General features: G+C 35.8%; 2 protein-coding genes and 2 long non-coding RNA genes across 9 annotated transcripts; 2 read left to right on the top strand and 2 right to left on the bottom strand.

Annotated features, from left to right (window-relative positions):
* Nucleotides 1-12,770: 12,770 nt before the first annotated feature.
* Nucleotides 12,771-29,066, bottom strand: LOC127721294 (uncharacterized). Its single transcript, XR_007991110.1, has 2 exons — nt 28,976-29,066; nt 12,771-13,203 (listed from the first exon to the last, which is right to left on the bottom strand). It is a non-coding gene; the product is annotated as an uncharacterized LOC127721294 (long non-coding RNA).
* On the top strand, nt 15,600-89,855 carry LOC127721292 (chitin synthase chs-2-like). 5 transcript variants are annotated; one of them, XM_052228027.1, is made up of 23 exons: nt 38,450-38,594; nt 43,471-43,964; nt 44,863-45,855; nt 46,826-46,975; nt 48,375-48,543; nt 48,976-49,112; nt 51,111-51,189; nt 52,448-52,644; nt 67,914-68,081; nt 68,861-69,116; nt 69,802-69,917; nt 72,078-72,228; nt 72,612-72,809; nt 77,805-77,892; nt 79,065-79,264; nt 80,696-80,775; nt 82,055-82,225; nt 82,828-82,978; nt 83,644-83,697; nt 84,080-84,238; nt 84,656-84,781; nt 86,237-86,253; nt 88,325-88,508. In XM_052228027.1, the coding sequence occupies exons 2-23, from the start codon at nt 43,485-43,487 to the stop codon at nt 88,361-88,363; spliced, it is 4,179 nt and encodes a 1,392-aa protein (XP_052083987.1). In that variant the 5' UTR covers nt 38,450-38,594; nt 43,471-43,484; the 3' UTR covers nt 88,364-88,508. The 5 variants fall into 5 exon arrangements, with proteins under 5 accessions (XP_052083990.1, XP_052083987.1, XP_052083989.1 ...); XM_052228028.1 differs by lacking the exon at nt 86,237-86,253 and having other exon boundaries at nt 38,451-38,594; nt 43,471-43,699; nt 88,325-89,855; XM_052228026.1 differs by lacking the exon at nt 86,237-86,253 and having other exon boundaries at nt 38,451-38,594; nt 88,325-89,855.
* A 5,486-nt stretch (nt 89,856-95,341) lies between these two features.
* Nucleotides 95,342-107,819, top strand: LOC127721291 (uncharacterized). 2 transcript variants are annotated; one of them, XR_007991108.1, is made up of 4 exons: nt 95,342-95,753; nt 98,627-98,707; nt 100,227-103,393; nt 106,878-107,819. It is a non-coding gene; the product is annotated as an uncharacterized LOC127721291 (long non-coding RNA). The 2 variants fall into 2 exon arrangements; XR_007991109.1 differs by lacking the exon at nt 98,627-98,707.
* Nucleotides 107,820-110,880: 3,061 nt separating this feature from the next.
* On the bottom strand, nt 110,881-116,478 carry LOC127721290 (uncharacterized). Its single transcript, XM_052228024.1, has 4 exons — nt 116,321-116,478; nt 115,343-115,528; nt 114,270-114,332; nt 110,881-111,879 (listed from the first exon to the last, which is right to left on the bottom strand). Exons 1-4 carry the CDS (start codon nt 116,388-116,390, stop codon nt 111,101-111,103), a joined length of 1,098 nt encoding a protein of 365 aa, XP_052083984.1. The 5' UTR covers nt 116,391-116,478; the 3' UTR covers nt 110,881-111,100.
* Between the last annotated feature and the right edge of the window lie 10,769 nt (nt 116,479-127,247).

Raw genomic sequence — 127,247 nt, 5'->3', positions numbered from 1 at the left:
AGGTCGACAATATTGACGAGAACTTTGATATCATACTATGTACTATAAAGTGAACAAACAGAAAAGAAAACATCAATGTCGGTCTTCTATTAATGGCAATATCCATTTGACGTGGCTAGGTACTTATACATCCCGTCACTGTGTTATTGTGTATGGTAAATTTTTGTATTCTTGTCTTTCATTTTTGCTTATGTGCTTTGTCTATGTGTCATTTTGTGTTTCTTTGTTGAAACAGTTATTTGTTTTATAGTGATTAAGATTATAACACAATGTTGACTGCTGTACCCCTATTTTTGACATTTTTACCTATTATGTCTGTTTGTTTTGTTCACACATCGTTGTCAATATAAAATTGTATGCGACTGTCATACAAGTGAGAGGTTTAGCTAGCTATAAAACCAGGTTCAATCCAACATTTTCTACATAAGAAAATGCCTATGCCAAGTCAGGGATATGACAGTTGTTGTCCATTCGTTTGGTGTGTTTGAGTTTTTGATTTTGCCATTTGATTAGGTACTTTACGTTTTGAACTTTTCTCGGAATTCAGTATTTTTGTTATTTTACTTTTTTCTACAATGCCGACAATAACGTTGAAAAGTTTTAAACCCTGACTTTGTCTTAGGCCAGCGCTTACGACGAGAAATACCATACCCTGCTTAGTGTTAGGATTACCATTATTACCAGGAACTTTAATGTCCTGTCTTGTTCAAGGCTGATAATCAAGAAGGGGACTTTAATACATTGTCTTTCTGCTATGTCGACAATCAGGACGGGCATTTACATACCATGTCTTGTACTAGGCCGATCATCTCGTGAAGAATCTTTGACCCCTGTCTTGTGCAAGACCAACAATCAGAAGAAGAAGAACTATCATTACAAGTCTTGCGCTAGGGCGACAATCAGAAGTATAAGCTAGATTCTGAATCTTGTGGAAGGGCAACAATCATAAGTATAAGGTAGATTCTAAGCCTTGTTGAAGGGTGACAATCAAAAGTATAGGCTAGATTCTGAGCCTTTTGGAAGGGCGACAATCAGAAATATAAGCTAGATTATGAGCTTTGTGGAAGGGTGGCAATCAAAAGTCTAAGCTAGGTTTTTATCCTTGTAGAAGAGCGACAATCAGAAGTATATTAAGCTTGATTCTGAGCCTTGTGTAAGGGCGACAATCGGAAGTACAAGTTAGATTCCGAGCCTTGTAGAAGGGGAACAATCAGAAGTATAAGGTAGATTTTATCCTTGTGGAAGGGCGACAATCAGACGTATAAGCTAGATTTTGATCCTTGTGGAAGGGCAACAATCAGACATTGAAGCTAGATTTTGATCCTTGACGAGGGGGGACAATCAGAAGTATAAGCTCAATTCTGAGCCTTGTGAAAAGGCGACATACATAAGAATAAGCTAGATTCTGAGCCTTGTGGAAGGGCGACAATCAGAAGTATATTAAGCTAGATTGTCAGCCTTGTAGAAGGGCGACAATCAGAAGTATAAGTTAGATTCTGAGCCTTATGGAACGACAACAATTAGAAGTAAAAGCTAGATTATGAACCTTGTGGAAGTGCGACAATCAAAAGTATAAGCTAGATTATGAGCCTTGTGGAAGGGCGATAATCAGCGGTATAAGCTAGATTCTGATCCTTGTAGAAAGGCGACAATCAGAAGTATAAGCTAGATTCTGATCCTTGTAGAAAGGCGACAATCAGAAGACTTAGTATAAGCTTGATTTTGGGCCTTGTGGAAAGGCGACAATCAGAAGTATAAGCTAGATAATGAGCCTTGTGGAAGTGCGACAATCAGAAATAAAAGCTAGATTTTGACTCTGTGGAAGGGCGACAATCAGAAGTATCAGCTAGATTCTGAGCCTTCTGGAATGGCGACAATCAGATGTATCAGCTAGATTTTTAGCCTTGTGGAAAGGCAACAATCAGAAGTATAAACTAGATTTTGAGCCTTGTGGAAGAGCGACAATCAGAAATATAAGCTAGATTCTGATCCTTGTAGAAAGACGACAATCAGAAGTATAAGCTAGATTCTGAGCCTTGTGGGAGGGCAACAATCAGAAGTATAAGCTAGATTCTCAGCCTTGTGGAAGGGCGACAATCAGAAGTAAAGCTAGATTCTGAGCCAGGTGGAAGAGCGACAATCAGAAGTATACGCTAGATTCTGAACCTTGTGGAAAGGTGACAATCAGAAGTATAAGCTAGATTATGAGCCTTGTGAAAGGGCGACAATCAGAAGTACAATCTAGATTTCGAGCCTTGTTGAAGGGCGCAAATCAGAAGTATAAGCTAGATTTTGAGCCTTGTGGAAGGGCAACAATCAAAAGTATCAGCTAGATCATGAGCCTTGTGGCAGGGTGACAATCAGAAGTATAAGCTAGATTCTGCGCCTTGTGGAAGGGCGACTATCAGAAGTAAAAGCTAGATTTTGAGCCTTGTGGGAGAGCGACAATCAGAACTATCAGCTAGATTTTCAGCCTTGTGGAAGGGCGACAATCAGAAGTAAAGCTAGATTCTGAACCAGGTGGAAGAGCGACAATCAGAAGTATAAGCTAGATTCTGAACCTTGTGGAAAGATGAAAATCAGAAGTATAAGCTTGATTATTAGACTTGTGGAAGGGCGACAATCAGCAGTATAAGCTAGAATTTGAGCCAAGTTGAAGGGCGACAAACAGAAGTATAAGCTTGATTCTGAAACTTGTGGAAGGGCGAAAATCAGAAGTATAGGCTAGATTATGAGCCTTGTGGAAGGGCGACAATCAGAAGTATAAACAAGATTCTGAGCCTTGTGGAAGAGCGACAATCAGAAGTATAATGTAGATTCTAATCCTTGTTGAAGGTCGACAATCAGAAGTATAAGCTAGATTCTGAAACTTGTGGAAGGGCGAAAATCAGAAGTATAAGCTAGATTAAAAGCCTTGTGGAAGGGCGAAAATCAGAAGTATAAACTAGATTCTGAGCCTTGTGGAAAGGCGATAATCAGAAGTATAAGCTAGATTCTCAGCCTTGTGGAATTGTGAGAATCAGAAGTAAAGCTAGATTCTGAGCCAGGTGGAAGAGCAACAATCAGAAGTATAAGGTAGATTATAATCCTTGTTGAAGGTCGACAATCAGAAGTATAAGCTAGATTCTGAAACTTGTGGAAGGGCGAAAATCAGAAGTATAATCTAGATTCTGAGCCTTGAGGAAGAGCGACAATCAGAAGTACGGTATAAGATAGATTTTGAGCCTTGTGGAAGGGCGGCAATCAGAAGTCTAAGTTAGATTTTTATCCTAAGCTTGTAGAAGGGCGACAATCAGAAGACTTAGTATAAGCTAGATTTTGGGCCTTGTGGAAAGGCGACAATCAGAAGTATAAGCTAGATAATGAGTCTTGTGGAAGGGTGACAATAAGAATCATAAGCTAGATTCTGAGCCTTGTGGCAGGGCGACAATCAGAAGTATAAGCTAGATTCTCAGCCTTGTGGAAGGGCGACAATCAGAGGGAAAGCTAGATTCTGAGCTTGTGGAAGAGCGACAATCAGAAGTATAAGCTAGATTCTGAACCTTGTGGAAAGATAAAAATCAGAAGTATAAGCTAGATTCTCAGCCTTGTGGAAGGGCGACAATCAGGAGTAAAGCTAGATTCTGAGCCAGGTGGAAGAGAGACAATCAGAAGTATAAGGTAGATTCTTATCCTTGTTGAAGGTCGACAATCAGAAGTATAAGCTAGATTCTGAGCCTTGAGGAAGAGCGACAATCAGAAGTACGGTATAAGATAGATTTTGAGCCTTGTGGAAGGGCGACAATCAGAAGTCTAAGTTAGATTTTTATCCTTAGCTTGTAGAAAGGCGACAATCAGAAGACTTAGTATAAGCTAGATTTTGGGCCTTGTGGAAAGGCGACAATCAGAAGTATAAGCTAGATAATGAGCCTTGTGGAAGGCCGACAATTAGGAATAAAAGCTAGATTTTGACTCTGTGGAAGGGCGACAATCAGAAGTATCAGCTAGATTCTGAGCCTTCCGGAAGGGCGACAATCAAAAGTATCAGCTAGATTTTGAGCCTTGTGGAAGGGCAACAATCAGAAGTGTACGCTAGATTTTGAGCCTTGTGGAATGGCGACAATCAAAAGTATAAGCTAGAACATGAGCCTTGTGGAAGGGCGACAATCAGAAGTATAAGCTAGATTCTCAGCCTTGTGGAAGGGCGACAATCAGAAGTAAAGCTAGATTCTTAGCCAGGTGGAAGAGCGACAATCAGAAGTATAAGCTAGATTCTGAACCTTGTGGAAAGATAAAAATCAGAAGTATAAGCTAGATTATTAGCCGTGTGGAAGGGCGACAATCAGCAGTATAAGCTAGATTTTGAGCCATGTGGAAGGGCGAGAAACAGAAGTATAAGCTAGATTCTGAACCTTGCGGAAAGGTGACAATCAGAAGAATAAGCTCGATTCTGAGCTTTGTGAAAAGGCGACATACAGAAGTATAAGCTAGATTCTGAGCGGTGGGAAGGGCGACAATCAGAAGTATATTAAGCTAGATTCTCAGCCTTGTGGAAGGGCGACAATCAGAAATATAAGTTAGATTCAGAGACTTGTGGAACGTCAACAATTAGAAGTATAAGCTAGATTATGAGCCTTGTGGAAGGGCAACAATTAAAAGTAAAAGCTATAGATTATGAGCTTTGTGGAAGGGCGATAATCAGCGGTATAAGCTAGATTCTGATCCTTGTAGAAAGGCGATGATCAGAAGTATAAGCTAGATTCTGATCCTTGTAGAAAGGCGACAGTCAGAAGTATAAGCTAGATTTTGAGCCTTGTGGAAAGGCGACAATCAGAAGTATCAGCAAGATTCTGAGCCTTGTGAAAGGGCGACAATCAGAAGTATCAGCTAGATTTTGAGCCTTGTGGAAGGGCGCAAATCAGAAGTATAAGCTAGATCCTGAGCCTTATGGAAGGGCGACAATCAGAAGTATAAGCTAGATTCTACGCCTTTTGGAAGGACGACAATCAGAAGTAAAAGCTAGATTTTGAGCCTTGTGGAAAGGCGACAATCAAAAGTAAAGCTAGATTCTGAACCAGAGGGAAGAGCGACAATCAGAGGTATAAGCTAGATTCTGAACCTTGTGGAAGGACGAAAATTTAAAGTATAAGCTTGATTATTAGCCTTGTGGAAGGGCGACAATCAGCAGTTTAAGCTAGATTTTGAGCCATGTGGAAGGGCGATAAACAGAAGTATAAACTAGATTCCGAACTATGTGGAAGGGCGAAAATCAGATGTATAAGCTAGATTAAAAGCCCTGTGGAAGGGCGAAAATCAGAAGTATAAGCTAGATTATAAGCCTTGTGGAAGGGCGACAATCAGAAGTATAAGCTAGATTCTGAGCCTTGTTGAAGGGCGATAATCAGAAGTTTAAGGTAGATTCTGAGCCTTGTGGAAGGGCGGCAATCAGAACTATAAGCTAGATTTTCAGCCTTGTGGAAAGGCGACAATCAGAAGTAAAGCTAGATTCTGAACCAGAGGGAAGAGCGACAATCAGAGGTATAAGCTAGATTCTGAACCTTGTGGAAGGACGAAAATTTAAAGTATAAGCTTGATTATTAGCCTTGTGGAAGGGCGACAATCAGCAGTTTAAGCTAGATTTTGAGCCATGTGGAAGGGCGATAAACAGAAGTATAAGCTAGATTCCGAACTATGTGGAAGGGCGAAAATCAGATGTATAAGCTAGATTAAAAGCCCTGTGGAAGGGCGAAAATCAGAAGTATAAGCTAGATTATAAGCCTTGTGGAAGGGCGACAATCAGAAGTATAAGCTAGATTCTGAGCCTTGTTGAAGGGCGATAATCAGAAGTTGAAGGTAGATTCTGAGCCTTGTGGAAGGGCGGCAATCAGAAGTATAAGCTAGATTATGAGCCTTGTGGAAGGGCGATAATCAGAAGAATAAGGTAGATTTTAAGCCTTGTTGAAGGTCGACAATCAGAAGTATAAGCTAGATTCTGAGCCTTGAGGAAGGGCACCAATCAGAAGTACGGTATAAGATAGATTCTGAGCCTTGTGGAAGGGCGACAATCAGAAGTCTAAGGTAGATTTTTATCCTAAGCTTGTAGAAGGGCGACATTCAGAAGTATATTCAGCTAGATTATGAGCCTTGTGGAAGGGCGACAATTAAAAGTATAAGCTAGATTTTGATCCTTGTGGAAGGGCGACAATCAGACGTATCAGCTAGATTTTGATCCTTGTGGAAGGGCGACAATCAGAAGTAAAAGTAAGATTCTGAGTCTTGCGGAAGGACAGAAATCAGAAGTATAAGCTAGATTAGGAGCCTTGTGGAAGGGCGACAATCAGAAGTATAAGCTAGATTCTGAGCTTTGTGGACGGGTAAAAATCAGAAGTATAAGCTAGTTTTCGAGCCTTGTGGATTGGCGACAATCAGAAGTATAAGCTAGATTTTGATCCTTGTGGAAGGGCAACAATCAAAAGTATCAGCTAGATTTTAATCCTTGTGAAAGGGCGACAACTGATGTATAAGCTAGATTTTGATCCTCTTTCTGGGGGGACAATCAGAAGTTTAACCTAGATTTTAATTCTTGTGGAAGTATAAACTAGATTAAAAGCCTTTTTGAAAGGCGAAAATCAGAAGTATAAGCTAGATTATAAGCCTTGTGGAAGGGTCGACAATCAGAACTATAAGCTAGATTCTGAGCCTTGTGGAAGGGCAATAATCAGAAGTATAAGGTAGATTTTGAGCCTTGTGGAAGGGCGGCAATCAAAAGTATAAGCTAGATTCTCAGCCTTGTGGAAGGGGGAAAATCAGAAGTATAAGTTAGATTCCGAGCCTTGTGGAAAGGCAACAATCAGAAGTATAAGCAAGATTATGAGCCTTGTGGAAGGGCGATAATCAAAAGTATAAGCTAGATTATGAACCTTGTGTGAGGGCGATAATCAGCGGTTTAAGCTAGATTCTGATCCTTGTAGAATGGCAACAATCAGAAGTATTAGCTAGATTCTAAGCCTTGTGGAAGGGCGATAATCAGAAGTATAAGCTAGATTATGAGGGTTGTGGAAGAGCGACAATCAGAAATAAAAGCTGAATTTTGAGCTTTGTCGAAGGGCGACAGTCAGAAGTATAAGCTAGATTCTGAGCCTTATGGAAGGGTGACAATGAGAAGTATAAGCTAGGTTCTCAGCCTTGTGGAAGGGCGACAATCAGAAGTATAAGCTAGATTTTGAGCCTTGTGGAGGGGCGACAATCCGACGTATAAGCTAGATTTTGAGCCTTGTGGGAGTGCCCAGAAGTATAAGTTAGATTCTCAGCCTTGTGGAAGGGCGGCAATCAGAAGTATAAGCTAGATTCTGCGCCTTGTAGAGGGGTGACAATCAGAAGTATAAGCTAGATTATCAGCCTTGTGGAAGGATGACAATCAGAAGTATAAGCTACATTCTGGAAGGGCGATAATCAGAAGTATAAGGTAGATTCTGAGCCTTGTTGAAGGGCGGCAATCAGAAGTATAAGCTAGATTCTCAGCCTGGTGGAAGAGGAAAATCAGAAGTATAAGTTAGATTCCGAGCCTTGTGGAAGGGCAACAATCAGAAGTATAAGCAAGATTATGAGCCTTGTGAAAGGGCGATAATAAAAAGTATAAGCTAGATTATAAACCTTGTGTAAGGGCGATAATCAGCGGTTTAAGCTAGATTCTGATCCTTGTAGAAGGGCAACAATCAGAAGTATAAGCTAGATTATGAGCCTTGTGGAAGGGCGACAATCAGAAGTATAAGCTAGATTTTGATCCTTGTGGAAGGGCGACAATCAGACGTATAAGCTAGATTGTAATCCTTGTGAAAGGGCAACAACTAACGTATAAGCTAGATTTTGATCCTCTTTGTGGGGGGACAATCAGAAGTTTAACCTAGATTTTAATCCTTGTGTAAGTATAAGCTAGATTAAAAGCCTTGTGGAAAGGCGAAAATCAGAAGTATCAGCTAGATTATAAGCCTTGTGGAAGGATCGACAATCAGAAGTATAAGCTAGATTCCGAGCCTTGTGGACGGGTAAAAATCAGAAGTATAAGCTAGTTTTCGAGCCTTGTGGATGGGCGACAATCAGAAGTATAAGCTAGATTTTGATCCTTGTGGAAGGGCGACAATCAGACGTATAAGCTAGATTTTAATCCTTGTGAAAGGGCGACAACTAACGTATAAGCTAGATTTTGATCCTCTTTGTGGGGGGACAATCAGAAGTTTAACCTAGATTTTAATCCTTGTGGAAGTATAAGCTAGATTAAAAGCCTTGTGGAAAGGCGAAAATCAGAAGTATCAGCTAGATTATAAGCCTTGTGGAAGGATCGACAATCAGAAGTATAAGCTAGATTCTGAGCCTTGTGGACGGGCGATAATCAGAAGTATAAGGTAGATTCTGAGCCTTGTGGAAGGGCGGCAATCAGAAGTATAAGCCAGATTCTCAGCCTTGTGGAAGGGGCAAAATCAGAAGTATAAGTTAGATTCCGAGCCTTGTGGAAGGGCAACAATCAGAAGTATAAGTAAGATTATGAGCCTTGTGGAAGGGCGATAATTAAAAGTATAAGCTAGATTATGAACCTTGTGTGAAGGCGATAATCAGCGATTTAAGCTAGATTCTGATCCTTGTAGAAGGGCAACAATCAGAAGTATTAGCTAGATTCTGAGCCTTGTGGAAGGGCGACAATCAGAAGTATAAGCTAGATTATGAGGGTTGTGGAAGGGCGACAATCAGAAATAAAAGCTAGATTTTGAGCCTTGTGGAAGGGCGACAATCAGAAGTATAAGCTAGATTCTGAGCCTTGTGGAAGGGTGACAATAAGAAGTATAAGCTAGATTATAAACCTTGTGTGAGGGCGATAATCAGCGGTTTAAGTTATATAGATACAATGGATAAGCGTGGATTCTTGAAAAAGAAACCATGAGCCCGGAGGGCGAATGGTTTGTTTTTCATGAATCTACGCTTATCCATTGTATCTATAACTTAAACTATTGTGTTAATTTCTTTTCAAAATTAAAGCCTTTTCTTGATTAGAAGGTATTGTAAGTGAGTTTAAATAACCATGTTATCGTGTCCAATGATGCATTGATAAATCTCAGATCACAATTAATTGGTTAACAAAATACAAATATAACACTTTTAACGTTTTGAACTTTCTTATTCTCCTTTAAAGATCTTTATATTATCAGGCATCTGAATATTATCTGTTTTTACAAAATAAGACATATTCGAACTTATTTCTAATAAAATTGAGAATGGAAATGGGGAATGTGTCAAAGAGCTCGAGACAACAACCCGACCAAAGAGCATATATAAAGTGTATATAATAAGTATGTTACCGAAATTTCTAACACTCTAGGCACATCACGATTTTCTCGCATAGAAATTTGCGAACAAACATTTAAAATTATGTAGTAAAACAGATGAAATCATACTATATTTATACAACAAAAATTGACAAATAGAATGTAAACATTTTTCTTTCAAACATGTGAAATAGCCAATAATAATCCCAAAAAATAAACAGTAAAACTCGCTTTTATTACAAAAATATCCACTATAACATGTATAACGTGCAAAATAAAAAAAAAAAAAACAGAATTGGGACAACAGAGATAATACAGGGATTCGAACCTTAACCGACAAATCCCTATCTTTTAACTCGTTGATTTTAAGCATGCTAACCTCGCGGCTACCAACCTATACTATACGACTGTCCATTGTATATATATAAAGGTACAACCCCTGTGTGTCCGATGTTCATTTATATATATAAAATAGACATCTAAGTTGTAACCCATTGGTAGCCGAGAGGTTTCGTTGATGTGTTGGTGTCAGTCATTCATAACAGATTTCAAGGAAGGGTTCGATTCCCAGTGAAGGCATATACAAATTACAAAAATTAAAGGTAAGTTTTTTAAATTAAGTCCATTAGTGAACAGAAATCAGTAAATTAGCCAATTCAAACTTAATGAAATTAGACACACAAAGGAAACAATTGAATATAATTTGGTGAGTCCATTTCAGCGGCAGATTTAGAAAGCGTTGATTCTAGAAAAAGAATCCACGGTAAATGAATAGGCTGACGTCACCACAATGGTTTAAGCTAGATTCTGATCCTTGTAGAAGGGCAACAATCAGAAGTATAAGCTAGATTCTGAGCCTTGTGATAGGGCGACAATCAGAAGTATAAGCTAGATTATGAAGCATGTGGAAGGGCGAAAATCAGAAATAAAAGCTAGATTTTGAGTATTGTGGAAGGGCGGCAATCAGAAGTAAAAGCTAGATTCTGAGCCTTGTGGAAGGGCGACAATCAGAAGTATAAGCTAGATTCTGAGCTTTGTGGAAGGGCGACAATCAGAAGTATAAACTAGATTCTGAGCCTTGTGGAAGGGCGTCAATCAGAAGTATAAGCTAGATTTTAAGCATTGTTGAAAGGCGAAAATCAGAAGTATAAGCTATATTCTGAGCTTTGTGGAGGAGGGGACAACCAGAAGTATGATCTAGATTTTGAGCCTTGTGGACGAGCGACATTCAGAAGTATCAGCTAGATTCTGAGCCTTGTGGAAGGGCGATAATCAGAAGTTTCAGCTAGATTTTGAGTCTTGTGTAAGGGCGACAATCAGAAGTATAAGCTAGATTTTGAGGCTTGTGGAAGGTCGACAATCATAAGTATCAGCTAAATTCTGAGCCTGGTGGAAGGAAGATAATCAGAAGTATAAGCTAGATTTTGAGCCTTGTGGAAGAGCGACAATCAGAAGTAAAAGTTAGATTTTCAGCCTTGTGGGAGGGCGACAATCAAAAGTATACGCTGGATTCTGAGCTTTGTGGAAGGGCGAAAATCAGAAGTATATTAAGATAGATTATCAGCCTTGTCGAAGGGCGAAAATCAGAAGTATATTAAGATAGATTATCAGCCTTGTCGAAGGGCGACAATCAGAAGTATAAACTAAATTCTCAGCCTTATGGAATGGCAACAATCAGAAGTAAAAGCTAGATTCTGAGTCTTGTGGAAGGGCGACAATCAGAAGTATAAGCAAGATTCTGAGCCTTGTGGAAGGTCGACAATCAAAAGTAGACGCTAGATTCTGAGCCTTGTGGAACGACAACAATCAGAAGTATAAGCTAGTTTCTGAGCCTTGTGGAAGGGCGACAATCAGAAGTATAAGCTAGATTCTGAGCTTTGTGGAAGGGCGACAATAAGAAGTATTAGCTACATTTCTGAGCTTGGGGAGGGCGACAATCAGAAGTATAAGCTAGATTCTGAACCTTGTAGAAGGGCAACAAGCAGAAGTATAAGCTAGATTCTGAGACTTGTGGAAGGGCGACAATCAAAAGTATAAGCTAGATTCTGAGCGTTGTGGACGGGCGACAATGAGAAGTATAAGCTAAATTCTCAGCCTTGTGGAAGGGCGACAATCAGAAGTATACGCTAGATTCTGAATTTTGAGGAAGGGCGACAATCAGAAGTATAAGCTAGATTGTGAGCTTTGTAGAAGGGCGACAAGCAGAAGTTTAAGCTAGATTCTAAGGCTTGTGGAAGGGCGAAAATCAGAAATAAATCTTATTTTCACTGCTTCGTGTTTGGCCGACATTTGGTCTCTGGTGCAGAGTTGTCTCATTGGCAATCATACCACATTTTCTTATTCATATATTTATTTATTATTAAAATTGGACTTTCAGTTAATGAGTTCTCTTATATCGGTACATTGTGTCTTTGACTCTTTTTTTTTGTGCTTAGTACCGATATGATAAGTCAAGCCCTTTCCGGCAACTGATTTTTACATTTTCAATAGCAAAAAAAAAGTTTTGCTAGGAGCCTGTTAGCTAGTGGTTATCGTTCATTTTGTTGGTGCATGTCATGATTATTTTGCGATTATTGGTGTAGTTTTAATCAGTTCGTTGATTTTCTCTTTTGAATTGTCTCTCATTTTTTCATTCGGATCCATTTATAAATTGCTACATGAAATGCGTTTTGCTCTTTATTGAAAGCAGTACGATGATTTGTAATTATACACATCTTTGTCCTGTTGGTTCTTGTTTTCATATTTATAAAGTATTGATGAAACCTACAACTACAAACGCATTAATGATTCAAAGGGTTACCTCCCTTAATCAAGGTATATCCCATTAACGACTACAATGTTCAAATTGCCAGTTACAGTCCTTGAAAGGTTTAATTTTCACAATTACGCCATGCACCGTTCATAAGACACAAAACACACTGTATTGTTCAAAATTATCCACAATGTAAAGTGTGTGAGGAAATTTTCTATATTTCTTTTATAAAACTACCTTTAATTTAAAAACCATACAACATATATCAATCAGTATACACTATTTTCAATGCACCATTCACCATTCACCACACGTATTACATTTTACACGTTAGGCCACACTTAAAAATATTTTGGTTTGCCCAAACCCTACCCAAATGTTAAGACGGCGGGTAGGTAGGTAGGCATTTTCTTTTCTTTTCTTTTTTTCGTCAAAGAGAAATTGAAGTGTCAGATGATTTTAGTCTCCATATACCTATCTGATAAGAAAAAAAACTGTTTCGCATCAGGACAATAAAAGATTTTGAGTAGTCAGCTATTTTCTAGGTAGGTAGGGTTAGGGCAAACACATATTCTTTTCTATTGCCTTTTTGGGATATTAACACTGTGCAAGGGCTATATTTATACGTAATAAATAACAAACTTAAGATCAGTTTGAACCTGTTCCCTGTTGTATATATTCTTGGTGAAATGAAAAATATATAAAGTTAAAATAAGACTAAGTATATAAATATGCTTTTATTCAAACCTTAAATATATAGACGAAGATATGGAGATTGCACGTATGTAAACCCTTTTACATTATGTTTCCCAATTATTTTTTTAATAAGTCAGGTTAAACAGAAATAGAAATTCAATTAAACACACCAAGGAATGTTCAAGAACCACTCATTTCACAAAAGTGTTAGTAATCGTAAGTAAAATCATCAGTAGGGTCGTCGTTGCGGCAGAACTTTTTACATTGGTTATTAGATTTTCTACAGACGTCCTTGCACTTCTTTCTTTTGTTTTTGTTCTTGTTGTTCTGATTACAATTTGATTTACATCTGTCAATTCTTCGGCGACAGATGTCGAGACAATCGTTCGTCAATCGTGCACCTTTGACCTCTACCATTAGCACCGTGGCTACCATCAACATAACAACGAGGACTTTGGTCTGAAATAATGAAAATAAACGTAAATAGTACTTTCGATGTGGAATTACGATTTTGTTTTTTAACTAATTTTTAATAAAGAAAAATATGATCATACAGTATGGCGTGTTTTAAGCGTTGAGATTAACGGCATGCTAAGCACATTTATTATAAAGATACTGATTGGATGATTTGAAATGTTTGTGATGACAGTCTTTCTCACTTAATAAACAATTTCGTATAGTTCTGAGCACTCAAACACATGAATTAAACACATACATACTTATAGATACGTGTGAACTCACATGCTGTGTATTATAAATGGGTACTTAACACATATGTCTTATACCTATATGCTATCTACGTATAAAACCAATGTCCAGGCTTAACTATCACAACTACCAAGAACAGGGGAATTTGACGCTCACAGACGTTTTCCCCCAATTATGATTATTGAACAAAGTTAAGAAAAATTGCTACACCCCATTGAAGATTACAAAACTGCTTTTATTAAGGCTTGTTGGGTGTACGTTATATAGATACAATGGATAAGCGTGGATTCTTGAAAAAGAAACCATGAGCCCGGAGGGCGAATGGTTTGTTTTTCATGAATCTACGCTTATCCATTGTATCTATAACTTAAACTATTGTGTGAATTTCTTTTCAAAATTAAAGCCTTTTCTTAATTAGAAGGTATTGTAAGTGAGTTTAAATAACCATGTAATCGTGTCCAACGATGCATTGATAAATCTCAGATCACAATTAATTGGTGAACAAAATACAAATATAACACTTCTACCTTTCATGATCTATATATTATCAGGCATCTGAATATTATCTGATTTTACAAAATAAATTATATTCGAACTTATTTCTAATAAAATTGAGAATGGAAATGGGGAATGTGTCAAAGAGACAACAACCCGACCAAAGAGCATATATAAAGTATATATAATAAGTCTGTATGTTACCGAAATTTCTAGCACTCTAGGCACATCACGATTTTCTTGCATAGGAATTTGCGAACAAACATTTGTAAAATTTTGTAGTAAAACAGATGAAATCATACTCTATTTATACAACAAAAATTGACAAATAGAATGTAATCATTTTTGTTTTAAACATGTGAAATAGCCAATAATAATCCAAAAAATAAACGGTAAAACTCGCTATTATTACAAAAATGTCCACTATCACATGCAAAATTAGAAAAAAAAACAGAATTTGGACAACAGAGATAATACAGGGATTCGAACCTAAACCGACAAATCCCTATCTTTTAACTCGTTGATTTTAATCATGCTAACCTCGCGGCTACCAACTTATACTATACGACTGCCCATTGTGTATATATAAAGGTACAACCCCTGTGTGTCCGATGTTCATTTATATATATATAATAGACATCTCAGTTGTAACCCATTGGTAGCTGAGAGGTTTCGTCGATGTGTTGATGTCAGTCATTCATAAAAGATTTCAAGGAAGGGTTCGATTCCCAGTAAAGGCATATACAAATTACAAAAATTAAAGGTAAGTTTTTAAATTAATTCCATTAGTGAACAAAAATCAGTAAATTAGTCAATTCAAACTTAATGAAATTAGACACACAAAGGAAACAATTGAATATAATTTGGTGAGTCAATTTCAGCGGCAGATTTAGGAAGCGTTGATTCTAGAAAAAGAATCCACGGTAAATGAATAGGCTGACGTCACCACAATGGTTTAAGCTAAAAGATACCATTTAAAAGTGTGTACTCTAGCAATATTTAGTGTAAACATATTTTATTAATTAAATTCAGGTTAAGTAATGTACACAAATTGGCATTTACATATTAATACAAGTGAATAATTAATAGGATCCAGAAACAATCTGTTAGCTTATATGAATCCGTTTCCTAATTCAAATAAGAACATTTCATATTGTAATACTCAAGGAGTAGAGTGTAAAAAAATTAACAATGTTACACTAGATGGAAAACAAACAAAACATATACATGTAATAAGGTTGTGAACACAAAAGAGAAAAAATTATTTTTTTTTTTTACATCAGATATACAATAATAAAGTGTATGTTTCTGAACGGACACAATTATTTAAGATATAAGTATTACTTGTTGAACAAGATGATTGTAATCATATGACAAATCTTTTGCTACTGAGTATGAACGTTTGAACTGCCAAGAATATTTCAATGTTTTGTTCGTAGCTGAAATCCGTTGAACCGTGTAGCAAAATTTCTTCTGACAAGAAATGTATGATATTGATGTTATAAAAATGCTCTTCACGCATGATGTGAAATCGGGGGCAGTGCAACAAGTAATGCGCTGTTGTTTCTATAGCACCACATAAACAAAGTGGTGAGTCCACTATATTTTTTACAAAAAGATGTTGATTTAGAGAACTGCATTGCATTCGAAGTCTTGAGTGATAAATTTGACCTAATCGCTTACCAATGTAATAATAATTTGGAGGCTTAGTCACCCGAGACTGGACACAATTCCTGAATGCCCTCACCGAAGTACTGGTCTTAGCATTCTCAGGGAGGAGATTCCATGAACGTACAGTTGCCGGTAAATAATAATTCGAATACAGGGCTGTTCTTGTTCGAACAGGGGGGATTAGTGACGAGTTTCTCGTATTATGATTATGTATGGTTGCATGGGATTCTGGAACTAAGTTTGATAAATATTCCGGAGTAATATGATTTTTCATCTTGTAAAAATAAATTAATCTGTGGCCCTCCCTTCGATCTTTAAGCTTTTCCCAACCCGTTTCGAGATATAATCTCTCTAGGGACACCAACCTAGTACCCCCAGTTACGATCCTGGCAGCCTCTGCTTGTACTTTTTCAATTTTATCGATCAAAAGATGTGTATAGTTGTCCCAGATAACATCAGCATATTCTAATAATAGTCTTATATATGTTAGGTATATTGTCTCGAGTGTTCGTCTGTCAAGGATGAATTTAAATTTTCGTAGAACATTCAGTCGTTTGTATGCCTTTTCGGTTATTACATCAATATGTTTATGCCAAGTGCCATCGTTTGAAATATGTAATCCAAGGTGTTTATGGGTAGATACCTCAGTTACAGTTACGTTGTTCATGTTAAGTTTTGGATGATCAGGTTTGTGAAGTTTCCGTGAAATTGTCATGGTCTCGGTTTTCTGAGGGTTAAAGGTCACTAGCCAATTTGAAGACCATCTATGGATTTTTGCAAGATCACTATTCAAGTTGTTTGCCGATTCTCGGGGGTCATCTACTATCAAATATAAACTTGTATCATCAGCAAACAACTTAATAGTGGACTGTATATCAGATATGATATCATTGATAAATATCAAAAATAAAAGAGGTCCCAGGATCGACCCCTGGGGTACTCCAGCCTTTATATTGCCCCACTCGGATGATACATTATTAATTACAACCCTTTGCTTTCTATCAGATAGATAATTTTTTACCCATGCCAAAATAGAACCTTTAATGCCAATAGCTTCTAATTTTCTCAACGACCCCTTATGCCAAACTCTGTCAAATGCCTTACTTATATCACAAAAAATTACTCTAATTTCTTTCCCGTCATCTAATGCCTTCCCAAACTCATTTGTAATATTAAGCAATTGATTAATGGCTGAGTCCCCTTGAGTGAAACCTGATTGGTTGGGTATAATTATCTGGTTAGCAAGTAGATAATTATGAATATGCTTAAAAACACATCTTTCCATGACTTTTCCGATAACGCTTATCAATGAGATCGGTCTGTAGTTTCTGTAGTCACTTGGAGAGCCCTTCTTAAATACAGGGGTAACATTAGCACATTTCCAGTCAGAAGGAAACTTGCCAACTGATAAAGACAGGTTAAATAACCTGCACAAAGGGTATTTCAGATTTCCATATGCTTCCTTTAGAAGTCGTGGGCTTATTCGATCTGGTCCCGATGCTTTTGATACGTCCAAAATCTTCAAAATGTCTACTACCTCGTTCTCAGATATTATCATATCACCGATTCCCTCTGTTCGTGTGTCAGGTATGTCTGGCAGATGTGTGTGAGAGTCATCAAGATTTGATTGACCACAAAAATAATCATTAAATATTTTTGCCTTTTTTGTATCGTCACAGATCAGATCATCGTCTATCTGTAAAGGGGGAATGTTGCGACTGTCACTGGAGTCACATTTCATCAAAGATTTAATAAGACTCCAATATTGTTTGCCACCATGAGTTTCAGATATAATTTTGGTTGACAATTTTGAAAAATAATCAGTTTTTTTAGTTTAAAACTAGTTTATTACATTTATTCCTAAAAAATCGAAATTTTGCCCAGTCCGGAGCAGAATTTGTATTTTTGGCTCTTTTATGGATACGATTTTTTTTTACGAATCATCCTTTTGATATCAGCGGTAAGCCATGGTGGTTTATCTTTTCTGACTGTAATAATTCGGTTAGGAATGTTTTTATTTGCCTTGTCCATAAGTTCGTCCGTTATAGCACATGCTATGGCATCAACGTCATTTGTAATAAATAAAGCATCCCAATCAACAAGTGATAGCTGGTGTCTATATGAGTCATAATCACCTCTATCGTACATGTATACTTTACGCTTAAAAACTTGATGTAACTTGCAAGGCTGGGTAAGGATACCTATTACAGGTAAATGATATCGTATTTGATCGAGTAACGGGGCCCCGATATCAGAAAATAGGAGGTTAACTGGGTCATTTACTAAAATAAGGTCAAGAAGTGAAGAACTGTGTTCTGTAATATAAGTTGGGTCGGAAATAAGTTGATGTAGACTGAATTGTGCTTTAATCATACTAATTCTATCATTAGTGGTGTTCCTTAACTGGTTGGTGTTAAAATCGCCTGTAACTATGATATCTAAATTACAAGATAAGGCAAGGTCGATAGACTGTTCTATGTTGTCCCATACCTGTGGACTACTGTTAGGTGGGACGTAAAAGGTCCCATAAAGATATTTTTTGGTCTTGAATCTAAATTCGAGCCATATACACTCAATATCACAGACTACTAAGTCTCGCCTTTCTGTGCAATTCAAATTATCTTTAACATATACTATAACACTATTTGATTTAAGGATGTTTGGCACTCTGTTTCTAAATAACATGCTTTTTAAAAGACTGTTGTCAATTGATAGTATATAAATAAAGGAACTAAAAAAGCACAAAAAAACTAAGGGTCCGTGTGCTTGTTTTCGAGATTTGAGACATTGAAAATTTGGCGAGGAAAATAATTCTATCTATATTTGTTATACATTTAACATTGGCTCCTGTTATGAATCAATAACAAGGATTTTTTAAGATTTTCAAATATGGCTTTATAAACTATCTTTAATTAAATAATGGGGAATAAAGTAGGGGTGATCAGGTAAAAAGATGTAATGGCACTACATGGATAAAACCAGAGAATTCCGAAGAACTAGCAAAAATTCAAATACAAGAGGAGCTAACATTCTTAATAACCAAAACAAACGGCTTTAAATGGAAACTATTAGAAAAAAGGCAAATGGGATAATCTCGCACAAAAAAATGGGCTATTAAGAAAAAGGGTGAACGGGTTAATCTAGCGCTGAAATGTGCTATCAAGAAAAAAAGGTGAACGGGTTAATCTATCCCTAAAATGGGCTATTAGAATAAAAAGCGAACGGGATAATCTATCGTTAAAATGGGCTATTAGAAAAAGAGGTGAACGGGATAATCTAGCGCTGAAATGGGCTATTAGAAAAAAATGTGAACAGGTTAATCTATTGCTAAAATGGGCTATTGGAAAAAAATGGTGAACGGGATAATCTAGCGCTGAAATGGGCTATTGGAAAAAAAGGTGAACGGGTTAATCTAGCGCTGAAATGGACTATTAGAAAAAAGGCAAATGGGATAATCTAGCGCAAAAAATGGGCTATTAGAAAAAGGGTGAACGGGTTAATCTAGAGCTGAAATGTGCTATCAAGAAAAAAAGGTGAACGGGTTAATCTATCCCTAAAATGGGCTATTAGAATAAAAAGCGAACGGGATAATCTATCCCTAAAATGGGCTATTAGAATAAAAAGCGAACGGGATAATCTATCGCTAAAATGGGCTATTAGAAAAAGAGGTGAACGGGTTAATCTAGCGCTGAAATGGGCTATAAGAAAAAAATGTGAACGGGTTAATCTATTGCTAAAATGGGCTATTGGAAAAAAAATGGTGAACGGGATAATCTAGCGTTGAAATGGGCTATTGGAAAAAAGTGAACGGGTTAATTTAGCGCTGAAATGTGCTATCAAGAAAAAAGGTGAACGGGTTAATCTATCCCTAAAATGGGCTTTTAGAAAAAGAGGTGAACGGATTAATCTAGCTCTGAAATGGGCTATTAGAAAAAGATGTGAACGGGTTAATCTAGTGCTGAAATGGGCTATTAGAAAAAAAGGTGAACGGGTTAATCTATTGCTAAAATGGGCTATTGGAAAAAAATGGTGAACGGGATAATCTAGCGCTGAAATGGGCTATTGGAAAAAAGGTGAACAGGTTAGTCTAGCGCAAAAATGGGCTATTAGGGGAAAAAAGGTGAATAGGTTAATCTAGCGCTAAAATGGGCTATTAGAAAAACGTGGACGGGTTAATCTATTGCTAAAATGGGCTATTCGGGAAAAAAGACGAACGAGTTAATCTAGCGCTAAAAAAGGCTGTTAGAAAAAAAGGTGGACGGGTTAATCTATCGCTAAAATAGGCTATCAAGAAAAAAGGTGAACGGGTAAATATAGCGCTAAAATGAGCTATTCGAAAAAAAAGGTGAACGGCTTTATCTAGCGCTAAAATTGGCTATTAAAAAAAGTGAACCGAATAAATCTATCGCTAAAATGGGCTATTAGAAAAAAGGTAAACGGGTTAATCTAGCGCTGAAATGGGCTTTTGGAAAAAGGTGAACGGGTTAATCTATCGCTGAAATGGGCTATTAGAAAAAAAAAGGTGAACGGGATAATCTAGCGCTGAAATGGGCTATTGGAAAAAAAGGTGAACGGGTTAATCTAGCGCTGAAATGGACTATTAGAAAAAAGGGCAAATGGGATAATCTAGCGAAAAAAATGGGCTATTAAGAAAAAGGGTGAACGGGTTAATCTAGCGCTGAAATGTGCTATCAAGAAAAAAAGGTGAACGCGTTAATCTATCCCTAAAATTGGCTATTAGAATAATAAGCGAACGGGATAATCTATCGTTAAAATGGGCTATTAGAAAAAGAGGTGAACGGGTTAATCTAGCGCTGAAATGGGCTATTAGAAAAAAACGTGAACAGGTTAATCTATTGCTAAAATGGGCTATTGGAAAAAAATGGTGAACGGGATAATCTAGCGCTGAAATGGGCTATTGGAAAAAAGAGAACGGGTTAATCTAGCGCTAAATGTACTATCAAGAAAAAAGAGAACGGGTTAATCTATCCCTAAAATGGGCTATTAGAATAAAAAGCGAACGGATTAATCTAGCGCTGAAATGGGCTATTAGAAAAAGAGGTGAACGGGTTAATCTAGCGCTGAAATGGGCTATTAGAAAAAGATGTGAACGGGTTAATCTAGTGCTGAAATGGGCTATTAGAAAAAAAGGTGAACGGGTTAATCTATTGCTAAAATGGGCTATTGGAAAAAAATGGTGAACGGGATAATCTAGCGCTGAAATGGGCTATTGGAAAAAAGGTGAACAGGTTAGTCTAGCGCAAAAATGGGCTATTAGGGGAAAAAAGGTGAATAGGTTAATCTAGCGCTAAAATGGGCTATTAGAAAAACGTGGACGGGTTAATCTATTGCTAAAATGGGCTATTCGGGAAAAAAGACGAACGAGTTAATCTAGCGCTAAAAAAGGCTGTTAGAAAAAAAGGTGGACGGGTTAATCTATCGCTAAAATAGGCTATCAAGAAAAAAGGTGAACGGGTAAATCTAGTGCTAAAATGAGCTATTCGAAAAAAAAGGTGAACGGCTTTATCTAGCGCTAAAATTGGCTATTAAAAAAAGTGAACCGAATAAATCTATCGCTAAAATGGGCTATTAGAAAAAAGGTAAACGGTTTAATCTAGCGCTGAAATGGGCTTTTGGAAAAAGGTGAACGGGTTAATCTATCGCTGAAATGGGCTATTAGAAAAAAAAAGGTGAACGGGATAATCTAGCGCTGAAATGGGCTATTGGAAAAAAGGGTGAACGGGTTAATCTAGCGCTGAAATGGACTATTAGAAAAAAGGGCAAATGGGATAATCTAGCGAAAAAAATGGGCTATTAAGAAAAAGGGTGAACGGGTTAATCTAGCGCTGAAATGTGCTATCAAGAAAAAAAGGTGAACGGGTTAATCTATCCCTAAAATTGGCTATTAGAATAAAAAGCGAACGGGATAATCTATCGTTAAAATGGGCTATTAGAAAAAGAGGTGAACGGGTTAATCTAGTACGGAAGCCGATAAGGGCCATTCAAAAAAAAAAAAATTAATTACGACATCACTATGTCGTAATTTCGACATAACATGTCGTTATAACGACACCGCTATGTCGTAATTTCGACATAACATGTCGTTATAACGACATCGCTATGTCGTAATTTCGACATAACAAGTCGTAATTACGACATCGCTATGTCGTAATTACGACATAGCTATGTCGTTGTCGTAATTACGACATAGCTATGTCGTAATAACGACATCGCTATATATATAAAAGAATATGTATTATGATTGCCAAGAGACTAAATGACACAGAAATTAACAACTATAGGTCATCATAATGCCCTCAATAATGAGAAAAGCCCCCGCATAGTCAGCTATAAAAGAGGGACGAAAGATACCAGAGGGAGAGTCCCCGAAATGACAGCTGTTTAACAATTTAATTCAAACGAGTTAAAATAACGGTTTTTATAATGTACAATCAAAGACCGAAACACGAATATGTAACACAGCAACAAATGACAACCACTGAATTACAGACTCCTGACCGCTATCTGATAATAACGACAACCTTATAGTTTAACTTTTCACTTTTTGAAGCGATAGGAATTTCAAAATGGTCGCCAGTAAAGGCAAAGTTTGTAGCGTAAACAAATTCATCTTTTTTTTTTGAGAATATTGAACACTTTATGCAATCAAGCTTAATTAAAGTTATTCACTAGCACCTCAGACTTGTACATACTAGAACTTTATTTATAATCAAGTCAAATGAGACCCAGTTGAATAGGGGAGCAATTCAAGCTCCCTGGAGCCTCTAATTATGTTTGGCATTGCAGGTTCTGAATAAGATGAATTTTAAGCTTTTCCCAATAAAGACTATGTTAAACTTTGGACTCATAGTGCTCAGACCCACGGATCTCTGTACCTTCATTTGTACACACTTGAATCTTAATGTATTACTGAGGCTTGATGCAAATTATAACTGCATTGCTATTGTTGGTTCTTAATGTGATTCTTCAAGCGTCCTCCCCATTGAAGCCCTATTAAAACTTTGTACCCCAAGTTCTTTTAACCACTGTTCCCCAGGACAACTATTCCTACAAACTAAGAGGGAGGGTTGGGATCCCGCTAACATGTTTAACCCCGCCACATTCTTAATGTATGTGTCTGTCCCAAGTCTTTAATTTACATATTTGTTTTTCGTTTATTTTTGTACATAAAATAGGCCGCTAGTTTTTCTCGTTTGAATTGTATTACATTTGTCATTTCGGTGCCTTTTATAGCTGACTATGCGGTATGGGCTGTGATCATTGTTGAAGGCCGTACGGTGACCTATAATTGTTAATTTCTGTGTCATTTGGTTTCTTGTGGAGAGTTGCGTTTTTTAACAAACCAGCGTATCCCAAAGCCTTGATAACCTCTGTAGGCCCCAAATAAGACGAAAAAACATCAAAATTGAAGAGAAAACTGAAAATAAATGGTTTCTAACCTCAGGGATATTAACCCTTGGCATGCTGAATTGTTATCAGAAATTGTCTAAATTTCGAGTATTTGTAAAAATATGCAAATGATATGCAAATGAGCTGTACCCTGATGCTGATGCATACTGATTGCATTAAATCTAAGATAGCCAAGGGTTAATATCCCTGAGGTTAGAAACCATTTTTTTCAGTTTTCTCTCCAATTTTGATGTTTTTTTCGTCTTATTTGGGGCCTACAGAGGTTATCAAGGCCTTGGGATACGCTGGTTTGTTAAAAAACGCAACTCTCAACAAGAAACCAAATGACACAGAAATTTACAATTAAAGTCACCGTACGGCCTTCAACAATGATCACAGCCCATACCGCATAGTCAGCTATAAAAGGCCCCGAAATGACAAATGTAATACAATTCAAACGAGAAAAACTAGCGGTCTATTTTATGTACAAAAATAAACGAAAAACAAATATGTAAATTAAAGACTTGGGACATACACATACATAAAGAATGTGGCGGGGTTAAACATGTTAGCGGGATCCTAACCCTCCCCTTAAGTTTGTAGGAATAGTTGCCCTAGGGAACAGTGGTTAAAAGAACTTGGGTACAAAGTTTTAATAGGGCTTCAATGGGGAGGACGCTTGAAGAATCTCATTAAGAACCAACAATAGCAATGCAGAAATAATTTGCATCAAGCCTCAGTAGTTACTGTACATTAAGATTCAAGTGTGTACAAATGAAGGTACAGAGATCCGTGGGTCTGAGCACTATGAGTCCAAAGTTTAACATAGTCTTTATTGGGAAAAGCTTAAATTCATCTTATTCAGAACCTGCAATGGAAATGCAGGACTTCATAATTTACACAAATCTGTACATGCCAAACATAATTAGAGGCTCCAAGGAGCTTGCCCTATTCAACTGGGTCTCATTTGACTTGATTATAAATAAAGTTCTAGTATGTGCAAGTCTGAGGTGCAAGTGAATCACTTTAATTAAGCTTGATTGCATATAGACTAGTGTTCATTATTCTAAAAAAAAAAAAGATGAATTTGCTACAAACTTTGCCTTTACTGACAACCATTTTGAAATGCCTATCGCATCAAAAAGTGAAAAGTTAAACTATAAGGTTGCCGTTATTATCACATAGCGGTCAGGAGTCTGTAATTCAGTGGAATTGTCATTTGTTGCTGTGTTACATATTCGTTTTTCGGTCTTTGTTTGTACATTATTAAAACCGTTATTTTCACTCGTATGAATTAAATTATTAAACAGCTGTCATGTCGGGGACTCTCCCTCTGGTATCTTTCGTCCCTCTTTTATAGCTGACTATGCGGGGGCTTTTCTCATTATTGAGGGCATTATGATGACCTATAGTTGTTAATTTCTGTGTCATTAAGTCTCTTGGTACGGAAGCCGATAAGGGCCATTCAAAAAAAAAAATTATGTCGTAATTACGACATAGCATGTCGTAATTTCGACATAACATGTCGTTATAACGACATCGCTATATCGTAATTTCGACATAACATGTCGTTATAACGACATCGCTATGTCGTAATTTCGACATAACATGTCGTTATTACGACATCACTATGTCGTAATAACGACATAGCTATGTCGTTATAACGACATCGCTATATATATATAAAAGAATATGTATTATGATTGCCAAGAGACTTAATGACACAGAAATTAACAACTATAGGTCATCATAATGGCCTCAATAATGAGAAAAGCCCCCGCATAGTCAGCTATAAAAGAGGGACGAAAGATACCAGAGGGAGAGTCCCCGACATGACAGCTGTTTAATAATTTAATTCAAACGAATGAAAATAACGGTTTTAATAATGTACAAACAAAGACCGAAAAACGAATATGTAACACAGCAAACAAATGACAACCACTGAATTACAGACTCCTGACCGCTATGTGATAATAACGGCAACCTTATAGTTTAACTTTTCACTTTTTGATGCGATAGGCATTTCAAAATGGTTGTCAGTAAAGGCAAAGTTTGTAGCGGAAACAAATTCATCTTTTTTTTTTTAGAATAATGAACACTATATGCAATCAAGCTTAATTAAAGTTATTCACTTGCACCTCAGACTTGCACATACTAGAACTTTATTTATAATCAAGTCAAATGAGACCCAGTTGAATAGGGGAGCAATTCAAGCTCCTTGGAGCCTCTAATTATGTTTGGCATGTACAGATTTGTGTAAATTATGAAGTCCTGCATTTCCATTGCAGGTTCTGAATAAGATGAATTTTAAGCTTTTCCCAATAAAGACTATGTTAAACTTTGGACTCATAGTGCTCAGACCCACGGATCTCTGTACCTTCATTTGTACACACTTGAATCTTAATGTACAGTAACTACTGAGGCTTGATGCAAATTATTACTGCATTGCTATTGTTGGTTCTTAATGAGATTCTTCAAGCGTCCTCCCCATTGAAGCCCTACTAAATGTACCCCAAGTTCTTTTAACCACTGTTCCCCAGGGCAACTATTCCTACAAACTTAAGGGGAGGGTTAGGATTCCGCTAACATGTTTAACCCCGCCACATTCTTTATGTATGTGTATGTCCCAAGTCTTTAATTTACATATTTGTTTTTCGTTTATTTTTGTACATAAAATAGGCCGCTAGTTTTTCTCGTTTGAATTGTATTACATTTGTCATTTCGGGGCCTTTTATGGCTGACTATGCGGTATGGGCTGTGATCATTGTTGAAGGCCGTACGGTGACTTTAATTGTAAATTTCTGTGTCATTTGGTTTCTTGTTGAGAGTTGCGTTTTTGAACAAACCAGCGTATCCCAAGGCCTTGATAACCTCTGTAGGCCCCAAATAAGACGAAAAAAAACATCAAAATTGGAGAGAAAACTGAAAACAATTGTTTCTAACCTCAGGGATATTAACCCTTGGCTATCTTAGATTTAATGCAATCAGTATGCATCAGCATCAGGGTACAGCTCATTTGCATATCATTTGCATATTTTTACAAATACTCGAAATTTAGACAATTTCTGATAACAATTCAGCATGCCAAGGGTTAATATCCCTGAGGTTAGAAACCATTTATCTTTCTGTTTTCTCTCCAATTTTGATGTTTTTTCGTCTTATTTGGGGCCTACAGAGGTTATCAAGGCTTTGGGATACGCTGGTTTGTTCAAAAACGCAACTCTCAACAAGAAACCAAATGACACAGAAATTAACAATTATAGGTCACCGTACGGCCTTCAACAATGATCACAGCCCATACCGCATAGTCAGCTATAAAAGGCCCCGAAATGACAAATGTAATACAATTCAAACGAGAAAAACTAGCGGCCTATTCTATGTACAAAAATAAACGAAAAACAAATATGTAAATTAAAGACTTGGGACAGACACATACATTAAGAATGTGGCGGGGTTAAACATGTTAGCGGGATCCCAAACCTCCCTCTAAGTTTGTAGGAATAGTTGTCCTGGGGAACAGTGGTTAAAAGAACTTGGGGTACAAAGTTTTAATAGGGCTTCAATGGGGAGGACGCTTGAAGAATCTCATTAAGAACCAACAATAGCAATACAGTTATAATTTGCTTCAAGCCTCAGTAGTTCATTAAGATTCAAGTGTGTACAAATGAAGGTACAGAGATCCGTGGGTCTGAGCACTATGAGTCCAAAGTTTAACATAGTCTTTATTGGGAAAAGCTTAAAATTCATCTTATTCAGAACCTGCAATGCCAAACATAATTAGAGGATCCAGGGAGCTTGAATTGCTCCCCTATTCAACTGGGTCTCATTTGACTTGATTATAAATAAAGTTCTAGTATGTGCAAGTCTGAGGTGCTAGTGAATAACTTTAATTAAGTTTGATTGCATAAAGTGTTCAATATTCTAAAAAAAAAAAGATGAATTTGTTTACGATACAAACTTTGCCTTTACTGGCGACCATTTTGAAATTCCTATCGCTTCAAAAAGTGAAAAGTTAAACTATAAGGTTGTCGTTATTATCAGATAGCGGTCAGGAGTCTGTAATTCAGTGGTTGTCATTTGTTGCTGTGTTACATATTCGTGTTTCGGTCTTTGTTTGTACATTATTAAAACCGTTATTTTCACTCGTTTGAATTAAATTGTTAAACAGCTGTCATTTCGGGGACTCTCCCTCTGGTATCTTTCGTCCCTCTTTCATAGCTGACTATGCGGGGGCTTTTCACATTATTGAGGCCATTATGATGACCTATAGTTGCTTATTTCTGTGTCATTTAGTCTCTTGGCAATCATAATACATATTCTTTTATATATATAGCGATGTCGTTTTTACGACATAGCTATAGTGATGTCGTAATTACGACTTGTTATGTCGAAATTACGACATAGCGATGTCGTTATAACGACATGCTATGTCGAAATTACGACATAGCTATAGTGATGTCGTAATTACGACTTGTTATGTCGAAATTACGACATATCGATGTCGTTATAACGACATGTTATGTCGAAATTACGACATAGCGATGTCGTTATAACGACATGTTATGTCGAAATTACGACATAGCGATGTCGTTTAGACGACATGTTATGTCGTTTTAACGACATGTTATGTCGAAATTACGACATGGTGATGTCGTTATTACGACATGTTATGTCGTAATTACGACATGTTATGTCGTAATTACGACATATTTTTTTTTTTTTGAATGGCCCTTATCGGCTTCCGTAATCTAGCGCTGAAATGGGCTATTAGAAAAAAACGTGAACAGGTTAATCTATTGCTAAAATGGGCTATTGGAAAAAAATGGTGAACGGGATAATCTAGCGCTGAAATGGGCTATTGGAAAAAAGAGAACGGGTTAATCTAGCGCTAAATGTACTATCAAGAAAAAAAGAGAACGGGTTAATCTATCCCTAAAATGGGCTATTAGAATAAAAAGCGAACGGATTAATCTAGCGCTGAAATGGGCTATTAGAAAAAGAGGTGAACGGGTTAATCTAGCGCTGAAATGGGCTATTAGAAAAAAAGGTGAACGGGTTAATCTATTGCTAAAATGGGCTATTGGGAAAAAATGGTGAACGGGATAATCTAGCGCTGAAATGGGCTATTGGAAAAAAGGTGAACGGGTTAGTCTAGCGCAAAAATGGGCTATTAGGAAAAAAAAGGTGAATAGGTTAATCTAGCTAAAATGGGCTATTAAAAAAAACGTGAACAGGATAATCAAGCGCTAAAATAAGCTATTAGAAAAAAAGGTGAACGGGTTAATCTTACGCTAAAATGGGTTATGATGTCGGCACAAAAACATACACTAGTGGTTTTGATGTATTTGCTAAAACGTCCGACATGAATATGTGGCAGGGTAAGTCTACGAATTTAAGAGAACTGATTTATTAGTTGGGGTTGAATATGCATGAGTATTACTACAGCGGGAGATGATTGATTGTTGGTTGCTTAACGTCCAACGGCAAATATTTCATGCATATTAAGGACGATAGCGGGACATGAAGAGGGTGATCTTTGGGGGGAGGGGGGTTATGGTGTTCCTAAAACAATATTCTGTTCCCCAATTTGCTGAAGAAAAAAAGATTGTGGTCAAGCAGATGACAAACAAAATAATCTTAATTCAGATTTTCCCCATACCTTATTGTGTTGAATTTTAAAAAAAAAAGTAATTTGATTGGTAGCGTCGAAAAAAATTCTGACTCAGACAAAAAAATTGTTGCTACCGTATGTTGTCAATACATTTATATTTAAATTAACTCTTTCTGTGAATGTTTCATAGTAAATAGGAACCAACCATTCATATTTTGTAGCTATTTATATAGGGGAGCGTGGTTTAAAAAAAAAACTGTCTCAAAAGTGAAGTGAAAAAAGTAACTTGTTTCTTTTGAAACCAAAAAGTTACAAAGTAAATATAAGAACTCTTACCTGCATTTTCGAAATCTGCTCTGTTGAAATCTGTGAAGTTTCAGATACTGATAAATACAGCCATGTTCCTTTTATACATGTACAACCCTGAAACTACCCCGAGCTTAATCAGATAAATTTCATTTAATTAGTAACTTAACAGAAAAATTATACACAAAATTTAATGATGTACCGATTAGCTTTTATATCCTGGCAAATGTTGCCATTAAATAAAGATAATAATGATTATTATTCTATATAAAAATATCTCTTCTTTTTATTCTACCTAGTATGATGACCTATGTAAGGGAGTTACCATTTGATTTTTAGGGTGGTGGGGGTGGGGGGCTAGGATGAAATTTGAAAAAAAGGCAGGACAGGAGTTTTGAGTAAAAAAAGAAAAAGGACCGAATAGAGTGAAAAATAAAAAGGCAGGACAGATTACAACTAAAAAAAAAGGCATGACAACATTTTTCATCCTAGCCCCCCCCCCCCCCCCCCCCATAAAAATCAAATGGTAGCTCCCTAATATGCACAGCCCCCTATATTTAACATTAGCCCTTTTGAGGCTTTTTTTGTACATACATGTAAATGTATTTTGAACGAGAGATTTATATGTTTTGGTATTTATTTAATTCATTAATAACTTAAGAATACTTTTTGCAACAGGATGTTTAGAATATTCTTATTACATTTACAATTCTATGTACATCGTAAGAAAATATCATTTTTTTGTGTACGAGCTTACGAAACAAGAAGAAAAGCAAGTCAGTATTCACAGCCGAAGGTTAAAAAATCAAATTTAGGTCTTAACTAATTAAAAGAGACAGAGATAAACAATGAGTGTAAATAGAAGAGTTCCTCTGACTTTCAAGGCAAAAGAGGAACATTAGTTTCCATATTTATTTGCATGAATCTGTTTGGAGAATTTATTTCAACATTAGAATGTTCCATCTTTAAAATTCTAAAACATACCACGAAGGGAACGACCATTTAATTCAAAAAGGGGGGGGTATGGTTTTTTCCTGAAAAACATATTCGGATCCCCAATATGATGATGAAAAAAAATATTGTGGTCCAGCAGATGACAAAAAAAAATCTGAATCCAGATTTTCCCCATACCTTATAATGTTAAAAGAAAAAATAATTTGATTGATAGCGTCGAAAAACTAAACAAGATGTTCACGCTTAGCAAAAAAAAAAATTCTGACTCAGTCAAAAAACCATACCCCCCTCCCCCCTTCCTTTGAAGTTAAATGGTTGCTCTATGACATTGTCGTACATCTACAAAATAAAATGCCCACTTCAACACTTCAATACTTAATTGAAAGGGGTGCCGCTGGTAAAAATGTAACGTTTCCCATATTGGTTGGGTTTCGTGTGATGAGTTGGAAAAGTGGAATACGGTATAACATCAGTTTCAAAAGATGGTGCAGACTTTGGCTATGAAAAAATTACGTATTAAGGGCTTTTCGTATAACAAGTAAGGGGTACTTTAGTAACCTTATCATATATTTCTGATAGTTTTCCTCACCTATTCACAAATTTTCAAGCTGGAAAATGTGACCGATTCCACCGACACGTCCTATCACCTTGTATATAGGAAGTACCTCCTCTTTAAGCATTATTAATTAAAGCACTGTACCCCTCTTTAAGCCTTATCAATTAAAAAGCAAATCTGGTAACTTAAAGATGACTGAAAATTCTCATATAAAATAAAATTGAGAATGGAAATGGGGAATATGTCAAAGAGGCAACAACCCGTTCAAAGAAGAAAATAGCCGAGGACCACCAATGGGTCTTTAACACAGCGAGAAAATCCCGCACTCAGAGGCGGGTTTCAGCTGGCCCCTAAACATAAATATGCATGAATATCTAGTAGAAAACAAGAAAACAGAGAAAGAGAGGCTATTCAGGCAGATTACCATTTTGCAATATTTCCCATACGTTTTGGATGATTTACACTAGTAATTAATTTGTACATGAAACACCATTGCCGTAGGAATTAAACATTTAATTTGGTCATCAGATAATGCAACCATGTTTTAATTTCTTATCTGTTAAACTATTACAAGTTTTATCTAGAAATAATTCATTTACGGGTACCATCTGTTAAGAATATTGTCATAGCTAAAGGGACGAGACGACATTTGGTCATCTGGGGGAGGGGACAGTGTTGTATATCTGTATGTTGAATCCGTATTTTCCGGAACTGTATTGCCTTATCCACGATTGCTGTGATTATTACATGTATCATCTCTGTAATTTAATAGTTCTGCGTTTGATTTATATTTCATACTTGTCTTTAGTCCCCCAAAACTAAGTCAGGTATATTATAACAGGAGGATTTTTACGGATTGAATATAAATTGTCACCTGTTGCTACGCAATATATTTTTTTTCTGCTGCTTTTTCGCGCGAAAATTTATTTTCAATATTGAACACAATTGTTACCTGCATTTTGTGATGCAGAATTTTTCATTTTCATCATGTCTTCTGGAATGTAATTTATTTGAAGTTCTTACCAGACCAAGTTACTTATTTTCAAAATCCTCCTGCCCCCCTAGACAATTAAATGGTCGACCCCTAAACGAGACAAATACATGTACAAATGTATTTACACCAAGATACCATTATATGTAATTGGATTTCCTGCATATATCATGCTTTAACATGAAATAAGATTTAATTGCTTTTTGGGGTGTCAGACCACCAATTCACTTCTTCCAATTTAGACCGTATGTAAAAGTAGCCCTACTCTGACAAAAAATAGTGCTTTTGATGTCATTGTTTACTTAAAACTAACCAACAAATTTGCAGAAATGAAAATTTTGATAAAAAAAGAAATATATTTAGACCATTTTGAGCCAAAATTTACTTGTCTATGAGTTTGCATTAAAAATTGAGGATTAATGCGCTCCATAGTATACTAATTTAAGATTTCCGTAAAACCAGGGGTTAATTTTAGTAGTACTTGGCTTCCGAAGGGCAGATCTTTCTTATAAAACTTTAAACATGGGTTGAAAATTGGCATGTAGAAAGGTAATGCATGTACAATTCAGGATATATCTGATTTCTATGAAGTTAAACTTAAGGTAAAATATGTAGAAAGCTGTGAAAATTGCAAAATTTGGTTGAATAGATAGGGATTTTGAATTGGTGGTCTGACACCTTCAAACTGACTGTAACATGTATCTTGCATGTTAGTCTAGTTTAAAGAGTGTTCATATTCTTATCATTTTATCGTCCTGGTATGCTTGTAACACATGTCACTGGACATTAAAATACAATCGATCAATCTATCTTTCCTATAACTTTTAAAGGGTTATTGCACATTATAAAATTTTCCAATTGGTGAACTTATTGTTCAACAAATAAATCTTTTACAATGTAACAGCAAAAAGTGTACACTATCTTAAAAGTATAATTTATTTTAAAAAAAGAATACTATAGATAAAACCAAGGCACAAAGTACTGTACACGAATGAAAACTGTCGCATTTACTACATAACTATATATTTATAAGTAAACAGTTGCGTTAAAAATGCAAGTGTCGATCATTAATGAAAATATTAAACAGTAAATAAAATATGTGTATGGATTTTGTTAAAGATTTGTGTTTAGATCTACTGACGAGGGAGATGACACGCTTTTGGGACGTGGAATATAGAGGGTAAAAAGAAGTGGGATATAGGAAAAATAATGGGGTAATAAAGTGGGACCATTTAGATTATGATCAGCAGTATAACACAGTTTGAAATTTACTTGGATCTGGAATAATTTTGTTTCCATTCATGCAAAGCAAACCTATGATATCAACTGATATTTTTCTTATAGTACGAAAAATGCACGAAATATTTACCACTGGACGTTATCGATTTAAGGTGGCTGGGGTGTCTTCCTCCATCTTGGATTTTGAAGTAGCAAATAACAATTGGTCTAGATCTTTAATGAAATGTGCAAATTTTTAGAGTAGTATGTAATTCATGTGTAAGACTTTTCATGTTAATATAGAAAATTATGTGTTTTATCATATTTACGGCTGTATTTTCTAAAAAAAAAAACACAATATTTTTGTTTGATTCATTTTTTTTCAACTTTGCCACATAAGGGGAGATAACTACGATTGTAGGGGAGATAACTCAAATAAAGTAATTTTTATAATAGAAAGTGTTGTGAATTTACCTATTTTAATATGCAGGAAGAAAACAAGTCCGGAAACCCCATTTTTTCTTTTTCTTATCTGAAAGCATGTTATGAGAGCTATCTTCTCACATTTTATCTTAAAATTCTATGGTGTAGTTTTCTTTTTATCACTCAAAATTGGATTTTCAATGCATAATCTATACAAAATCTGACAATTTTGCACAACCTGTAGCGTGAACAAAAGTCCGGTGACCCATACTTTTTATTATATTTTGGAAAATAGCATGATTAAAACTACATTTTGACAAACAATTAAAAAATTCTATGGATTTTAATTTAGACACCCCATCCACCTTAATACGGTTATTAATCCAAAACATTGCCAATTGACAGATAAATACAAAGAGATCAATAACAAACTAGTTAAAAAGTTGTCTAGGCTATTTTGGGGATTACATTTTTATTTTATAGGCTGTAAGTTTGGCTGCTTTATCGCTGAACTATGCCACACATCTCCTTTTATTTATAAAAATCTTACACATTGAGACTTTGCGTTTTGTAAAATATCTTTTCTTTATACACTCGCATTCTTTAAAACTTTCAATATATAGATACAAAATAAAAACAAATCCTATCACGGAAGTGTTATATCGAAAGATCGTAAGGATAACTGCGGTGTTTCAATTGCTCCAGTTAACCAAAGTAATTTCAACGTATATAACCTGAAATTAAAGCAATCATAAAATTCTAATATCAGCAACTGAACTTCTGAAAAGATATTATGAGTATGCTATATCGCTAGTAGCAAAGCGATATAGGGGGAAGAAAATACCCTCCGCTCACCCCCGGCCGCGAAAGATTTTTTTTTTTTTTCTTTACTTTTTTTAATTAATTTATGGTTACAAAAGGTATATACGTAAGTTATAATTAATCAGTGTAGGTGTATTTTGATTGGATAATTGAAAAGTGATCATAGATAAAGTAAATAAATGATAATCGCTCTTCCGCATTTTTCGTAATAATTAATAATTAGCTTAAAATATCACAGTAGCTATCATAATGGAAACTGATATCAGCATAAGTATAAATTTAAAACTGATTTTTCAGTATAGGTATAGCACAAATATATTTCGTCTCATCGTCTGCCAGCTTCACAGAAACAGACTTAATATCAATACTATAACTCAGAATTAACTGCACGTATGTTTTATACTATTTTTGCGAATTCCGTCAAAGATTGTTGGTTATTTAAATTGTGTAAAATTATAATTCAAATTATTCATTTAATTTTTGTTTGTTTCTTCATTTACAATTCCGACATAAGAAAGGAAATCAGCTTTGGGGTTTAGAAAAAAAGCTATGGTTTGAAAGATGGAAATATCTACTGCGGTATGCAGTAAGTATTCGTCATCCAATTTTTTTTAGCAAATTATTTATTTCATAAATTTGAAGGCTTTTATGGTTAATTTTTAACAAACCATATTTTGAAAGACACAGATATTGAAAAGCATATATTATGTTTATGTACAGTCATAAATTTGTCTTATTTTCTCCTTATGTGAACATGTATTATATCTTTTTTTACAATTAAATTTGTTTGAAATATTTAGTAAATTTTCGGACTAAAAATAATACTTTATATTATCATAAAATGAGAACGTTTCACAACAAAAATGAAAATGAAATAGAAACAAATAACCTGTGACCATTCTGCTTTTATTGGTACATGTAGCAAGTTGATTAAATTCCAACCAACGGGACCTTCAGTATACTTTCTGGCTACTAATGTAATTGTAACAGGATATTGGAAATGAATTTGTATTAAATTTAAAAAAGAAAAAATCCAACAACAATAATAACGACCTCATAATAATTTTTTGAAAAGAAAACTTAGGTAAATATGAAATTAACATCAAATTGATGGTGACTAATACTTAATTTATAACACTGCAGATGTCGGAATCTACACTTATTTCATGCAAACTTTTGCTATATGTCCCGGGATGAATATGGGAAACTCTGGATTTTAACCGCGCCGATACGACAAACTGCAGGCGTGGTATGGAAGTTTGAGCGAGTCCCAGGGATTGTGAACAATGAATGTTTAACCACAAATAGATTCTGAACAACGAATCGTATGCAAACTCCGAGGAAGCACTTATATCGGAATAACCAATTATCAATGAATGAAATGTTTGTCACTGTGTGTTATGCAATAGTATGAAAGAAATAAGTGTGGATTTTGACAACTGAGCAAAAATCCGCGATGGAGCATATACACAACTGATTTATTATTAGTAGTAGTATTATTATCATTAGTATTAATTACATTATTATTTTATCTCATACTTAACAACAAAATGTTATATTAAGCATAGGTTAAACTGACGGATGTAAGCAATGATACATATCAGCTTATCCCACTGATAAGCCTTTATCAAGTGCTCCTCGTTCACCCCGAATTGATAACCCTTAATAACCCTCGTCTAGCGCCTCGGGCTGATAAGGGGAGTCGCAGGATGATAACCGCAACGACATCGAACAAGGCCATGTGTATGAATCTGTATTTTAATTTGATTTGATTGTGTGTGGGGTTTTTTAAAACTAAACACTTGCTGTTTACCGTTTAGAATTGCACCTTTTTCTACTTAAAATGATTGAACATATAATGTCTTATATCTAGCGTGTTTGAAATATTTATAAAAAACGTCGATCGGACCTTGCAGAATGATATCACAATCGTTTTGGGTTAATCACACCTAAATCGACGTAACTTAACTTGTGTCCTCTCTGATTGGTCCAACTCCTTGACATTAAAGTTGGCTTTTACGGAACATCTTCCTAACCAATTCGTTCGACATTAAAATTGATTTGTAGACGGAATTTCCTAAAACATAAACCTCTAAGATGGTTTCGTTTGACATTAGGGTTGCTTTGTTCACCATACTTCCTCCTTAGTAAACCTCTTTAATAGAGGCTTGGTTCTCAGACTGTATCTTGTTCGTGTCAAAGGTTCCGTCATTCTGTCGTGTCAACCAAAGACTACTTACATATGGTTTTGCTACTTCTCCATTTAGCACGCATCGGTAAGGAGAAGCAGAAATGTGTACAGCCAAGGTGACGTTTTTCCTGGCCTTTTATTTTACCTTGTTCGCTAGTATGCTTTAAATAGGATTGAGCAGGTACAGTGAACGTGGTGTAGTGATATAAACATGTCAATAATGGACAAGTACTATACTAAACCTTCTGGTTCCACAAAGTTTTGGCAAAAAAAGGTTTTATGTAGCATTGTTATAAACGGAGGACACATTAAACTATTGTAGTCCTATCTCCCGACAACTATTATTTTATTTCTTTTTGTTTAGTTGGGTCGAAAATGTGGTTTGGTGATTTAAAATGTGTCGTTACTTTTGTCGCCTAGTATATAAAGATAACTAAGCAAACAGAAAGGTTACATATTTGACCTTGTACGGTATTAAGTTCAAACGTACCAATAAATAACATCCATTGAAACTGATATTAATTCTTTTATTATGATATTTCGTAATAAATCTAATAAAAACTTTACCTGAAGTGTATTTTTAACCATTGACTATCAGGTTTTATTTAAATTACATATTAAGTATTTATATTTCATATTGCTCTCTATTTTTGATTTCTATTTGTTATGTGGTAAAGTGTTCACCTTGAATACAGGAGGTTGCGAGTTCGACCTCCGGCAGGAAATACTTGAAATTGGCTAAGAACGTGGCATTTAGGAGTACCACATACGGGTCGGCTCTGTGTCAAATAAAGAGTCCGGGTAGGGTGTCACTGACATGACATTGTCTTGTAGCGAAATGTTGTATGAACTAGCTAGCACGATGAAATCCGGTCCAGCCTGTCGGTAAAATTCAAACTAAATGCATATTCAAAACACAATAACATGTATGTAATATTTGACACTGGACGTTTAACACAATTTCATCACCATCACCATCTATTTGTGATTTAACCAAATTCAGTATTTCAGTGAGGAATTCAATTTAACCTGAGATATTGATGTATCATGTATTCATGTATCATTAAAGATGCAAATATTTGATTTTTTAATTATTTTTTTTTAAGAAATGATTAAGAGAAACAGCATGCAGGGCTTAGAAAATAACAAAACAGTCAGATAAAGATCAACAAAACAAAAACAGAAGTACCTTGAATATAAATCCAATGTATAGATTGTGCCCATTCCATTGTATCTAGAAACGCGTCATATAACAGAAGAAATACAATATTATGACCACTGGTCTACACGTCCATGGAGAGCCTCTGCATTCATCCCTCAATCGGTAATGATGGTGGATGGCTATTTGTTTTATATATATAAAATAATGTAAATGTTAACGACAGTCTGAGTGCTAAAAACAAAAACAAAAAAGTGGATAGCTACTTAACGTCCAGTGGTATACCTATAAATGTATTTCCAGGATAAAAACGTGTTATATAATGCGATATGAATATGAACAATACTTTGTACTAGAGTAGACCAACACGCAAAGCTGAATTTTTAGTATAAACAATATTTTATTATGAATTAAATACATCTTATTCAATATAAATTCAAGCCGTAGCAAAAATGATACAGATACAAGCAACAAGTACTTATATTAATCTGTCCCCTGATTGTCTGTGTGGTAGCTCACAAGGCCGCAAGAAAAAATGTCACTCTTCCAGAACACATTTTCTGACACCGAGCCGACCAGTCTTTGCTCTTACTCCTTAAATACTATTTCTTAGCGGAGAAACAGGGACACCAATAATAAAGTGTTTTCCTTGGTTTGACCCGACATTTCACACTTTTGACGAGCACGCTGCCACTATGAAATGTTTCAGGACTACTTTTCTGTCTTTCAGTTTGTTATCAAAAGATTTATGTTGTTTTCTGATCTATTCCGGTATTGGTTGTCCCCCTTGTTCACTTCTCCATATTTATCTTATATCATACTTATTTGTAAATAATCTGCACATGTACTAATATTGATACTTCAGTGGTCGGTACTTATATCGTTATCATCTAACTATCTACGTATACTCGGTTTAAATTGACCATCAATAATTTTACACCGGGTGCAACAATCATATTGACCAAAACGCCTTTCCACAACTTTTTTTTTAAATTTGCGCTCACGAATTTGTCTTAGCATTTATCAAAGAAAATATATTCAACATGTACACTGTTTACAATTTACTGCTTAGACATGTTCATATGTTAGACAGTAATGTGTACGTATCTATTTATCATCTGGTTACATTGCAGTTTTTACGGTATATTTAAACCACTTGTAATAAACCCTGAATATGATCATTCACAACTAAATGCACTCATGTGACTATCTCTTCAAGGTGATTCAGACATCTAAATAAAAAGTAGTAAAATAAATTTAAATTACTGCATTTTTCGGAAACAAGGAAGTTAGATCCCATTTTTAATCAGGATGGCCGGATACAACAACGAATATGTAAGTTTCGTTTTCTTACAGACATCAAAGTAAAGAAAATAGCTATAACAATTTTAAGATGCATATATGTATGCCTGTTGCATTTATCAATATTTTTTTGTTTTAATGTTATCGAAATTTAATACGTATTTAAATCGAAAGTTTCATTACATTCCGTTGAGTCATGTTATTTTTTCATTCCAAACAAATAAATTCATGTGATGATAAAAATATCAAATACCAAAGAGACATACTCCCTATGAGCTAATAAAGTAATAATAGGTAATATTGATAATTCGTGTCTTCATAAAATGAAAAGTTAAACCAAGCTCATTGTGAAGTCGTTTTTAAAAGAAGTTTAATCTTTATGATATAAATAATTTGTAACATATAATACTGTTAACCCGCCTTGAGCAGTCGTCTTGGGGTAACTTGCTCCTGGTGTTGTGTACTGCTTCCTCGCTCAGCATGGAACATTAATTTTATATTCATTGTTACTTGCTGAACGTTAAGTGACAAATATTCCATGCACATTCAGGAATCTGATGTTCAGTAGTTGTCGTTTGTTGATGTGGTTCATAAGTGTTTCTCGTTTCTCGTTTTTTATATAGATTAGACCGTTGGTTTTCCCGTTTGAATGGTTTTACAATTTTTGGGACCCTTTATAGCTTGCTGTTCGGTGTGAGCCAAGACTCATGTGATGTGAAATAATACATTAAATACGAAAAGAGACATGCCCCCAATGATCTAATAAAGTAATAGTATAAATTAATATCGTGTCTTCATCAATTGAAAAGTTAAACAAACCGAGAGTTCATTGTGAGGTTATTTTTAGAAAGAAGTTTAATCTTTATGATGTAAATATTTTGTAACGTATAACACTATATAAATAACACATAGCTGAGAGGGTGATAGAGCAGATTGTTACCCGGAGAAAACATTGTCAACTGAGGCGAAGCCAAGGTTGACAATGTCTTTTCGAGTGGTAACAATCTGCTGTATCACCCTCTCAGATATGTGTTATTTAATTTATTATACTGAATGTTCTGTTTTTGCTGTCTATGAAATAGAAAATTCAAAGTAATAAACTATGACGTCTTGTACATAACAACCATCCGTATTTAATAAAGCGGATACTTGATCAAACGTCTCCGTGAAGGGTAATAGAGTATTTATCATAGGATAGAGTAAATTGTCTCCCTCGTATTAACAAATCAAAATCTGGCATTTTGACATGAAGTATAATAAAGTAAATTGTCTCCCTCGTATTAACCAATCAAAATCTGGCATTTAGACATGAAGTATAACAATGTTTTATCGCCTTGGGCAGTCGTCTGTGGGTAACTTGCTGCTGATGTTGTTTACTGCCTCGCCGCTAAGCTTGAAACATTTATATTGGTTGTTGCTTGCTTACTGACGTCCAGTGACACATATTTCATGCATATTCAGGACTAGGACAGATAAGCACTCAAAGCAATATCTCGGTTCTGCAAAGAGTGTCTACCGGGATGAAGGGCGGGAAATTTAGTACAAGCGTTGAAAGGTAGACATCTCCCGGTTCTGTTTTGGACATTGCTACATGTGAAGTTGCTTCAATGATTCAGTTTCTTTATTTTTAAACAAATATTTCACACAAAGTGCCTATGTACTGATGAACATTACAAGTTAACTTATTCATAAGTTCACTGTTTGCAATTATTCCACCCGTGACGAAATAACATGATGGAGAAAAGTTTCAAAATGTAAATATAAATCAACGTGTATACTAGACATCTTATACTTTCAGGTATTTCACATCCAATCTTTTATGGTAATATTTTATACAAAGCACAGAAATGTCGTCATTTACCCCGAAAAGCTAACCAAACCTTTAAACAGACTTATTCAGAAGGGATATAGTTACGATACTGTTGTCAGGTCATTAAAGATGACATTTTTTTAATTAATATTGATTCACTCATAGGGTCGGAAATAAACACATTTACTCTAAAATCAGTTGTCGGCATGATACGGGTAATGTTCTTCTCGTATATTTTATGATGGTATGATACTAAAACCCTAACGGGAGGAATTGTGCTGTTACCTATTCTTACATCGAACTCGGACTTCTTTTAAACCGAGTTTTAATTTGCGTATTGCTATGTGTTTGTTTATTCTATGTTGGTTACAGGTATATGGGAGGGTTAAGATCTCACAAACATGTCTAACCCCGCCGCATTTGTACGCCTGTCCCAAGTCAGGAACCTCAGGCCTTTGTTGGTCTTGTGTGTTTTTTTTATTTTGGTACATCTATATGTTTCGGAGTTTAGTCCATTTTCTCTGAACTAGTACACATTTTTATTTTGGGGCCAGCTGAAGCCTGCCTCCGGGTGCGGGATTTTCTCGCTGTGTTGAAGACCCATTGGTGGCCTTGGGTTGTTTTCTGCTCTTTGGTCGGGTGGCTGTCTCTTTGACACATTCCCCGTTTCCATTCTCAATTTTATATCTTATCCCAGATTTATGCTTGTAAAAATACGTGCAATAAAAAAGTTAACAGTTGTATAAAAATAAAGTTTTATAACAAAAGAATTCATTATTTGAAAAACTCTTGTTTTTGTCATTAATGTTATTTTTCTAATACTCACTACTAACTGTTATTTTTTTTTTATTACTACTTCTATATTCAAACTGATTTTTTAAATTCTATTTGATGTGACCTGTATTTTTTATACCAGATTATGCAATAGTTCCTTATTTTTTTTTCAAAGAAAACATAAAAAGCACACGTATGTAAGTAGAAAGCTATATAACAGTTATTGTTTTGACAAAGTTTATGGAAGGAAGCTTTGAATGAATTCAAATAAAAAAAAAAATAAAAAAGTAATAAAATCTAAAGTAAATAAAGAAATAAAATTGAGGATGTTCCCAGTCCTTACCGTCTCCGATTCTCTCGGGCTTTAGAAGTTAATGTTGTGGGATCGTAGTGCGCGGAATACAACGACTGGATAATTAGGGTAAATTTAATTCATAATCAAATATAAGATGAAATAATTCGATTTATCCAACCTCTTTTTAATCAAAAGTTTCATTTTTTTCAGTAAATTAAGAATTTCCTGTGTAAATGTAAAAAATTTCATTTATAAAAGTATGAATATTTTCACTGCAAGGCAAAATTATTCAAAACGAAATGGATTTTTTTTGTATTTGGGGTTGGGGATTTAGCGGATTTTCATCTGTTGCCGAACAGGCTTAACTATGTTCGATTTTGTAGACAACAATATCTTGTATTTTGTGAAGCAGAATTTTTATTTTAATCTGTCTTAGGAAAGATAAATATTCAGTTCTTACAAAGCCACCATTTTTATTACCAAAATCCGTTACCCTCCTTTTTTTATAGCGTAAACCTCAATTTTGATTGAAGAGATTTTTCTACGTTTTTTGATAGAATTTACGTGTTGTTGTCTGCTTTTTGGTCGGGTTGTTGTCTCTTTGACATATTCCCCATTTCCATTCTCAATTTTATTAGATAGAATTTACGTATTTAGATAGAATCGGACTAACAGTTACCATTGTAAACTTGGAGAAGTATGAAAATAAATCGAAATAGAATATCATATTGTAACTGACGTACGACCTCCTGTCATCTATCGTCCTGAACATGCATGAAATATTTGCCACTGGACGTTAAACAAATAGCAATCGATCAACCAATCCTGTCATCTAAGTTTTTACAATTGACCGTTTTTCTTATCTCGCATTAACCAGAAATTCAATATATTTTATGTCCTGTATTTTTTATTTTTTTTATTTCATGACATTATATTTGTTCAATAAGGAAATTGGCAAAGTCTGTCAACGCGTCAAATATTGACCGTTGTTATCTCTATCAAACAAAATATCCGAACGATAAATACAAAACATATAACTTCAAAAAAATAAAAATAAAAACATTGCATTAAACACGCTTAGTCACAGTTTATTAGAAATACGATAACAGTCTTGCAACTGACCGGTCCTTTCGTGGTCATGCAAATCCATTGGAATTATTTTAAATGTCGCATAGAAGTTTTCGGCAATACAAATACCATCTATCTAGTTATGAAGAACAATGCCAATTACATTTATTCACTTCCGTGTGACAGGTGTCACATGTTGAGCAGGATCTGCTACCTCTTCTGGAGCACCTGCGATCACCCCCGGTTTTTGGTGTGGTTCGTGTTGCTCAGCCTACAGCTGTCTACGTTATGTTTTGTGTAATGTTTGTCTTTTCGTAGTTTTTCGGGGTTTTTTGTTGTCATGGCAATGTCAGTTTGTTTTCAATTTATTAGTTTGAATATCTCATTGGTATCTTTCGCCTCTCTTTCCGTTTCGTTGCAGGAAAAATTAGAAATATTGGGATTATTTTTTTCACCTCGATGTTTGAACTGAAAACAGGGGTTGTGAAACAAGACCTGTACTATAAAAAGGTGTAAACATGACTAGTGTCATAAGGAGATGTTAAGTGATTTACACCTATCTCCAAAAATAAAAAGGATCGAAAGTTAACATACAATTGACAACGATGTCTTTGAAATTAGCAAAGCCCTTAAAGTCAAGTAGCTATAGAATGTGAAAAAGTACCTTTCCCTGTTAAACAACATGTGCAAAATTGAAAAGAAAAACAGTTAAACGACTAGGTGGCGGAAGGATGAATAGTCATTCTAATTTGCAGAAATTGTGACTCGGTAATTTTTATTTTAGTTTATTGTAAAATGAAAAGTAAAAACAGGACAAAATAAAAATCTATATGTCGAATAAAAAACGGAAAGGCAAACAACAGTCCCCAAACAATAACACAGAAAACCAAAGACTGAATAACATTTATACAGACGTCATCTTTTTGTGTGAACTGAATACCTTACATTACTTTTATATTCAGGTGTGGTATAAGAGATGAGTTCACAAGCAGACATGCAGGAAAGAACGATGGGGTCAGCTTCCAACAGTCTAGGTGATACCATCACGTCAACAACATCATTTACCAGAACTACGGTTCCGAAAATGAGATCGCAGCTCTCAGCATCCGGGTTATCTAAAATCGAAAGACATATCCACCAATCAGATGTCGTGTTAGAAAATCCATCAAAATATGTGGTTGTGACAAAATGGTTAGCGACAATAGTTTTTGGAGTGCTTTTATTAGTCTGCTTGGTTTCAAGTAAGCTGTCCGCAATTGGAATAGCAGCTAAACTTAGTGAAACCGGAAACTGCTTCACTAACCAAAAAGGCGACAATTCAAAAAATTGTTCTACAAGCTTCATATTGCTGTTATTAATATTAGTAATACCTAATGTTCTAACTTGTTTACGTTTTACATGGAATAGTCTTTATAGGAAAGATAGAAAATGGCCTACAAAACTAAAAATATTTTATGTGAGTAAATATCAATATATAGATATTATATATAGTAAGCCCACATGATATAATTGTTGGTTTCAATTAGAAATTATAATTTCAACTAACTGGGCTATATGGTGCGTACGCAGTCAGATTTATCAACTATATATATAGATATTTAAACAGAATACAACTAGAGTCAGGTTCCTGGTAAATGCACAGGCACATCAAGAATTTGGCGGGGTAATACATGTTTGAGAGCGGCTCAATCCTTCCCTTATCACGAATAGTCTTGTAATAGCACAACATAAGAACAAGCTGTAAAAATCAGTAACTGTTGGAAAGGGCCGAACTCATCAGATTGGTCAGAAACACAACAAAAAAAGTAGAGTACCTATCTTAAAATAATAAGAGTTACTGAAAGCTAGTTCAAAGCCAATTTCAACAAATTGATAAACAAATCGCCTCGGTTGACAATGTTTTCTCGGGGTAACAATCTGTTTCATCCCTTTCTCAACAATGTGTGATTTATATATAATTGTTTTGCCAGAATTTATAATTAAGAATAACCTCATTTGAACATTTTAAATAGTAATATAACAAAATGATATTAGATTGATTGCTTGTGATTAATAATCGTGTACAATGCCGAACGAGAACTTTTACCAGTTATTTCGATAACCTCTAGCAAGGGGTATAACTCTTATTCCAGTTATTTCGGTTACGTCAATCAAGGGCATAACTTTTTTCTCAGTATATTTCGGTTACCTCTCGCAAGGGGCATAATTCTTATCCCAAATATTTCGGCCAACTCTTACAAATGACATACCATCTGGAAATGGATAAAAAGATTGAAAAATACATAGATATGTTGCAACGAATCTCTTATAATCCTTTCATGGTATGTATCAAATCTGTCTCGTTTTCTTTTCAGTGCATTTGCCTTAGTCTCATCGAATCGTTTGGTTTATGTTTGTTTGCGTTGAAAGTCTTGAAAATTAAAAAATCTGCAACAGTAGTTCTATTAATGGATGGAGTTTATATTGGTCATTCAGTCGTGACTGCATTTGTAAATAGAAGTAGAAATAGTCAGTTTCAGTCAATCAAATTTGCTGTTTCCACAATTATGGTAGTAGCTGGTTGTGGAATAACTATTTTTGTTATAGCAAACAAAAAACTCATGGAAAGTAAGGATTTATGGCATATATTTGTTTCCATACTTTGTTTGTCGATCGCGTGGCTTCCATGGTTACGAAAGAAAATTGTATCCGTTGATCAGCCAAACTCCTACCAAACGGAAGTAGCATATCAGGCGACTGAAAGTAGGAGTAGTGACGAGCAAAGCCAAGGAACTATATCATCAATGTATGGCGGTAGCAGTTTAACAAGTAGCCAGCAAACAGATGACGGTCTGATCGAATCAAAAGAAAAATATACACATAAATTAATGATTATTTCATCAGGAACTAAAACAGTTTCAATGTTTCTTTTTGCCTTTTTAATTCAAAGTGTGTTTGATGGTTGGTCTGTAAAGGAATGGTCCGAAGGCTGGGATTTAAGGCTCGGTGATCTGGAAACTACAAATGGTCGACAGACTTATTTTTTCATGATCAATATCATTACTAGTATTTTAGGCTATGCCGTAGGTCTGTATGTTTTACGGACACAGATGGGTAAAGGAGGGTTTGCAGTACCCCTTCTACTCTCAACACCTATTACCTTTGGCATGCTGTATATTAATGACTTATGTTCTGGACTTTATTTTGGGAAAACTGATATTGAATACAGCAACAATATTTGCCATACAGGAACAGAAAATCTGGAGTTCTTGTTACCTGCCTTGCTTCTAGTCTGCATAGGTCAATGTCTTTCTACTGGTTACTATGTTTACAAGAGCTCAACCATTGTACTGCAAAAAGAAGTCAAGGTATGTTTATTGGTTATAACAGGCCAAACTAAACGTTGTCATTGTTTTAAAGAATAAAAATGAAGAATGTCACTTCAAACATAAATATTAAAAGTTGTATTACTAATATGTCAACCTTCTATGAAGATTAAATTGATTAACAAAAAGCGTATCTTTCACAATCTAGTATGAGCAACAAGAGATGTGAAATATTCGTGAATGGGACAGTGACCGAAATACACAAAAAGATCCGAAAGCCATCCAGAGGTTAGCATACAGTCTAGCCAAAATATCAAGCTCTAATAAAAGGACTTTCTTCGATCTGTCATCAAAACCAAAATATCAAATGACAATAATATTCAGTTATGACGAACGAAATTCAAAACCATCACCATAAAATTTCGGCCATTCTAGCCAATCATAAATGATACTTTATCACTGTGTATCATCACCACCGGATATAGGTACCCTTGACCTGGTTCTCTGTTCATTGTCTAAGATAGTATATTTATAACGAAACTTAAAAAGAAGAAACAAATGATAGGTCCGTGTGCTTGTTTTCGAGATATAAGCCATTGAAAATTTGGCGGGAAATGATTCTCTCTAGATTTTTCATAAAATTAACATTGGCAGCATTTTCTTTCAAAAACTATGAAAAAATAACAAGGTTTTTATAAGATTTTCAAAACTATATATAATAAAATTATGAAAAGAAAAGTAGGGCTTAATGGGCAAAATTTTTAATGGGTACTAGATGGATAAAACCAGAGGATTCCGAATATCTGACAAAAATTCAAAAACAAGTCGTGAGTCTGCGCTGTTCTGGGTTTACTGTTGCTTCATCGGCAACGCTCAAACCCAAACATTTGAAATTATCTAAAAATATCTAAAAATATCTAAAAATAATAGTCAAATTAATCTACGGTCAACTTTGCTTCGGGGAGTTAATTTATCAACGGAAACTTTTTTATCGTTGGTATTTATGTTACAGTTATTTTGGATGCCGATGTACAACAGCATATTACCAGATCAGTGGATGTTATTGGACAGACGGACGCAACTTATGGACGACACACAGGAACAGCAAGAAGAACAAATAAAAAAGACCAAAGTTTATATTTGTACAACTATGTACCGAGAGGTAAGAAAGTAGCTAAATAAAGGCACATATAGGGTATATATGAGGGTCTGGGTGGGGTTTACAGAAGAAATAAAAATGGGTCAAACAATTATATAGATATAATCATAATAATATTTATATAATATAATCAATAAAACAGAATATAGAATAAAGTGGAAAAATTTAGAGAATAGAGAAATAGTCCCTACCCCTACTGATTCTAGACCCTCGCATATTATAAAAGAAAGTTTTATTTACTCAGCTTCCCATATATAAGTTACTTATCGTAAAAAATAAGATGGACACTACGAAAAACGTTTGGTTAGCATTGTCTTATGTATAGTTGATCCTCTTTTTCACGAATGTGACCTACCAAATTAGAAATATCATCGGGTTTGTACTTACATGAGCAACATAAAGGGTGTCACAGGTGGAGCAGGATCTGCCTACACTTCCGGGGCACCTGCGATCAACCGGAGTTTCGGTGGTGTTTGTGTTCAGTCTTTAGATTTCTATGTTTTGTTTTGTATACTGTTGTTCGTCTTTTCATCGTTTTTCGTTTTTTGCCATGGCAGTGTCGGTTCGTGTTGTATCGTGAGTTTGGTATCTTCCGCCTCTCTTTTTACGTGTTCTTTGCCTGGTCAGAACCAGCTAGATTTCTCATCTCAAAATACCGAAGTGTACATAGAAATATGAAATGCAGTCCCATATTTCGCGAGATCTTTATACTTTTAGGAATTTTGGGTCCTCAATGCTCTTCAACTTCGTAATTTATTTGGCCTTTTAACCTTTTTTTATTCGAGCGTCACTAATGAGTCTTTTGTAGACAAAACGCGCGTCTGGCGTACACAATTTCAATCCTGGTATCTATGATGAGTTTATTAAATACATATAGTTTATAATATATAATCAGAATTCAGATTTATTCCTTCAATAATATTATAAATTTTATCGATGAACATGGAATAAGGACCATTTTCATGTATTGTACGAGTTCTTTCGATCCGGCTTGAATACCTTCAAAGTAACAGACAAGTCAGGAGCCTGTAATTCAGTGGTTTGTTGCTGTGTTACATATTTTTTTTTTTCATTATTTTGTACCTTTTATAGCTGACTATGCGGTATGGGCTTTGCTCATTGTTGAAGGCCGTACGGTGACCTATAGCTGTTAATTTCTGTGTCATTTGGTCTCTTGTTGAGAGTTGTCTCATTGGCAATGAATCATACCACATCTTCTCTTTTTATAAATGAAGGCAATAACTACGCTGTGAAAACTTGCTGATTATCAGTATATTGTCTCTGACTGTGTTTTTCTTGTATAACGTAGTCATTTTTCTAACTATCTTGTTGTCTCGTGTACATACCCATACAATAATGTCGCTTTCATAATATAGGCGCATGACACGTATTTCTTTTACAGACTAGAGATGAAATGAAACAACTTCTTGAATCCATTTCTCTGATCAATGCAGCAAAGCAATTTGGCACGCGCCATTTTGAATCGCATATCATTTTTGATGGAGGGATAAAAGGAAACGTGATTGGAGATAAGGCGCTGCAACTGTTAAGTTTGGTTCCTGAAGTTTTGAGTAAGTCAACACTACACTGTTTCAGAATCTTAAGTTCTATGTGTAATTTCATTTTTTGTATCCCAAAATGAGAAGAATGTTATGTCATTGGTTAAATTTCCATTGTTTCGGACATTTTTTAACCAATAATGACGTTTTGTTATGCGATTTTTGATATATTACCAAAAAGGCATTAGATTCTGAAACGGCGAATTATATGTTTTTATGTATTTCTCTTACTATTTATTTTAATTATAAAACGGTCACATTTTCATATACTAGTAAGGACCTTTTCGAAATGTGTTTTAACTTCACTTTATTATTTCAAATTTTCTTCTATCAATATTCCTTTTGAAGGTTTATCATTAATAATGATTTCTTATAACAAAATATAAAACAGAAAGTTAACTTTTAAAGACCAATCATTCTGATTCCATCCTTTTATTTCCAAAGAAACTGGAGATGTGGATACCTGTACAAAAGCTGACTTCCCTTATGGACTTCGCCTGAGTTGGAGGTTACCTGCATCAAAAGGGGAGGGGTGTGGTCAGCCAATGACATTTGTTATTCATTTAAAGGATAACAGAAAGGTAAGGAGATGGTTGCTATTTTTTCAGTTTGTTTTTAATGCCTCGTTCACACGTACATTTAATTCGAATTGAATTCGAATCGAATGCGAATCGAAATCGCTAATCGCGTTCACACACTCTTCTTTTTTAATTCGAATTGATTCGAATTGGCTAAATCGCATTATCCAATTCGCATTAGAAATGCGTTTTTGTTAATACGAATTAAAAGTTAACGTCGTTAGGACAGTAAAGCAAAATGACGCGCATTGCAATTCGAATAAGAATTTACGTTTGGACGTTAAACGTTTCGAATGCGAATTAAACTAGTTCGAATTAGTTAATGCGAATCGAATTCGAATTACGTGTGAACGCAGCATTAGAATGCGTTTCAGTGGATTTTGGCGTTTTTGTCATTTGAAAATATCCGCTGAATGTTCAGTCAGTTCTTTTAAAGTTGGATAATTGAACACAACACTACTTGCCTTCTTTCTGTCATCATTCAACCATGAAAAAACAGTTTACTTTTTTGAAAAAAAAATTAAATAATTAAAGTTAAAAGAAATTTTAATAAAGAGACATGGCTATACATATATATTCGTTAAATTTCTATAGGTAATTAAATAAATCTGGTACAATCGTAGACATCGTACCCCTCTTATATTAATTTATTTGTGTTGTATTATTTAATGTAAATATATCTTTGAAATGGTAAAAAAATACACCGTCGTACATGACATAATTAAAATAAATATCGACACGTGAGTGTTTTCAAACAATACATCAAACGTTCATCCCACGTGATCACGTGACTCCCTAATAAAGTGTTCAATGACGAAAATTGTAATTTACTGAATAGATTTTATAAAATATAAATTTTAACAGCCTTTTAAACATTAGAAATGTGAGGTTAATGCGATAGTATTAGATAAAACCTAAAATATGTAAAAACGTGACCAAAGTTGTAAACTAATAATATAAGGAAGTATCCCATTTAAAAACAAAATATATACATTTTTAATTCGTGTCTTATCTCGAAGCTATGGGAGTCATAAAAAGGATGAAATATGTTTCGTTAATTTTACAGAAGATAACATAACCCGAATAATCCAGTTGTTATATTTCACTCACTTCAATCACTATACATTGTTATTATAACTAAACTGATAAATGTGTCTTTTCTTTCTGCAGAATTGATAAATATGTCGTTTTTTCGACAAAAGTGATTAATGCGTCGGAATTTTGACAGAAAAAATAAGGTTTTCATACTTTAGATCGAAAGATTGATTGTTGTTTGCTTAACGTCCAGTGGCAAATATTTCGTACATATTCAAGGCGGTACAGTTTTTTAATACATATAGGATGGGCATAAAAATGTTCATTTCGATAAAAAAAAATAGGCATACTCAATAACTTTGTCGTTATTTCGACAAAAGATTCAGTAAGTACAAGCGAATGTAGCTATTTCGACACAAGAGATGCAATGGCGGTTTTTTACTTCTCAGACGCCAATGATGTGTCGATATTTCAACAGAAAATATTAGTTTCATAAAATTGTCGTTTTTTTTTCGACGGAAGATATTTATAATCTAATTTGTCGTTATTTTGACAAAATAGATCAGTATGCTGATAATTAGACAGCAAATATGTTTCTCGTTAATTAGACATACTGAAATAATCTATTATTTCTTAATCAAAACGAGAGAGGCATACCAAAGGGATATTCAAACTCATAAAAACACGAACAAATACAGTTCACAAAAACACAACATAGAAAACTAAATACTCAGCATCACGAAACCCCACCAAATACCGGTTGTGATCTCAGGTGCTCTGGAAGGCTTGACGTGATATTAAGTCGAAGTATCTAGATGATATAGAGATTACTTGCTGATGGCGGGAATGCTTTCAATTATGTCTGACAAAAATCATATTTTGAAGTATTTCCTATTTCCAAAGTGTCAACTACACAAACACTGTAAAATAACTGTAATATATCGAAAGTGTTTCCATTTTTTTTAGGTGAAGAATAAGAAACGTTGGAGTCAAATAATGTATATGTCATATATCTTGGATTTCCTGGTCAAAGAAGACGCGAATGGTAAATTACTATCAATCTAAATTGAGCGTACAATATGGTTTTAATACTTACCAAACAAATGGAAAATAAGTGCGAATGATTAACTTTAAGACAATAAAAGCTGTCTAAATAACTAAATAACACAAACTGTAACGCTGGTTTGTTCCTGTATTCCTTACATTGTTCGGGTCAAGTAGGGTCACCCGAGCTGTTCAGATTAAATCACATATACATATATATATTGCTGTGTGTTTGTTTATTCTACATTGGCTAGACGTATAGGAGGGTTGAGATCTCACAAAACATTTTTAAACCCGCCGCGTTTTTTGCGCCTGTCCCAAGTCAGGAGCCTCTGGCCTTTGTTAGTCTTGTATATTTTTTAATCTTAGTTCATTTATGTGTTTGGGAGTTTAGTGTGACGTTCATTTTCATTGAACTAGTACACATTTTTGTTTAGGGGCCAACTGAAGCCCGCCTCCGGGTGCGGGATTTTTTCGCTGTGGTGAAGACCCATTGGTGGCCTTCGGCTGTTTTCTGCTCTTTGGTCGGGTTGTTGTCTCTTTGACACATTTCTCATTTCCATTCTCAATTTTATTGCTTGGTCAATAACTATAACTTATGGCCCGCATATGTTTTCTAGTCTGTGCATTCGTTTGTCCATATGCCAATTTAGCTTTGACCCAGATTTCGCGGATCTCTGAACAAAACAAAAGTGCGACCGAAAAAGGGTGTTCAATCGATCCAAAGTATTGTTTAAATTCAGTTTAATTTCTGCTTATGGACGATTGCTTATGTTGAATATTTCAAAGTTTGATGCCTATGTTGATCGTATCTGTCACATTCAATCTGAAAATGGTCTCCTAGTTTCTAATTTTATTAACATCGACCAACTGGAACAATCTTTTACAATACGATCGTGCATAAAATGTATAGGATCAAAAATAATTCGACTGCATTCAGTACAGTAAATTTTTACAATTATAAAAGTTGAAAGATCGATGGATTTTGTTTGTTTAACGTCAAGTGACGAATGTTTCGTTACTATTCGAAGCAAAATTTGCATTGTTTCTTCAATTACGTGTTTGCATTTCAGAGTTGCAATACTAGCTCTGAATCAATTATGAACACAAATCAGCATCGACGAGGATTGACTATCGATTTAATTGTTTCGGAGTTCGGTCATTGAATGATTTTTTTTTGCACAGGCTAGTAGAATTGATACGTCTATAAGAACAAATTTCCAATCACACAGCTGTATACTTTTCTTTTATTGTTTTAGTTGATGATGAAACAGCTTTCATTCTAACAACAGACGCAGACGTCAAATTTACACCAGACTCCGTTGAAGCTTTACTTGATTTAATGACACGTGACACTTCTGTTGGTGCTGTTTGCGCACGCACACATCCGCTAGGTGAAGGGCCACTGTATTGGTACCAACAGTTTGAATACGCTATTGGCCATTGGTTTCAAAAGGTATGATGCGAAGCAATCAAAACTGATCAAAACTAGATAAGTGTACAAGTCATGTACGGGGGGGGGGGGGGGGGGGGGGGGGGGGGTGGAGATGTTAGAAGAAGATGTGGGGTTTAAGTCAATGAGACAGCAACCAAACGAAATACGTAAACATTATATGACATCTTACCATTTTAACCCTTTTGTTAATTTAATACAGTTTTACATGACTTAAAGTTTACTTTTTTTACAGAAGATGTAGCAGCATAAAAGAGTCAAATATATTCACTTGTTGAACTCGAACGTATTTAAAAAGGGTTACGATTCATGCATTCAGTATTGCTTCAAAACGAAATAATCATGAGTAGTATGAAAAGGCCGATTCTGCCGCAATCGCATTTTCAAGGGGAAATCCTGCATAGGACCCCCAGCCCAGACGGCCAAATGCAAACGGACGGCATCCCTATTGAGCATAGGGTAAATACAAGAATGTCTTTCAGTTTAGCACAAAACCCAAACACCTTAGAAGGATGTAATCCTAGGGTAAATACAAATATGTCTTTCGTACAAAAGATGGAGGAACTCAGAAGTCCACAAATCGTAGACAACGATTTTATGAACGATAATGTTTTCGAGGAAAAGGCAAAGGATCAGAGCCTGGAAACCCTGAAATGGAAGGAACTCTCAACCGGTGTGATCTATAAAATCCTGGAAGTGGTAGAAGTAGATGGGAAGTTTGGAAAGAGTAAGATCCTCACCTTGAAAAACAGAGAAGGAGAAACGAATAGGGTGTGGGCCTGCAGTGGACTGAACAGAGAGACAGGACCCATGGTAGGAGCCTTCGTGAGAAGTACAGGCTTTAAAGTCAGCAAAAAGACCAAGCAGGAGTACTTCTCTTACGACCTTGTGAGAAATTAAGTCCAAAAAAAAAAATAATGGGCCGGGTGGGGTACAAAAAATTTTTCCGATCCGACATTTCTGCCGGATTGGAAAAGTTTTTTTTTTATGCTTGAAACGGAGCACATCATGAAGTGAAGCGGAATGGAGCACATCGTGAAACGATGTGTGGAGTGAAGTGTAACGGAATGATTTGTGACGTTTTTTACGGCGCATGCGCATTTGATACGCACAAGATTTTAGTAATGCCCTTATTGTATAGCCAGTACGTCAATAGTCCTTTTTACGCGGGCTTTAAGACGTTATCGTTTTGCAGTGTTGCTAACTGCCTTTGTGACGTTGTTTTGTTTGGATTATACAGAAATGAACGGAGAAGACTGGAAGGTATTTTGTACAATCATGGATGATTTCAGAAACTACTTATGCAACGCTTATCCTAGCGATCAGGAATTGAACGAGTACTGGACAAAACTCGAGCGCTTTGCTGAGCAATCAGCGAAAATATCGAAATGTAAAAAAGAGAGGAAAAAAATTGCACAGAAACGAACGAAGCAGGAAGAAAGGGAAATGTTCAAACGAAAATTGATGGAAAGTTACCAAGAACAAGAAGATGATGATTTAACAGAATTACCGCCTGATTTGCGAAATGAAAAGGACTGTATCACTAGAATTAAAAATCTACAGAAGAAAATCGATCACACAAGACGAAATGTACTGTTCTATACGTTCGGACAAGGAGAAACTATTTTTGTTTTGAAACAAAAATTGAAGCTACATAAGGATGAGTTGTGTCCCTACTTCGCAAAGCACGAACTTGTGTATTCTGCTAGTTATATTTATAAACTGGTCAAATTTTACCAGATTGCTGATCTACATCAGAAAATATTGAAATGTAACTTACCAGTAAGAGACATTTTCAAACATCTCGACATGTTACATGAAATATGTATTGAACTTGAATGGTGACTTTTGATTAAATCAATACATGAATATCTCGGTCCTTTTAAGGACCACCCACATTATTAAAAAAGAGTCTAAATCTTGTATCACAGGTTTTTTTTTTTTTTACAGCGTGAAAATAGTATTACGGTGTGAGACTTTTTATGGCGGGAAAGTAGTATTACGGCGTGAGACTTTTACGGCGGGAAAAGAGTATAACGGCGTGAGACTTTTACGGCGGGAAAAGAGTATAACGGCGTGAAACTTTTTATAGCGGGAAAAGAGTATTACGGCGTGAGACTTTTACGGCGGGAAAATAGTATTACAGCGTGAGACTTTTTATAGCGGGAAAGTAGTATTACGGCGTGAGACTTTTACGGCGGGAAAATAGTATTACAGCGTGAGACTTTTTATAGCGGGAAAGTAGTATTACGGCGTGATACTTTTTATTGCGTGAAAGTAGTATTACGGCGTGAGACTTTTTACCCATTGGAAAGCTTTTTTGGGGATTAGGAAGCACACTTCGAAAGCTCCTCACTGAAACTGGATAGGGGTTGTCGCAGCTGATCTTTCTCATTGTAGTAGTTCTTGAGGCAGGTAACGATCTTCCCAAACTCAGCATTATCGATCTGTTCATCGTCAGCCAAAGAAGTACTAATATATTGTTCAACCAAAAATTTTGTGGACTGTGCCAATTGCAAGGTGTCGCGATGTTTTTTCTTCTTTTTCATGATACGCCTTGAGATTAGTGTGAGTACCATCACGCCAGTGGCACTCAAGCACGCAAGGGATCCTAGGGGAAGGGAGGCTATAATACCTATACCGGTCAAAGCTGAACCCATGGTGCAGCTGGTTAACACCAAACTGCCCACAGAACAAACACCCAGTGCTACAGATACAACTTTGTCCAGACGTTTGTAGATCTTCAAGGTATGTTGATACTTATGTATATCCGCGTTGAGTTGATCTTCCATACATTCGACTCTGGTCTGTCGGTATCCAGAATCTATATCATCCATTTATTTATAGGAGCATACCGAGGAGGGGAATATTTTTGAAGGGGCTGTTAGCACCTAAGATTAGACCAGCTCCGTCGTGGAATTGCTGACCACGCTTCAAGTAGAGTCCATCACCATAGGTGATCCGGGCGTTTGAAGGTTTGAGGTAGAGACCGTTGCCACTAGGTTTCACGGTGCAAACGCATCCACCACGTTTCAGGTACAATCCAGACCCTAAGGCCTTGTTGACGGCTACACCACCAAGACCACTCAAGGCTCCAACACCCAAGGCGGGTAGAATGGTTTTTGCTAACATGGGGAGTGCCCTCATTGCCAGCCCCGCCAACATGGGTAGGAAGCCACCCACCTTCTGCATGTTTTCCTTTAATTGGGTCGCACTCAACTCTAGGACCATACCACCAGTACCCTTTTGTAGGAGCTTGGCGATCTTTTGAACCTGGCGGGTGGTGAGCAACATCTTGTGTTCACCTTGCAGGTTTGCGTGGGACAAACGAATGGAGACCGGACAACCTTTTTTGGCAGCCCGTTGTAGTTTATCAGCTTGACCTTTTGTCAAACTCAAACCATGTTCGTGATAAGTCATTTATTTATACCTCACGAAGATGAAAGCGGATGGTGAGATGTTCACCCCTGAAATCGATGGGCCTACCATCTTGATCGGTGAGATACGTTTGCATGCGATTGATGGTTCGCAAGGTCACCGGCAAGTATACTAGATTCTTTGGGGTTTGAATGATCTTCATACCAGGACCGTCTGCGGGAAAAAAGCTGTAGATGGTAGACTGCTGTGTACCATTTACATAACTTCCATGGATGATATCACTATTCACCAGAATGCTGTTGATGCTGATGATATTTACAATGTGTTCCCCTTCCGTATAGCCGTTTGTGATCATATCGAACGTGTAAATCTGCCGCTCGAATCCCAAGACGGTGTTGATGCTATTGACAACGTTGAAGTCTACTTGATAGTGTCTGGCGAGGGTCAGCGTTGCTCTTAGGGTTGCCCTGTTGGCATCGATGATGATCTTCGTTTTGTGTTTGTTGAGCCGCAGCCGCCGCTGGATCTCATTGTTGATGTCTTCGATGTCATAGGAACCTGTGCTTAGTGCGATGGGAAACCAGTTGGCACCATCGTCGGGGGAGTAGCGGAAGGAATTGTTACCTGTATGAATGTTGGGGATGGAGTTATAGGTTTCCAGGTTTACTAATGCCATTTCGTAGGTCTTAGATTCCTTGAGTTGTAGTGGGGGGTTGAACCGGGTAAGGATTTGGTTATCGTTTCCAGAGACGATGAAGGAAAACCCATGCTTTGGGTCGGTGTTATTAGCAATTTGCTGCAACAATGTGTTATCCATTTATTTATGGTAGACCATTGTCACATATTTTTGCTTCCACTCTTCGATACCGTCATACTGCTCCTTGAGTTGTTTACTAGCCTTCACTACGATCGCATAGACTTCGGCGGGGTGACTGGCAAAGAGGAGTTGTAGGTGAATTTTATCCATTTACTTTTAGTACACAACGTTCATCTTTTGACCATCGGATTCAAACTGTAGGATTCTGTCGGAAATGACAAGTGCAAACGCCTCGGTGTTGGCTGGAACATTACGGGCGAATTCGGCTCTGATCTGAATATCCACCGTGGATTCTTTGAGACGCTCAGACTGATGACTCACATCAATCACAAATAAGGGGTACAAGTCGATGAAATCGGAGGGATTAATCCCACCATTACTGAGGAGACTGTCCATGTTATGGAATTTCTTTCTGAAGTCGGAGGCCTCTTTGAACACTCTGGCGATCCTATTTTCGTTGAAAGCTGCATTATAGTCGACTGCTGGATAACGTTCAGCGTTGAGGGTGACATGGATATTTCGCAATCGACAGTGATCGAACACGGCAGCATTATGGGTTTGGTCACCACTTTTGTCGGTTTGGAAGGCAACAATGATATATCTAGGCTTTTCGCGACCACTCTTGGCAGCTAGGCGCCAGTTAAACTGTGAGGCTTGGGGAACGGCTATGGAATCACACTGTCTCATGCGAAATCCACAGTGGATCTTGGATTTACTTTGGATGGTTTTGTACAGTTGCATCTTATTTTCGTCTGAGGGGGTGATGTGAGGGACGAACCACGATAGTTTATTCAGGACGATCTTTGCCGGATCGTTGACGGCAGCTGCTCTCAAAATGGCATTAGCATTTGAATCGCGAACGAGTGAGAGTTCGTGTCTGAACCCGTACACTATTTTGTTGTAATCATCTGCGAATCCAAAAATATGTTTTAGGGGGATGGCAAACGAAAACGATCCTTTGTTGGTGGGCTTGGTGATAATGTATCCATGGCGGGCTGCAAATCCAGTGTTCTCAGCCTCAGCATCGATGGAAGAATCCTTATACCACAGTTGGTTGAGACCCTGCGATTTGGAGAAGTCGTCGGGGTAGGTTAACATTCCCAGCATAGTGGTGGCAATGCCGGGGTCGTTAATATGTTCGATCTGCTGACCGGAAAGCCTGTAACTGATGCTCTTGAAGAGATACATGATACCATTATGGGTGAGCGACACAAGATCGCCATCGGCATATGCTGTGTCATCATTCTTGAGAAGTCGACCTTCTACCACGAGATAACTTTCGGCGGGGTGTAGGAACAAATCCTGGGTTTCGATGTTGATTCGGATTTCAGCACCGGGATTGTTCAGCTGGGCACCGGCTTGTGGTTCGTATTCTCGAACCTGATATTCCTGGAGACTTTCGTCGAAGGTCAACCCTTCGGTGATTGTAAGAATGTTAGACATAATGTATTTATTTATAGCGTTGGACGAAGTCGTGGATGGTTTTGATACCAGAGCCGGAGATTAGATTGTTTAACCGAACTTGCTCTGGCTTTTTGCGTTGAACACTAGGCTGTTGAGGGGTTTTACTGCGTTTTCTGGGGCGGGTCACTTTATCAACCACATGGTCGACGGCTTTGGAAGCCCCTTTTTCAACACCTTTCAAGGCCGCATTGGTGGCAGCACTCACGGCCTTACTTCCTAGGGTTTGGGCGGCAGAGGAAGTAAACATGCGTGCAGCCAAACTGGCGATTGTGTCAAACAGTCCTTTACCACCGTAGGCGTACTTTCGAGCGTAACCTTTCTTGATTTGCAACATTTATTTATAGGATGCTACGATGCAGTGCCTTATATTCCTCGATGCTGATATGTCTACCCCTTTTCATAGCATCGATAATCGACACAATTTCGTTGCGCACACCATTGTTTCCTGCTCGGTATGCTGCAGCACACAGTTCCAAGCGATCGAGAAGCTGCTTGAAGTTGGAAGGAAGAAACACGGTTTGCAGCCCACTGCCAAACTTATCCTTCTTGTAGATGTGGGATACGATTTCCTTCCACTTGTAACTCTTATTCGCCTTCGGGGTTCTCGAGAGGGTGGAATTGCCTTGATACATGGCACCGGAACTTTTCAGGATCTCTGCATAGTCGTAAAGGTCGTCGGGCTCAAACGATTCTGGTTTCTTTTTCACCATGAGTTCCCAGAGGCCAAGGGTTCCTTTGTACCTCACACCATCTACGAAAATATCATCATCGTCAAAAGTAACTGGTGAGCTTCCGATGAAGATACCATCGTTTTCAGATCGCAATCCAAAGGTGTGGTCGGCGGAAGGAGTCATACTGAGCTGCAAATACTGCTGTGCTCGAGGTCCGAGGACGGTGTCTGTAGGTGGTGCGATGGGTAGTGGATCAGCAAACTCGGGTTGTGGAGGAGGGAGGGCTGGCACTGCTGCAGGTAAATCTTCGATTGTTTTGGTGATTTTTGAAGCTGCTTCCCGCTGAGCCTCAACCACAGGCTTGAACACCCTGGAAAGGTCTCGGCTGAGTCCAATCTTGTCGAGACGATGTTGCATGTTGCTGGCTTGAATGCTCCGCTTAGTTTCATGCAACTCCTTTGAGAGCGCCTCACGCTGCTTAGGGTCGGTAATCTTGATAAACGTCATTTATTTATAGGAGCGAACGCTGTTGAACGCCCCTAAGCGTTGGTGTGAACGCCCTTAAGCGTTGGTGTGAACGCCCCTAAGCGTTGGTGTGAACGCCCTTAAGCGTTGGTGTGAACGCCCCGAAGCGTTGGTTCGAACGTCCATACGCGATAAATTGCACATGAAGGTATTACACAGCTGATACGGATCCCTTTTCTTCGGAAGATTCAAGTGTCTTAGGCAGAGGTCTTTACGCGGTTGGCATGGGTTTGTGCACTGGTGGCCTCGAATCGTCTTGGCAGGGCATTGGGGTTGTGGGGGACGCTGCACCTTACCATACAGACGGTCAGAGTTCCATGCGTCGAAATCACCTCTACTGCTATCGATCGGGCGGATGATCGTGCGACCGCATTTCCAACACATACTTGTCATATCGACCGAGTCCCACTCGTGCTTGCATTCAGGGGGTGGTCGTGAGGGCTTGGGAGCATTCTCAAACTCCCGATCAAAGTCCCGTTGATTCTCCAGGAAAAATTCCTGCAAGTGATCCATTTTTTTATTTTATACCTCATAGAACTCTTCTAATTTGCATCGGTATTTCCCTGCTGACTTGGGGCTTGTAAGATCGATGGTTACAAATCCATAGGGTTGGGACCAGCAATGCTTACACAGAGCGTCAAATTGTTCCTTGGTAAGATCGTTGCAGTGATCGCGTCGGATGTGGTCGAGATTCTTTGCGTCCTGCTGGAAGAGGCAGAGGAAGTTTGCATTTTCTCGGATCGATTGTCGGGGTAGTTTGAAGTAGTTCTGACACAGGTAGAAACAATCGACGTTGTTGTGGCGACCGCGCACGTAGTAGTCTTCACACGTGTTCTGTTTGCTCAGCATCAAATCGTCGAACACCATGAGGTTCTTGCGACTGGGGTCGAGTTCTCGGGGGTCTGGTACATCACTCCCTTGCTCGAAGAAAACAGTGTCGATACCACTCGGGTGTCGTGGTGATGGTAAGGCGTTGACCACATCGATCAACGAGTAGGGTGACTTACCCCTACACTGTAAGAGGTCTCGGATATCTTCCTTAGGGAAGCCTTTTCCCAGCGCTTGCTGCAACAGCTGGTAGATGGGCTGGTGAAGCGATTTTCCGAAGACGTACAATCGATCGTAGTCGAGCCATCCATCGCGCAGGAGTAGGTTGTTCAACAGCGTTGTCTTACCACAGTCCGACTTCCCAATGATCAACCCTCTGATCGACCGCTGCGGTAGGAGGTAGTGATTGCTCCTCTTGGGGGCGTTGGCACTGTAGGAAATGTCTTCAACGTTCATTTATTTAAATAAAATAACGATGATCTTCTGCGTAAAATGTCGTAGGAAGACGGACACAGTTAACCCTGGTGAAACAATTACCAGCAACGGGCGACGGAGGAAGGTTGGCAACTGCAAGGTGTGCGGTGCCAAGAAGTCTCAGTTTGTTGCTACAACCGGTGCAGGATTCATGAACAAACTAATCAACCGATTACCCATGGAAATGCATCTCCCCGGACACAACTTCACCGGGCCAGGGACTAAACTTAGCAAGCGACTACTCCCCGATGGCACCCCGAAGGCTTGGTCCAAACCCATTAATCGAGTGGACCAAGCTGCATATCACCACGATCTTTGTTATGCCCAGCATAAGGATACCGCTTCACGCAACTCCATCTGTGACAAAGCTATGCTAGCCTCGCTTAACACCATTCCCAACCCTACCACACGCGAACGCATGGACCGCAGCATCGTCGGACCCATCATCGGTACCAAAGCTCGATTCGGTCTGGGTATTAAAAAAAGTTCGCTGGACCGATGATTTAGCTGAGGAGTTGCACAAACCAGTTCGACGTAAGTTTCAGAAACGCCGTGTGGTAGTGGGTGGTGTGGATGAGACCTGGGCGGCCGACCTTGTTGATATGAGTGCCTTTTCCAGGGACAACAAGGGAAATAAGTTCATCCTGAGCATCATCGATGTCTTCTCCAAATATGGCTGGTTGATACCACTCAAAAACAAGAAGGGGGTGACGGTGCGGGATGCCTTTCAAGCGGTGTTCAAGGAGCGTATGCCCAAGAAGCTTTGGACAGACAAAGGCACTGAGTTTTACAACAAGGATGTAAATCAGCTGCTTCAAAGGCATGATATTGAGCTTTACTCCACCGAAAATGAGGAGAAATCGAGTGTGGTTGAGCGCTGGAATCGCACCATGAAAGAGAAAATGTTCAAATATTTCTCGGCCAACTCGACACGCACCTACATCAATGTTTTGGATAATCTTGTTCGCCAGTACAATACCACCAAGCACCGATCCATCAAAATGACCCCTGTCGCCGCAAGTCACAAGGAGCATGAAAACAAGGTGTATTGGAACCTTTACGGCAGCATACCTCCCATAAAACCACCGCGATTTCATGCTGGCGACAAAGTCCGAATCACCAAGAAGAAAGGTACATTCGAAAAGGGATACACACCCCGATGGACCGAGGAAGTATTCACCATTTCCCTAGTGTTGAACACTCAGCCGCCCACCTATCGCCTCAAGGATTTCAGCGGCGAGGAAATTCAGGGATCCTTCTATGAGCCCGAACTTCAAAAGACTGATCAAAACATCTACCGCATCGAGAAGGTCTTGCGCCGGAGAACCCGGGGAGGGATAAAAGAGCTCTACGTCAAGTGGAGGGGGTATCCCACGGAATTCAACTCTTGGGTCAAAGCTGCAGATGTGCAATAGACTAGTCAAGTTTTCTTGTCCTAATTCATAGGACAGGAAAACTCTGCTGTGTTACCTTATAATTTCATAAGTTTCGCCTTGATTCTGTCGATGCGCTGGTCCTCCTCAGATATGGAATCCAATTCGCGCCGGCTCCTGTCCGTCGTGTGATAAGATTTCACCTTCTGTTCGATGGTGTTTATTTTCTTTTGAATCGCCATGCTTAGATCTACATAGTTCTTCGCATACCATCCTTTGGTTACCGGTTCATGTGCCGCCACCCCCTCTGGAAGATTGACGATCGAGTATCCCTGCATATCCAGGACACCACTCATCATACCGCCGGCCATAGGCAAACACTTCACCACATCTTTCTCGAGACCGTTCAGGTGTTTTTTCATCGCCTCGAGCTCTTTTGAAATTGCTTCAAGCGCAGCCTCCAGGTCATTGATGTCTTTTATACCATCTTTCATTTGTTGGGTTACCCACCGTTTTGTCACAGCATCCGAGCTGTCCTGGGGATGTCCTAGGCTAGTAATACGATTGTCGTTCATATCCAAATCCTGCAGCATTCGCCAAAGGGATGCGCGCTTTCTTGCATGAGATCCAAACTTATCCATTTATTTATAGAGTGAGAAGACCGCGTCCTCTAGCGACTTCCCCGGCGACAGCATATTCAACACGTACAAACAAAAGTGACCACACACCACCGAGCCTCGCTGCTGTAATTCATCCGTGCTATATCGAATTTCAGGCTGTAAGTAGTTCACCATCTCGTCAGGCGGTGGCAATCCATAGGAGTCAAAGTAATACTTTACCGGCCCACGTTTATACCAGCAGGTCCAATGCGTTCCAGGACCTTCCCAGCTATCGTGATTCAAGATTCCACATTCGATGCGGCGCGGGCTGGGTGGTAGGGTATCTCGCATGAATACCCCTCTGAAACATGGGATTCCTAGGTCCTTGGTGGCTTTCACAAGGTCTACATTCGAAAGAGGTTTATTGGGAAGGGTTATGTTGTGCACGCGAATGATGCTCATTTATCTAGGTATGGGCCAAGTGCGGGATGGGCATCCGCACCCGTCAGAGTCTGCTAAGTGCCCTCACCCGTGAGTGATTCGATAGTGGCCGTGCGAGAGGGTGCTGATGCCGTCGGGGAGGATGTGACGCTTATCATCTTTGGCGGAAAGAGCGATTTTGTTGATCTCCTGCGCGTAGATCTGATGGAGATGGCTCCGGAGGATATTCATCGGTCGATGGATCTCTTGCTGGGTGTCCAGGCATCGCTTGTAGTCCTCGAAGGCGATGCTGCGCTTGATGACGCTCTTCGTGACTCCCTTCGCCTTCTTGGTGGCCTTACCGTCATCCATCCTGAAGGCGTATAGCTTCGCCCGGAGCCCCACGAAATCGGTCATGGTCTTACCGCCGCACTCGTCCTTGAACATCCCGAGGACCTTCTTATTCTTGCCGGTGGGGATGCCAGAGGGATGCTCAGGAGGATAGTTGGAAGTGTCGAATTTAACCTCAACGTGCGGGGTGATATCCTGGTAGAAATCGTCGGTCTGGATCTCATAGGCCAAGCTGTCGGTATCAGTGAAGAGCAGCCGGGCCTTACTGCCGTAGGTCTTCCTCACGAATCCGTAGTGGAAGTCGTACATCAGGAGCTTCGAGATATCTAAAATGCAGGCTCCAAGGTAGATCGGCTTATCAAACTTCAGCTTGGTCTTCTTCATGTGGACGGCTGCTAGATTCTCGGTGAAGACGACGCGGCGATCGAAGTTTGGCTTGGCCACGAGCTTCAGGGCCTGCTTCTCGGTGGTGACCAGCCTAACGTCTACCCGCTTTCGGATATTCTCAATGGTCTTGCCAAAGACGGAGTTGACCATCAGCTTGAAGAAGTCTTTTTCGGAGTCGGTCTTGGCCTTGGCGCGAAGAGCAGTATTCAGATCCACGTAGTGCTTGAGCCATGGGGATTGTCTGAATCTGATGATACGACGGCATTTCGTAAGCTTCATCCCCATCTCCAGATACATCTTGAGATTTCTGTAGTGGAGGGTATACTTTTCGCGCTTGCCTAGATGGGGCACAAGCTTACGCACCTTACCGATCTCCACGTTCTCGGGCGCGAGAGGGTAGTCATTGTGGGCGTCGTGAAGATCCTGCGGATATTCGAGATCGCATTCTACCATGGCGCCATATTCGTGGTCGTCGGGATAGCTCAGGATCTCGTCGATCTCCTCCGGCTCCACCCACTCAAAGTCCCCCGTGGGAAGAGGCTGCGCCATCGCCCACCCGTAAAGATTATTGGCATCGAGGTAGGTGAGATACTTGGTGGGCTGGGAGCGATCGTAGGTCTCCATGTAGGGGTTGTTGGCCTTACCTTGACGATGAGAGATCATGGCCACCCCTCCCCTTGTCCCGCTCTCGAACATCATCAGCATATCTGGATCGGAAAGAAGCTCCAATCTAACCCCGGTGGTTTTTACCATGGCATCGAATGATAGCCCGGGGGAGGAGAAGTAGTGGACAGGATCGAGTCCATAGTTGGCCATGCAGATATCCCTAAAATTCTCGAAGATGTCGACTAGCAGTAGCACGTCAGTCTCGAGATAGAGGTCGTGATAATCGCGTAGGGTCTTGCACTCGAAGGTCTCCCAGACTCTCTGAGCGTGTGCGTAATCCTTATCACTGATATGCTCTCCGGAGAGCGTGCTGAAGAAGGCTTCTTTAGGTGGGAGCTGAGTCTCTTCCAGCTTGGCTGGTCCATCCATATAATCGTAGGGAAATACCCCCTTCCGAATCATCAGCTCGTGGCGATCGCTGAATCTCGTCTTCACGGTCGCGAATTGGTCGGGGGTGAGATTCTTAGCTAGGGTATCCAGGCTGTTGAGCATAAACCTACACGAGTCGATGAACCTCATCTCCAGATCACCCACCTGCTTGGAGAAGCTGATGTACTTCTCGTCGGTATTGGGGATGCAGTTGATCTTACCCTCGGTGTGGCCAAGCTCCTTGACAAAGATGTGGGCGTCGTACCCGCTCAAATTATGGAAGAGGATGGGGACGTGCTTCGGAAGCTGGAAATCCAGATTGCACTGGTTGTGCGCTGCGCCGCGATATTTCCCGGTGAGATGGTCGTGGTCCCGGACCTTATCCTCTCCCAATTCGTCTCCGCAAATGTAGCAGTGCGTGCTTTCTGCGAAGCTCACCTTATCGTCGTCAGTCAGCTCCATGGGCTTATTCTCCTTGTATAGCTTGGCGATGGCCTGCACTTCTTCCTCCACGCACTGCACGAATTTCTTTGCCGCATCCTCCCCGCAGTAGACGACCGGATCCTTGTAGTCTCCGTGAGCATATTTCACGTGATAGCAGAAGCCTGAAGGTCGCTGAAGCTGGTAGGCATTCGTGTAGGAGTGGGATGGATCCGGCTGGCAGGTGTCGAGCTTCTCTGTAAAGCACTCGAAATCCGCGTAGATCGCGAAGGGGACTCTCATCATCTTTTTGATACTATGGAAGGCTATGGTGGTCCCCTCTTCCGGCATCTCGATCCTGACTGCATCTTTCTTGCTGCAATATTCCATATGCTCGTCCAAGATATTCTGCCTGGAGAAGTGGGAAAGGCATCTGCGACAGAAGAAAAGCTCATGACCGTGCTCAGAGATTTGAGAGCTCAAGAGTCGTGAGAGGCTCTTGATCCAGCAGTAATGCTGCTTACCTTCGCGAGTCAAGAAGAGGAGATCTACGTGGGTGGGGCCCGTATTCTTAGATATTCTGAGGGGGTAAATCTGAAGATCCTCTTCCTCATCCTCACCCTTCTTTACGCCGTTGAAGCCATAGACGTTGACGTTGATTGTGGGATTCTGCCTCTCAAATTTATCGATCGCCCTGAGCGAGACTGGGAAGTCGATGCCTTCGAATTTTAGCTCTTCTTCCCATTTCTTGTACTGCGATACGCGGTTGGTGGATTTCTGGTCGACTTCCTCATGGTGAAGGGCTGCCAGCACTGCCCACTGGAGGCAGCGATCATCCTCATTTTTCACATTGACGATCGCCTTCTTTTTCACGAGAGCCGATGGGGTTGGTATGAAGGAGCCCCCCTTGAGTGGCTTGAATTGGTTGAGGTGGATTTCTAGCTTCTCGACGCTGCTGAAAGTCCACCCGCTCCCTTCCCGCATGTACTTTGCCATATTTTCCTTGACCTTCTCCATCATGAAGGCAATCTCCAATTCGAGGTCGTCAGATTCCGTGATCATTGTCGTGCGTGATCTGAAGGTAGGGGTGATGTAGGTATTTTCTCCGGTCGCGAGGTTGGTCTTCACCAGCTCTGCTAGAAGCACTAAGTGCACCTTCAATCCCTTCTTTTGAACGAGTGCATTCGAGATGGCGCTGGTGATGGTGCTCCGACTTACCTTCAGAAAAGTGGTCATATCGTGCGGCTTCGCGGGTTCGATGACGACCGTGCCAAATACGCCATTCAGAGCTTCCCGCCTATCGATGACCTTGATCTCATCCTCGACTGGAGCGTTTTTGATGTCCTCTTCCACCAGCTGGATCAGATCGTCTCTCTTGAGCTGAGAGTACTTGGTGAGGCCACGATTCTTTGCTAGCGCTTTGAGCTGCTTCTTGCTGAAGACTTCCTGGCGGGCAAATTTATGGGTGGTTTTCTCCTCGATGAGCTTCACCAAGGCCTCCTTGTTCTTCCTACTGACCCCCCTCAGACCCTCATCCTTAGCTATTTGACGGAGGGTCTTCATGGTCTCTTTTACCACCATCTTACCCTCGACTGGGATGGTCTCCTCCTCCTCCTGCTGGCGTGGTTGCTTGCTATGTCTCCAGCAGAGACCATCCTTCCCGGGCTTGCTCTTGCAGAACTGACCCTTCTTCCTCTTGAGCGGAACATTGCAAGTGGTCTTCTGCTCCCCTAGTTGATGATGCTCAAATCGCGACTTGGTGGATTGTGAACCGCATTTTTGACACTGCTCGGTATGCTCATCCATCTGCACTATGTTTGGAGCATTGCAGCACTGCTGCTGCCTTTGGGGGGTTGGGGTGTTATCCTTCAAATCTTCTTCATTCTCCAGAAAGAAATCCATCATATTTCTTTCGGATGTCATATCTTTATTTATTTTAATCTGTGACATCCTTCCCTTTAAGGTATCCTTATCCCCACTATCCTCTGGAGCGACTTTTCTACCATCGAATACATATGCCATTCTTGTATTTACCCTATGCTCAATAGGGATGCCGTCCGTTTGCATTTGGCCGTCTGGGCTGGGGGTCCTATGCAGGATTTCCCCTTGAAAATGCGATTGCGGCAGAATCGGCCTTTTCATACTACTATCATGAATATCAAATGTTTATATTTCAAAAAATACAGTTAGTAGACCTTTGAAAATACCGGTATATTTTCGGAAATATCGGTACACTTCGGGAAATACTGATTAAACCTAGGAAAGTGCCAGGGGACTTTAGTAAATAGTGGTGACTTCGGAAAATATAGGCAGACTTCGAAAAATGTTTGTAGGCTTCGGGATATACGGTTAGACTTCGGTAAATACTGGTAGACCGGGAAACTCTCTAAAAACGACCATTACTGGAACGATATTTTGCAAATAGAAGGTGTCAGTTAAACCAGGTGTAACGGTACGCCAAAACTGTACGTTACATAACTGTAATTAAATGTGCATCTAAATAATAACGTAATGTATATTACTCTTATAGGCTGCAGAACATGTATTGGGATCAGTTTTGTGTGCCCCTGGTTGTTTCAGTGTATACCGAGTCAGAGCTTTACGTGACATTATACCTACTTACGCTTCTAATGTGGAGAAAGGATTGGAATTCCTGACCAAAGACATGGGAGAAGATAGATGGCTCTGTACACTAATGGTAAAACAAATTTCCCCTGAATTTATTTTAAGAACTCATCATAGATCCCAGGATTAAAATTGTGTACATCAGACACGTGTTCCGTCTACAAAAGACTCATCAATGAAACTCGAGGACCCTAAGGGTACTAGTATTCAGAAAAAATTTTCGACCACATCGAACAGAATAAGGCTCCTTCTGAAACTAGGGTTGATTCAGCAGTTTTGGGTTTTTTTTTAAAGAAAAAGGGAAATGAAATTTTACATGTTAAAACATTTTTAGTATGAAATTTGCATGACTTTAAAAGTATTAGATGAAATTATTATTCCTTTTTCAAGACCAGCAATAATAATCTTATTCGGATAGATAAAGATAAAACGATGATGGGTGCTAAATAGCAAGAGAGCAGCAGTACTTTTGATTAATGTATAAATTCAGTCTGCATCAACTGTATCTTACTTTCGATGCTACCAGAACCATTAAATTGATATTAAACTTTAATAAAAAAATATATAGTTCACCTACCGCATCTATGTCAAGGATTTGGCAGATATTGATAGGCAAATGTTTGGTAAAGGTCTTTTTCGTCATGCGTTAAATTTTGATATCAAAATAAGATTTTGTATTGAAATATAATCAATTTTGAAACACCAATGTTAAAGAAATACATATATCATAAAATTAATAGAAGAATTCAAAACCATTCAAAACTGTGCTCATACGGAGACTTCAAAGATAGAATTCACAATAATATGATGGTCAACTCGACAATTTGTTAATTATATGAAATATATCTATAGGTACAAAGTGGTTGGAGAATAGACTATTGTGCAGCTTCGTGTAACTATACGAATTGTCCCACGGAGTTTGACGAGTTCTACACACAACGACGACGATGGATAGGTTCCACGATTGCTAACCTGTACCTCTTACTAAAAGAGGCCAAAATTGTTAGAAAGTTAAATCAGGGAATATCAATCTGGTTCTTGGTTTATCAGGCAGCATTACTGGTATCCACTGTTTTAGGACCAAGCACCGTTATGCTTATTATATCAGGTATGTCATGTTCTCCGTTCTTAAAACCTTATGATACATGTAGTTATGTCATGTTCATCGTTCTTTGTGTCATATTCACCGTTCATATTCGCTGCTCCGTGTGTCTTGTTTATTGTTCTCTGTGTCATGTTCGCCGTTCATATTCGCTGTGCCATGTACATTGTTTATTGTTCTCTATGTCATGTTCACCGTTCATTTTCACAGTTCTAGTGTTATTTTTTTTCGATATCTGCAACATGTTCACCGTACTATGTGTCTTGTTGTCCGTTCTCTGTGTCATGTTCACCTTTCCATATGTCATATACACCCTTATGTGTGTTGTTTTCACTGTTCTTGTTCAACTATCTTTCTTTCTCAATTACTGTTTCATACCACTGAAAAGTAGAAAAACACAAATTGAACAAGCTTATTGTCAGTTATCATGTCTCCTTAGAACAAAACAAAATAGTTTTGGTCATAATAATGGGCTCCAGTAGAATACCCTCCTTAGGCTGCAAGTTCACGTTAAAAATTTGCGTCAGGTTACCATGTTATTTTATAAGCAAACTATACAGTTCTTTTTCATATTTTTGGTTTGGTCATTTTAAATGACACTTCAGTTTGCAAGGTCGCCAGCCAAAACCCCTATGTCGCAGGTCGGATTGGACCAAGTTGGAGCCACTATAATTAAAATTTTCTTTTACAGGAGGATTAGCCTATGCATGGGGTTTAGAAGTGATAACAACAGTCATCATACAGTTTATTCTCATTGTTTTGTACGGAATTATCTGTATAAAGACTTCACAGAAGACGCAGTTACTCGTAAGTTTTGTTGGAGGATGAAAAACACTACCTCCTTGTATGTAAATGAACGAAAATCTTAGGGAAAAGCTTTTTGATTTTTTGTATCTACTAAAGATCTTAGAGAAAATTTATAAGAAATCTTTTTATCTACTAATAATTGTGTGTGTCTCTTCCTAAAGAAATACTAAATCATTCTACTATGGATCATGTAAAAGTAAAATTTAGTATGCCAAAAGGTACCATTACTTGTGCCGGTCGCCAGTTTGTAATCAAACAAAGTGCATGTAGTTTATTTTACGTCATGTATGATTTGAAAGTATACTCAGTGTCTATAGAAACGCAAAACATCATATTCCAAGTCCTTGTTGGTGCTTTTTTAAATAAAAATACAAAAATGATCTTGCAATTCATTCCTCAAACATTGGTTACATGTTGCTTTTACAGTTTGGTCTCGCATCGACCTTTTGGGGGTTCAGTAACTTACGATTCGTCCCACAGGGGTCAAAATAAAAAATCACAAATTTCACCCAAATGTCATCCACTGGACCAAATGCAATAGAAAATTGGTTATCGGTATTACTTTTTGCTAACCTTTTTCTACATGGGTTCATGATGGTGGAGATTGGCCATCCAAAGTGTAAATTTCAAAAAAAAATTGTAGAATTGTGGAATTTGTAATCCTAAAATCTGAAAATCAAAACGCTCTGAAAGTTGATAGAAATGTTCCATATATCCATACCCTAAGTTCTCTTCAAAATCTAAGAGCGATTTGACAACTTTCAAAGAATATCTGTCGGTTGAATAATTATTAATTGGAAAATATAGGTAGGGGTTGCGTTTCTAATGGCACTCAGTATATTATGGTTTGAATGAAGCAATATCCATACAAATGACAAATAATCTATCTGAACCATGTATAAACCCAAATACATTTTCTCAATAAACAAGATATCATTACACATGTCAATCAAACTCAGACGCTTGTATTTTATCAACACTGCTCTGCTGTATAGTACTTAATTGATTGAATATTGATCTTTTCCTAGTCAGTCAATTTCATTTGCTTTGACGTTCCAAGCCATTCTTTCCAAATGAATGAATGAAACATATATGATGACGCGACGTCTGATGTGTTAACAATTGAAATAAAGTAATTATTCCCTAAAGTTGCAATGTCTTGAAGAGTTTTATCTCTTGACTTTGGCGTTCAAATAATTTTGTTCTGAATGAAATTATGAAACACAATTATATGATAACGCTACATTCAATACTTAAAAGTGTTAACAATTGAAATATAGAAGTCATTCCCTTATGTTTTAAGGTCTTGAAAAGTTTTATTTCTTTTTCGTTCCAAACCATTCTTTCTAAATGAAAAAAAAACAAAACATAATTATGATGACGCGACATTCAAGACTTGCATGTGTTAACAATTGAAATAAAGAAATTATTTCCTAATGTTTCAAGGTCTCGAAATATTTTATTTCTTTTTCGTTCCAAACCATTCTTTCAAAATGAAAAAAATAACACATATGATGAGGGGACATTAAAGACTTGAATGTGTGAACAATTGAAATTGACAAAATATTCTCTAATGTTTAAAGGTCTTGAAAAGTTTTATTTCTTAGACGTTTCAAATCATTTTTTCTAAATGAAAGCATGAAACACGTATGATGGCGCAACATTCAAAACGTGCATAACTGTGATAACAATTGAAATAAAGAAATTATTCCAAAATGTTTCAAGGTCTTGAAATATTTTTTTTCCTTTAACGTTCCAAACCATTCTTTCTATATGAAAGAGTAAAACATATATGATGACGTGACATTCAAGTCTTACATGTGCTTACAATTGAAGTAGATAAATTATTCACTAAATTGAACATTTTAAGTAGAAATAAGAAGATGTGGTATGAGTGCCAATGAGGCAATTCTCCATCAAAGTCACAATGTATAAAGAGTAAACAATTATAGGTCAAAGTACGGCCATAAACACGGGGCCTTGGCTCACACCGAACAGCAAGCTATAAAATGACCAATATAAAACAATTCAAACAGGAAAACCAACGGTCTAATCTATAAAATAAAACGAGAAACGAGAACCACATAAATAAACACTAACCACTGAAACAGGTTCCTAAGGTCTTGATTATTGTATATAATTATCTTTTCTCTTTCATAGACGGCGAAAATTTTGACCTTCGCCTACGCCTTGGTTATGATGGCCGTTGTTGTGGGTACTGCAGAACAGATTGTAGAAAATCTAGCCAATATAAACAACAAAGCGTACCAAGATGGAAACGATACAATTAATCCAACCTTCAGCCCTGATGGTATGTATTTGGATGAAGGTCATTGTATATTAATGACGTTGAAGATGAAACTCATTTTTTCCTAAAATGTGGAATTACTAAAGCTTTACGGAAACAAATTGAAAAGAGATATAAATAATTTCTATCCAGGATTTTATATATTGTATGATATAAAAAAGACGGATTGCAATTAATTTTATCAGTATTTATAATATGCAGCCTCCTGCTCCAGTCATTAAATGTCGTTAGTACTAAAAAGGTGGACTCTACACCTGCTTCAGTATTATTACTTTCTTTACTATATCGGATAAATGTAATTAGGTGTTTCTTTCACGATTAAACATTTATTAGCATTCTTTTTATTCTAACATACTTTACTGACATTGGTTTTATTTTTATTTCAGCCATTAGTAAGGATTTTCCAATTTCCATAACAACGGTATATTTTGGTTGTCTCGTGGGACTTTTTCTCGTGACTGGAATATGTCATTTAGATGAGTTTACCTGTCTGTTCCAGGGAATCTGGTTCCTACTGTGTCTACCATCCGGGTACATCATGTTGATTATATATAGTGTTGTAAACATAACTGATAGATCGTGGGGTAAGTTATATAAAACATTTCTTGTAGACCATTACTGGTACCTACTTTGTCTACCATCCGGTTACATCATGTTGATTATATATAGCGTTGTAAACATAACTGATAGATCGTGGGGTAAGTTATATAAAACATTTCTTGTAGACCATTACTGGTACCTACTTTGTCTACCATTCGTGTACATCATATTGATTATTTATAGCGTTGTAAACATAACTGATAGATCGTGGGGTAAGTTATACATATCATTTCTCGTTGACATTACTGATACCTACTTGGTCTACCATTCGGGTACATCATATTGATTATTTATAGCGTTGTGAACATAACTGATAGATCGTGGGTAAGTTATACAAAACATTTTTCGTTGCCATTACTGGTACCTATTTGATATACCATTCGATATACCACGTTGATTATTGGGTCTCACTTACTAGCGAGGCGTAGGCAAATCAAGCGACAAGAAGACGAATTTAGCGTCAATACATTTAAATATTGCTTACTTCAAACAAATATATAATTAGCAACATAGTCTTTTCAGTATAGTGCTGATATTTTATGGGAGAAATGTTATGGGCACCGTTAATGTTATTCGTTATTTTTCAAAATATTCATTAACAATAACAGAGGGCCTTGATGGGGTTTACAGAATAGAGCATAATGGGCAAAATGTGCAGAATAGAGAGCTGCAAATATAAAGAATAGAGAAAAATAGGACAAAAAAAATAACGAATGGAGAATAATGGGGTGCTAAAATATAAAGATTAGAGAATAACAGGCAAAATTTATAAAGAATAGAGAAAAATGGCATAAAAAATTAAAGAATACATAACTGAAGAACTGAACCCCCCCCCCTCTCCATCCACACCCTCATAGCAGGCGGATCTGGAATAACCTTCATCAGGCTCTAGCGCCCAAAAGTTAAGAAGATCATAACACTCAGCATCAATGATTCTGTATCAGGTGGTTGTACTGCGAAATATAAGAAATTAATCTGCAATCAGCATCAATGATATTGTATCCGTCTGTCACTTTGACAAGATAGAATATAATTCTACATCGAGCATTAATGATGCTATACCAATCAGTCACTTTGACAAGATGGAATATAATTCTATATCGAGCATCAATGATGCTGTACCAATCAGTCACTTTGACAAGATGGAATATAATTCTACATCGAGCATCAATGATGCTATACCAATCAGTCACTTTGACAAGATGGAATATAATTCTACATCGAGCATCAATGATGCTGTACCAATCAGTCACTTTGACAAGATAGAATATAATTCTACATCGAGCACCAATGATGCTATACCAATCAGTCACTTTGACAAGATGGAATATAATTCTATATCGAGCATCAATGATGCTATACCAATCAGTCACTTTGACAAGATGGAATATAATTCTACATCGAGCATCAATGATGCTATACCAATCAGTCACTTTGACAAGATAGAATATAATTCTATATCGAGCATCAATGATGCTGTACCAATCAGTCACTTTGACAAGATGGAATATAATTCTACATCGAGCATCAATGATGCTATACCAATCAGTCACTTTGACAAGATGGAATATAATTCTATATCGAGCATCAATGATGCTGTACCAATCAGTCACTTTGACAAGATGTAATATAATTCTATATCGAGCATCAATGATGCTGTACCAATCAGTCACTTTGACAAGATGGAATATAATTCTATATCGAGCACCAATGATGCTGTACCAATCAGTCACTTTGACAAGATAGAATATAATTCTATATCGAGCACCAATGATGCTGTACCAATCAGTCACTTTGACAAGATGGAATATAATTCTACATCGAGCATCAATGATGCTATACCAATCAGTCACTTTGACAAGATGGAATATAATTCTATATCGAGCATCAATGATGCTATACCAATCAGTCACTTTGACAAGATGGAATATTATTCTACATCGAGCATCAATGATGCTGTACCAATCAGTCACTTTGACAAGATGGAATATTATTCTACATCGAGCATCAATGATGCTGTACCAATCAGTCACTTTGACAAGATAGAATATATTTCTACATCGAGCATCAATGATGCTATACCAATTTGCCATGCACTTTGACAAGATAGAATATAATTCTACATCGAGCATCAATGATGCTATACCAATCAGTCACTTTGACAAGATGGAATATAATTCTACATCGAGCATCAATGATGCTGTACCAATCAGTCACTTTGACAAGATAGAATATATTTCTACATCGAGCATCAATGATGCTATACCAATTTGCCATGCACTTTGACAAGATAGAATATAATTCTACATCGAGCATCAATGATGCTATACCAATCAGTCACTTTGACAAGATGGAATATAATTCTACATCGAGCATGAATGATGCTATACCAATCAGTCACTTTGACAAGATGGAATATAATTCTACATCGAGCACCAATGATGCTATACCAATCAGTCACTTTGACAAGATGGAATATAATTCTACATCGAGCATCAATGATGCTGTACCAATCAGTCACTTTGACAAGATGGAATATAATTCTACATCGAGCATCAATGATGCTATACCAATCAGTCACTTTGACAAGATGGAATATAATTCTATATCGAGCATCAATGATGCTGTACCAATCAGTCACTTTGACAAGATGGAATATAATTCTACATCGAGCATCAATGATGCTATACCAATCAGTCACTTTGACAAGATGGAATATAATTCTATATCGAGCATCAATGATGCTGTACCAATCAGTCACTTTGACAAGATGGAATATAATTCTACATCGAGCATCAATGATGCTATACCAATCAGTCACTTTGACAAGATGGAATATAATTCTATATCGAGCATCAATGATGCTATACCAATCAGTCACTTTGACAAGATGGAATATAATTCTATATCGAGCATCAATGATGCTATACCAATCAGTCACTTTGACAAGATGGAATATAATTCTATATCGAGCATCAATGATGCTATACCAATCAGTCACTTTGACAAGATGGAATATAATTCTACATCGAGCATCAATGATGCTGTACCAATCAGTCACTTTGACAAGATGGAATATAATTCTACATCGAGCATCAATGATGCTATACCAATCAGTCACTTTGACAAGATAGAATATATTTCTACATCGAACATCAATGATGCTATACCAATTTGCCATGCACTTTGACAAGATAGAATATAATTCTACATCGAGCATCAATGATGCTATACCAATCAGTCACTTTGACAAGATGGAATATAATTCTACATCGAGCATCAATCATGCTATACCAATCAGTCACTTTGACAAGATGGAATATAATTCTATATCGAGCATCAATGATGCTATACCAATCAGTCACTTTGACAAGATGGAATATAATTCTACATCGAGCATCAATGATGCTGTACCAATCAGTCACTTTGACAAGGTGGAATATAATTCTATATCGAGCATCAATGATGCTGTACCAATCAGTCACTTTGACAAGATGGAATATAATTCTACATCGAGCATTAATGATGCTGTACCAATCAGTCACTTTGACAAGATGGAATATAATTCTACATCGAGCATCAATGATGCTGTACCAATCAGTCACTTTGACAAGATGGAATATAATTCTACATCGAGCATTAATGATGCTATACCAATTTGCCATGCACTTTGACAAGATGGAATATAATTCTATATCGAGCATCAATGATGCTATACCAATTTGCCATGCACTTTGACAAGATAGAATATAATTCTACATCGAGCATCAATGATGCTATACCAATCAGTCACTTTGACAAGATGGAATATAATTCTACATCGAGCATCAATGATGCTATACCAATCAGTCACTTTGACAAGATGGAATATAATTCTACATCGAGCATCAATGATGCTGTACCAATCAGTCACTTTGACAAGATAGAATATATTTCTACATCGAGCATCAATGATGCTATACCAATTTGCCATGCACTTTGACAAGATAGAATATAATTCTATATCGAGCATCAATGATGCTATACCAATTTGCCATGCACTTTGACAAGATAGAATATAATTCTACATCGAGCATCAATGATGTTGTACCAATCAGTCACTTTGACAAGATGGAATATAATTCTACATCGAGCATCAATGATGCTATACCAATCAGTCACTTTGACAAGATGGAATATAATTCTACATCGAGTATCAATGATGCTATACCAATCAGTCACTTTGACAAGACAGAATATAATTCTACATCAAGCATCAATGATGCTATACCAATCAGTCACTATGACAAGAAATGATATATTTCTACATCGAGCATCAATAATACTGTACCAATCAGTCACTATGACAAGAATGAATATAATTCTACACCGAGCGCAAAGATGCTGTGTCAAGTTGTCCGACTGTTATGAGTCAAAAAATAATTCTACACTCGGCATCAGTAATCTTGTACTAGGCAGTTGAAAAGTAACAAAATATGTTTACACTCAGCATAAAAAATGTTGTGACAAATCGTCCTAATGTGATTTATATTAGAATCAATGGTGCTATATCAGGCTGTTTGTTAGGTGTTTTGTTTTGTTTTGCTGCTTGTTTTCCTTGTAATAATATATTACAGGGGCAGATCCAGCCATTTTTAAAAGGGGGTTCCAACCAAGGATAAAGGGGGCATTCCGACCATATGTCCCCATTCAAAGCATTGATCGTCCAAAAAAGGGGGATCCGGACCCCCACCTTTTTGGATCCGCCACTGTATTTAATTATTTCTAAAGAGGATAAACGCGGTTCTGGAACCTGATATATTGTATATAAATCTGTCTTTTTGAGACTATATGTTTTTCTCTAGATATCGCTTGTTTGTCTGTGTCACTGTTTCGCTGTCTCGTTGGCGCATTACCCAAATCTCCATTTATACATTTAAAATAATAATACATTAATTAAGACAAGCTTTTTGAAAAGGTAATACTTCTAATACATTAAGGTACACGTGAAGAAAAACAGGAAAATACTATGAAGAAGACAAGTACATGGTATGAATATATCGGCGCTATTCTCAGACAGATATTTTTGTAAGTAAAGAAGAGGGTATTTCATAGGTTGTATTTTTTCGGACAAAAGTTTAAATCACCGATTCAAAGTATAGAGTTCTGTCAATAATTTATTCACCAAAATAGAAATAGAAATAGCGTTATGCCATTGGCTGAAAAATGTTTAAAACAGTATTTACCAATAAAAATGTTTAGAATTAAACTTTCATATACAACCCTGAATGATTTGTAAGGGTCTGGGTAGGTTTTACAGAATAGAAGATAATGGGCTAAATCTACAGCAAAATGGACCAAAAGAATAAAGAATATAGAGAAAAAAATAGGACAAAAAAAATAGAATAGAGAGAAAGAAAATGTATAGAATTTAAGGATAAAAATAAAGTACCCCCATCCAAACTCTTCTGGTTGCATTTATTTCTAAAATGGTTAAATGAACGAAAATGGCATGTTCGATTACACATTACTACAAGTAACCGGCATGTAAAATGTTTTGAAAACTTTAAAATTGTTTCAATATAATAATTCAAACAACGGTTTATTAGAAATACAAAATAGTATGTATGCTTGATCCTTTACAAATTGTTTACTATAATGAACATTTCACAATTATTCTATCATCCTGAACATGCATGAAATGTTTGCCACTGAACGTTAAGGAAACTTTGATCAATCCATCACAATCAGTCTGAATATGCATGAAATATTTGCCACTGGACGTTACTTTAATCGAACACATTGTGTAAATTAGGTTCAGTTGTCGATTCCTTCATTTAACATAGATGTCAACTGGTGTTATTTTGTGACAATTCAAGGTAAAAAGATGGCTGTAGAACAAAACAACTCTTCTAAAGCCAAAACAAATAATTGTTTCATATTTTTCATGTCGGGGCCTTTTATAACCGACTATACGGTATGGGTTTTTCTCATTGTTGAAGGCCGTACGGTTGCCTATAATTGCTTACATCCAATTTATTTGAACTTTGGTTGATAGTTGACAATCATACCTCATCTCCTTATTTTTATACGAGCAACTTTTGTTTTATAAAAAGCATCAAAAGTAAAGAATCAACAAGGCAAAAAAGAATACATGTTTACACTTTATCATTAATGAAGATAATCACGATTATTAAATGTGGTAAAAAATTATTATTTGAGTTGTATGAAAACCTTATGCTCTATATTTGAATTAATAGCTGTTGTGATAAACGGCATGACCAACATGACAATAAACCACCGACGAGCATAGAAACGTCAGACATACCATATGTAGGCCGAAAACGGGTATCCTCAGAAGCAAGTGATATAGAAGGAAGTTTTACGAGATCCTGGCAGGGCAGGCCTACTGGAACCATTTATGAGCATCAAGAAAGCAGAGAAGATCTTCTTAATCAAGGTATAGACGACGTTCTGTATTGGGTTTACATCATGGAATAATGGGGAAAATGTGCAGAATAAAGGAAAAAAAAAATAAGAATAGAGAATAATGGGGTTAAGCAATATAAAGAATAGAGAACATAGGTTAAAATAAATAAAGAATAAAAAAAATGTTCTACAAATTCAAAGAATAAAGAAATTAAAGACTCCCTATCAAGACCTTCAAAGACTGTAATTAATAAAAACATATCCCTCATATGTTTATCGGGAATGTCTATTGATACAGCCCCCAACGGTGCCTGGGTCATAGAAATATAGTCACTTTGGTATTCCGACCGGCAACAAAAACCTTGCCAAAGTAGGGCGTCCGTTTGACTGTGTGGGATGTACAAGTTCGCAGTCACGCCATTCAGAATGGGGACGTTAAATCCGATGCCTCGTGTAAAGAGAGTGCCACGAGCTCTGCACATTAAAACCTTTCCATCAACTGTCTGAGGGGTCTTTAAGATAAAATTTCTATCACTATCCAATATAACCTAATTTTCCAGTAGCAGTCCAAATTTCCTCGACCTTCATCCCGGACGGCCTATATAACATCACCTACTTCGTCCTGAACATGCATGGAATATTTGTCACTGGACGTTAAGTAATCAATTAATCAATATATTGATACATGTATCTTCATTATCGTTAACGGTCATAGAGCTAATAAAAGCGATGTGCCATTGCAAAATTTATTTATTTTAGTTGTACATTCAGGCTACATAAATGTTGATATGTTCAAAGAAATTCGAACAATTCAAGCTTTGATTTTCAGTGATGTTTACATATCACTGATTCGTATTACGATGCTAAACTATAAGTTTCATACAATTTAAACGCCATCGTGAAATTATTGCGTAACTAAAGTTGGTTCTGATTGGCTTCATGGTGCTGTTGTGTAGATTATATTAGCTTAAATGAGTTATAGAATTGGGAATGCCTTACGGAAAGGAGAAGAAAGTAAGCAATGGTAGAAATATATATTCATTAAGTATGTATCTGCTTATAAATAAGTTGTCTGTAAAAAACTGTGTACTTTTTTATCTGCCAGACTAGTTATTGTAAAAGATCGGTAACATCTGTAGCTTTGTCAACACTGATGTTGCAAGTTTGAACCACGCACGCAGCAGGTGCGTTCGATTCCAACCTTAATTGACTAGGATTGCCAGTTTTCCTGCCCAGGGTCGATGGTTCTCACCACGCACTGCGACTTCCTCTACCAACAAAAACTATCCACCACTATATAGCCAATAGTGCTGAAAGTGGCGTTAAACACCAACAATCAATCAATATCCATTAATAAATACGTATTTTTCAAGGAACTGAACTTGCTTTTCAATCCTTATACAGTATACATAACACATACTCAGATTTGTTTATTTGTTAATTTGTTGTTGTTTTCTTTAAGATGATCCATACACTTATGGAGATGAGGATGAAATTATCAAAGTTGACGACTGGTTCCAACAAATAGATCCGGGGTTAAAGGTGATTTTATTTTTCTAAACATATTTTTTAGTTACTGGTTGAAGCCTACGGAATATAAAGAATAATATGCAAAAAAAAAATAAGAGAAAAGAATAAGGTTTATTGTTTTAGCGCTGAAAGGGGGGAGGAGGGGGGAAGGTGTTGGAATGTTAAGAAAGAACAGGAACAATGGACCCACAAGAAGAATGGAGAAAAATGGTCAGAAATATTAAGAATATAGAAATGTAGACCCCATCCAGATTTTATTTATGTGTATAAAACATGGAAAATACTGTATATAGTTCTAAAAAAGAAACTGATACACATACACTACAAATATGATAGAAGGTATATATTTGTAGTGCACTGTTAAACTTTTGCAATTGATAGTATGTGAATATCGTATTATTTATAACTTTCGATACCGAAGGTCGGTAGTTCTCTCGCGTAGTCCAGGTTTCTTGTCTCATGAAAACTGGTCACCACGATAGAGCCAAGACTGATTGCGTATTTGACATAAACTACTATTTTAGACTGATTATGTAGCATTATTGTGTAATTATGTTACAAAACCATTGCAAATTGAATTTGAAGCATTATTTAGTAATTACATGACATGCCAATATTATAAAGTATATTGAATTTTTCAGCACATGTTAGAATAAGGTATAGTTTTGACATGAAATGACTGCCACTTTATTTGAACTTAAGACAAAATAACCATTGATGGCCAAGTGGCGGATCCAGAACTTTTCATAAAGGGGGGGGGGGGGGGGGGGGGGCTGACTGACCTAAAGGGGGGGGGGGGGATCCAGTCATGCTTCAGTGATTCCCTATATAATCAACCAAATTTTTCCCACAAAAGGGGGGGGGGGGCTGACCCTCCTGGATCAGCCTATGGATGCTTGAAATTGCAGAGTATAACATAGAGAGCAACGGGGCTATGAATTAGTGGTTTTATTCTGATTACATTACATTACTATTCCAGACTGAATATGTAGCATTATTACATTACATTACATTACTATTCCAGACTGAATATGTAGCATTATTACATTACATTACATTACTATTCCAGACTGAATATGTAGCATTATTACATTACATTACATTACTATTCCAGACTGAATATGTAGCATTATTACATTCAATTACTATTCCAGACTGATTATGTAGCATTATTACATAACACATTACATTACTATTCCAGACTGAATATGTAGTATTATTACATTACATTACATTAATATTTCAGACTGAATATGTAGCATTATTACATTACATTATATTACTATTACAGACTGAATATGTAGCATTATTCAAGAAACATGGTTACGATGATACCAGCTTCATAGCAAGTATGACTGAAACAGATTTGAAAAGAATAGGAATAAAAAAGAAAACACAGAGAACTATGTTAGAAAATAGAATAAAAGATCTTCCCGACTTTCTCATAGAGGCCGCTGTTCCTGTAAGTGAAATTATATACAAAATTAGAGGGTAAAACTGGTTCCCTGTCTCGTCAAATTAAAAATTAATTGTGTCTCACCCTTAAAATGCGGACCTCGGGGATAAATAAATTTTTCTCGACATCATAATTTTGAATATTAACTTTTGATGAAGGACATACTTATTTGTTGTTAATGTACAAATGAATTCCTCAATGAAATGTGTCTTAAGTACAATCTTTTTCACACGAATCATTTTCTTGCTAGCTGTTTCAATTTATGAAAAAAATATCCATACAATATTTTTCGCCAAATAAAGAAAGAAAAACACACATCTCTTACATTTTCACACTTTTCTGACAATTATTTTTATAAGAAATCTTCTATACTTCATTCTTTAAATAAATTATAAAATAATGTAGATAACAGTTTAAACGATTTAAGTCTAATTTGCAAAAACAAAGTATGTCCAGGCGAAAAATCACATCTGCTCTGAACTATTTTGCTTGCGTATTAATTCATACGCGTGACATTATGAAATGGTTTCATATATGTACACATTTTTATGGTTACTATGACGCCCACAAATGAATTAAGGCCTTACATAAACGTTGAAATATTGTAGGACAACGTAGATACCTGGTTAAAAGACATTGGTTTACATCAGTATAAATCAGCTTTCACAAAATGTCACATAAAGAAAACAAAAGATCTGGAACAGTTAAAGACGTTTGAAAAGAAAGATATTGAGAATGAACTTGGAATTACAAAAGCAGGTAACTTGTGAGGACGTGTTTCTCTCTAGATGGCGTTTGGTAATTATGGCGATGAGTTGCTGTCTCTTTGACGTATAACCAACATATTTTTTTTAATAAGAAATACATGTCGTTGTTTTTGTTTCTTAATATTTATACTCTTTTGCTAAAGTTGATCTACCTATTACAACAACGTTAGCATCATATCTGTTGAACCATTATGCCCCACACATTAATTTACCTTTTCTGCCAGTCCTTCAGTCCGTCTTTTCGTTCGTCCGTTCGCCAATTCGTCAAAAAAATATTTTCGTCATACTTTTCTCATGTATCAAAGAACATGATGACTCCATATTTGGTCAACAGCTTGACAGTGGCGACTCGGTTGAAACCTATGAGCATATTTTGGATCTGTCTGACACCGTCATATGTTCTCCAATATACTTTGATATGCTTAGCACGACAACCCGTGCATTTGTCTTACAGTTGATACAATTATTTATTAAGAACGTTATATATATTGATAAATTAATTTTGATACTGTTTAAATAGAATTTTTCTGCATGCATTGTATTTATCACAAATGACAGAGCATTTAAAAACTTCAGGGTAATCGAAAACATATTAAGGAGAACTCATTTACTTTATAGTTTGTTATATGTTACAGTAGTTCTTTATCTTCTTTTCAGCTCATGTGAGACGTTTACAAGAGGCAATAAAATACTTGAGAACGCCTACAAAAGGTTTGTAAATTTAAACAGTACAAGTACAGGTTGACTTTTAAAAAAGTCAAGTCAAGTTATTTTTTTGAAAATTAAATCGATGTAATAAGATACCCGTATGTTTATTCTCGCTATATAAAAATAAGGAGATGTGGCCTATAACCAAAATGTTTTACATTGTGTCGGCTTTTGAACGGAATTCTGTGAATCCTAAAAAAAACCGCATACAGATAGATTTGTTTTTTTCTTTAATTTATAAATAGAATAGATCTAGATTTCTTTTTTATTATTTTTTTCTGGGGGGGGGGGGAGGTCCAAATTTAGGTTTTGTTTTTATAATCAACTCTTTTTTTAATTTATCGCTTCTCTTTGTACATTTACTTTCAAATTTTTATTATTGTAGAGGAGCTCTTGCATGCTGAGATAAAACAAAGACTGGACAATGCTATTAAACATGACATACAGAAAATAAACTCTACAGAGTATGAGTTCTGGAAACTTCTGACAGAAACACATCTAAAACCAACATCGGAAGCTTTTAGCCTACTGGGACAGTTAAAGAGTAAGAGATCTTACCTAATTACTAATATGTTTGTATTCCGAATATCAACTTTCTTTTTTGTTTAGATTAATATGTAGCACCAAAATATAGTACGTCACATCCGATTAAAATAATCCACAAATAATCCCCTTTAATTCTACAGTTGTAGAAAAACTAACTTTGCATTTTACCGCAGACAGTTTTTTTTTTTCTTTTGCCATAAATAAAAACGTATACCTAAAAAAAACAAGTAATTTAATTTATGCGGAGTAAAAACATAAAATACAACAATTTGATATATTCAGAAAACCAGCAACGTTTCTATGGCGACAGACATGTTCTCATAATATTCAATTTAAATGCACAAAAGTTTTCGATGAATAAATAAAAAGAAATGTGGTGAAATGGCCGGGTGACAACAATCTTTTTCTATTGCAGTAAAACTAGAAGAACTAAGGAACACTTGGTTGATGATTTTATTAGCGGTTAACTCCCTTTGGCTAGTGTTGATTTCAACACTTGCGTCAAAGATAAACTTATTAGTCCTTGGAAGTAATCCAGTCGGTAGGTACATGTATGAATGAACGAATGAATGAACGAATGAATGAACGAATTAAAATTGATAGATTAATTGTAAATCAGCAATTATTATAGTTCATTTTACGAAAGCGTTTCTCACTAGATTTTATTTTTCAAACAATGACCACGGTAAAATATGTTTTAGTTAGACATGTTGAAGAGAGGAAGTAGCTGCACAATTGCAAAACAAAAGTAATATTACACATTTAAAATGCATTCTTTTACTCTTAATCATGTAAAATGAGAAAAAATACCAAGTTGCCAATCGAAATTCATAAAGCCATAAAACAGACAACAACATGGCAAAAATAGAAACGACGAAAAAAACAACAATAACAAATCATGACACGGAAAATTAAAGACTGCATGAGCTACACGAGCTCATGTGCCCCGAAAGATTAAGCTGAGTTCTTATTCCACACGCCGGTCCCGTAAGTTATCATCTATATAACAATAATTTATTTTTGGATGCGTCTTCTGATTGACTGAAAGTTTTTTGTCTATAAGCTCAGAGACATAAGTTTGGCATGTGACCGTGACGTCATCAATGATTTTTTCATGATTTACTCCTTAAAACGGATTTTAGAATTAAATTATAAGGAATGACTGTAATATTTTTTCTGTCTATTCGAAATAACCTCAAAAATGTGGTGCACAATTTAAATAACCCACTACGCGGTTATTCAATGTGCACCACATTTTTGATGTTATTTCTTCATAAACAGATAAGAATATTACAGTCATTCCTTAAAAGATACAATCATTGCTTAGATATACATCGTTTTACGTAAGTAAAAACGACAAGAGTGTCAAAAACAAATGTTTCAATCTTGAAAAGTTAAAAAAAAAAACACACACACACACCTATGAAGACATGTACATACAAACAAACAAGGCCTGGTCAATACGAAGTCACTTATTAGATGTACAGAAGAGGTAATCATAATTGTGTTTGAAATGCGCTAATTTTCTGCATTGATTCGTTTAATATGGAAAGATACATACAAATTATATACTAGGAACTTTTAACAATTATACCTAAACTAAGGCACACAAAAACTGTTGAGACTATTGTTATAAAGACTATATATAACTCATTATATCGACTTTGAAATAAATAGATATATAAGAAACTTTCTTATTTTCAAGTTTGTCAGAAATCTTTTTTTTTTTAAATTTAACATTCAGATTTCATATTTAAACTCTAAATATTTTTTTTATACATAATATATAATGTATCAAATGAATGTCTTACATAATGTAAATGTTAAATAAGATCACCCGGGTGTGCATGAAATAAATGTTAATGGGCGATAATTTAAAAAAAAAACAATTTATTAATTGATATTCTCAATGCAACGAATTTTAAATTTTAAAGGGTATTTCTAACTAAAATATGAGTATTTTTAAACTGTATTCAAATTTGAATTTCGTTTTCAGGATTTTTGTTCCTACTAGTAAGCGGAGTTATGCTTTCATTACAATTTATATCGATGCTTTCTCATCGTCTGTTTACTCTCCGCCATTTTCTTGCTAGGGCGCCATATAGGTTTGGGCATGCGTACAAATCTAGCTGGTCATATAAAACAATAGAAGATCAAAGTGCTGCGGTTGAAGTGCAAAGAGCAGAAGTACAATGTAGTCATGTCGCTCATAATCGGTCGAAACGAAAACATAAAAAATCCGAAAATAACGAAGAGACGTTACCGTTAATTCCTTTTGGTCGGGAGGATGAACAATACAAGACTGTATAAAAAGGAGTATTAACTATCGGTCTTTTTACCTATGTCTACGGTACGGAAGCGTATATATGACGTAAAAAAAAATTATGTTAACATTGACTTTTTACAGTCAAAATCCGAAAATAACGAAGTGACGTCACTGTTAATTCCTTTTGAACAGGAGGATGAACAATACAAGATTGTATAAAAAAGAGTATTATCTATCGGTCTTGTTACCGATGTCTACGGTACGGAAGCGTATAGATGACGTATAAAAAAAATGAAGTTAACATTGACTTTTTACAGTCAAAATGTTTACATTTAAAATCTTGAAATTACAATTTTTAAAAACTCTAAATCTGAAATTTTTAACTATAAATTTCGATATTTCATAACTCAAAATTTCAACTTATTTAAACTCAAATTTGAGTTTTTATATTTTGGAATTTCCGTCTATAAGTATTATACGCTTCTGTACATACTGATCTTGGTAAAGACATCACTTTTTTTAATGACAACGAAGGAATGTGTATTCCTCTCCAACTTCAACACAACTATAACATAATCCGTATTCCGTTGGATTATCTAGCTTTATGTCGTACTGTTTCTGTGTTTTGGATTATCTAGCTTTATGTCGTTCTGTTTCTGTGTTTTGGATTATCTAGCTTTATGTCGTTCTATTTCTGTGTTTTGGATTATCTAGCTTTATGTCGTTCTGTTTCTGTGTTTTGGATTATCTAGCTTTATGTCGTTCTGTTTCTGTGTTTTGGATTATCTAGCTTTATGTCGTTCTGTTTCTGTGTTTTGGATTATCTAGCTTTATGTCGTTCTGTTTCTGTGTTTTGGATTATCTAGCTTTATGTCGTTCTGTTTCTGTGTTTTGGATTATCTAGCTTTATGTCGTTCTGTTTTTGTGTTTTGGATTATCTAGCTTTATGTCGTTCTGTTTCTGTGTTTTGGATTATCTAGCTTTATGTCGTTCTGTTTCTGTGTTTTGGATTATCTAGCTTTATGTCGTACTGTTTCTGTGTTTTGGATTATCTAGCTTTATGTCGTTCTGTTTCTGTGTTTTGTATTATCTAGCTTTATGTCGTTCTGTTTCTGTGTTTTGGATTATCTAGCTTTATGTCGTACTGTTTCTGTGTTTTGGATTATCTAGCTTTATGTCGTATTGTTTCTGTGTTTTAGCTAAATGTATTCAATCTGTTGCAATCAATAGCCATCTTGCTTTTTTTTAATTTTGAGCTGACTAGACTATTCAAATCCTGTTTACAGTTGTTGCTCAAGTTTGATTATTTCTGTAAAACTTTCTCTTCCTATTATTTTTTAAAACAAATTTTCTTAAATCTATATTTTTTTGAAAATTCATATTTAATTATTTTTATTTTACGTGAATGTTTTTTAAATGCACTACAATTAAAACAAATTTATCGAGCTTTTATGTGAAGTGTTACAGTATATGCCATAATTGATTAAAGTAAGCTCCCTTTAATACTGGATTAATGTTGTTTGTAGTTAATTTACAAAAAAAAAAAGAGTTTGAATAAACGAGTCAATTAGAAGTCCCCCCCCCCCCCCCCCCCCCCCCCCAAAAGCTCCGATGAACTCATGTACTGTAACATTTCTTTTGTATAAATTAATCTTAATTTCTCTCTCTAGGAAAACATTATTTTAGATATCGCAGACTTTATCATTTATTTGTTATTATATGTAGATCTATAGAAGATTCGATAACTTTGTGAAATAAAATAATTGGATAATAAATAAAACTTGATGTCGTCTTAAAACTTACTTTATCTACTTACAGGTCTTGTGTTTCTACTTATATTCGGCGTTCTTCTTTTAGTGCAATTTTTCTGCATGCTATTTCATCGTCTTTCTACGCTTGCGCATTTCCTTGCTCGAGCTCCTTATAGATTCGGACATGCGTACAGGTCAAGTTGGTCATACAAGAATGACGAGGATATCGCGGCAGTGGCAGCGGCTAAAAGAGCCGAAAAAGAATGCCGCCAGAGAGAACGTAATCGTGTCAGAAACAGACAGAAAGGTACTCGACTTCCGGAGGATGAAAGGTCGCCATTAATAAAGATTGATACTGTATAATTACTTATTTTGTATTTTTCATAAACTTATTGTTTAAAGTTTATATGGCAATAAATATTTGAATTTGAATTTAAATCTTTGTAGATTCCATTGTTGTACCTTGACAACATTCATTTTCATAGACAACTACTTTTATACATCGGTGTTGATACGATTTAAATGATATCTTGTTTGTTAATTTCCAGTAAATAAAATATGTAATTGTATAAAGCTAAGGTTCCAAATCCCTCAGGCAAAGATGTCATTTGACTTAAATTTTTTTCTGTTATGTTTAAACCTTTGTTGCAAATGTCGTGCCCACATTATGCATATACAAAACATTTCAAATGCAAAGAATTTCATTCTTGTCATGATTGTAAGCATTGTGTAAAACTCACTTTTAATTTTTCACTGCCTCTGTAGTGAAAAAACAATTATCCTGTATGCATGCCTTTTCGACAAATGTGTCTTGGTATTTTCGAAAACACAACTATTCCCAAATATCTCAAGACATGATCATTGGATATGAATTGTGTTTTTAAAATAAACAAAGAGGAATTTTTTTTTGCCAAAAATTATATATAAAATGTGACTTCTGATTTATATGAAAGAAGCTCAACTGTTTTGCCTTGCAATACTAAAAAAAGTAAAAAATGAAATCTGTATGTCCATTCTGATGTAAACTTCTCTGTATGTCCTTTAGAATATAAACTTCTCTGTATGTTCGTTCGAATGTATCTTCAATAGTGCACCAGTTGTTTGACGATGAAGACTTGTAGTTATGCGTATAGACGTTTATTGAGATTATTGTAAGTCCGTTTATCTGGGTAAAAGGGGGTAATTTTATAAGTCAGAACTTTCGTATATTTGTCCAAAAGTCGTAAAATAATCTGTGTTATTTAGAAGCTTTGAATATATATATATTAAAATGATTAATACAAACGTTTTGACGATTTCCATGTGTTATGTCCCTTACCTTTGTCCTTCATTTTGCTTCAAGTATTCATTCATGAAATTAAAATTTCAATTTAAATTTCATAAATTTTAACATAATTTTTGGGATTTGAAATTGACCAAATAATGAAATATGCTTACCTTATAACTAGTTACTCTGATTGATCATTGATTATAGTTGAAATAAAGCATTATGCTTTCAAAGTACGACTATCTACATTGTTACTGATTGTATCATACTTTATTTACTTTTGTGTTAATATGTTAATTGTTACCGTTAATAAATGTATGACCTCCTCAAAGCATTGATTTTTAAAACATCGGCATTTGTACGTGGTATTCAAATTATTTCGACAGTTTTTTTTTATGTACACATGTTAATAATTTATCAACAACAACAAAACAGCAAAATTAATCACCTTCATTTTAATTATAAATGCAAAAAAAAAACGTTATGTAGATGTGCACACATTTCTTATGATATATATTTCCTGATACAACAAATGTCAAGTGGAACAGACCGTTTCCTGGTTTCCTATACCAGTCGTAATAATAAGCAATGCCAAAGGTTGCTCAGTGTGTAAACGTTTCGGGAAGCGTACACAAAGATTATTAGTCCTCACACTCGTAGCCAAAAGGGGGGGGTTCCGAGGGGTTCGTACACCCCCCCCCCCCTTTTTGAAAACAAATAAGCACTGTTAAAGTCGACGTTCTGTTTGAATTGTAACTGTTACTTAAAGTGAGCTTCGCGAGTCCATGTGTCCACCCCCCCCCCCCCCCCCCCCACCCCCCCCTCACCCCCACTCCCCTGGAAATTACTGACTACGGGCCTAGTCCTATACGTTATGCCAGATGAAATTATTAGGTTTTATACTCAACAGAAACTGTTTCGTGTAGTTTGTACCTTTCGGTACCCTCTGGTTTTGTCGTAATGATACACACCTTAAAAAATCTGAAGGCTGAAATTGCATTGGCTGATGTCATAATTACCAGAACAGAAAGTAGAACGAAGAGTTGACAGCTCATTGTAAATAAAGCGTGGACACATGATATGTATTTCAATCAGATTGCAGCTTGTTTAAATTTAGAGCAATTCCAGTTTCAGTTTTGATAGTGCTTCGTAACGAAGTGACTACCAATTTAGCGGCCAATGTATTTTGTGGTTTGGTGGTTTATTGTTTTCGTGTTTGTAGAATAGCTTCATTTGTACATGTAACATACGAATACGAGATGCAAACCTTTTTTGATTGGTTAATTCTTTGCACTGTTAATTAGAGACATAATTAATCTAGATAATTTCTGTGTATAGATATAAGAAGATGTGGTATGAGTGCCAATGAGACAACTCTCCATCCAAGTCAAAAAGGAATCCATTATAGGTCACAGTACGGTCTTCAACACGGAGCCTTGGCTCACACCGAACAGTAAGCTATAAGGGGCCCCAAAAAATTACTAGTGTAAAACCATTCAAACGGGAAAACCAACGGTCTAATCTATATAAAAAACGAGAAACGAGAAACACTTATGAACCACATCAACAAACGACAACTACTGAACATCAGATGTATATTTCCCTCGTTTGGGAGACTTGGTAGTTTAATCTCGGGTGGATCAAACCAGATACTCTAAAAGTTGGTGTTTTCTCCACCAAGCAGACGATACACTGGAAAAGGAAAAAAAACGACTGATCAGCTCACAGCATACAGAGAAAGAATAAGAAGATGTGGCATATGACTACCTATGAGACAACTTTCCACAAGAGATCAGATGACGTAATAGCTAACTTTTGGTCACCGCACGTTCTTCAACAATGAACAAACCATAACGCATATCAAGCTATAAAAAGGCCCCACCATGACAAATGTAAAACAGTTCAAATGAGAAAAGTAACGGCCTGGTTTATGTACAAAACATCAAACGAAAAACAAATATGACAAATACCAACAAACGACATCCACTTAATCACATACAGGATTCTGACTTAGGACAAGAATACCAACAAACGACATCCACTTAATCACATACAGGATTCTGACTTAGGACAAGAATACCAACAAACGACATCCACTTAATCACATACAGGATTCTGACTTAGGACAAGTATACCAACAAACGACATCCACTTAATCACATACAGGATTCTGACTGAGGACAAGAATACCAACAAACGACATCCACTTAATCACATACAGGATTCTGACTTAGGACAAGAATACCAACAAACGACGTCCACTTAATCACATACAGGATTCTGACTTAGGACAAGAATACCAACAAACGACATCCACTTAATCACATACAGGATTCTGACTGAGGACAAGAATACCAACAAACGACATCCACTTAATCACATACAGGATTCTGACTTAGGACAAGAATACCAACAAACGACATCCACTTAATCACATACAGGATTCTGACTGAGGACAAGAATACCAACAAACGACATCCACTTAATCACATACAGGATTCTGACTTAGGACAAGAATACCAACAAACGACATCCACTTAATCACATACAGGATTCTGACTGAGGACAAGAATACCAACAAACGACATCCACTTAATCACATACAGGATTCTGACTGAGGACAAGTACATACAGACTCATCATATTGACACAAGCCACACAACAACCAGCAACTGACAAACAGACTTAAGGATGTTCGCTCCTCTTGTTTTTGACTTTTTGTCAGATATTCGGAATCCTCTAGTTTTATCCATGTAGTGCCAATAAACCCCGCTAACCCCTACTTTTCTTTTCATAATTTTAATACATGTAGTTTGACCAGCCATTTATGAAAATCTTATAAAATCCTTGTTATTTTTTCATAGTTTTTGAAAGGCAAAAGGTGCCAGTGTTAAATGTATGAAAAATCTAGAGAGAATCATTTCCCGCCATATTTTCAATTGATTATATCTCGAAAACAAGGTCACTGACCTATCATTTTTTTCAGCTGTTTAATTTCTGTTATTTATATACTATCAATTTATAATAGTCATTTAAAAATCTTGTTATTTTTAAACAGAGGAGCGAACATCCTTAAGACAGAAAGTACCAATCTGAGAGTATCCACAGTTACTGAAAGCTTAGTCCAGAGGCAATAACACCTTATAAAAAAATATTGTATCCAAGCCTAAAATATCAATCAGTACACATCCAATGAGTTTAGTGTAAATACGTCAAACAGTCAGAGAATGACTTCCTGTGAACTGTTACTATGTAAACTAACAGGACGATAAAATCCGACTCAATATCACAAAGCAGGTTTAATTATATTAAATCAACATTTTATTTCCTGTGTTTAATACATATTAAGTAGGATAAAACGAAATTTACCAATACCCACCTCCAATAATCTACTTTTCCGAATTTTTAATCTGCCCCGGGACATTAAAGCGTTCATCCTCCAATTTAATACGGCACCGACCATTCAGTTTTTGTTGTTAATGGAGGATGGGGCATTTTTTTTTTTCTCCCTCTTAGAAAAACATCTTTTTTTGGCTTTAATCAAAACCAAAAAATGTTTTCAATAGAATACAAGAACACAACGAATCTCAGTCATTACCTAATTTTCAATGAAAGTAATTTTTTTTTCATTGCCCTTCTAAAACATTTTTTTTTAATCAAGATAATTAGAATCAAACATTTTATTTTTGAAGAAAGCATGCCCTCCACAACAAGTAAATAGTCGATGCCTTAGACCTCACAAAAATAAAACATTTTAGGAAAAAAATCTATCAAATATTTATATTTTTCATTTTACAATGTGAAAACAGGTGTTAACTTCAAACACTTGACTTTTGACCTCATATTGTCTAAATAGTCTATGTATTGTTTCCTCATTATCTAAAATAATATATTTCCGTATTTGCTCAGGAAATCATAATTAAGTTTTCACATCAATGCAACTGGTTCGTATCAAGTTTTAAGTCCATTCATTCTTGGTCATGTTCCATGCAATAAACAGATATATGTTTTTATATTCCATGCAATAAGAACTGAAAACTAATGAATAAAAGGAGATGTGGGATAAACGTCAATGAGACTGCAACCCAACGACATAAATTACCAAAGGACATAAATTACCAAAAGACATAAATTACCGAAAGACATAAATTACCGAAAGACATGAATTACCGAAAGACATAAATTAAATTACCGAAAGACATAAATTAAATTACCGAAAGACATAAATTACCAAAAGACATAAATTACTGAAAGACATGAATTACCGAAAGACATAAATTACCGAAAGACATGAATTACCAAAAGACATGAATTACCAAAAGACATAAATTACCGAAAGACATAAATTACCGAAAGACATAAATTACCAAAAGACATAAATTACCGAAAGACATAAATTACCAAAAGACAGACATGAGTTACCAAAACACATAAATTACCAAAACACATAAATAACCGAAACACATAAATTACCAAAATACATAAATTACCAAAAAGTTATATTACAAAAATACTGAACTCCGAGGAAAATTCAAAACGGAAAGTTCTAAATCAAATGGCAAAATCAAAAGCACAAACACATCAAACGAATGGACAACAACTGTCATATTCCTGACTTGGTACAGGCATTTTCTTATGTAGAAAATGGTGGATTAAACCTGGTTTTAAAGCGCTAAACCTCTCACTTGTATGACAGTCGCATCAAATTCCATTATATTGACAAGGATGTGTGAACAAAACAAACAGACACAATAGGTAAAAATGTCACAAATAGGGGTACAACAGCAACACGAACCCCACCAAAAACTGGGGTTGATCTCGGGTGCCCCGGAAGGGTAAGCAGATCCTGCTCAACACGCGGCACTCGTCGCGTTGCTCATATTATTACAAAGCCGGTAAATAGTCTAACGCGGTAGGTCACATTCGTGAAAAGGGAACGGGATTGTAGTTACGACATAATGAACATATCCGATATCATCTGTGAAACGGATATTCCACAACGGTCAACCAACCCGTGATGGCGTCCGTAAAATTTACAAAGTGATGATTTCAACTTCGCCATTTGAAACTCTTGGTCTAAAAATGAAAATTCACAATTGGGAAGCCGAAATCATCTCTTTTGTCGTAAAGTTTTGTTTTCGACCGACCCTCATAGTCAATATCTAGATATAAGTCCTAATCAAATGGCAAAAATCAAAAAGCTCAAACACATCAAACGAATGGATAACTACCAAAAGACACAAAGAATGCAACATGCAGTCTTCAGCAATCGACCGATGCTCTATAGAATATTTCAAGATTTAAATTGTCAATCTTGTTCCATGCAATATGAAAAGAAAACCTGTCTACTATGTTATACATGTATTTAGTTCATTCATTAACTCATTTATTCCATCTGTATTTTAATTCATAAATGTTGTAATAGTTTGTAAATGGCAACTCACATAAGCAAAGCTTTTTTCATATTATGGTCTAGACTTTAATTCTTTTTAGTCCATTTTTTGGGGATAATGCTCTCAACACTTTATATTTTTAACTTTTGATCACGACTTTACCGGATGAAGTATATTCAAGAAAAACGCATCGTACTTACGACAATGGCTATCATAAGGTTTGTTGTCAAATTCATACGATATGGTAGAGACCTACGGTTTGAAGAGTCGATGTTCAAAACGTCAAAACCAAAAAAGTCTCACATAAACAACAACAAATGATCGTATTTCACTGTTTTCGTCTCGATTGATTCCGACTGCATAATTTTAAACACAACACGTACTGACTGTAAATAATTCTGATTAAAAAATTACATAAATTGTGTGTTTCGTCATTTCGATTTCTTTAGTACAGTTCAAAAGATTCAGCGGTACACAAGGTACATAAAAAAAATTAGTAAAAAAAAAACGAAAAAAATACAATCTGATGTCGTCTGGAATAACGGTTTCACGTGACAGAACTACACATATCTATGACGACATCCACGTACCTGTGCCACGTGCAGAAACTTTTGAGGAACAACATTACTGCCAGCCACCGAAAATAACGAAGGAGACATTCCCTACGCGTATTTCACACCATTACGAAAAAGTTGTTGGATTAGCAAAAACAAAAAAGAACCGGATGTGCGTTTTTGGTATCGTTTCCTCGCTGGTGGCCATTTTCAGTTTAACTGGTGCAATCATTTTCAGTATTTTCTATGCTAAGCCAGCGATCTGTGATAAATTACTCAAAGGTATGTTGAAACGATAAAAATATACAGAAAGGTTTCTCAAAACATAGAAGATATTATCTTTCTGACAAATTGTGGTAATATGCTATAAATTGTTACTTGGATGGAGAGTTGTCTCATTGGCACTCATACCACATCTTCCTATATCTATTAAAAAAGAGGGGTACCAAAAATCGGTAAGATATAATCAAATACTAAAAGTCGATAATAGAAGACTGCGCATGGATAAAGAAAAGAGACGAACAGAATTAAAAATAAAACAATGCAAAGAAACCTTGAATTTATTTGTCCCTTATCTCGAGCATCAATATATATATTGTTAGTCAAATGTGTTTTGTTTAAATATACTTTTTCACTTTTTTGGTCTTTTGGAAAATGTTGTTTGTGCTGTATTTAGACCCCTCTACCAAGAAATTTGTTTTGCATGCACACGTATAAAAATTGCGGTTTTTATCCAACGCAATCATAGGTTTGAACGTTGTTTTCAATTTAGACTTATTTATATTTTTTCGTTTGGGCTTGTATTATATTTGCCTCCGGGTTTATATGATCCGTTCATCCTATTTCGACTCTTTAAAATTCAAGAGTCTATCCTAAATTGAGGTAAATTATATGGCCTTCCAAATACCGTTTCGATTCCTAACATCACTGAAGAGACATTAATTGTCGAAATCCGGATATGGTGTACAAATTTTTGCACCTCATGTTTGCGGTATACCATCTTTTCCGCAAGTTTATTGTTTATTGTTTTCTGATTTGGTATTATTAAATAAAGATCCATTTTGTTACATCTTGTGATCCGTTTATTTGGCAATCGCCAATGGCAGTCAGCAGGGTTTAAGAACATCCGTTGTTCGACCTGTTGGTCAAATGCGTTTTGTTTAAATATACTTTTTCACTTTTTTGGTCTTTTGGAAAATGTTGTTTGTGCTGTATTTAGACCCCTCTACCAAGAAATTTGTTTTGCATGCACACGTATAAAAGTTGCGGTTTTTATCCAACGCAATCATAGGTTTGAACGTTGTTTTCAATATAGACTTATTTATATTTTTTCGTTTGGGCTTGTATTATATTTGTCTTCGGGTTTATATGATCTGTTCATCCTATTTCGACTCTTTAAAATTCAAGAGTCTATCCTAAATTGAGGTAAATTATATGGCCTTCCAAATACCGTTTCGATTCCTAACATCACTGAAGAGACATTAATTGTCGAAATCCGGATATGGTGTACAAATTTTTGCACCTCATGTTTGCGGTATACCATCTTTTCCGCAAGTTTATTGTTTATTGTTTTCTGATTTGGTATTATTAAATAAAGATCCATTTTGTTACATCTTGTGATCCGTTTATTTGGCAATCGCCAATGGCAGTCAGCAGGGTTTAAGAACATCCGTTGTTCGACCTGTTAGTCAAATGCGTTTTGTTTAAATATACTTTTTCACTTTTTTGGTCTTTTGGAAAATGTTGTTTGTGCTGTATTTAGATCCCTCTACCAAGAAAATTGTTTTGCATGCACACGTATAAAAATTGCGGTTTTTATCCAACGCAATCATAGGTTTGAACGTTGTTTTCAATTTAGACTTATATATATATTTATTACCTTATAAAGAGTATTTTACTGTTTTATTAATATTTCTATATTATTTGCTATTTTTCTGCCATTTTTTGTTTCATGGTCTATTGCACTGGAAATTATCGTTCTATTGCACCTGTGTGCAGTCTATTGCACTGACCTGTTATGACCTCTTATTCTGAAATCTGATTAGTTGAAAGGTATTCATGTTGTCCAATCAAATTGGGTCTTTTAAACGTTCTTGTGTTTATTGTTTTGGTTGTACATGTATGCTCCTTACACATTATAATTAATACAGTTGTTACTTTCATGTGTTTTATTTCTAAGAATTTGTTAGAACTGACTCAGTTTGTATAAGGTAATAAAACAGTTATTGAATGTGTAACAGTGCAATAGATCAAAATATATTTCCCTCGGTATGAAGATCAGCTCATTGTTCTATTGCCCGAAGCCAACCATACCTCGGGAAATATATTTTGATCTATTGCATAGTTACATATTAAATAACTGTATAATATATATATACAAGTCTAAATTGAAAACAACGTTCAAACCTATGATTGCATTGGATAAAAACCGCAAAACGTATATACGTGTGCATGTAAAACTCATTTCTTGGTAGAGGGGTCTAAATACAGCACAAACAACATTTTCCAAAAGACCAAAAAATGAAAAGTATATTTTAACAAAACGCATTTGACTAACAGGTCGAACAACTGATGTTCTTAAACCCTGCTGACTGCCATTGGCGATTACCAAATAAATTGATCACCAGATGTTACATGGATCTGAATTATTAATTTTAATACCAAACAGAAAACAATAAACTTGCGAAAAGATGGTATATCGCAAAAAATAAAGTGATTTTTTTTTTTTTTGTACACCATATCCGGATTTCGACAATTAATGTCTCTTCAGTGATGTTAGGGATCGAAACGGTATTTGGAAGGCCATATAATTTACCTCAATTTAGGATAGACTCTGAATTTTAAAGAGTCGAAATAGGATGAACAGATCATATAAACCCGAAGGAAAATATAATACAAGCCCAAACGAAATATATTCCAAAAGACCAAAAGAGTGAAAAAATATATTTTAACAAAACGCATTTGACTAACAGGTCGAACATGTATAGTAATGTCATTTGGTCTCTATTGAGATTCCATTGTCAATCATACCACACCTAATTTTCATAATTAACCTTGTTGTCGTCGAGATATGAAGTACATGGAAGTATTATAAAAATTTCTGAATATTTGACACGTTGTGCAATTACATTTAAATCTATACATTTGTGTTCCAGCAAATACTCAACAATCCAGCCATGACAGTTGTGCAAACAGGTCAATTGAGCTGGAAACAGGAAACAACAATGACTTGATTGGTAAAAACATTTTGCTGTTCCAATATTTTGGTTGCTCAAAAACAATACTGTCTCAAGCATCACTTAATATTTGCCAATTGTCTCAAGCATCATGTTAATTTTGCCAATTGTCTCAAGGGTGCATCACTTTATATTTGTAAATTGTCTCAAACATCAATATATATTTGCCAATTTACACAAGCAGCAATATATACTAGTATTTGTTCATTTTCTGAATCATCACTTTATATTGGCCAATTATCGCAAGCATCATTATATATTTGCCAATTGTCTCAAGCATCACTTTATATTTATCAATTGTCTCAAGCATCATGTTAATTTTGCCGATTGTCTCAAGGGTGCATCACTTTATATTTGTAAATTGTCTCAAACATCAATATATATTTGCCAATTTACACAAGCAGCAATATATACTAGTATTTGTTCATTTTCTGAATCATCACTTTATATTGGCCAATTATCGCAAGCATCATTATATATTTGCGAATTGTCTCAAGCATCACTTAATATTTGCCAATTGTCTCAAGCATCACTTAATATTTGCCAATTATCTCAAGCATCATGTTAATTTTGCCAATTGTCTCAAGCATCACTTTATATTTGTAAATTGTCTCAAACATCAATATATATTTGCCAATTGACACAAGCAGCAATATATATTTGTCCATTTTCTCAAGCATCACTTTATATTGGCCAATTGTCGCAAGTATCACTATATATTTGCCAATTGACACAATCAGCAATATATATTTGTCCATTTTCTCAAGCATCTCTATATAATTGTTAATTGTCTCAAACATCAATATATATTTGCCAATTGACACAAACAGCAATATATATTTGTCCATTTTCTCAAGCATATTCAGTCCACATTCTTGCTTTTATAAGAAACAAAGAAAAACAAATTTGCACAAGGCTGGTCACTTGGACTTATTTCTGAACGCCAATTAAACCTTTGCCTAAGTGGGATGTGCGTTTGGATGTGCGGGATGTATAAATACACAGCAACATAAAATTTAAAATGGAAATGGGGAATGTGTCAAAGAGACAACAACCCGACCAAAGAGCAGAAAACAGCCGAAGGCCACCAATGAGTCTTCAACACAGCGAAAAAATCCCGCACTTCAGCTGGTCCCTAAACAAAATGGCAACGTCTGTTGCTTATGGGAACGTTTACCCGATGCATCGTGTAGTAAGAGTGCAATGCTCTTTGGCTGTAAAGAACCATTTGAACACATCTTTATTGTACTGGTTAGTGGCCTGTTTCAAGGCAAAATTGTGTCATCTATCCCTCATTCTGTTATTTCTAGTGTCAGTCGAAATTCCCCCCATCACTCCGGTCGGCCTATTTCAAAGAACCCACCTATTGTAGTAAACGGTTGGTTCTCGTCCGAGATTAATATGAAACAATTACCACTGGAAGCAAGCAATCAACAATCATCCAATCTAATAATAAAGATATATTAATATTAAGGGTTTGAAATAAAAAAAAAACTACATGTATATTTTCCCATTTCAGAAAATTGGTTGATGGTTTGTAAACCGTCTGGAAATCAAGGTGGAACCAGTATAATCTGCCCTGAGTCGAAATCAGTTGTGATCACTAAAGTGAACATTACATGGTACACTTATACGGGACAGACGAACATGCCGAACTGTGATGTTTCGCCAAGCTGTATTAAACCAAGTGATAATATTACGGATTATATGAGAATTTATTGTGCTGGAAAGCCTTCTTGTGTGATAGATTCTAAGTATTTAAATAAACATAGCAAATCGTGCCAAGAACAAGGATATGACCTGCTGGAAGTTACATTTTTGTGTTCATAGGTGCTAAAAAAAACTTGTAATACTTTTTACCTCTATCTCTCACTTTCTCTGTCTTTAATGTTTGTCTGTCGCTCTGGCTTGCTATATGTCTGTCTGTCTACTAAACTCCAAAACATATAAATAAACTAAAATTATAAAACATACAAGACTAACAAAGGACAGAGGTTCCTGACTTTGGACAGGTGCAATAATGGGGCGGGGTTAAACATGTTTTGTGAGATCTCAACCCTCCCCTATACCTCTAGCCAATGTAGAATAAACAAACACACAGCAATACGCACATTAAAAAATCAGTTCAAAAGAAGTCCGAATCCGATGTCAGAATAGGTAACAAAAGAAACTAAGCAGTATGGCAATGATACATAAATTAACAAAGAACTACTACCAGTTACTGACATGCCAGCTCCAGACCTCAATTAAACTGATTAAAGATTATGTATTCATCTTATGAAAATCAAGCACAATCCCTTAGGGGTTTAGTATCATATCATCATAAAATATATGAGAAGAACATAACCCGTAACTAATTTTGTATGTCTGTCTTTATGTTGGTCAGTCCCTCTCTCCCGGAGTGTTTACGCGTAAGATTAGATCTGCTCTGCCGACTCTAGACTATTTAGAGCTTTTCATTCGGTAGGATGCTTGGCATCGGATGTTGACGACGGTAACATTGTACCTCTAGCTTTCCAATTTGAATTAGTAGCAAAATGGTGTTATTATTTTATTAATATAAATCATTATATCCAGCATTGTCTTCGACGTGTAATACTGTAAACCAACTAATTTTCGCGATCGACTTATTTTCGCAACTTTCGCGAGTAGAAATAAATCGCGAATATAGATCGTTGTAAATAAGTAAAACTTAGATCCTCACTTATTTAAATGTATTAAGTACATTTGAAAATCATGAAATTAAATCGGCGCGAAATGGAAGAGTTGTCTCATTGACACTCATACCACATCTTCTTGTATTTATAAAGAAAGAGCAAAACGCGAAATAATATATCCGCAAAAAAATTATCCACTGAAAGCTAGTTCAGAGCCAATAACAACTTATAAAACCATCATGTATCCAAGACTATAATACATGTATCATTCAGTACACATCCAATGAATTCAGTGTAAATACGTCAAAACAGTCAAAGAATGACTTCCTATGCACTGTTACTATGTAAACAATAAGGGGAAAAAAATCCCGGATTCAATATCCCAAAGCAGGTTTAATGATAGTACATTAACATTTTATTTCCTGGCTATAAAACACATTAAATAGGATAAAACGAGATTTACCAAAAATATTTGACAGATCATACCGACCTCCAACAATCGAATCCTCCGAATTCTTTAATCTGCCACGTGAAATGAAAATGTTCATCAACCAATCAATCTCTGTTAATTTAGACAGCTGACTAATATAGCGCTGACATTTTCTTGTGTATGGCGGATGGGGCATGTTTTGTTTTTTGTTTTTTGTTGGTTTTTTTTTTTGCTCTTTAGGGTGCACAACCTTTTTTGGCTTTAATTAAAAATAAAAATTGTTTCCAATAAAATATAAGAAAACGATTTTTTGGGGGAGTTTAAATGTTATTTACCCCCTAATTTTTAATTGAAGCAAACTATTTTTCTCTGTCCTTCTGAAACAATATTTTTATCAAGATAATTAGAATCAAACATTTTATTTTTTGAAGAAAGCATGCCCTCCACAATAGGTAAATAGTCGATGCCTTTGACCACACAAAAATAATACGTTCTAGGAAAAACAGTCTATCAGATATTTATTTTTTTCTTTTTACAAAATGAAAACAGTTTTTAACTTCAAACACTTGAATTTTGACATCAAATTGTCTAAATAGTCCATATTGTTTCCTCATTATCTAAAACAATATATTTCCGTATTTGCTCAGGAAATCATAATTAGGTTTTCCTATCAATACAACTGGTTCGTATCAAGTTTTAAGACCATACGTTCTGAGCCATGTTTCATGCATTTGTCAAAATCATATCTATTTTGTTCCATGCAAACCAATGAACAAAAAATACGTCAATTAGACAGCAACCAAACGACATAAATAAACAAAAGATACAGAGAGTGCGACATACAGTCTTCAATAATTGACCCCGATGGTAAATACAAAATTCAAAGATCTAAATCTAAAATCTTGTTCCATGCTATCGCAATAGAAGAGGATCAAGATGGGAAGGCTTAATTTCTGTTTTCTTAAAATGTTTAGGGCCATTTTCCTTTTTTCAAATCTGATACGTTATGGTGGATACCTACAGTTTGTGGAGTCAATGTTCAAAATGTTAAAACCACAAAAACTCACAAAAACAGCAACTAATGGTCGTATTTAACAGTTTCCGTCTTGTAGGATCCCGACTGCTTAATTTCAAACACAACGCGTACTGATTGTAAATAATTTTAGTTCCCTAAATTGTGTGTATCATCATTTTCGATTGCGTTAGTATAGTTCAAAAGATTCAGTGGTACACAAAGTACATCAAACAAAATTAGTTTAAAAAAACGAGAAAAATACGATCTGATGTCGTCTGGAATTACGGTTTCACGTGACAGATCTACACACATCTATGACGACATTCACGTACCCGTGCCACGTGCAGAAACTGATGAGGAACACGATAACTGCCAGCCAACCAACAATGAAAAAACGAAGAAGACATTTCCTAATCGTATTTCACACCAGTATGAAAAACTTATTGGATTAGCAAAAACAAAGAAGAACCGAATGTGCGTTTTTGGTATCGTTTCCTCATTGGTGGCCATTTTTAGTTTAACTGGTGCTATCATTTTCAGTATTGTCTATGCTAAGCCAGCGTTCTGTGATAAATTACTCAAAGGTTTGTTAAAACGATAAAATATACAGAAAGGTTTTTTTTAAATATACAAGAATATTATTCTTCTGACAAATTCTGGTAATATGCTTAAAAAGAGAGGCTACAAAAAATCGGTAAGATATCATCAAATACTAAAAGTCGATGTTAGAAGACAGCGCATGGATAAAGGAAAGAGATGAACAGAATTAAAAAAAAAACCTGCGAAAAAAGCTTATATGCACCTCTTGAATAAAGTCGGCGAATTGTTATAAGATACTTAAAGGAATAAATACTGTAAACCAACTAATTTTCGCGAGCGATTTATTTTCGCGACTTTCGCGAGTAAAATATAACGCGAATATAAATCGTCGCGAATATGTTACACTTGGATTAATTTTTCCTTATTTATCTACATCAAGTAAATTTGAAAATTGCGAAATTAAAGTATCCGCGAAAATAAGTTGGTTTACAGTAAAAAAGTGTTCTGCATCTTTTACGAAAAAATTTCGAATAGTTATCGGAAAATATTTAATTAGGGTTTTTTTTGTGGAGTTATGTTTCTGGATAGGGATCTAAATCATTAGAAAAGCAGTTACGAAAAATTTAACTTTGTCACGGTTTATTTAAAGAATGACTGTAATATTCTTTTCAATCTATGAAGAAATAACATCAAAAATATGGTAGTGTGCACACAATTTTGTGGTTATTTCGAATAGACAGAGAAAAAAATTATAGTCATACCTTATTGTTTAATTCTAAATTTCATTTCTAAGGAGTAAATAATGTAAAAAAAAACGTTCATGACGTCACGGTCACATGACAAAATTATGTCTATGAGCTGATGGACAAAAATCTTTCAGCCAATCAGAAGACTTGTAACATCCAAAATTAAATCATATTTAAATGTGAGTTATCGTCGACTCAAAAAGGCATACTTGAATAATTCATTAACATTTTTCAAATATCTTTGACTACCATGCTTAAAATTAAAAGCTATTTGCTCAAACTTAATATTACAAAGTTTGTACTACGTGATTTTTTCCACATAATAAAGAATCTATTTGAAATAGATTCTTTATTATGTGGAAAAAAAAACTTCCTCTTCTCGGTGCTTTATTTGATTTTCTGGACGCTTTGAATATTTTACCCTAAATGCTTTAAATAAAGCATTTTTTAACATCACACTCTTCGAAAAACAACACAGATAGAAATAAAGTTTGCTCAGTACACATTTGAATACAATTGGTATTTTTTTTATATAAAAACGCTCATTCGGTGACTTTCCTGGTTACTATAGTATTGCTTAACCTACACCGCCTCGAGCTCGGTGGTCTCGTTTTATCTGAGTTCTTTTTCTCAAGTAGCCATTGATATATATACATATTATAACGCCTGATACTTCTTAATCATAAGAAATCAGATTGACAAGGTATAACTGACAGTTGTCACTCCACATATGCAGACATCATCGACATATCTAATTATAAATTCATAGTGATTGTATGCCTCTAAAAATATGATTGCATCTTGTAATTATATTGAAGAGATGAGTAGGTGATCATTCCTGTACATTTGAAAATATTTCGTGTATTGTGATTAGATGTCCTTGTTTAAGGATGTAATTAGATGAGTTTTGTGAATTTTTGTTAGATGTTCGGACTCCTTGGTTTTTTTTCCTACGATACAGGGTAAAATATTTTGCCCCATAACACCCATTTTTCTTTTCATGTTAGACTTCAATATCTCATAAAAAACCATTTACCAAAATTAAAGCAGATTCTAGATTTTTTTCTTGCGATTTCAGACCCAAATAATACCAATGCAAATATAAGGTAAAAGTTTGAGTCAGCCTTTTCCCGCCATTTTAAAAATTGAGCTCCATAACCTATCAATTTTGTTCCTTAACTTATGCTCCTCTTACTAATAGTATCAATTTTAAATTCTTGATTTATTTAATTTCACCAAAGTACATCCTTAATACTTACGAGAAGGTAACACCTCCCGAAACGAAAGCTGATTTTTATCAGTTATAGTTAGGGTAGGGGATGAGGCGTCTGCGCAAACTTAGGCGGTAGTGACGTAGAAGTGAGAAGTGAAAAGTACAGTTTCCAATCCCTGTTGGGAAGTAAGTAAAGAATCAGATCTGCTCTTACATTGTTAGTTTGATTTTCTAGGCACTTTATAAATTTTCTAAAGTGAAATCCGATGGAGAAGGTATACTTGACAGTTGTCACTACACATAGGCAGACATATCTACATATTTGTATTTGTCCATTGCCTCAAGCATCAGTAGTATATATGTGTTCATTGTCTCAAGCAAAAATGTATTTGTCTATTGTGTCAAGCAGAAATATATTTGCCAATCGCTACAAGCAGTAATTCATAATAGTCCATTGCATCAAGAATCACTATATATTTGCCAATTGCCACAAGAAAAATATATATTTGCCAATTGCAAAAAAACATCACTATATATTTGCCATTTGTCACAAGCACCAACATATATTTATCAATTGCCTCAAGCATCACTCTATAATTGCCCATTGTCTCAAGCGTCACTATATATTTGCCAATTGTCTCAAGCATCACTATATATTTGCCAATTGTCTCAAGCATTACTATATCTTTGCCATTGTCTCAAGTTTTACTATATATTTACCAATTGACTCAAGCATCACTATATATTTGTCAATTGTCTCAAGCATCACTATATATTTGAAATTCGACACAAGCAGCAATATATATTTTGACTATTTTCTCAAGCATTACTATATATTTGCAAATTGTCTCAAGCATCACTTTATATTTGACAATTGTCTCAAGCATCACTATATTTTTGTCTATTGACACAAGCAGCAATATATTTTTGTCCATCTTTTCAAGCATCACTTTATATTTGCCAATTGTCTCAAGCATCAATAAATATTTGACAATTGACACAAGCAGCAATATATATTTGTCCATTTACTCAAGCATATCCAGTCCACATTCTTGCTTTTCTAAGAAACAAAACACAAAAACAAAAGCAATATTGCACAAGGGTAGTCACTTGAACATTTTTCCGAACGCCAATTAAACCCTTGGCAAAGTGGGTTTTTCGTTTGGCTGTGCGGGATATATAAATACGCAGCAACGTCTATTACTAATGGGAACGTTAACGCCGATACATCGTGTAGTACATGTAAGAGTGCCATGCTCTTCCGCTTTAAAGAACCATAGGAAACACTCTTTATCTAATTCGTAAGTGGCATGTTTCAAGGCAAAATTGTTGTGTCCTCTATCCCTCATTCTGTTATTTCTAGTGTCAGTCTAAATTTCCCGCCCATCACTCCGGTCGGCCTATTTTACAGAACCCACATATTGTAATTATTGTAATCGGTTTATCGTCCTAAATTAGTATGAAACGATTTCCACTGCATGGAAGCAAACAATCAACAATTATTCAATTTAATAAAACGATATATGAATTCTTTAAGTTCCCAAAAAATAACTTTTGCTTCCATTTCAGAAAACTGGTTGATGGTTTGTAAACCGTCTGGAAATCAAGGTGGAACCAGTATAATCTGCCCTGAGTCGACATCAGTTGTAATAACTAACGTGAGCATTACACGGTACACATATAAACGACAGAGTAAAATGCCGGACTGTGATATCTCGTCAAGCTATATCAAACCAAGTGACAATATTACAGATATTATGAATAATTATTGTGCTGGAAAGCCTTCTTGTGTGATAGGTTCTGAGTATTTTGATCAACATAGTGAATCGTACCAAGAACAAGGATATGACCTGCTGAAAGTTACATTTTTGTGTTCATAGTTGTTATAAAATTGGATTGGTAAGCTTATCCTGCTCCGCACGTGACACCTGTCGTGTTGCTTAAATAAATACTATTTTTTACATTCGACAGAATGTGTCAAACATACAAATTTTGAAATTTGAAAACAGGAGTAAGGGCCGATTTTGGCCTCAAAATTAAGGTTCATCTGATGAAAGATTTTGGACACTTTTTAAACACTTAAGTGTCTACTTCGGTTGATTCATTTTATTTTTTGTGAAAGATTTGAACTGATTTAGTCATTAAAGACGCTCAAATTCAAGCTTAAATATGAAAAATCTATCAAATATGCCATAATATGTCACTTTTCAGATGGTTGTTGTCAAAAATGAAAGTGGCCGCATCCGTGTTCATTATCAACCTTTATATATGTTATGTATTATCATCAAATACAACTTACATTTAGATATTAAGAATCAACACAAATGCAGCCACTTCCATTTCAGACGGAATCTGTCTAAAAATTAACCAAAATGCTAAAATTTTGAAGATTTCAGTAATTTAGCATGACTTAATGATGCTAGTACCCGATACATGTGCATATTATTGTCAAAAACAGTCCATATTTATGTAACAGAAGTATTCTTCTTTTCAATAAATAGCTAAACAATTTTGTAAAACTGCTATATTTTGGGGCCAAAAAGGGGTCTTACTGGGCCTACTCCTTTACAGATTTAGGGAGCTACCATTTGATTTTTATGGGGGAGGGGGGGGGGGGGGAGGGGGGAGGGTGCTAGGATGAAAAATTTTGTCCTGCCTATTTATTTTCCCCTCTATTCGGTCCTGCGTTTTTATTTTTCACTCTATTCGGTCCTGCCTTTTTTTTTTAGTTTATCCTGACTTTTTTATTTAACTAAATTGTCATCCTGCCTTTTTTTTGTGCAAATAATCTCATCCTGCCTTTTTTTTACTCAAAACTCCTGTCCTGCCTATTTTTTTTCAAATTTCATCCTAGCCCTACTTTCAAATAAAGTGGATGTAAGCAATTATAGGCAACCGTACGGCCTTTAACAATGAGAAAACCCCATACCGTATTGTCGGTTATCAAAGGCCCCGACATGAAAAATATGAAACAATTCAATTGAGAAAACTAATTTATTTTATAACAAAACAATTTACGAAAAACGAATATGACAGACATGAACCAACGACAACCACTGAACTACTGGCTCCTGACTTGGGACAGGCACATAAAGAATGTGGCGGGGTTAAACATGTTTGTGAGCGTTCAACCCTCCCTAACCTGGGACAGTGGTGTAACAGCACAAGATAAGAACAAACTATAAAAATCAGTTGAAAAAGGCTAAACTCATCAGATCGACACAAAGCAGAAAAACATCAAACAAAAACACTGACCGGACGTGGCAGGGTATACGTATTTACCCATCCATCATCCCTAACAACAAAAAGACACCTAAGTAGAGATCCGAGAGCACTCGCAGTTACTGACAGCTAGTTCAAAGCCAATAACAACATATATTATTATACTTCATGTCAAAATGCCAGATTTTGATTGGTTAATACGAGGGAGACAATTTACTATATTCTATGGTAAATACTCTATTACCCTTCACGGAGACGCTTGATCAAATGTGCGCTTTATTAAATACGACTCTATCCTATGGCAAATACTCTATTACCCTTCACGGAGTCGCTTGATCAAGTGTGCGCTTTATTAAATACGGATGGTTCTTATTAGTATATCATAGTATATCAAGACATCATAGTTTATTACTTTGAATTTGAAACTTAATCGACAGTAATAACAGAACATTCAGTATAATAAATTAAATAACACATATCTGAGAGGGTGATAGAGCAGATTGTTACCCCTCGAAAAGACATTGTCAACCTTGGCTTCGCCTCAGTTGACCATGTTTTCTCGGGGTAACAATCTGCTCTATCACCCTCTTAGCTATGTGTTATTTATATAATGTCTATTTATTCTGCAATCGACCTTTCTACTATACAAATACAGGTGTACAGATAACACGCAGCGATATACTAAAGTCTCCTGGTTTTCCATGTACGAATATTGTATACTAATGTATATTTCGTCAAGAATATGCATATATGGTATTTGTGGCTGGATGTTAATCACTTATGCCAGCCATAGAATTCAATTTAACGAATCTTGTAATTGTTTGAGTCAAAATAATGTGTCCGCATGGTTTCACGTGTCTTCCAGTTCACTGTTACCTTAATTTCGAATCAGAACATAAAATATTCAGCTCAGTCTGTCGAGCTTAGCAGAGTTCATATTCAGATTGTATATTCTCTCCTGCCTGGATTATTTTGTAATATTGGCCGCCGGACATTAATGATTTTACATCAACATGCACATGCAAATTATTACAACTGGGTCTGCCCCAGTAAACGTTAAATAACCGTTTTGGCTTGTTTTTGAGTGACATGGGGTCTGACACCTGAGTTTTGACATGGGTTCTAGCATTAGGGTCTTGAATAATATGGGTTACGACAAGTTATTGACATAGGTAGGTGAGCGAGGAAGAACTCTGTGTTGAGCCCCTATAGTCTCTCCCCTTCATTATATTAAATCCCCAGTATCTATTAGTTATTTGTACCATTATATATACCAATATGCTATATTGATCAATTATGGGATATTGACGAGGTCAATACGTTATATATGGACCTGTCCAGATTATATTGACCGAGGACGAAGTCCAAGGTTCAATATAAAATAACAGGTCCATATGTAACGTATTGACTGAGTAAAAGTGCTTAATTTATATATTATATATGTTAATAGTGTAAGTTTAGAAATAATATTGACTAGATGTTACTATTTTTAGAAATGATATTGACTCTATGTTACTACTTTTAGTAACAAGGAGTCAATATCATTTTTAAAAATAGTAACGTCGAGTCAATATGTCAAGATAGTGAAAAAATACAGAATATATATTGGGAAACATGTGACCAAATAAAGCAATGAGAAACAAGAAACATAAAACCATATGTAATATTTTTATATATGACTGTATAATATATACTATCAACTTGCCACTCGACTATTGAGCGAATTGGAAAATCGTGGATTTATGATAATGAAGGGAAGGGACTATGGGCTGCTCAACACAAATTCGTTTCCTTACTCGCCTATGTTTAAAACAATTCATACCGCCCTGTGCCCAATTCCTTGGAACGAAGTTAGCAACCTTTCGCTACAGTCTATAGTCGAGTGATAGCAAACATGTATATTTAGACAAAAAAAAAACACATATGGTACCAATAACTGATATATATATATTGGAAAATCGGGGATTTATGATAATGTAGGGAATAGACTGTGGCAGGGGGCTTAATACAGAGTCTTGTCCCTACGTACCTATGCATCACATAGTGAGGTATTAACTCATTTGTTTCGACAAACATAGTGAAAAGCGTTATGTTATTACATCATCCGGATTTCGACATGCACAGTTCTGTGATTTAAAGGTTTGTCACATTGATTTAAACTGTTACGAATGTTACATAAGATGGTGTCTGACATCAGGGCTTCAGCAGGCTCAAGTAAATAGAGGTCTTCCGTGATTAACTGACGGGTGCATACTCCATTCTATCAATGTCGACCAACACACTACTAAAATCTGCCTATGACTGTATAATTCAGATATTATAGGAACAAGTTATTTATGTAACCTTTAAAACATTTTCGTGAACTTTAATACATCTTCATGGCATAAATATGTACATTTTATTTCTAATTTTATACCCATAGAACAAATAAACAAAACACGGTTTTATTTCACTTCACCATCACATATGTAGATATTTGGAAATTAACTTTCGTGTATCGTGATACTCATATATTGTATTCGTCAAACATTAATGCACTAGTTTTCAATGTTCTACAACTTAACGAGGGTTCACATCAATTCAAGATATTCGTGGCGGTATGCTTCAGGAGGGTAAAGGAAGACATTCGACCCAGGCGACATCAGCGGCGCAGAAAGCTGTTCCCCGTATGAAGGGGAGTTAATTGGAGATTTCACATCAGTGGTTTGATCAACGGTAAATACAGAGTCCAAGCTAATATCTGAAGCTGGCGGAGTAGGGTAGTTTGAAGACATTGAAACAGACCTTTCTTGTTCATGTTCATCGTCTTGGTTTTTACCATGTTGCCTCTCCATGCTTATTCTGAATGACTTTTCAGTAAAATATAACTCATTTTGTTCATGTTTTAAATTTTCAGTTGCTTTCCGCCATTTATAAAGAAAAACAAACGAGGTAATTGTTACGAAACATAAAACAGTAGCTAAACCAGTGACAATTCCGATATATACGGTAGTGTCGTCTAAGGGTAAATGAACGACGCGTGTACTTCCGGTAGAGTTTTTAGTTTGTTCCGAATGGTCCTGAAAATTTTGGTTATCGTTCAACTTATTTTCTTGTGTTAAATCATCTTGTTTTCCTTGAAGTTTCTTGTTGGGCATGGTAGCGATAATAAAACTGTTGACATTGGATTTTTCGGAAAAAGTTGTTGAAACAGTCGACATCTCTTGGTATGTTTCTTTTGTTGATTGAAATGTTGTGGTGGTGAAATTTTTAAAAGAACGGGTTTGATTGGTTAGTTTAAATTCTGCTAACGGAAGAACAGTGCCAGAGGTTGTGCTGGGTTGTACCAATCCTTCAACCTGTCCGTCTCCTACAAATTTAAAAAAACTCTTAAACTGACTCCACAAAACAGATATTTATCTACATATTTGATATATGATTTATTTACATCAAGGTACAATGTTTAATATACAATACATTTCGAACATTAAATCACAGTTTCTGAAATTAATATATAAACAGCAACAACCAATGCAAAGAAAAAACAACAACATTTTTAAATGAAAATATGACAAAATATTTTTGGTTCTGTTATTTGTCTTTAACGCTTTCAGATTATATACATTAAAACGGGAAGAGGGTACCAAAAGATGAGTGGGGCAATAAAATAGCATAAATCGAAAAAAATCATCAGTATTTATGAAGTCTTTAACCATAAAAAAGTTTTTGTCAACTGAAAATGCAGACGGAATTTCGATGCAAAATTATCCATGGACGTCTCTGGCAGTAAAACCTTACTAATGTGGGCGTTTGTTTGATGGTGTTTCATATCTTTTAAGTATATTGTCAAATTCTAAAAGTCAACATTAGCTAAAACATATTTTTAAATAATTTAATTTTGGATGTAACGCGTCTTCCGATTGGCTGACGTTGTTTTGTTTATCAGCTCACAGGGGTTAAAAAATCCACTAGCCCGACGCCCGGGACTAGACTTTTACACTTCGGGCAATTAAAACTTGTAACCGAATATGCCCGACGGACTAGTAACAAACAATTCTTGGCATTTCCAAAATAGTAAGTGGAAAATCCCCTCATCACTATTCTATCTTAGCCAATCAGATTCAATTACGTACGTCATCCGGGATTCCAAGAATTTGAACCGATTTTGTACATGTTTTAAAAATAGAACAACTAACTCTGGGTGGACCGGTATCATGTATTGATCGCAATTCACGTACTTTCAATATCAATTTCTCAGTACAGGGGTTATTGTACATTGCTTAAGCCGAGATTTTCAATTAATGGTATTTGGGTGTATGATGTAATGATCGATATTGACCTGTCTTGTCGGACAGCTGTTAATTTGAGCTTGAAACCATGCACAAATTATTTCTAAACATTTTAGTACGGCCACCACAGGAACTTTGTCAGTTTTAAAACGAAAAACGGTAGATGAAGGGGGTAATGAGGCTGAAAATTTATCCCAAAAAATGCCAAATAAGACCAGGAAAAGCGGAAAAAACATCTATAGTGTCATGGACAGAAAGATTCCCCATGGGCAAGGTCGACTGTTACTCATGATAAACAAGAGATGATTTTTTTATGAATATTGCCGTTATTTTCCCGATCTCGCTGATAAAAAGTCTGCTTTGTATGTGGGAACAACAAATATACGAATTGAACCACTGGTTTAACATGACTATCAATGAACATGTTTTCTGTGCCCGAAAATATTTAACCCATAGTACAAGGGATATCCAAAAAGATGTCTAGAGATCCTTGTTATAATTAATAAAACAAAAATTTATTTGATTTATTTTATCAAATACCGTGTATAATGCAGCATTCAAAACAAGGGACACCCACTCTAAATTTGAAAGGTATACTCGGGCTAGCAGGTCAGTTTTGATGGGCTAGCAGCTCTTTCAACAGGGCTAGTAAAATCCTGCTACCAATAAGTCCTGGGCTAGTGAGCTGTAACAAATTTTTTTAACCCCTGGGCTCATAGACATAATTTTGTCATGTGACCATGACGTCATCAACGCTTTTTCATGATTTACTCCGGTTTAAAATGGAATTAAGAATTAAATTATAAGAAATGACTGTAATATTTTTTCTGTCTATTCGAAATATCATAAAAAATGTGGTGCACACTTTAAAATAACCCGGCTACGCGGGTTATTCAGTGTGCACCACATTTTTGATGTTATTTCTTCATTGACAGAAAAGATATTACAGTCATAATAAAATGATTCCTTAAATAATTTAATTTTGATACATGTTATTTTCACTGAATAGTTGAGTCCTTAAATAAAAACAACAACAAATTTCTATACACACCTCATAAAGATTTTAAATAATGGATCTTTCTACGTTTTAAAAGTAATTGAAAGTATAGCCATAAAACTTGTGTGACTTCCGAACTGGGTTAAATTTTGTAAATTGGAAAAGTACTGAATGCAATTATACCAGTATAACAGAACATAAACAACCAGACAAAATAGAAACATTATCTATTATACCATACAAAAATGTTAAAACAGTCATATATAAGCAAAGTAAATGTACCGACGTTAAGAGGGGTAACTCCAGAAAGTCGCTGGTATGTTTGTGCCAATTATCTTCATAAATATATATTACAAGCTTCTATGTGATACATACTTTGAATTATGTTTCACGTGCATTGTGAGACAGTATTTATAAAGAGTTATCTCACCTTAACCATGTCATTGGTTTCTATAAGATTAATTGTCTACTTACCCGAAGTACTACAAACACACGTCGGACATCCTTTACTGTCAACACCTGGGCAAGGACAATTTTCTGAAAACAGACAGAAAAGTGCAAAGGGTGAAGGTTTGGTACCATTAAAACGTTTAAACCCGCTGCATTTGTTTGCACCTGTCCTAAGTCAGGAATCTGATATTCAGTAGTTGTCGTTTGTTGATGTGGTTCATAAGTGTTTCTCGTTTTTATATAGATTAGACCGTTAGTTTTCCCGTTTGAATGGTTTTACACTAGTAATTTTTGGGGCCCTTTATAGCTTACTGTTCGGTGTGAGCCAAGGCTCCGTGTTGAAGACCGTACTGTGACCTATAATGGTTTACTTTTATAAATTTTGACTTGGATGGAGAGTTGTCTCATTGGCACTCATACCACATCTTCTTATATCTATTGAACAAATCTCGTAGCTGGGCCGGCATGAATGTAACTATGAAATTAAGTTAGATAAACTAATCCTTCATGGCTCAATTCTGGCAGTATTCGTTTTATTCAGCAAGACTTAGTAAACTAGAATGTCTTACTATTCATCAACTGTTCCTCTTCACTTCTCATATAAAGAGATACATCACGAGTTTGATTTTGAGTAATGTCAATTGCGCATGCGTAATGTGTGATTTTCAAAAGATTTTTTGTGCAAAATAAAGACACTGTCCTCTTAAATCGTAAGTTAAACTGAAAAATTAATCGTGGCAATACAATCACGATACGAATTTAAGTTTACAGTATCTATCGAAAAAATAAGACTGTTTTGGTTATCTTTTTCTTAGTTCTAATGACCGTTTTATACCAGACGTAGCAGCCCTGCATGTAAATTGATCATGCCTTAGATTGGTTACAAAACTTAATTTTATTTCAATATTGCTAAATCTGAGAAATTTTCAGTCAAATTTGTGATAGGATTTTCCTGGAGGTAGTATTTATTTCACAATTGAAGATTATCTATAGATAAAGCAACCATAAGTCTGTTTCTGTTTCTGGTAACACAATTACAAAAATGTACGCTAAATTGCATGAACCTGATGAACGGACTTGTTTTCTTTTCAATTTACCTGTCTTCTCAACAGATCTCTTTCCAACGGTACCAGGCTTAAAATTACCAAACTGGTTTCCATAACTCATTTGACTACTGGGACCAGAAAATTCCATCTTGCACGGAGAAAAACCTCCCAACATCTGATTCATAGTATTAGCGTTTTGTTGCCATATATTAGTTAAACTAACACCTCCGCTCTGATCTGAAAGATAAATGAAAAATTACATAAGCAATACGATGGGTTCCACACGTGGAGCAGGATCTGCTTACCCTTCCGGAGCACCTAAGATCACCCCTGGTTTTTGGTGGGATTCGTGTTGCTCATTCTTTAGTTTTCTATGTTGTGTTTTGTATAATGTTGTTTGTCTTTTGATTTTTTTCCTTTTTTTTTGCCATGGCGTTGTCAGTTTAATTTCGACTTATGAGTTTGAATGTCCCTTTGGTATCTTTCGCCTCTCTTTTAAAGCAGGAATATTGCTTGTTTCGCCCATGCTGATTGTGCCTCTCATTTTTAGTATACAGTTTATATACTTATTTATAGAAAAAAACAGGCTATAAGTACGTAATCTCTTAACACATACGGACGAAAAATTGTGCATTTGTATAGATCTGAAACATTAATTTAACGGAATTTTTGTAAGAAAACGAAACGTCTATCTGATATGGTGGAAATTGTTTCTTTTAAAATTGAGAATGGAAATGGTTTTTGAATCGTTTTATTTTGTTATTTTTGTTTTGGTTTGCTTTTTCATCTGTTTAGCAGTATACCATATAGGTCGATTACAGAAGCCATGATTATTTTTTTTTATAAAGGTGATCATTGAAAGTTTTAGTTGTTCGTTTAAATTTTTTTTTTTTTTTTTATTTTCTGTTCGTATTGTTTGATAAACGTTTACTTCTAAATCACTGACCTTATGCAATTTGCGTATTTTATTTTATCAATCATTCAGAGCTTAAAATAAAATTCCAACAATGGATACTAATAATGACTTACCTAAACTTTGCACATGTCCAAAGAAACAAAATATCCGAATATAGAATAAGAAAAACTGATACTTCTGCATGACTTATCCTTTTTCAATTCTGTAGTCCATTTAAAAAGGAATAAGATTTAGCGAAAGAAAAAATTACCAAGCCAAACTTTCCATACTTTGATATCACAAATTGTTATCAATGTATTCATCACTTATCATTGAACTGGTACCCTTAATCTGGAGGCGTGAGAGTTTAGATGTACCAGAACAGGAGGACATTCAATACCGTAATTGCCATTCATAGGTCATATTTTAGCTACGACCAAAAGATTATTTTCATTTCTTACCATGGACACAAAGCAAGATTTTATTTGCATGTAAGAGAGATTTTGTAGAGTTGTTCCGCATTTGATAAAGTATTCTGATAAACTAGTACGATAAAATAAAAGCACAAAACTTTTATGTTCATTTCACTTAAAAAGAGGTTCTTCTCCGAAGAAAGACTGTTCTTATAATTATGCAAAGTGATGGAGCTAACTTTCAGCGCGTCCGACGAGAAACAAATTTATTAATGCCTTTTTATCTTATATTTTGTCTTTTTTATACGGAAAAACGGGGGTCTCTGTTTGGTATTTTGCGATATTTGATTGTCCTTATATTAAATCTTTTAACCGAATTTGTCACCTAGGATCACACCAAGGTTTTTGGTAGGGTTCATGTTGTTCAATCTTCAGTTTTTTATATAGTGCTTTGTGTACTTGTCTGCCTTGCTTCACATTTTTCGTTTTTTTGGTTTTTTTTGTCAATTTCTTTTCATTTCATTAGATTTTGAATGTCCCCTTGGTGCGTATCCCCCCCCCCTTTTTTTTTGAATGTTTAAAAGAAATTCTGTCGATTAAATCAAATCTTATGAATAGTTTATTGCCAAATCCTTCTGATCAATGATATCACCTTGATACATATCTAGATGGATTTGGCTAATTTATTTAGGTCCTTTTTTGTTTGTTATATAGCTCTTCAGCTGTTTCGGTTCTTATACATCCTTGGCTTCCCAATATTCGGCTTTGAGCGTTTCTGGTGAAGTTAAACCCAGAATAGCGCTTCGGGTGCATGAATCTATAAAGTGTTATTTTTATTTTTTATGTAAATCTTGAAAAAGTATTGACATAAATCCATCAAATACGGTAATAGGAAATAATTGATGGTCTGGATGGGGTTTACGGAATAGAGATTAATTGGGAAAAAATTAAGAAAAGAAAAAAATGACAAATAGAAAAACAGAATACAGTGCTAAAATAAATAGAATAAAAAATAATGGCAAAACTAAAGAATAGAAAAAATGGCCCAATAGTATTACTGAAATGAAGACCCCTCATCCGGACCCTCAAAATTTGAGGCAGATGTTTCGGTTTATCACCTGATACTTCACATTATCTTCTACACGACGGCGAAGCAGAAGGTATTTTTACTATGTCAGATAATTATAGATATCACACCTTTATAGGTTCAATAGTAATCACCATAATCGTACAAATGAAACATAAACATTAAATTTTTATCTTAAAGTTGAAAAACCGCAAAATCTTAGATTCAAAATCGAAACATTTAAAGGTTAAAACTACAGATATGCATCTCTGTATTAAGAGAATTTTTTTTATCTTTTCAACTTTATCTAAATATCTAACTTTTTGTAAAAAATTTTGTAAATAATTGTTAGGTGTATCAAAACAGAGTTTATGTGCTTGATATTCATATGCTGAAGACATAATCTTTCAATCAGTTTAAGGTCTGGAGCTGGCATGTCAGTAACTGCTAGTAGTCCTTTGTTAATTTATGTATCATTGTCATTTTGTTTAGTTTTTTTTGTTTCCTATTCTGACATCGGACTCGGGCTTCTTTTAAACTGAGTTTTACTGTGCGTATTGCTGTGTGTTTGTTTTTTCTACATTGACTAGAGGTATAGGGGCAGCCCACGGTTGAGATCTCAAAAAACATGTTTAACCCCGCCGCATTTTTGCGCCTGTCCCAAGTCAGGAGCCTCTGGCCTTTGTTAGTCTTGTATGATTTTTAATTTTAGTTTCTTTTATATATTTCGGAGTTTAGTATGACGTCCATTATTATTATTATTAGGCTGATCTAGTACATATTTTTGTTTAGGGGCCAGCTGAAGCACGCCTCCGGGTGCGGGATTTTTTCGCTGTATTGAAGACCCATTGGTGGCCTTAGGCTGTTTTTCTGCTCTTTGGTCGGGTTGTTGTCTCTTTGACTCATTCCCCATTTCCATTCTCAATTTTACTTTAATATGGCAGATATCTCAGAACTTAGAAGGTTCCCCCTATATGTTGACATTTTAACACATATGTTTATGTACTGGTTTAGACTAGAACACTCACCAAGTGACTTATTAAAAAGTGTATATAATGAATATAAGAATGGGGATCATAAAGACAACTCCAGGTACTCTAAAATAAAATTATTCTGAAAAACATTAAACTTGACATTTAAATTTGCAATAATTTTAGTAAAACCACATTAAAAGTACAGTATAACTAAATTAAAAAAAAAAAAACGAATAAAAGATGATTTTCTGAAATTCTGGAAAATTTTAAACGATTCTCCCCCTGATTACCAAGGCAAATTAGATGCTTACTTCAAATTTAATAATGTACTTAGGTCAGATTTTGGAATTTTTGTCAAATGTTCGGACTCCTTGGGGTTTTTCCTACGATATAGGGTAAAATATTTTGTCCCATAACACCCACTTTTTTTCCCATATAAACTTTAATAGCTCATAAAAGTTCATTTACCAAAATTAAAGCGCATTCTAGATTTCTTTTCTTACGAGACCCACATAATGCTAATGCTAAATGTAAGGTAAAAATAAAAATAAGAAGATGTGGTATGAGTGACAATGAGACAATTACCCATCCAAGTCACAATGTATAAAAAGTAAACAATTATAGGTCAAAGTACGGCCTTCAACCCGGAGCCTTGGCTCACATCGAACATCAAGCTATAAAGGGCCCCCAAAAAAGATTAGTGTAAAACAATTCAAATAGGAAAACCAACGGTCTAATCTATATACAAATAAACTGTTATCACAGACATATGTCTCGCCTATTTGTTATTTTGATAATGCAAATGTTGAAATTAAAATAGCAATACTTTAACATGTAAGTTATGCAAATATTCAAAGTCAATGAACCATGACTGAAGGAACAGGGCTAAACAATCTCCATGAAAATGAGATGTGCCAATGCTAATACAACTGCATACCAAATATCATTGACTTTTCATAAGTCGTTCCCTTTTAACAAACCTAAACAAAAACATTAACTTGTAAACTATGTAAAAGTTTCAAAGTCAATGAACCATAATGAGGGGGTGGGGTTATATAATCTCCATGGAAATGAAACTTGCAAATGCCAATACATTTGCATACAAAATATCATTGACTTAACATTAGTGGTTCATCTTAAACGGACCTAATCACAAACGAATGCATATTTAAACTAAGCAAAAGTTTCAAAGTCAATAGACCATGACTGAGGGGCGGGGCCAAATATTCTCCATGGAAATAAGATGTGCTAATGCTTATACAACTGTATACCAATTAACATTGGCCTACCACTAACGGCCCCCCTTAAACTGACCTAATCACAAACTAATACATGAAAACTAAGCAAAAGTTTCAAAGTCAATAAACCATGACTGAGGGGGCGGGGTAAAATAATCTCCATGGAAATGAGATATGCCAATGCTTATACAACTGCATACCAAATATCATTGACCTACCACTAGTGGTTCCCCATAAACAGACCTAATCACAAACTAATACATCGTTGACCGCCGCCGCCGCCGACGCCGGAAACAGCATACCTATGTCTCGCTTTTTGACTCCGTCAAGGCGAGACAAAAAATGAGAAACGAGAAACACTTATGAACCACATCAACAAACGACAACTACTAAACATCAGGTTCCTGACTTAGGACAGTTGCAAACAAATGCAACGGGTTTAAACGTTTTAATAGGTAGCAACCTTCATCCTTACCTGAAACAATAGTGTAACATCACATCATAGAAAGACACATAATTCTAGATTTTTTTCTTACGATTTGAGATCCAAATAATGTCAATACTAAATTTAACGTAAAAGTCCGAGTCAGCTTTTTCCGCCATTTTTAAGTCAGAATAAAATATCTCAAAAGTAGTTCCATAACCAATCAATATTTTTAGCTTATCTTGTTCCTTAACTTATGCTCATCTGACTTATAATATCAATTTCAAATTCTAGATATTTTTTGTTCACCTAAGTACAATAAAATGCTCCGCTGGGCGCAGCTTGATACGACCGCAGAGGTCGAACCCTGAACAGTTGGGGCAAGTATGGACACAACATTCAAGCTTGATACAGCACTGAATCTGGATTGTGATTAAATATTTGACACAGCATAGGTTTCTGACACAGAATGAATGTGGCCTAAGAACTTAAATTTTTAATTTACCTATTCAAACCATATCATTATTATTTGCTTTTATATATAAATCAGAAATAACCAATTAAAAATGGAAAATTTTAAAGAAAAACTAGAGGCTCGCAAGAGCCTGTGTCGCTCACCTGTATTTACTGATGCTTTGGAAATCATGTAAAATAAGGTTAAAATCATAATTAATAGTATTAGATATTTGATATTATAATGATATCTAAGATAATAACAAAAAACTGCAAAATTTCTGTAAAATTACAAACTCAGGGGCAGCAACCCAACAACGAGTTGTCGGATTCGTCTGAAAATTTCAGGGTGGATAAATCTAAATCTGATGAACATTTTTGCCACTGTCATATTTGCTTTAAATGCTTTAGTTTCAGAGATATAAACCAAAAACTGCATTTTATCCCTATGTTCTATTTTTAACCAAGTCGGCCATGATGGTTGTCATCGGACAATTTTTTTAAACTTGATACCCTATTAAAATACACTTGTGACGTAAATCTTTTGTTCAAACTCTCCATTATTTTTTAGGAATGGAGAGTTATTTTCTTTTGTTCATCTTCATTCATCCGGACGTTTTGCCCTTTTGATATTTCCATGGGCACTTTCTTAAAAAGTGTTCACCCATGGAAATAATCCTAAAGGACGAAACGCGATATTGAATGAAGATTAAAACTTACTAAAATGACTGATCCTGGATTTTTTTTTAAATAGGGATCGTAGTATATGTAAGAGAATGATAATCCCTTTCTTCATGATTAAGTACGAGCGTTAGCGAGTACTTATCATGAAGTAAGGGGTTATCATTCTCTTATAAACTTAGAATATTGTAAAGTGCTCAAGGCTCAAATGATCTCTTGATTGGTTGTATTCAAGAATTAGTGTCTTTGTCAGTGCAATGTTAACAATTGATGCATGACTTCCTTTTTTTGGCATTTCATTTATGGATTAGTTTTAGTGATGTAAGGACATTCTTATAATTTGGGAAATATTAAAAAAAAAATGCGTTATAGACATTAGGTGACAACAGTCCAAAGAAAAGGTAGGAATTGTATATGTTTCCTGATTGTGAGTATGAATGTATATCATGTAATATTTTAGTGGGGAATTACCCTTTTTTATTTACAGTTTAAATAAATAACTATATTTGAGTTACAACTAATTTTATTTTCACAGCCAATATTTTGGTCCGGCTTCTTAAATCAAATACTATTTCATTATAACAGGGGAATATTCAAATAAAATGCCTTTAAAAGTTTTAAATATATTCAAAACTTAAATTAAATTCCTTTTTTTTTTTTTAAATTTTAACGGAATATTGAAAATAACTATTCTTCCCAACCGCTAGTCCAGTTATCAGAGTTTTGGAAAGCTAAAGATTTAGGTTGTTTTTGATTTTAATACTTTTTTTTCTTTTTTTGCATTGCTTTGATATTGTTTAATTTTTTAGTAATTTAAAGTTATTAATATTTTCATAATGACATTAAAGGTACCAGTTTTACTGCACCAGTAGACTTCAACTTATTTTGATTTTTTTGTTTCACAATTCAACTTTTAGTCATTTTCAATCACTGTGTGATAAATCCTTTCAATCTGATAAATGTGCTTTCGGGCAGTTGTAACTCATTTATAGAAATTCTTTGTTTTGAACTGTAAATACCCAAATAATAGGATAATCCCTTACTAAGAACATGATTTACACTCAATCTTCACAATTAAGAGACATCAAATTCTACAATTTCATTGGTCGAGAGCACTTTGCTACATTCTAAGTAATACAATGAACACCAAATATCTTATTATCAATAAACAGCTTTAATTTGCGTGTCGTAATTCCATTGTGTAACAATTAGTATCGTTTTCACTAAAAATTCCACAACATTATCCATATTTTGTTTTCCGATATACATCGTGGCTGACTTTTTGTCACGGATAGTATCCAAGCAGGTAAAACGAATATTTTCCATTGAGTGCCATTCCTTTTCTGTGCATCTACAAAATATCAAATGTGTTAACTCAGTTGAATTCTTTTGTGATATTGAACACATAAACATTATTCAATAAGGAAAATTAGTCGTAGATACTTGATTTTTTTATTAGTTGTTATTGGCTTTGAACTAGCTGTCAGTAACTGCGAGTACTCTCAGATCTGTACTTAGTGTCTTTTTGTTGTGGGGATGTATAAGTACCCATCCACGTCCACTCTGTGTTTTTGTTACTCGTTTTTGTGCTTAGTATCTATCTGATGAGTTAAGCCCTTTTCAACTGATTTTTATAGTTTTTTCATATGTTGTATACTGTTACACCAGTGTCCAAAGTTAGGGGATGGTTGGGCGCTCGCTATCATGTTTAACCCCGCCACATTCTGTATGTGCCTGCCCCAAGTCAGAAGCCTGTAATTCAGATGTTGTCGTTTGTTGCCGTATATCATATTTGTTTTTCGTTTATTATTTTGTACAAAAATCTACTCGTTTGAATTGGTTTACATTTGTTATTCGGTATATTATTTGATTTTTCGTTGTTATAATTTGAATATAGTATTAATGAATAGAATTTAAGGGGGGTATGGAGAACATTTAAATAAGGCTTGCGTTAAATATTGGGTGGGATTTTTATTCAATTTTCAACAGAAACGTGTAACATAATCGAATTCCTTTACTGTTGTTATATGTCCAGTGGCACATATAACAGTTATATTGGCAGTGTAGATGACGGCGTTAATCTTGAAATGTTTTAATGAAATCAAAAAGTAGTTTTCCATTCAAAGTTAAAGACTTACAAAACGCAATCTAGAAATGTTTTTAATCACGCGGGTTTTTTTTTTTTCTAAAACTTTTTGCCGCTTTTCTGATAATAGGGAAGAATGATAAATAATTTCAGTTTGCTTGTATTGTATTGCTATTTAAGACTTAACATAACATTTTTTCGTTGTTATGAGCGAAGGGAAAGAAAAAAATGTTGGGTTATGCATGAAACATGAAACACTGTTATCCAATAGTAAGAATGGTTTGAAATATCGAATCCTATTTTGTTTCAAATATATGACATATAATCGAGCACACCCTCATTAGTTAAATAATCTATACTCGAGTGTTACATACCTGGAAATTTATTCTAATTGTACCATGTCATTTTAATCAGACGATTCTACATCCAAGATTTATCAAACGAAAAGCACATATAATCCATTAACATATATGCATGCATACTAGTTTTTTCTCTCTCTCTCGAAATACAACTTAAAGACACAAATAAATATCCTTTCAATCACACTACAAGAAAGACGTGCGTATCCAATGAATTAAAATATAAATCTGGATGAACTTAATTCAAGATCTTTTTATAGTAATTATTCTACTGTTCACATATACTTCGTTAAGTGAGTAGATGGTCAGCTTGATCTTAAAATTTGCATGTGGATTATTGGGTACAACACGGGGAAAACGGTCTAATCTATATACAAATAAACTGTTATCACAGACATATGTCTCGCCTATTTGTTATTTTGATAATGCAAATGTTGAAATTAAAATAGCAATACTTTAACATGTAAGTTATGCAAATATTCAAAGTCAATGAACCATGACTGAAGGAACAGGGCTAAACAATCTCCATGGAAATGAGATGTGCCAATGCTAATACAACTGCATACCAAATATCATTGACTTTTCATAAGTCGTTCCCTTTTAACAAACCTAAACAAAAACATTAACTTGTAAACTATGTAAAAGTTTCAAAGTCAATGAACCATAATGAGGGGGTGGGGTTATATAATCTCCATGGAAATGAAACTTGCAAATGCCAATACATTTGCATACAAAATATCATTGACTTAACATTAGTGGTTCATCTTAAACGGACCTAATCACAAACGAATGCATATTTAAACTAAGCAAAAGTTTCAAAGTCAATAGACCATGACTGAGGGGCGGGGCCAAATATTCTCCATGGAAATAAGATGTGCTAGTGCTTATACAACTGTATACCAATTAACATTGGCCTACCACTAACGGCCCCCCTTAAACTGACCTAATCACAAACTAATACATGAAAACTAAGCAAAAGTTTCAAAGTCAATAAACCATGACTGAGGGGGCGGGGTAAAATAATCTCCATGGAAATGAGATATGCCAATGCTTATACAACTGCATACCAAATATCATTGACCTACCACTAGTGGTTCCCCGTAATCCCCATAAACAGACCTAATCACAAACTAATACATCGTTGACCGCCGCCGCCGCCGACGCCGGAAACAGCATACCTATGTCTCGCTTTTTGACTCCGTCAAGGCGAGACAAAAAATGAGAAACGAGAAACATTTATGAACCACATCAACAAACGACAACTACTAAACATCAGGTTCCTGACTTAGGACAGTTGCAAACAAATGCAACGGGTTTAAACGTTTTAATAGGTAGCAACCTTCATCCTTACCTGAAACAATAGTGTAACATCACATCATAGAAAGACACATAATTCTAGATTTTTTTCTTACGATTTGAGATCCAAATAATGTCAATACTAAATTTAACGTAAAAGTCCGAGTCAGCTTTTTCCGCCATTTTTAAGTCAGAATAAAATATCTCAAAAGTATTTCCATAACCAATCAATATTTTTAGCTTATCTTGTTCCTTAACTTATGCTCATCTGACTTATAATATCAATTTCAAATTCTAGATATTTTTTGTTCACCTAAGTACAATAAAATGCTCCGCTGGGCGCAGCTTGATACGACCGCAGAGGTCGAACCCTGAACAGTTGGGGCAAGTATGGACACAACATTCAAGCTTGATACAGCACTGAATCTGGATTGTGATTAAATATTTGACACAGCATAGGTTTCTGACACAGAATGAATGTGGCCTAAGAACTTAAATTTTTAATTTACCTATTCAAACCATATCATTATTATTTGCTTTTATATATAAATCAGAAATAACCAATTAAAAATGGAAAATTTTAAAGAAAAACTAGAGGCTCGCAAGAGCCTGTGTCGCTCACCTGTATTTACTGATGCTTTGGAAATCATGTAAAATAAGGTTAAAATCATAATTAATAGTATTAGATATTTGATATTATAATGATATCTAAGATAATAACAAAAAACTGCAAAATTTCTGTAAAATTACAAACTCAGGGGCAGCAACCCAACAACGAGTTGTCGGATTCGTCTGAAAATTTCAGGGTGGATAAATCTAAATCTGATGAACATTTTTGCCACTGTCATATTTGCTTTAAATGCTTTAGTTTCAGAGATATAAACCAAAAACTGCATTTTATCCCTATGTTCTATTTTTAACCAAGTCGGCCATGATGGTTGGAAGGCGAGGTCATCGGACAATTTTTTTAAACTTGATACCCTATTAAAATACACTTGTGACGTAAATCTTTTGTTCAAACTCTCCATTATTTTTTAGGAATGGAGAGTTATTTTCTTTTGTTCATCTTCATTCATCCGGACGTTTTGCCCTTTTGATATTTCCATGGGCACTTTCTTAAAAAGTGTTCACCCATGGAAATAATCCTAAAGGACGAAACGCGATATTGAATGAAGATTAAAACTTACTAAAATGACTGATCCTGGATTTTTTTTTAAATAGGGATCGTAGTATATGTGAGAGAATGATAATCCCTTTCTTCATGATTAAGTACGAGCGTTAGCGAGTACTTATCATGAAGTAAGGGGTTATCATTCTCTTATAAACTTAGAATATTGTAAAGTGCTCAAGGCTCAAATGATCTCTTGATTGGTTGTATTCAAGAATTAGTGTCTTTGTCAGTGCAATGTTTATAATTGATGCATGACTTCCTTTTTTGGCATTTCATTTATGGATTAGTTTTAGTGATGTAAGGACATTCTTATAATTTGGGAAATATTAAAAAAAAATGCGTTATAGACATTAGGTGACAACAGTCCAAAGAAAAGGTAGGAATTGTATATGTTTCCTGATTGTGAGTATGAATGTATATCATGTAATATTTTAGTGAGGAATTACCCTTTTTTATTTACAGTTTAAATAAATAACTATATTTGAGTTACAACTAATTTTATTTTCACAGCCAATATTTTGGTCCGGCTTCTTAAATCAAATACTATTTCATTATAACAGGGGAATATTCAAATAAAATGCCTTTGAAAGTTTTAAATATATTCAAAACTTAAATTAAATTCCTTTTTTTTTTTTAAATTTTAACGGAATATTGAAAATAACTATTCTTCCCAACCGCTAGTCCAGTTATCAGAGTTTTGGAAAGCTAAAGATTTAGGTTGTTTTTGATTTTAAAACTTTTTTTTTCTTTTTTTGCATTGCTTTGATATTGTTTAATTTTTTAGTAATTTAAAGTTATTAATATTTTCATAATGACATTAAAGGTACCAGTTTTACTGCACCAGTAGACTTCAACTTATTTTGATTTTTTTGTTTCACAATTCAACTTTTAGTCATTTTC

The sequence above is a fragment of the Mytilus californianus genome, unplaced genomic scaffold (genome assembly GCF_021869535.1).
Source record: "Mytilus californianus isolate M0D057914Y unplaced genomic scaffold, xbMytCali1.0.p SCAF_12, whole genome shotgun sequence".
Lineage (NCBI taxonomy): Eukaryota > Metazoa > Mollusca > Bivalvia > Mytilida > Mytilidae > Mytilus > Mytilus californianus.
The sequence above is the reverse complement of the archived record's forward strand: the minus strand, read 5'-3'. Positions and strand labels throughout refer to the sequence as shown.

Coding starts and splice junctions, on each gene's coding strand:
- LOC127721292 (XM_052228026.1), top strand. CDS start 43,485: ATGAGTTCACAAGCAGACATGCAGGAAAGAACGATGGGGTCAGCTTCC. Junction 45,856..46,825: donor TACTGCAAAAAGAAGTCAAG/GTATGTTTATTG, acceptor TTTATGTTACAG/TTATTTTGGATGCCGATGTA. Junction 84,239..84,655: donor CCTACTGGGACAGTTAAAGA/GTAAGAGATCTT, acceptor TTTCTATTGCAG/TAAAACTAGAAGAACTAAGG.
- LOC127721290 (XM_052228024.1), bottom strand. CDS start 116,390: ATGCAGAAGTATCAGTTTTTCTTATTCTATATTCGGATATTTTGTTTC. Junction 115,529..116,320: donor TGGACATGTGCAAAGTTTAG/GTAAGTCATTAT, acceptor TTTATCTTTCAG/ATCAGAGCGGAGGTGTTAGT. Junction 111,880..114,269: donor GTGTGTTTGTAGTACTTCGG/GTAAGTAGACAA, acceptor TTAAATTTGTAG/GAGACGGACAGGTTGAAGGA.